At 41.6% G+C, this 144,179-nt stretch overlaps 5 protein-coding genes and 1 long non-coding RNA gene across 7 annotated transcripts; 5 read left to right on the top strand and 1 right to left on the bottom strand.

Annotated features, from left to right (window-relative positions):
* Positions 1–676: 676 nt before the first annotated feature.
* On the top strand, positions 677–49,828 carry LOC134207685 (adenomatous polyposis coli protein-like). 2 transcript variants are annotated; one of them, XM_062683480.1, is made up of 7 exons: positions 677–1,211; positions 38,359–40,988; positions 41,062–43,533; positions 43,942–44,769; positions 44,831–45,679; positions 45,742–46,483; positions 49,567–49,828. In XM_062683480.1, the coding sequence occupies exons 2-6, from the start codon at positions 38,454–38,456 to the stop codon at positions 46,333–46,335; spliced, it is 7,278 nt and encodes a 2,425-aa protein (XP_062539464.1). In that variant the 5' UTR covers positions 677–1,211; positions 38,359–38,453; the 3' UTR covers positions 46,336–46,483; positions 49,567–49,828. The 2 variants fall into 2 exon arrangements, with proteins under 2 accessions (XP_062539464.1, XP_062539465.1); XM_062683481.1 differs by having other exon boundaries at positions 38,359–40,976.
* Positions 20,250–21,591, top strand: LOC134207417 (uncharacterized protein K02A2.6-like). Its single transcript, XM_062683142.1, has 3 exons — positions 20,250–20,332; positions 20,394–20,709; positions 20,815–21,591. The coding sequence occupies exons 1-3, from the start codon at positions 20,250–20,252 to the stop codon at positions 21,589–21,591; spliced, it is 1,176 nt and encodes a 391-aa protein (XP_062539126.1).
* Positions 22,304–23,222, top strand: LOC134207418 (uncharacterized protein K02A2.6-like). The gene is made up of 2 exons (XM_062683144.1): positions 22,304–22,503; positions 22,571–23,222. Exons 1-2 carry the CDS (start codon positions 22,304–22,306, stop codon positions 23,220–23,222), a joined length of 852 nt encoding a protein of 283 aa, XP_062539128.1.
* LOC134207419 (uncharacterized protein K02A2.6-like) lies at positions 23,297–23,764 on the top strand. The gene has a single exon (XM_062683145.1). It carries the CDS (start codon positions 23,297–23,299, stop codon positions 23,762–23,764), a length of 468 nt encoding a protein of 155 aa, XP_062539129.1.
* A 41,732-nt stretch (positions 49,829–91,560) lies between the features above and the next one.
* Positions 91,561–92,217, bottom strand: LOC134215333 (uncharacterized). The gene is made up of 3 exons (XR_009980119.1): positions 92,108–92,217; positions 91,985–92,051; positions 91,561–91,907 (listed from the first exon to the last, which is right to left on the bottom strand). It is a non-coding gene; the product is annotated as an uncharacterized LOC134215333 (long non-coding RNA).
* A 12,631-nt stretch (positions 92,218–104,848) lies between these two features.
* LOC134207420 (uncharacterized) lies at positions 104,849–110,681 on the top strand. Its single transcript, XM_062683146.1, has 3 exons — positions 104,849–105,484; positions 105,665–109,950; positions 110,558–110,681. Exons 1-3 carry the CDS (start codon positions 104,849–104,851, stop codon positions 110,679–110,681), a joined length of 5,046 nt encoding a protein of 1,681 aa, XP_062539130.1.
* The last annotated feature ends 33,498 nt before the right edge of the window (positions 110,682–144,179 follow it).

Consider the following 144,179-nt stretch of genomic DNA (forward strand, 5'->3'; position numbering starts at 1 on the left):
GAAGAGGAGATGTAGAACTTGTTATTACAAGACAAAATTTTCGAAACGACTTATCTGCTTTTGTAAACAATGACTCAAACGTCGATTTGATGAATCTGATAGCACTCCCACGCAAACCAACCCTATCCATGGGTAGGTGAAGGTTTCGGCTACCTGTTGATGGCGTTGGTTTACGTCGAAGTGCTATCAGATTCGTCAAATCGACGTTTGAATCTTTGTTTACAAAAGCAGATAAGTCGTTTTGAAAATTTTGTCTTGATTAGATATCAAGCAGAATTATTATGTTGAAAATTTCTACTCCTTATGGCAGGAAGAGCAAAATTTCGCTACTAGGGGGTCCACTATTGGGCATTTTACCATAGTGATAGCCCCCTGATTTGCAAAAGTACTGGGGTGTCTATCCCCTGGTTATGACGATGATAGCTGTATTGTGTGTTTAATTATGAATGTATACGGATATCTGGCTTTCTGGCTTTACCCTATATGATACAAAGTAATTGATTAACCCATACTGCTCGAAAAATTAATTAGTGCTTCGAAGAAAGAACGGCTGGCACCACGGCCATGTGACAGTAAACGCGTTCATTTCGAACCTCGAACCGTTTTGTTCAAAACAAATCACTCACACAACCAACATGATGGAGTTCATTTTATTTTCGTCGCGAGTCGAGCTGTTGTCTTCGGTTCGGAACAGTTTTCAGAGTGATTCCTTTGGCTGACTTTGGAGTGTATTTTTCCTAGGTCTTCCCGTAAAAAAATCGCAATAACCACCGAAAGTGTTGAATTCCTTGTACAGAAGAATCCAACAGCTACCTAATTTGAAACTGAACGCAAATTCAGCATTTGACTTTGGTGTAGGTGCAGTTGCGAAACGAAACATTCACCGTGAAACAGTTTCAAAATCGCGTTCGCTGCGGGTCCGTTTCGTCGTCGTCGTCGGGGACCGTTGTTGTGCGTGTGCGCAAGTCTGCTACACCAAGGAAGGAGGAAAAAATTGATCTCTTGTCAGAAAAAAAAAATACCACACAAAGTGGAGCTCAGTGGAGGAAAAAACGTCGATTGACAATCATCCGAATTTTGTTTCCAAAGTATGGTGGAAAATCTGCGGCACCCTTGAATAGTGATTGTGTATTTGTGGCCGCCTGCGGAATCGGGAACCGGTGGATTATGCTGGATGTGTTCCCGATTGGAGTAAACTCGGGAAAATGCCTGTAAGTAAGCTAGAAGTGAATCCCGATCTATCGAGGGCGGAGGGGGAGCTCCAACAGTGAGAGTGAAAATGTTTTTGGGTTTTGAAACAGTGCGCGGAAGACGGGAGAAACGACGACGGGATATACTCAAAGATGGCCGAATTCAAAAACAGAAATAGGAAGAAAATCATCCACCGTTTGCCACTTAGCTGGGTACTGAGTGGTTCCGAATGGCAGAAATCGGTCCCAATGACGTGATTCGCGAAGACGCGAATTTTTATGGCTGTCCGGTGTAAATGGATGTCAATGCCTTGAAGAAATTGTTTGCGGGGGCGAATGTGTCTCATTAGGTGCGAGGGAGCGGGCCCCACCCTCGTCGCACTAATTTGTTTCTCGCCAGTGACTAGACTTGCAAAATCAACTGGATGATGTTTACTATTCTTCAATCTGAGAAAAGCACTGATCATATTTTTATGTACGAAGTGAGTTGTCGGATAACGATAGATTTTATTCTTAAAGAAGTGAGAAACTGCTAAATTATCAAGAGTTCCGAAGGTTTTTTTTTTTTTAATTTTGGATATCAATAATTTAATGAGACACTTCTCTAAAGCCTTTGATACATTTGAAGTTTATCAGTTGGTGAATGAAAATGCGAGTTCGTAAAAAATATTTAGCGGAATAAAAACGATCAAAATGATGTAGGGGAAATGACGGCTTTGGCAGGTTTTGTTCTATTATTGTCAGGGGGTTATTGTTGACCAAATTTTATGAAATTTGGCCGCAATATTCTTTGATATGCAAATAATGTTTAGGCCAAATTTGAGCATAATTAGTTATACAAAAACCCCCTGACAAGGATAGAACAAAACCTGCCAAAGCCATAATTTCCCCTAGTTTTGAAGACCGTGGAATGCAAAACGATTCGAAAAATTTCGTTAGCTAGGTAGATGTGGTAGACATGAATTATTAAATTAAGTTCAGATCAGATTTCGGCAAATAGGGGCAAAGGCAAATAAATAACGCATTATTATCGGAACACCGATTATTTCTTTAACCATACTATTATTTTATTTATGTATTCAGACTAAGGCTGGAATTGACTCTAAAAAAACATAAAAGTTGAATATTGTGCTGCAAGATCGAAAGTGATCCAAAGGTATATTTATTATCACTATTTATTGAGATCAACATTTACAGACTAACTTAGCACTAATTATAGTATAAAACTTCATAAAAAATACATTTTCATACTTATTTATTGTAGGGATTGAGACGGGTATAATAAAATAAATATAAACTGAATAAGAGGGCATATATTGGACCAGTGCCAGATGTGTGAGTGATAGATGAGCGGAGTTAGCCGTCAGTTTTGTGATGTATTTCGCGGGAAGAAGTAATGCTTCCGAACTGCAGCGGATCGGGCAGCAACTGGAGTTGGCTGCTTCGGATGAAGCCGTCTCCTCCGAACACGAAAGTTATTAAGGATGAGCATCATAGAAGCCAAATTTAAAAGTACTCGCGTTTTCGAGGGCACACCACTCAATACGGAATACTTTTTACACTCTTACTTTTTACACTTTCACACTCTGGAAATATTTCCGCCTCCGGCGGAACTGCAATTACCAGATAATGTTTATCCAGTTTTCCGCGAGCGGTAATGGCCGCCAGCTTGCCTGCGGGTTAGTCTCTGGTTTGACATTTCTGGAGGTCAACTGCACCCACCGCTCCGAACATTCTGACCAATGTGGCATAAAAGAAGGTGCTGATTAAGTGAATGCAAGCCTTTTTATATACCACATTGACCAAAATGCTCGAACGGTGGGTGCAGTTGACCTCCACAAACGTCAAATCAGAGACTAACCCGCATTCAAGCTGGCGGCCATTACCGCTCGCGGAAAACTGGATTCCCAGCAGGCAAGTGGACCTAACTAAATTAACTCTAAAAGAAGTCGATCGTCGAAGACATGCTCTCGAGCATTGCGCGCTTCTTTGGACCTCTAGCGGCTCAAAGAGGAAAAAGGTCTGAAGAAAGAATTCATCGGAAGAAAGTACGCAATTTTGCAAGCCCAGCTTGAAGAGGATGGAGAAGGCAGCAGCAGTAGCAGCAAGACACATCGTTCGTCGCACGGCAGTTCGCAGAGAACCCACGATTGTCCCGACTACGAGCACCACCGGACCAAAAACCATTCCCGTGAGTACTGAGTCCCGGACCGGCACTAAACCCAAAAGCGTTCCAGTGCTTCCAGTGACAACCAGTGAAGTCACTGAGAACGAACCGATTGTGCTCGATGTACCTTTTGTTCCTATTTACACCAACCAGGTAAGTCAAGCCGCACCGATCAAAAAGCCAAGCAGAATCTACAGGCTAAAAATAATGCGCACACAACTGTGGATACAACGAACGACTGTGCTGGAGCGACAGGTGGATACAGAACATATTCGACGGATCATCATGCGTTCGCGACGACAAAAGATGTTTTAGTTACAAGATAAAGTTTGTTGCTGTCTTCGCTGTCCGGAACATCTTTTGCCGGCGATGAAAGGGGAGCTAAATGTCAAAGAAGGAAAATCCATACGATTTAACAGCTTGATACCCAACATGTTCCGGACAGCAGAACAAAGGGAACCGAAGCGACAATCTTTATCTAGTAACTAAAACATCTTTTGCGACGACGGCGACACGTACACCGGAAAGTTTGATGAAGCAGTTACGTGATCTTCAGCTGCAGTGTGACAGCCTGCAAGAGCAGTTGGCTGCGACGACAACTCGTCAAATTGAAAACGCTGGCTGGAGGTCTTCAAGATCATCTTTCGAATCCCTTACTGCTTCAGGAGCTGGTAAGCAAGCTTCCAGCTACACTCAAGCTTAACTGGTCACTTTTCAAACGCCAGCACCTCATCGTCGACCTGACCACATTCGGGTCTTATATGAAACAGATCGTGACAGCCGCAAGTGATTTGGCTTTTATGAATGAGGTAGAGGTAGAGGGACATCGAAGCAAGCATGTGAACGAATGTGAACGCACATGTTGCAGAGGAAAAAAGAGGAGACACTGTGCCCAAGTGTGATCGCCAGGCAAGGCAGCAGAAGCCGTGTGTTGGTTGCCAGAAGGTTGGTCACAGGATCAAGGACTGTCACAGTTTCTGCAAGCTAAATTTCGACGATCGATGAAAAATTGTTTAGGAGAAATATCTGTGCCGTCGTTGTCTAGGTTTCTACGGGAAATTCCCATGTAAGGCGAGCAATTGCGGAGTGAGCACAGTCGCTGTTCAAGACAATTCGAACGTTTGCCTTTCTTGGAGTGACCGGTGACGTACACCCACTCTGCCTGCAGTAGACAAGCGGTGTCGAACGTGTGGAGAACGAATCCCAGATGATCAAGTTGCAGATTTCGGAAGAAACAAATTCCACGCGCCTCGAATTAAAGGAAGTGCACACCGTCAAAAATCTTAACCTCCCAGTTCAATCGTTGGACTTCAGCGAACTTTGCAAACAGTTCCCATACCTTCAAGGCCTGCCAATCCGTAGCTACACTAAAGCTGTTCCCACAATTCTAATCGGTTTAGACAATTCGTTCGTCATGGCGACACGAAAAAGCAGGGAAGGAGCCAAGGGAAACCCAATCGCTGCTAAAACCAGGCTAGGATGGGCGGTATACGGAACAACGTCTGCTTCTAATGTTCCATCGACACATCAGTTGTTCCACATCTCTGCTCATTCGCCCGATCAAGTGCTTCATGAACTGGTAAAGGATTTTTTCGCGTTGGAAAGTGTTGGTTCTGCAGCCTCTACTATTGAAAGCGAAGAGGACAAACGTACCAAGAGGATTCTCGAAACTACTACCATGCGAATGCCAACAGGAAGGTTCCAAACAGGCTTGCTGTGGAAATATGACAATATTAATTTTCCAAACAGCCGACCAATGGCTGAAAAGCGATTTCGCTGCCTTGAACGTCGACAAGCATCGAAACCCGAACTGCAAGAAAAGGTGAGAACCCAGATCATCGATTACCAAGTCAAAGGATACGCTCATAGGGCACATTCGGAGGAGTTGGCTAGCTTCAATCCCAAACGGACCTGGTACCTGCCATTGAACGTTGTGACAAACGCAAGGAAGCCGAATAATGGGCCAAACAGAATGCATACGTTTGCGTGCATTTTGACAGTTTCCCCATGGGAAAACTGTCAAACCGCACGCAAACATATCCATTGTGTTTGGCCCATAAGGTTCGGTTGGTGTGGGATGCGGCTTCTAAAGTACAAGGTCAATCGTTCAACTCTGCTCTTCTGGCTGGGCCTGATCTTCTCGCACCTCTTCCAGCAGTTCTAAGCTCGTTTCGACAGTTTGAGGTGGCCATCAGCGCTAATATTTGTGAAATGTTTCACTAGATTATTATCCGACTTGAAGACAGATCTGCTCAACTATTACTTGGCCGTGATGATCCCCCTAAATCGTTTGAAGTATTTGTAATGGACGAAATCGAAACGCCGAGGAATTTTCTGAACAGTTCCCACGAGCAGTCGAAGCAATCACAAAAAATCACTACGTGGACGACTTTCTTTGCAGTGTACATACAGAGGAAGAAGCTATAGAACTAGCGGAGCAGGTCAGGCTAATACACTCCAAGGCCGGGTTCACCCTCAGACACTGGCTGTCCAATTCGTGTGAAGTTCTAACACGGGTCGGAGGGCATCCAACAGAATCACCGAAGAAAGCTTTAATCGACAGGTCTGCTGCCTGCGAACGTGTGCTCGACATGACTTGGATGCCAGAACAAGATGTGTTTGTTTTACAAGGAGTTTTCAAGGAGGAAATACAAAAGCTTCTACAAGATGGTGTTATTCCTACGAAGAGAGAAGTATTGCGCGTTGTGATGAGTATCTTCGATCCCATTGGACTGGTAGCCGTTTTTGTTGTTCACGGAAAAGTGCTCGTGCAGCACATTTGGCTGGGACGTTCGTATTCCAGACGAACTTGTTGAGAAGTGGTTCCGAAGGATCAAGCTATTGGAGCAGATAGAATTCATTGACATTCCACGATGCTACCTTCCGGGCTACTCTATCGACGATTACCGCTCAGTGGAGTTACACATTTTCGTCGACGAGAATCGTGGAAAAAACGAGAGTTCGTTGCGCCCTGGTGTCGGCGAAAACAAAGGAAGCTCCTTTGAAACTTGTCCATTCCGAGGCTAGAACTGTCAGCAGCCGTTCTTGGTGCAAGGTTATCGAAATCCGTAGTGGAGAACCACACGCTTCTAATCAATCGCAAAGGGTTTTGGAGTGATTCTTATCCGTTCCTTTCTTTGTTGCGGTCGGACCCCCGCAAGTACCGTCAACTGGGGGGAAGATGATCATTTTTAAGACAAAACATGCAATAACAATGTGTGTTTACATTTTAAATCGAAACAAATATTTTCAAAACATGTACTGCTATACGTTGCAATAATCAACAACTTTAGTTTTCTGAAATGCGTTCGCATTTATTAAAATAAATTAAATTATCACACATTTTTTGAGTAATCTGGTTTGGGGTGAAGTTGATCAAGACAGCTCTACTAAAATCATTTTGACCTAGTAGTCAAAATACACTAGGTTTTTTGTATGAATGTTGAATTTCCTACGTAAAAAAGTCTACGAAGTCAATATCTGAAACGAAAATAGCGTCATTTATGACTATCTCTTTCTTTCTTCCTCAAAATACATTTTCATGATTATAATCGAAAAACTCGTATTTCTACCTAGTGGTAACATTACTTGAACTGAGAATATTGTTGACTACCGTTTCATAAAAAAATTTGGCACTTTTGACTGACACATCAAATGATCATCTTCACCTCAATGATCATCTTCCCCCCAGTTGACGGTACCGGCAATTTGTTGGTTTCAGACTGACGGAAATCCACGAGCTAACACAGGCTGATGAGTGGCGCTGGGTACCATCTCGTTCAAACGACGAGGCCACCAAATGGGGCAAAGGGCCGAATATCGCCTCCGACAGTCGTTGGTTGCTAGCTCCAGAGTTCCTATACCAACCTCCCGAAAAGTGACCCAAGCAATCACCGAAAATATCTGCGACAGAAGAGGAGCTTCGACTGCCCCCCCTCCCTGCATCAAGGCGTCGTCGCAGATAAACTGGTGCAGTTTGGAAGATTCTCAAAATGGGAACGTCTCATTCGTGCGGTGGCCTACGTTCACCGATTCATCAACAATCTCCGCTGTAGAATTGAGAAGCAAGCTTCAGAAATAACGGAGTGGCTAAACCGGGACGAAATGCTCAAAGCTGAGTCCACTATTTTCAAGCAAATCCAAGCAGAATCCTACTGAGATGAGCTCATACTATCCTCAAAAGAAACCGAGAGCTGTCCGCTGGAGAGAGGTTGAAAATCGAGAAGGCTAGCAGGATGTACAAACTTTTCCCTTTTTTTGACGAACAGGAAGTCATATGGATGGACGGTGTATTTTCAAGCGCACAGCAGGTTTCGTTCAACTTCAAGTTTTCCGTGATCCTGCCCAAAGGACACGATGGCACTGCAACGGTGAAACTGCGGTGAATGAAATGCGCTAGAAGTATCATGTGTCAGAAATGAGAGTTGCCTTCAAGCAAGCCGGAAAGCAGTGTCAGTGGTGCGAGATCTACAAAGCAAGCCCGAGTGTCCCAAGAATGGCTAGGACACTATCCCATGTTCGGCCATTTACCTATGTCGTCGTGAACTACTTCGGGCCCATGTTGATCAAGCAAGGACGAAGCGAAGTGAAGCGATGCATCTTGAGGTAGTGCACAATCTTACCACGGATTCTTGCAAGATGACGGTTAGGCGGTTCATCGCACGGAGGGGGATTTTCAGCTATCGGGGAACCAACTTCGTGGGTGCAAGCCGCGATCTGAAGGAAGAGCTGAAGAGAATCATCAGTAACCTAGTAACGAAAATTTGTCATACCCTTATTACCTTTTCATAATACAATCACACCCAGCCCTTTTTATCTAGTATCTTTGATCAAATGTTTTAATATTTTTTTTTCCATTTTCCGGTTAATTTGATACCAATCCGTTTGGGTTTAAAGGGTTTCCACCTGTGTACTGTGCCTGGGAGTTGGATGATGCTGATGATCGAGAGTGTTTGAACCATTTTGACCCGCCTTTAGAGAAGAGTCTCAGCCGGACTCAAACGCACGTCAGCAGTCTCCCCTGTCGCGGGAGTGGCGCATAAGCTGCTGAACGGTAATGGGTACAAATAGCTTCGTTTAAACCTTGCCAGTACGTTCAATAATACGGATACGCAGTGGCGTTCAATCCTCCATCGACACCGCATATGGGGGGTCATGAGAACGCATGGTCCGGTCGGTCAAAAGCGCACTGGCATCAATTTCCATAGGAGGCAAGCCGGACGACGAAACCCTTTGCACGTTTCTAATCGAGGCTGAATCAATAGTTAACTCGAGACCACTCACCTACCTGCCAATCAAGTCCGAGGAGCAACAAGCACTTTCCCCTAATTGCTTCCTGATGCTCAATACCAGCGGAGTAAATCAGCCGGCAAGGGGGCCAATCAATGAATGTTCGGCAGCGCGGTACAAGTGGGACATGTGCAAACAACTGCTGGACAGGTTCTGGGGTTGCTGAATCAAGGAATATCTCCCTACGATCACCAGGTGTACGAAATGGTTCAAGGATCACAAGCCCGTTGAAGTTAGAGATTTGGTAGTTGTAGTCGAAGACCGTATCCGGAATGGGTGGCTGAGAGGACGTGTGCTACGTGTGTTTCCGGGACGTGACGGGCGCGTACGGAATGCTGAAGTGGAGACAGAGACATGGTTCGGTCAATCGCCAATCTGGCGGTTCTGAAGGTCGGTAGTACCGCTGAAGATAATTTCGAGCAATACGGGTCGGAGGTTGTTACGAACGGCGAGAAACCAGCCCGGTGCGAAAGGGTCACTCGATCCACTCGCAGCAGAAAGCAGTGAATGTTATCGTATCTATGCGTCACGACTGTCATACGGGAGCTTGTTATATCTACCTATAGAAATATTCACATACGGAAACGGAAATAAATGTGTCGCTCCATATTTTTTCAAACCGTAAAGCACTTCTGAAACAGGCATTAGGCAAAAGTCATTGCCGCATAGCGGGGCAGGCATTGAGATGCACCAAGAAACCAAGGCAAAAATTCACTGTTTTTGGCAGAAATTACGAGAAAGGCCGCTGCTCGAAACAGCACACCCGTTGAACAAGAGCAAGGAAAGTCGCAAAGCTGCTACTGGGGTGGAAACAGACATAAGCAGAAAAACAAAGTAAAAATAAAGAAAAAAAAAATCTCTATGTGTTGTAGAGTACATGGCAACGACATATACTTCAAAATTTCAATCTATTCTTTTACCATCTGCGCATTTGTATCCCCGATGACAATCTTTACATCGTGTGTTGGGCCTTATCAAGGCTCTCATAGAACTCATCCTTCACGTCATCAGGCTTATCCTTCGTAGGGGCATAGATGCTGATCAGGCTATAGTTGAAGAATTTGCCCTTCATCCTCAACACGCAAATGCGGTCGCTTATCGGCTTCCACCGGATAACACGCTTCATCTGCTTCCGATCACCATGAAGCCAACTGCACTTTCTGCTCTGTCACCGCCGCTATAGTAGATGTGGTACTTGAATGAAGTATTCCCTAAGAGACTCACCGCCCGGAGTTCACGTTTTCCAGTGCTGGGCCACCGTATTTCCTGGATTGCTGCCACACTCACGCTGACCTTCTGTAGCTCACGAATTAGGAGGCCAACACGTGCAGATTTATTCAAAGTTCTCACGTTCCAAGATTCGACTTCCCAATCGTTGTCCTTTATTCGTTGCAGGGTCTGTTGCCGTTGAATCAATCCGTTTGCTCTACTTTTGATTTCTCGATGCTGACAATGTTACAACTTTTTGTTTTGGGTGAAAACAAAAACGAAAAAGCTAGAGGCAATCTGGATGTCACAACAGGAGCCAAACCGAGCAATGATTAAGGTACAGTGGGGCAAGTGGGTAAAGGAAATCGTATATTTCATGTTCATCAAGTCATAAAAGTTGAATATAATATTGGAATTGATCATATTTATGACATAACGAATCATCTATCCAATCTTTATATGCCTGCGAACAAGATTTTTGAAAAATACTTTTAGGATACAAAATATGTGGAAAACAAAAAAATTACCCCACATGTGGGGTAAGTGAAAAAATGATTTTAAAAGAGGATTTTTCAATATAAGAACACATTTTCTGATCATATATTTCATGCAAATGATAATTATACTGAATAGAACATAACTGCATGTGATCTGTTGTGATGCTTTTTGACACTTCATGAAAGTCAAAGGGCACTAGAGTGGATCCATTAAATATTTTTTATGTTTTTATGTTTTCTTTACTTGAATTTTTTGAGATCTAATATTTCATCTCCATTTGTGTCTAATACTACTTTCTATTTCAGGTTTATAGCAGGTTTATAGTAAGATAATGAACCTTGGCGATAATGCAGAGAAATTATCTTTGAAATATTCATCTAATAGCCTATTCAGATTACGCCATTAATGACATAATAATTGGCGTTTCAGGGTAAATACGCTTTATGATGTCATTATTTACGTAATATTCCATACATTTTGCGCTGTCGAAAGATACCCACTGAAAAGAATTTATTACGAACAATTATTACGAGAGAGCTTTCGTTCTAACTGGAATGCAGGGAGAAATTCAACAAAACAAAACTGACAAGCGTCACGCTCTCTTTGCCAGAGAGAAAATTCTCTCTGTTTTCATTTCGTTTCGTAGTTGACAGTCATGCTCTTTCTGTCGCAGCAGGGTCGAATGCATGTTAGAGCACCTCCACGGGTGTCCTCATCGCTATTCTTATTATAGCGCCCCTTCTTGAGTGCTATTTTAGGATAGCGCCCCATCTTCCCACCGGTGGTTTCTATTTTAGGTATAGCGACTTCATAAACATATTGAGTTTTCACCGGGCGTTGCTAAAAGTTGCCTTCTTCTTCTTCATTGACTTTACATTTCAACTGAAACTTGGCCTGCTTTTCAGCTTAGTATTCTATTAGCATTTCCTCGGTCAATAACTGGAAGCTTTTCTACGCCCGGCATTGCATGAGAATGTATTTTGAGGGCAAGTACAATATTGGATATACTACGCCCAGGGAGTCGAGAATGTTTCCCACATGAAAACATCCTTGAGCAGATCGAGAATAGAACTCGGAATTGGCAATCTTGTTGGCTTGTGAAACTAACTGGAGGCCCAAAGAAGAACTAAAATATATTTCAATGAACTTTACTAATAATATAGTTATTCCTTCTAAAACTCCTTCATGCCAGGATTTTTTCTCGAGGATTTTTTCTTGCAATCGAAAAAAATCCTCCTGCAAGAAGATTCAAAGGAAGGCTTCCACAAATTTATTCTGAAGTGTCTTCTGAAGTAATTTTTGTAAGAAAATACGGAGAAAAATTGTCCTGGGAAAACTTGAAAAGTTTTCGTGTGAAACCATGGTATAAATTGTATGGCAACCCAATTAAATAATACTTAGTATAGTAGAAAGGCAAAAAACTAAAACAATTCTGAGGGAAGCTGGAAGTACTTCAACAGAAAGATACAACAGCTTTCTTGATAGAAAGCCGTCTGAGAAAGAAAGAAGGAACTCAAAGATTGCTGCGGGAACTTCTGGCGAAATCTCCCAGGGATTCCTAGATGAATATCCAAGGAAAATCCTGAATGAATAAAAGAAAAAAAGAGGAACTTGTGGAAGATTTTCAGTGGAACTCCTGGAAGAACATACTTATCAATTAGTAACGAAAGCTTTTGAGGTATTCCTGAAAGACTATTGGAGTAATTTGCAGAAGAAAAACAATCAGATTTTTCCAAGGATTTTTCACGAATAACCTTTGAATATATTGGTCCCTGGTGGGCGCCGGTGCGCATTGCTCCTCGTTGTATCTAATCCATTATTGTGATTACTTCTTCGCGAAACAAACATACCAACACTGGTGGAGTTAAACTGGGGCACAATGGGGCACGTTACCCATTAAATTGAATATTTTCCTTGCTATTTAATAATACGTAATAATACCTACATATACTTCTGCCATAATCGTTAAAAAAAAACAACAGATTTCCCGCAAAATATTATCAATACCAAAGTGACGTTTCACAAAATAGCACCCCAGTGCGGGGCGCTAAATTTGGAAACTCACGGTTAAATTTAAGTTGCGTTCTTATTTTACATCCCCGTTTAGATACCATCGGTGTAGAAGTGGGTCCCTATATAAGGCCCGGAAATAGCGATAGGGCCCCAGATGGGGACTCCCGTGGAGGTGCTCTTAGATGGAAATCTTCTGAGCGCTGAAGAATAACTCGGATTGTGATGGTTTTGTGGAAAGCATTTTATATGATGAAAAATAATGATGATAATTATTTATTCTCCACTTATTCAACATGAATTGTTTAAAAAACAGATGCTCTCTAGAATTAACATGAAGTATTTAACTTAAACCTAGATTTAATAGAACAAATCGAATAAATTTTCAAAGTTCAAGGGCCAATGCGGAAGACAATTTAAAACGTAGGAATGGTTGTAAAACGAATATATTTGATGAATAAACATGATTTCATAAATTGTTTCAATTCTGCTCCTTGAATGGCTTAATATACTTTGGATTTCAACATTTTTCACGTGGGGCAACTGTACGATTTGAATGGGATGTATATATAAAGTAGAATAACCTATAATATGCATTAATTCATCCAAAATCCAGTTTAAATTATATCACATTCACACGATTCGATTTTGTTAGAAGCTGTATTATTGATTGTCGAGTAGAACGCAATGGTTCAGTTTCCATTTTGAAAAAATTAAATTGCTGAGTTGCCCTTCATACATGGAGATACTGGTGGAAATACATTTTAGTTCGATAATATTTCTTGAAAATTGGTCCAATCGTCCTTTTTTATTTATTTGTGAGAATTCCCAAAAGTATCTAAATTTTTCTATCAAATCTCCGTTCGATCATAGTACAGAATCAAAATACTTTTTAAATTTAAAAATAAATTGAGGAATAGTCTGATTCCCCGAATAACGGCGCACCCAACTAATGAATGTAGCTTCGCTCATTATCCTTAATGAGAGCTTCAAATATTCTTCGAAAATCCCTTTTCATATTTTTTTTTCGTAGAAACTTTGTTCAGAAAAAAATGTTCAATTGTCGCCACACAAATGCTTGATTTCGCAAATTAAATTTTAAAACTCTCCTTGAATTCAACCCTGTATTAGCGTGCAAATGAGGAAACATGGAAACGTCAAGACATATTATCTTGCTGCAGTCTGAACACCTCGTAATAATTGGATACCCTCTCACTTAACAAAGTCATAAATAGCCCAATCTGAATAGGCTATAACCTGGAATCATATTGTGTTTCATTAACAATCCACTTATGATTTCAGTAGAAGAGTCTACATTAACAAATAAATAAATTTCAATTGAATAAATCATAATTGTTGATATATTTGCAATAGTAGTGATTCTTGTATTTAAACTATATAAAAAAACATTTTTTCACGAATTATTTATCAAACATGGATTATTTAAAACACTGACACGCTTGGCACTTTGGGTTCCTGATTTAGTATTACCACGTATCACTGTAATAACCAAAAACCTTCGAATAAGTTCGAATTGGTATCATTTGTTTACATACGCTTAATAGAAATTATTCGTGTTTGGAAAAATGAAGAAATGCATTCTGTGTCGGAAAATTTTCACTTGCCCCACTCGTGGTAAAAAACAGGCAAAGCTACAAAATTTTTTTTCAAAATTTATGATGTTCATATCAATATTTTTGTGGCTGGAATTCAAAACTACAAAGAAAACCAACTTATCAATGCACTAATTGAATGTGTTATGGAATCCAACATAAAAAAAAATATTTGTATTTATTGACACGCAAAACAAGTTGTGCAAAAGATAAACTTGAAAGGTTAATAAACTTTTACTCTCGCATGTTAAAATGGTTCATTATTTCATATTTCACTTATTCAACGCATTGATTTGAAGGGCCTTGATTGTGAAGTGAAATTGAATAATTCTGTGCTTCATCAGTAAAATACTTGCGTTTTTTTCACTTACCCCATTTACCCACTTACCCCACTGTACCTTACTTTTATAACAAGTAGTCATGAAAAATCATCAGGAAAAATCCGTCGCACGTCAAGGTTCGAAAGTAAAAACGCAATTGTCCCCTTTACAGTTTCCCTGCCACATATGGAAGAATCAGAAATCAAGTCGGAACAATCCGGAAATTCGGCAAAACTCAATGTACAGCCGAAATTAGAATAAAAATTGAACCTTGCGTCAAAATTTCATCAAGATTAGACAAAACTTAAAAAGCTATGATTCCTTTTGTGTGCAAATACGTGAAGCTACGATACGATATATAAGGTTTGATTATGAATGTAACTTTTGCACGTGTTATGCTACTGACGACATAATCATTTAAAAAATTCTAATTATCCATATGGATAAGAACAGTTCCGTCACATCGCAGGTGAGTTATTTAAACTTTTTAGTAGCCAAATCAGTAACAAAATGAGTGTAGGATTCGCTCCTAAAAAGAGTCACTCCGCTAGAGTCAATAAATCTCGACTCGGTTTTGAATGGCTTGTCGCGGGTGTTCTTCGGCGCTATAGTGCTGCTCTTTGCTGCGTGCGGTACACAGTCTTTTCACTTTTATTTTCATTGTTTGAAGGGTGGCTAGGGGGTAGCGCCTCTAGTCCACTTGCTTGTGGATATCATTGAGGACAGTGAAAGGGAAAGATAGGAAACGCAGCACCTCACCCCAATGAATTGTGTTGTTTATTTTTTCGCCACCCGGGCCCAACCCGCGGTGGTGACGAATAAAGTAGATAAGTATCAGCAATGTCTTACGTTCATTGCTGTTGTTGCACGAAGAAATGTGATACGGTGCATTTGGTTTTGCAATTTGCGCAATAGGGCGGAAGTGAGTGCGTTCCATTTCTGAAAATTTGTTTTATTCATTTTTATTCATGTTATCTCGGCTAGGTGGAAAGTGACATAACTTGTTACTTGGTGTGTCAGTAGGGTCACTTGTTCCTATTCAGGTTACAAAAATAGCACCCATCTGTCTGGTCTAGGCACCACCACTGCCCATGATCACATAGTTGACGTATAAGCCAAAATGACCAAAACACACTTTTTTGCGGATATGGATTCTTCGTACGATTATACATATGCTCCATGAAAAAATATTCATGTTTTGTTCGGAAACATTCGAGCTATGGCGATATTTGTTTTTGAAAAACTGGTCATTTGATCGCATAAGTTGACGTACCTCCATTACCTGTTGCAATATGAAGCAAAAACCTGTCTCAAATTTTTTCGACATTCACAATCCACTAATTAAGCATAACAGAGGTTTTCGTTTTACTTTGTCGTATTTCAGGACTACTTTATGATTTGGGCGTAACTGATTTTGTAATTAAAAATTAATATGCAAGTTCCTGCTAAAGCAAGCATTTCTTGTAAAATCCACGGTATAATCCGACACAATAAGCTTTCATCCATCGAGGTGTAGCTCTGGAGATAAACGTTTACATTCTTTTGAATCAATAAAATAATGTTTGTTTGCTAAATATTGTCGCCAAAAATTTTGATTTAAGACAATCGCGATCATTTAAAAGGAAGTATAATATAAAAGAGAGTGAAAATCCATTAATTATGTAACGCAATGATTAGCCATTTGTGTCACACTTTTTTTTAGAAGCATATCAAAATTTGTGTATGGGAAATCATTGTCTTGTTCTTGTTGTTGACATTACATCCCCACACTGGGACAGAGCCGCCTCGCAGCTTAGTGTTCATTAAGCACTTCCACAGTTATTAACTGCGAGGTTTCTAAGCCAAATTACCATTTTTGCATTCGTATATCATGAGGCTAACACGATGATACTTTTATGCCCAGGGAAGTCGAGACAATTTCCAATCCGAAAATTGCCTAGATCGGCACCGGGAATCGAACCCAGCCACCCTCAGCATGGTCTTGCTTTGTAGCCACGCGTCTTACCGCACGGCTAAAGAAGGCCCTAAGGGAAATCATACTTATCTAAATCCCCATTCCTCCTCTAAAGTGTAGTAATTTATGGGTATTTTCTAAAAGTGCTTATCAGAACCAAAATCTAGTTTCATTTTTTGCGTGGCAGGAGAGGTCTGCCACTGAGGACTTAACACATAAGAATTAGTGCGTGTAAAATGGCTTTTTCTTTGTACCTCAGCTTGATAATATATTGGTATGTATATCTCGAGCACATTTACCGGGAAGGGTCCTAATATATTCCACGGCTGTTATTTTAGTTTTTACAATTGCAATGCAATTCTTATTTATGTTTTTCATTACCTTACTCGGACAGAACTGAACTATAAAACATGATATTGACTTTGATGTAGGATTCAAAAGAGCAGGCAAAAATATCAACAAAAATATGCACCGAAGTGTTATTTAAATATCAAGATGTGTTATGGATAAAAACAAACTAATAGCTCGAGATATTAATCACTTCTTCCAAATACCATTAACTGATAACCTCATGATATTTCATAGCAAATATGGATATTGTAGTCTGATATTTTGTGCATATTCTACATATAAATCAGGCCCATATCTCATTTTGCAATCTAATCACGATTGATTTACTTCTAATCCTCGTCTACTCGGGTATTTTAAAATAGGGATTGGAAATTAAATTTGGTTGGAACGAGGGCTTTGGCCAATACATGAAAGGGTAACTGCTTGCACACTTGTTACAGAACCATTCTAATGCTGTAAAAGTGCAAAAAACCGCGTACGGTACTGATTAAATTCTTTGCAACACGAACTCTTCCACACATAATTTTATCTTTACCACATAATTTTAATTTTCACGGAAAGAGCTATCCGAAAAACCTTTCCCGGAAACTCGAACTTTTCAAAAGATTTCCCTTCTTCAATCAATAAATCGTTGGAACTAACTACAATTATTCTTAAGCGCTATATAACCACACATAGTAGCCTGGTTTTTACGCCATGTTATGAGAACAAACATTTCACAAAACGTTTGTTTGATCGCATAAACTGTCGTATGCATATTTTGACCACTTCAATCAAAGGAATAATAATTTATTCCCCGCGGCCTTAAAATAACTACTAATGTTGTCCATTTAGACAGATTAGTTCATCTATTTTGTTGATTGATGTGATGATTTGGGTAAAATTAATAAAAATGCGTTTTCCCAACATCGATGGTGCTGGTTGTTACGTCAACTATGAAATCATGGGCAGACCAGTATTCCAACATCAATCACCGGCCGAGCATATCGCGTTTTGGCTTGTGCATGTGCCATTGTTGATATACACCAAAATCACTTGAGATATCTTTCCACCTTCCTTTTGGGTTAGTTTTTCCGACTTTTCCCGCCGGTGTCGGTTCTAGACAATAATGGGGATGGCATTCGAAAATGTGACGGTTTTATGAGCTTTATGCCATTCCACGCTTCTTGAATGTTTTCACGGGAATGCCAATGCTAGGCACATGACCTACAAATAAATATCAATTTTCACTATTAATATCATAGCCGTTTCATAACAGGTGTAACTCATGGCTTAATCAATTTCTGCTTTCAAGTGATCAACATTTTTGTAACATGGCCATAAAGATACATTGCTGTAGGGTTTGTGATCGGTTTCTTTATCCCATAGCTGCTCGTTTATTGTTTTTAATATTCTTTCGGCAGCGAGCACGCATGTTAGCAAAAAGAACTGCCGAAATTAGTACTTAATTAATTAATGGAAATTGGGACGGCTTCTCTTTGCTCAATCAAAGCAACCATCGGTCGTGAACGATTAGAAGACGACATCTTTTCAATCAAAGTAAAAGTCGATTTTGGCTTCACGCAAGCTTAGATGTTGTCAAATGAAGAACATCAAGTAGCAATTCTACACCTGAGGTAATTTTGATCGCGGTTGATTGTTCCTCAGGCAATAAACCGAAACCAATCTCAAGACGGTGAGTGTCAACCAACATAAATTAGTGTCATTTCGATACAGTAAAAGGAATTGCTTTCGCAACAAAATTTTGGCCCATTGCTTGTATTTGTTTCCAAAATTAGTTTGATTTTCTCCGCGCGTTGAACGCTTTCTCGCAAAATCGCTGTGTCAACTAATATCTTTCTTAGGCTATATCTAAAAACGTTATGTTGCTGACATCATCAACAGACTCGGAAAATGTTCATTCGGTAATCGAATTTTATCGTTTGCAGCTGTTCAAATTGTCTGACGACCAAACGTTAGTTATTAATTAGATTGAGAGAGTCGGGTCGTTACAATTATATTGTTCAAATCTATATACATAAAAATTAATTTCTGTCTGTCTGAACCTTATAGACCCCGAAACTACTAAGCCGATCGGCGTAAAAATTTGTATGCGGAGGTTTTTTGGGGCCGGGGAAGGTTCTTAAGATGGTTCGAGACCCCTCCCCTTTGGAAAGGGGGGCTCCTATACAAATGAAACATCAATTTCCTCAGAATCAGAGAATAAATCAATTTTAGGCGAAACGTAGTTCGTCGGGTCTGCTAGTGAAAAAAAATATGTCGATTTAAAATTCTCTAGGACGCTATTATAGTGATCTTAATTCTTTGCTAACGTATAGATTCATGCACTATTTGCGCTGGATGCTCGCATCAATGATTGAGGTAACCGGTTGCCCCAGTTGTTCCTATTTGCTTTTGGAAATGATGGTTACTGGTGATGCGGAGCACATTTTTGGCGAAACATCGACGCTGTAGATGGTTAATTGGCAGAGGAAAATTGTTTCAGCAAGTGCAAAGATTGTCGTAGCTCGATCCGCCGTTGTTGTTGGCTGTTGTTGTTTATTGCACCAAAGTTGTCGAATTAGTAGTTTGGCAAAAACAATGGCTAACAATTATCAATCCTTACAGGTCAAAAGGTTCTGCAACTTTGGAATGAATTTTTCGCTTCGTCGGATTTTGGATAGATCTCATAAATGCCGCAATCTTCCTACGGCTTTGGTGTTTGTCAAACTTGATGGGGGATGATTTCTAAAAAAATGCTTTGAAACACTACTTGTGGATTAAGAAATCTGCATTTTCCAACAACGGCACCCGAAAAAATGTCGCCTACGTAGCAGTCCTTTTTATAGTTTTGGATGCTACAGGGGACTCCTTTTCTTTGTCGTTGGCGTGTTTCATTGAACTTCTGGTAGCTTGATAAAGTGCAGATGCGGTGCCATTGGTGAAGATTTTCAGTCCAATGACCTTCGAACGTTTGCCTGAGAATTCTCTTCAGTGTAAGTTCTACGGTTTTCCAACATTGTCGGAAAAACCCGGCTACATTTTGTATCGATGCCACTTGGAAGAGAAGAATGGAGTGTGCTACTGGATTGCACCGACAGTAGGAATACTCGTAACTCAGGAAGTCTGCTGTTGGTTGTGATGAGGTTTGGCTTCATAAGCTTGAAGAAGATCGCTACTTTAAACAACTTGTCAATATTACCAGATCGGAAAAAATGATGGATTAGCAAGTTGGATGCAGGTGGGATTGTTGCGTCAATGTTTTTGGAAGGAATAGTATCAGTCGCTATAATGCGTGAGAAATAGTTCAACTTCCTTTTAATTTTGTATTTGTATATTGTTATACCTAAGCCTTATTTACTGTGCACTCAATACATTACACCTGCTTTGTAAGACACCTAACTACTTGACCTGACAACACCCAACACCCACACTCTTCGCTCGCTCCTTAATTGACAGTTAGAATCATCCTCTCCGGGTGCGTGCATGTGCTCATTGTAAACCTAACCGGTATCATTATTAAATCTAATAAAGTGAATTAAACCAAGTTAGCTGTTGTGGAATTTATCTCGGCCAGTCACAACAGTTCTGGCGCTGAAAGATCCGAACGCTGTTGCTGGTGTCGGAGGTGGAATTTCCGGTGTGAATGTTGCTGCCGTAGGAGGCGCAATGGCTACTGCTGCTGGTGCTGGTGCTCCGCCACCAAACTTCGCCATTGATCCCTTCGATAGAAAAAAGTTGAAGTGGATGCGGTGGGTAGAGCGATTAGAGAATGCTTTTGTCATTTACAGCATCGCCGATTAAGCGATGCAGAAAAGTTTGCTGCTGCGAAACTTACGACGTCGTCTGCGACAAGATCGCACCAGCTACGCCTCGGAATAAAACCTATGCCGAGATTGTGAACCTTCTCAAGGGATTTTTCAACCCCCAGCCACTGGAAATCAGCGAAAATTTTCGATTCAAGTGCCGCCGCCAAGGCGATAAGGATGCTGCTCCTCCCGACGAGACGGTCGACGAGTATCTGGTGACATTGCGGCGAATAGCCTTTACGTGTAATTTTGGTGCATATCTCGAAACGGCCCTGCGGAATCACACAGGAAAACCATGCGACAAAACCAAAGAGGAAACAGTGTGCAAGTGTGCATGAAAAAGTCGACCTCCGACTTCCGAGAGGTCGGATGTAAGCCGCTCCGGGAAGAAAACGAATGCGGTATAAACGAACTATTTGCATCAGTCCGGTGGCGATGACGATCGCGGAAGTGCACCAGTGCGGGAGGTTTGCAACGTAGATGCAAGATCCGGTAGTGCTCGTTTCCTGTTGAACGTACTAGTGAACGGGAAAAACATTCGGTTCGAATTGGACACTGGATCGCCGATCATTATCGTAAGCGCGAAATGCAAAGACAGATATTTTTCCGGACTACGATTGCGTGATTGTAGCACAAATATCGTGAGCTACTGCGGAACCAGTATCGAAGCACTGGGTATAATCGACACGCGGGTCGAATACGGCGGTGAAAAAGTTACGTTACCGTTGTACGTTGTGCAATCCGAAAAACATCCACTTCTCGGGTGCGAGTGGTTAAACACGATTCCGGTCGATTGGAACACCGTGTTCCACAATCGCGGCGCGATAAGTGCGATTTCGAATGCTGCTCCCTCTTGTACGGCTGCTCTCAAGCAGATACTGGAAAGATTTCCGAAAGTGTTCGACGACTCCATCGGGAAGATCTGTAGTGTTCAAGTCAGCCTACCGTTGAAGAAGAATGCCAGGGCGATGTTTCTGAAGGCGAGGAAGATTCCATTCAATCTACAGAAGACGGTGGAAGATGAATTAGACAAGCTTGAAGCAGAAGGTGTGCTAACGAAGGTAAACCAGAGTAACTGGGCTACTTCGATCGTTCCAGTGAAGAAGTCCCAAGGCCGTGTGAGAATTTGCGGGGACTATAAACAAACGGTCAATCCAAATCTTCTCGTAGACCGCCATCCACTCACTACCTACGGTGGATGATCTTTTCGCGTCGTTAGCTGGAGGACAGAAATTTTCCAAAATTGACCTCGTGCAAGCATATTTGCAGCTTGAAGTAGCCCCGAATGAAAGGGAAATAATTACCTTGAATACGCAATCGTGGCTTATATCGTCCAAACCGACTCATGTACGGTGTCGCGTCGGCGCCAGCAATCTGGCAGCGTCAGATAGAAGTGATTCTACAGGGAATCGAGGGAGTGCGAGTGTTTCTCGACGATATAAAGGTCACGGGACCCAGCGATGAAGTGCATCTTCGGCGTTTAGAAGAGGTTCTCCTGAGGCTAGCTTAACATGGTATTCGAGTAAATAAAGAGAAGTGCGTATTCTTTGCGGAGCATATCGACTATTGCGGATATGCCATCGATAAGGAAGGTATCCATAAGATGCAGGAGAAGATTACAGCGATTCAAAATATGCGTCAGCCCAAGAACAAGGACGAAGTCCGGTCGTTCGTTGGCCTGATTAACTACTACGGAAGATTCTTTGAAAACTTCAGTACGGTTCTTTATCCTTTGAACAACCTTCTGAAAAATGATGTGCCGTTTAAGGGGACAAGGCAGTGCGAAGTATCATTCAGAACCGTGAAGAAACAAATGCAGTCGAATAGTTGTCTTGTTTATATTCGCCGGAACTACCGTTGCTTCTTGCAACCGATGCGTCACCCTATGGTGTTGGTGCGGTGCTTAGTCACCTAATGCCGGACGGAACGGAGTGTCCGATACAATTCGCTTCTCAAACGCTCAATCGAGTTCAACAAAAGTACATGCAAGTTGACAAGGAAGCTTATGCCATCATTTTCGGCGTCAAAAAGTTCTACGGCCGGAAGTTCACGCTTATCACTGACAAACAAGCAATATCCAAAATATTTGGAGAACACAAGGGGCTGCCGGTAATGTCCGCCATTCGAATGCAACACTTTGCAACATACCTGGTTCTGGTTCGACTATAAAATCCGTTTCAGGAAGTCTTCGGACCATGCTAAAGCAGATGCAATGTCTCGAATTCCCATGGATGAAGCGGATCCTTATAATTTGGTGGAGGAAGCTGATGTAATCGAGTTGAACCAAATTGAAACTCTGCCGCTGACTGCTGCAGAACTTGCCCAGGCCACAGCTGAAGATAAGACGGTGCGGAATCTCATCCAAGAGATCAAGTATGGACAACGTTTCGGAGTGGATAAGACCGAGTTCTCACTCAAGAAAAATTGTTTGCTACGAAGTATACGGGTCGTTGTTCCATCTGTGTTAGGAAGAAGAGTGCTGAAAGAATTGCATTGTACCCATTTCGGTACGACACGGACAAAGTCCTTAGCCAGAGCCTACTGCTGGTGGGTAGGAATGGATCACGATATAGAGGAGATGATATCCAACTGTGCCGAGTGTCAATCGGTCCGACCAAATTCAGTGAAAACCAGATTGCATTGTTGGGAAATGCCGACGATGCCGTTCCAGAGAGTCCATGTGGATTTTGCTGGACCTTTTCAAGATACCTACTTCTTCATATTGGTTGATGCGTACAGCAAGTGGCCGGAGATTAAAGTGTGCAAGTGTACTACTGCGGAGAGTACGGTGAAGATGTGTCGAGAAATATTCGCTACATTCGGTGCTAGTTAGTTAGCGATCACGGAGTGCTATTCACTTCGGAGGCGTTCCAACAGTTGTTGCGGATGAACGGCGTAGTGCACAAAATGGGAGCTCCGTATCACCCATCGACGAATGGGCAAGCGGAACGCTACGTGCAGACTTTCAAACAAAAGTTAAAAGCTTTAAAGTGCCCAAAATCCGATTTCAACATGGAGATCTCGAACATTCTGCTGACATACCGAAAGATGCTGCATCCTTCCACAGGTCAATCGCCGTCCACGTTGATGTTCGGCCGTCAAATCCGGTCGAGAATCGACCTCATGCTACCGAAGAACGAGCCGAAGTCTACGAATGACATTGCAGTACGACTGTTCAAGGACGGAGACCGCGTTCGTGTGCGAGGCTTCCTTTCGCGAGACAAGTGGAAGTCCGGGAAGATCGTGGAGGAAGCTGGTAAACTGCGATACCTGGTCCGCCTAGATGACGGAAGAGTTTGGGAACGCCAGATTGACCACATCTCTGGAGTAGGTGCGCATTTGCGTGAAGAATTGGTGAACACTCCTAGAGATTAGGTGAACACTGAACGAATGGATTTTACGGTTCCTGTTTCTGCTTCGCTGGCAACTGCTATCGAGCCTGCTGGTGAAGTGGCTGTTGGTGTGAGTCCAATAGCGCGCCCTTAGCCTGTTGCATCACCCATAAATCCTATTTCCCAGCCGCCCTCGAGTTCTGCGGCGATCAGGACGCCCCAATCAGCAAATAGGTTGCCTCCGCAGCCTCTAAGACGTTCGAATCAAGTGATTAAACCTCCCCAAAAACTAAATTTGTGATTTGAATGTCCCTTTTCTCAAAAAGAGGGAGAGTTGTTATACTTAAGCTTTATTTACTGTGCACTCAATACACTACACCTGCTTTGTAAGACGCCTTACTACTTACACCTGACAACACACACACTTTGCTCGCTCCTTAATTGACAGAATTAGCCTCTCCGGGTGCGAGCATGTGCTCATTGTAAACCTAACCAGTATCATTATTAAATCTAATAAAGTGAATTAAACCAAGTTAGCTGTTGTGGAATTTATCTCGGCCAGTCACAAAATATATTTATTTTGACGATAACCTATTCATTTCAAACTTTTTATAAGGTTAAGGATGATCATAGATAGATAACTGGTAGTAAATGCCCACAATAAAGATGCAGTCGTTTTATTCATCACTAGACTTGCTCGATCTCGCTTCATTTTCGATCTGTCAGTCATTTAGTTAATAGCAGCGTCGCATTCTAGATTCATTTCAGTTCGAGGTTTATGACTTTCTGCAGAATTCATGAAACCGTTGTATTTTGACATTTTCCCAACTTTCCCCGTCGAATTGATCAACTCTTATTATGTCCAAACACAACTGATTCCAAGACGAATCGATAAGTGATGAATTTTGCAAATTGGTCCATCCGTTCGCGAGTTGAATCGTCAGGAAGGAAATTTCAACTCATTTTTATTGTAGACCTAAAGAGTAGATAGGGCGAAGGTTTGCGAGTCTCCTAATTTCAGGTTCATTGGCAATCACTTGGTTTGCTTCTTCCGCTATATGAACGAGTTGGATTGCATGAATGATGACTTCAGTTGATCGACGTATCAGATGCCGGCTAGGTCCGAGGTTTTCGATAGTTTTCGACGAATTGCAGTACGTAGTGTATTATTCCGTTATTCCGCCAAATCATCAGCAAACATGTTTTTAAAGCAGATGCATGCTTTGTTCGCCTCGTACGGTTGAGGCATCAGAAAAACTTTACAGATCATACGCAGTCGGTGCCAATGTGACAATAATGTTTGAAGTTCTTGCCAATTTTGAGTTGTTGTTTCGTTGACTGGATCGTTTCATCCGATCTTGAGCTGCCATAATCGTTGTGTCAGGAGCTACGCCAATACGATGACTCTGGTGACACCAACCCGAGGGAGTGAAATAATTTGATGATCTCCGAATACATCACTCTCTAAGGGCCGATTTTTTCACCTCCGCTTAGTGCTTAAGGTGATTATAGAATGAAGCCCGTGGTGAATTTAAAATTCACCACATGTTTATCTACATACATTTCCAAAACCCCAAGTCTGGCGTAATAGTTTTCGTACAGTGCCGAAACTCAAATTATGATTGTTCAGCATAACTAAGCAAACGATCTACCATTATTTCAGCCCCATACGCGTTATGGTTCTTTCGTCTCGTGCTCTTGAAAAAAATATTGGAAAAGCACGTGGTTTACAAAATGGCCGATTTCTGGCTTCATTCTATAATCACCTTAAGGTGATTATAGAATAAAGCCAGAAATCGGCCATTTTGTAAACCACGTGCTTTTCCAATATTTTTTTCAAGAGCACGTGTATGGGGCTGAAATAATGGTAGAACGTTTGCTTAGTTATGCTGAACAATCATGATTTGAACTTCGGCACTGTACGAAAACTATTACACCAGATTTGGGCTTTTGGAAATGTATGTAGATAAACGTGTGGTGAATTTGAAATTCACCTCGGGCTTCATTCTATAATCACATTAAGGGCCAATTTCTTCACCTTCGCTTAACTCTTAAGCGGTGCTTACCCATACGTTTAAACCTGGTTTAAGGCCTAAGCGGAGGTGAAGAAATCGGCCCTAAGCCAAGTTCAAGCGTATGGGTAAGCACCGCTTAAGAGTTAAGCGGAGGTGAAGGAATTGACCCTTAGGGCCGATTTCTTCACCTCCGCTTAGTGCTTAAACCAGGTTTAAGCGTATGGGTAAGCACCGCTTAAGAGTTAAGCGGAGGTGAAGAAATTGACCCTTATAGTCACTCGTTGCTGGTCGGCTGCTGTTAAGGATTTCAGAAACAGTGTATCAGCACTCGGATCCCAAAGTGAGTCTTTATTAAGGCTTTTTTGACTCCTCGCTATTCTATTGGTGCTGTTTTCCCAGGATCATGTGATGTCTGGGCATCGGCTATTGGAGACGAGAAGCGGTTGTTATTGAACTTCGTGTATACAGTAGAAAGTTTTACGTCTCCCGCAATAACAGTAGCAGTAGTAATGCCAAGGCAGTTTATAGGAAGCATAGGTAGTGTGGCTAGTTGGAAATTGTTTTTTGAATTAGGCAATCGAAAAGGATGCAGTTAAGGTATCAGAACGTCGGCTCCAGGGGCACGTTCACCTCAATTTGGGAGATTTGTGCCATCGCCTTCACAGCCTTTTTCATCACACACCTGACGGAAAAGGAAGTGAACAAAAGGAAAGGAATGTGGATGGGAGAACAAAGGGAATGTTTGGAAAAGGGCCCTTGAAGAGGGCATACAACGCATTAGCGTACAAGAGCTTATAGCTCCTTACCACAACGGGTTATGAACAACAAAATACTCTGAAGGTTCAGGTTTCTGAAGTCAATTTCACTAAGTAAGTGTTTACCAAATATTTGGAAGCGCAATTGTGCATAGACTGGGCAGTTACATATTAGATGATAAGAAGTTCCATAATCGGATTCACAACTATCACAAACAGATGATTCAACGCGTTGAATATTTGCCATGTGATAGTTCAGTCGGCAGTGACCTGTCAAGGCCTTGACTAAGACACTGCAATTCTGTTTAGACAGATTAGCTAAATAGCTTGCTACTACCGGAGATTGCTCCCGGATGTACAATTTTGTTTGATGACATGAATCCAGACTACTCCAATGCCATTTGTGTTGAGTGACAGCCCAAGAGTTTATCAAAAGCTTCACCCAACACTTGGATATTGGAATAGCTGGCTCAGGACCAATAAAGTCATGCGATGCTCCATTACGAGCTAACTCATCAGCCAATTCGTTTCCAGCTATGGAAGAATGGCCAGGTACCCATATAAGGTGTAAAGTATTTACTGAATTCAGTTCCTCAATTTGAGTTCGACATGCGATTACTAACTTCGACCTTGAGTTGGCCGAGGCGAGAGCTTTGCCCATAATGCGTTGCTGCAGTGCAGATTGCACTCCACACATGATGGCAAATATTTCCGCTTGAAAGACAGTGCAGTGTGTACCCAGTGAGTGTGACTGTTCCAATCTCAGCTCACGCGAATAGACGCCTGCACCTGCTCTACCTTCGAGGAGGGAGCCGTCAGTGTAACAAACAATGCTGTCCGACATACTTCTCTCCAAATAGCCAGATGTCCACTCATACCGCGAGGAAAATTATGTTGAAAATGTCCTATAAGGAAAACTACTAACGTGTGTGAGATCACTTGGAGCAAGGACAATTTTGTCCCAATTAACCATAAGCGGTAACAACGAAGTGTGTGTAGAACTGCGGTTTACAGGATTCTCTTCCATAAAACCGAGTACCCATAGTCGGTAAGTACAAGAAAATGCTTCTTGTTTGAGATGTATGTGTAGTGGCGCCACGTCGAAGAGAACTTCGAGAGCAGCCGTGGGAGTTGAAGAGAACGCACCAGTCATTGCCATTAGGCACATCCTTTGAAGATGGCCTAATTTAGACTGAATTGTCCTCACTTCCCCCTTGGCCACCACACAAGACAGCCATAAGCCAAAATTGGTCGTACAATTGGTATGTAAATCCAGTTGATATATTTGGGTTTTTGGCCCCAAGTTTTACCAAAGGTTCGTCGGCATGGGCCGAAAGTTATACACGTTTTTTTGATTCTGAACTCAATGTTAGGAGTCCAGGAAAGCTTTGAATCCAAAATTAGACCCACATACTTTACTTGATCAGTTACATTGATTTCAGAACCAAAAAGATGTAATGGACGAATACCATTACGATTACGTTTTTCTGTGAAAAGAACAATAGATGTTTTATTCGGATTGACCGAAAGGCCATATTGGCGACACCAACTTTCAACTACCTGAAGAGCATTTTGCATCAGGTCGAATAAGGTAGTAATGCACAAACCCACTATCAATGTAAGATAGTCGTCGGCAAATCCATAGGTAGGAAAACCGCCATTATTGAGTAACCTCAATAGCGTATCTGCAACGAGATTCCACAAAAGTGGAGATAATACTCCCCCTTGAGGGCATCCGCAGACACTTAATTTCCTAATCGCTGCTTGACGTAATGTCGAGTAGAGATGTCGGTTTTAAGCATCTGGTGAATCCATTTGGTAATAATATTAGGTAGCCCATGACAACGTGCGGCTTCCAATATTGCATCAAAAGACACGTTGTCGAAAGCACCTTCAATATCTAAGAACGCACCCAAGCACGATTGCTTTTCAGCGAATGCTTTCTCGATATCGTACACAACCTTGTGTAGAAGAGTCACGGTGGACTTTCCAGATTGGTAAGCATGTTGATTAACATGAAGAGGCATGTTTGCCAAACAGTCATCACGAATGTGATGATCGATAATACGTTCTAAGCATTTCAGAAGAAATGAGGTCAGACTGATGGGTCTAAAACTCTCTGCTTCTTCATACGAAGCACTTCCTCCTTTTGGGATAAACTTTACAGTGACATCCCGCCAGGATATGGGAATATACCCAGTAGCAAAACTGCATACTAAAAGCTTTTTCAAAACATGTTTGATATGTTCAAAACCTCTCTGAAGTAGAACGGGATAAATCCCATCCTCCCCTGGAGATTTGTAGGGAGCAAAACTGTTAAGTGCCCATTGAATCGATTCAGTAGTTATGATTCTACGTGCTTGAGCCCAAGACCCATAGCTACATGAAAAGACATCAGGATCATCCGAAGATGTTATATCGACACATCCAGGGAAGTGCGTATCAAATAAGTGCTCTAACGATTCTTCATCAGAAGAAGTGTAGTCGCCATTTGGCTTGCGAATTTCGCCAACTTGGAAATCCTTGGATCTCGCAAGAATTTTATTCAATCGACTGGCTTCACTCAAATTGGAAACATTTGCACAAAGGTTTTTCCAGCCGGATCGTTCAGCAGATCGTAGAGCCTTCTTGTAAGCTTTGCGAGCCAACTTGAAAGAATCCGTCCCTGCTGAATGGCGTCTGTTCCAACTCCTTCTGCATTGCTTCCGTAGCTTAGCCAAATCGGAATTCCACCAAGGGGTTCCTCTTGAGGTTTTCACAGAACGCAAGGGGCAAGCCATTTCAAAAGCTTCCACGATATGCAACGTTGTAGTATCAACGGCATCATCCAAGTCGGTAGGAGTTTCAATGGATGGTAGATATCCATGAAATTTTGTCGAGAGCAACTCTGTATAGAGATCCCAGTTGGTTAAACGGGGATTTCTAAAACGCAAGGTCTGCGAAGAAACATTCAACTGATCAAAATAGATGTAGCGATGGTCAGATATGGATTCCTCATCTGACACATGCCAATTCGTCAACTCGTGACTGATTCTATTGGAGCAGAGAGTTATGTCTAATACTTCTGCTCTATTAGATACCATAAAGGTTGGGCGATTGCCTATGTTAAGTAAACCAAGTTCGGTACTACTTAAGTATTCCATCAAGCTGGAGCTGGAGATTGATATCCGAGCTACCCCAGATGATGTGATGAGCATTAGCATCACTGCCGACAATTAGCGGAAGGCCTTTTGAAGTGCAATATATGACAACTCGTTTGAAAGCATCCGTAGGGGATGGTTCATCATGTGGTAGATAAACCGAACAATAGACGTATTTCCTGACGGGGGTTCCGCCAGTTGCATCAATTGTGACAGCACATACATCTCTGGTTGTTAGTTCAGAGATAAGTGTAGCAACAATAGCATTGTTAACAAGCACACATGCACGCGGCATTGATCGAGAGTTTGCCATTTCTTTAATGAAAGCAGCAAAAACCGGGTTCACTAGGTTACCTAGGTAGAAGCTACCCTTGCGAAAATAGGGTTCCTGCACCAAAGCCACTTGGGATTTGCCATTTTGCATAAGTCTACAAAGATTAATCGTTGCTGTTCTTTTATGCTGAAGATTGATTTGAGCTATCTTAACTGAAGCCATTGCAAATTAAGATAATGCACTCCACAACTTCAGCATTAATATGAACAGCAACGATGAAACCAAATTGGTATCTTATCAAGAAAGTCGAAGATGAAACACAGAGTACAATGTGTATAACGCATAAAGCGAATCCATATAGGTGACAATTTGTTGAAAAACTAAATAAAAACATGCTCATAATCCCACCCTTATTTAACCTCAAGTTGAGATTGAATAAGAGTAGCCGATTATTTCGGAGAAGCAAAAAGTCAACTACGCCATAGCTCCGGTTAGCGCAGTAAGGGCTAGATACTGTGAAGGGTGCCCTGGTGCTTCACAGGCTCCGTTAGCGGTTAGGTTCTTTTTAGACCCCCCTAACCATTCATTCGTAGGCACGGTAAGCATAAAGCCGCATCACACCAAGAATTTGGGGTCACCTGTATGGTGGACTTCTACCACCGGAACAGGCAATCCGTAGCGTTATTCTTAGCCAGATAACTGGCTGCCGACACCACACAGCTATCTTGGCTGTTCGGGGAGAGAAGTTGATATTGACTTTACGTCAACTCTCAATGTGGCCGAACAGCCTGTTTTCCCAGGATCATGTGATGTCTGGGCATCGGCTATTGGAGACGAGAAGCGGTTGTTATTGAACTTCGTGTATACAGTAGAAAGTTTTACGTCTCCCGCAATAACAGTAGCAGTAGTAAGGCCAAGGCAGTTTATAGGAAGCATAGGTAGTGTGGCTAGTTGGAAGTTGTTTTTTGAATTAAGTAATCGAAAAGGATGCAGTTAAGGTAGACACTGAGTCAACATTACAGAACAACCGGAATCAATGTTCATCCGTTCGGCCGTAACGATGCATTAGCTTTTTAAACCTTGTTTTCTTCTTCTTCTTCTTGACATTACATCCCCACTGTGACATTGACTCCTCGCTGCTTAGTGTTCATTCTGTTGGTCGGAGAAGGGAACCCCCTCACAAAGAATAACAATTAGAGTTCCCTCTCACTCCACGGCAGGCTACTGACTGATACTTCTGCCAGCAGCTGCAGTTCTCTTTATTCAACAATAGGTATATATTGCGGATCTTTTGAAAATTTTCCATTCTGCGGATTCCGTAAAATTCTTCCGCAGCTGTCAAAGTTCTTCCGCAGGCTTGAAAACCTTCGAAACACTGAAACAAAAAGCAGATGTTTGGTGTTGTCATCATAGTATGCCATGCGAAACGACGGAGAAAATGTATGACGTGACAGCTGCGGTAGTTTATAAATTGCACCGGAAAAGGGAAAGCTTTCTCTGGAACAGCAATACAATAGTTCCTTTAAAAATATTCCTCAATCTACCCAAGAGCAACTACAACTAACTGGCGCCTGCTTCCTATCCATCTTCGATCTACAGCGAAGCGTCTCACACTACCTGATATTCCAACACTCCTCCATAGTGTGCACGCCTCGCAACTTTCTAGGTTGCTTCTAATACCGAGCCTCCCGTCCAGAGCTCCTCCTCGCCGAACAATTCCTCCTGGCCCAATCCGTTGCTCGTGCAAATGGCCTCTTTTCGACGTTTGCACAGAACCCTCTGTTTACCAGCTCCTGAATGTTCCGACGCTCCTCCTGGATTCCTGCTGACCAGCCAGCATCCTACCGAACGTTCCAACTACAACCAACTGGCGCCTGCTTCCTATCCATCTTCGATATACAGCGAAGCGTCTCACACTACCTGATATTCCAACACATTCAGCACTTCTACAGTTATTAACCGTGAAGTTTCTAAGTCAAGTTACCATTTTTGCATTCGTATATCATGAGGCTAACACGATGATACTTTGATGCCTAGGGAAGTCAAGAAATTTCCAAACAAAAATAGCCTAGACCGGCACCAGGAATCGAAGCCAGCCCCCTTTAGCATGGTCATACTTTATAGCCGCGCATCTTACCGCACGTCTAAGGAGGGCCCCACAACCCTGTTTTATTGTGTTTTGATTAGTGAAAATTAGTTCTCATTGTGCGTGTATATTGTGAAATAGCGAGGAATGTTAATTTGTCACAGTTTCAACGCCGCCTGAACCTTTTTTTTTTGCTGCTGTGTTGAAAGCGGGTAGGGGAAGAGGCCGCAAAACGTCCCCCCGATGCAAAACGCCATTTGTGGTTTCCCTCATATTTACCGTCATTAATATGTCCGTAACAAAACTAGATCTTAAATTATGTAGGATAGGCGAAGAAAGTTTCAAAATAGTGCATGGGAAGGTCGGAAAAACCGAAAATTTCCACATTTTGAACCAACATCTAACATTTTGGCGAGTCAAAACGCCCTAGTGGCAATAACCTACAAAGTACTTGCGTCTCCACGGACTATCCATACTAGAATGCTGATTCGCCGACGCGTGGTACTTTGTGCCCTAGGAGCCGCCAGCTGAAAGGCGTTTTGCCTCATGAGTTTTCCGGCAACAAAATATCACCATTTTTTTTAAATGTGAATATTATCAATATGATTGAGATTTTTGACAATTTTTGAATGGCATCAATTAGCTATCTTGTTTAACTGATGCATAATGTAAAAATACCCATGAAGAGCGTTACAAATAATACAATAGAGCAGTGTTTGCTTAGCTAGGGCATATTGCCCCCCCTTCCCCTACGAGTACGATATGAAAAAAAAACAATACGGCGAGTGCAAACAGTAGATTAACGATCTGGAGCCAAGTCACCATGGTGGAAAATTTGAGCCAGAAAAAAAGATAATTTTGCTGGCAAATCAATTAGATCCTTCAAATCAATTCCTGTTTCCACACCGTCGGCATGGCCGAGGCTTGGTATTAAACGCCGCCGAGATGACGGTAGACTGGGTGTACTGCTGCTGTGAGCGGAACGAAAAGTATAGATCTTAGCGAATTTCAATTTTCCGTGCCGTCTATTATGCAAGCCGCCATACCTGATATGTTTTGGCTGTACATGACGGGATTGAATCCGCTAATTAATTATGACGACGTGCAGAAAATAGTTTCACACTGTTTAAATATTTCGGACCCTGCGGAGGTGGTTCGCCTTTTTCCCAGAGGCAGATATATGACCACCTTGACTTTCGTGTCCTACAAAATCGGATTGGAGCTTAATCTCAAGGATTTGGCGCTCGAACCAACGTACGTCTCGGCCTACTGGAATCCGGTTAAGAGAGTTTGTTGATTTCTCAAAAAACTTATCCTGGATTTTGGAAAAAACAAACATACAAACTACTGTTGCTGATCCGGGACAACCTTCGGTTAGTATTGAGGATTCCTCCTACCTAAATTCGAGCTTCAATCATTAATCAACCAGGACTTGTCTGGTCTCTCACCCACCAAGGATTTATGTTTCCTGATCCGCTTTTGTCTGCAACTACACTTACTAACCGCCAACTAGTCGATGGGCTCAGCCAAATCAACCGGATTTCCACCTTCAACCAAACCTGCTCGATTTGGTGTTTATCAATGATTATTCACTGCATGAATGCACTGTCGTTGAGGCTCTGGACGCCGCACATAGGAGTACGCAGTGTAAAAGCGTGGCCAAAACTGTGTCAATCATTTTTTCTCCTGTAAATGCATGCAATATAAACAGCAAAGTGTATTTTTTTGTTTTCATGCTCTTTGCATTCATAACAGTGCGGTATGACCACTGGTGGAATCAGTTATTGTTATTTGATAGAGCACCACTTGGTGCAAGAACATTTTCTTTGAGAACTACGTGCGTGTTTGCGACGAGTGGTGCCCACCTCTGGATCTGTCATTGAGTATGATCTTTCTTACGTTAATCGTCATTCCTTGATTATTATTACTTACTAAATTTAGGTCCTCACTCTTTTTTGCTAGTGAAACATAATTTTTAAAAATATATATATTAAAAAACAAATAAGTCACGATTGCGTGGAATTGCGTGAAATGTTTTATGTGGAGCTTATTGAGGAAACTCCATCTTTCCAACGCTAACAATTTTGTAGCTTGGACGGGTTTGGAACCAAATCAAAAGTTTTATTTTGAGCACCCAGCAGTCACTTCCGGCTCGAAGGAGCAAATGTTCGGTTGGGAATTCAGAAGGTGTGAACTTTACTTCCAGGGACCACTAATAGCTTTTGTCTTAGTGGCTGAACGAGTGCAAGAATCCTCTTCGGGCAGTGAACTGATCGATCTCCCGATCTCGGATATCTGTAAGCTACAGCAAACACATCAAATTAATTTACAGAAGACAGGGATCATGTTTACTGCGATTTTTGGTTAAAACATTGATTTGACCTCATGAAAAAATCTTCATTTTTTTAAAATCAGTTCGTATTTAAAAAGTTGTGGAAATTGATGTAATCATCTCAAAGTTAATATTTTCACCGATTTTTACCACGTGCATCAGGTATCAGGTATCAGAACGTCGGCTCAGGAGGCACGTTCTCCTCAATTTGGGAGATTTGTGCTATCGCCTTCACTGGCCTTTCTCATCATTTACCTGACGGAAAAGGAAGTGAAAAGGGGAAAGGAAGAAAAAGTGAAGTTGGAAAGGAGAATTTATAGGGAAGCCAATTATGTAGACTCACACGCATTCAGCTAGGGTCTAAAGAGAGGTCACAAAAACACAGAGAATGTAACAATAGACGAACGTCAAAGACGAAACACAGAGTGCACTGTGAAAAACGCATAATGCGAATCCATATAGGTGACAATCACAAAGTACATTGTAAAAAAAATGCATAATGCGAATCCATATAGGTGGAAGTTTGTTGAAAAACTAAGTAAAACACATATTCTTAACCCCACTCTCACGTTGAGGATGAACAAGAGTAGCCATAGCCGAACGTCAAAGACGAGACACAGAGTACACTGTGAAAAACGCATAATGCGAATCCATATAGGTAACATACACAAAGTACATTGTAAAAAAATGCATAATGCGAATCCATATAGGTGACAATTTGTTGAAAACTAAGTAAAACACATATCCAGCTTTTCGCGCACGGTGATGGCGGCTTCTATGGGTTTCAAAGTGTATCCGTCCCTGTACTTCTTTGACAGCTGGCTTGGGTTTGACATTCCGTTTTCCTCTTGTTCCATGATGAGGGGAGATGTTCATCAAGCTGTCAAACCCAAGACAGATATCAAAGAAGTACAGGGACGGAAACACTGAAATCCACAGAAGCCGCCATTACCGTACGCGAAAAGCTGGATTCATAACCCCATTCTTATTGAACCTCACGTTGAGATTGAACAAGAGTAGCCGAACCCGAACGTCAAGGACTAGACACAGAGTACACTGTGAAAAACGCATAATGCGAATCCATAAAGGTAACATACACAAAGTGTATTGTAAAAAAAAAACGCATAATGCGAATCCATATAGGTGAAATTTTTTTGAAAAAACTAAGTGAAAAAACATATTCATAATCCCACCCTTATTCAACCTCAAGTTGAGATTAAACAAGAGTAGCTGAAGCCAAACGTCAAAGACGAAACACAGAGTACACTGTGAAAAGCGCATAATGCGAATCCATATAGGTGACACACACAAAGTACATTGTAAAAAAAAATGCATGATGCGAATCCATATAGGTGGAAGTTTGTTGAAAAACTAAGTAAAACACATATTCATAACCCCACACTCACGTTGAGGATGAACAAGAGTAGCCAAAGCCGAACGTCAAAGACGAGACACAGAGTACACTGTGAAAAACGCATAATGCGAGTCCATATAGGTGACAATTTGTTGAAAACTAAGTGAAACACTTAATCATAACCCCACTCTTATTTAACCCCCACGTTGAGATTGAACAAGCGTAGCCGAAGCCAAACGTCAAGGACGAGACACAGAGTACACTGTGAAAAAAAGCATAATGCGAATCCATATAGGTAACATACACAAAGCACATTGTATAAAACGCATAATGCGAATCCATATAGGTGACAATTTGTTGAACACTAATTAAAACACATATTCATAACCCTACTCTTATTAAACCTCATGATGAAGTTGAATAAGAGTAGCCGATTATCTCGGAGAAGTAAAAAGTCAACTACGCCATAGCTCCGGTTAACGCAGCGAGGGCTAAAATACTGTGAAGGGGGCCCTGGTGCTTCACAGGCTCCGTTTGCGGTTAGGTTCTTATTAGACCCCCCTAACCATTCATTCGTAGGCACGGTAAGCATAAAGCCGCATCACACCAAGAATTAGGGGTCACCTGTATGGTGGACTTTCACCACTTTTTTTTTTTTTTTTTTTTACAAGGGAGAATGCATTTACACACTAACCCAGTACACGTGCATTGTAGTTGCCAAACTACCACACGGAAGTGTACTGGAGTGTCGGACTCGACCATACCGGTAATACCGACTAAACTCCCTTGGGCTCCACCATCGTTTCCCCCAGGAACTACCTCGCAGTACTACTTCTGGGGGGATGGCACTACTAAGCGTACTCGCTCATTACCCGACTAGAAGGTCATATCAAAATTATATCATCCTATGTTGTTATGTCATACTAAATTTTTATAACAAAATTTGTTAGAAACATGGTGCAGGATGTTGTTAAAATATCTAAATTTCTATCAAATACTACACTACTGGAAACGAAAAACTATCTAATTTTGTTACAATTTTATCATAAAAATAACATATTTTGTTAGAAATTTATAACAGAATCAGATACAAAATATATTGTTTCTGTGCAGTTGGAAATTTTACAGATCGTGATTGGTCTCCAGATTGTGATCAACAATCAGAAATTTTTGTTTTTGTCTGAGCAAGAATATTTTCCAAGAACATGAAACTAACGACAAATAAGGCAACCTTTTCAAATTATATCAGCGTTGTGATATCTATGGCTGGGAGACTTAGCTACATCTATTTTAATTGCCTACTGTTGGGCAATTCGGTGTTAAGCATTTTTCAAATCATATAATGATATAATCCTGTTACAACATTTGAAAGATAAAGGCTACTGAGAACAAAAGTGTATCAAAATAAGTTATAAATATCACAATATGTTAAAATTGTGTTCAATTTTTGTTATGCTGTTCTAGTCGGGTATCGCTCACACAGGCACTCGTCCCACGCGAGACTGACTTGGGTGCTCGCACACCATTCACTCCATTTGAGTCTTACTTGGATGCTCTCCCGGGCGCTCCGCTGCCATGCCTCGAGGTGTCAATAGCGGTAACTGCCTGGGCCTACAGATATTACGCTACGACACTCCTGCCTCAGCACGAGCAGATCAATCACACCACTGCCGAAGCAGACCACACGCTACCCTGCCGAAGCAGGGACACTCCCCATGCACCACATGTGCACAACTGTAGGTGTGTGGGTACAACCCACTGCTACCCTGCCGCCAAAGCAGCTTCTCCAAAGACCATTCGCTCCATGTGACCCTTTTTCGGGTGCTCACTCTAACACTCCACTGCCATGCCTCGAGGTGTCGATAGGTACCTCGACTCCTACCTCAGCATGTGCAGTCCATACTCAGACTTCTGCTGCGCTTCGAGGTGACAATAGCGGCGACACGCTATGACACTCCTGCCTCAGCTCAACCAGATCACTCACTCCCTGCCGAAGCAGCTCACGCGCTACCCTACCGGAGTAGGGACACTCCCCATGCCAATTGGCACTCCCTGGGCTTGTGCTTTTGAAGCGGCACACAGTCGCTTTGATAGAGTCTGATTACGGGCACTTGTGGTTTTTTGGGAGGGATTTTAGCAGAGCCCACTGCTAAATCCCACCACGCCCTAGGCAGTTCTCCCTGACTCGCAGACAGCTGGGGAGGGGTCGTCAAGCCCTTGGACATGGTCCATGCTGTCCCTGCTGTCCCTGCTGCCCCCGGACTTTTACCACTGGAACAGGCAATCCGTAATGTTATTCTTAGCCAGATAACCAGCTGCCGACACCACACGGCTATCTAGGCTGTTCGTGGAGAGAAGTTGACGTTGACTTTACGTCAACTCTCAATGTGGCCGAACAGCCGAAAAAGTATATAAAGTATTTAAAAAGTTGTGGAAATTGATATAATCATCTCAAAGTTAATATTTTCACCGATTTTTACCACGTGCATAATAACGTTATTATTCACTCGCACAGTCCGCACATCGGTGCTTTTATTTAACTACTATCAATATTATTTGGATAAGACTCTACGTGCATACAATATTGCGCTCCCACCTTTTTCCATATCTTAATTAATGACTAATCTTGTCGCGCGAGGCGTTACTAATATTTGTTTCTTTCCACTTTTCTACAATTCCAGATAATTTTCTCTGACTGTGCGGTTCATCTTAATCATCATCATCATCATCATCACTACCATCACCGCGTTGGAGCAGATAGTGCAACCTTATCAGAATGCAATCAACAGCAGCTGCCGCGACGGCCGCAACGTCCGACGACGATCTAAAGTACCCGAGCAGTGCTAGTGCCCTTTCGCCACCGGATTCATCGCTGGACGACCTGGAAGCAGAGTACGAGGACCTGGTGGACGGGATGGATTCCGGCGAGGCGGGAGGCGTGGTGAAGAAGCCACACTTTTTGGACTACGATAATAAACCGCCGGCCGGGTTGGAAGACCAGGTCGTGTTTGTTGGTCAACCGAGGAGGACGGTCAATGGGAGGACGGAGGAACGAAAGGAAGAAGCCATCTCGCAGAGTGTCGTGGAGGAAGGTTCGTCCGTTGAGTTGAAGGAGATGGTTGGAAGAGGTACGTGGCCAACGGCTGGTAGTTCGGGCCAAAACGCGGCTAAATACGCCGGGAGACAAAACCATTCTATGTATAACGACATGTCGGAAGTGTGTCCCAAGATGGAATGCGTTTACTCGCTGTTGTCGATGTTGGGATCGACCAATTCTCTCGAGATGTCGACTAAGTTTATGGAGCTTTCTAAGAACCGGGACACTTGCAGTGCATTGCGTCGGTCGGGATGCATTCCTTTGTTGGTGCAGATAATTCACAATGATCCGAATGAAACGGCTCGCCGCAATTCCAGGCAGGCTTTGAACAATGTGATCTGTTGCCACCCGGATGACAAAGCCGGTCGAAGGGAAGTGCGAGTGCTCAAGTTGATCGAACAACTGATTGATTACTCGGATCTACTCCGGGACTATACGGAGGAAAGTTCTTCGGACATTCGCGACGTCATAGAAGATCCGGAGAAGCACCCGATCCAATCGATCACAACCCTCATGAAGATCAGTTTCGACGAGGAGCATCGCCATGCCATGTGCCAGCTTGGTGCTCTCCAAACGATTTCAACGTTGATCCAAATGGACCATGCCATACACGGGGCCAAGCCCAGCGCACCGAAATGCATCACAATGCGGCGCTACGCCGGGATGATTCTCACCAACCTGACTTTTGGCGACGGCAACAACAAATCCCTACTCTGCTCAAACAAAAACTTTATGCGGGCTCTAGTGGCGCAGATCCAATCTAACAGTGACGAACTGGTTCAGGTCACAGCTTCCGTTCTGCGGAATCTCTCCTGGCGAGCGGACAGCGTTATCAAGCAAACTCTCAGCGAGATAGGCACGGTGAAGATTCTCACTCGTGCGGCCATGGTTTGCACCATCGAGAATACCCTCAAGGCCATACTGTCCGCCTTGTGGAACCTCTCGAATCACTGTCCTCCGAATCGTTCGGAATTTTGCGATGTCGAAGGCGCTTTGGAATTCCTAATCGACATGCTCTCCTACGAGGCGCCCAGTAAAACAATGAGCGTGATCGAAAATGCCGGAGGAATCCTGCGGAACATTTCCTCGCACATTGCGCTTCGAGAAGACTACCGACGTATTCTTCGGAGGAAGAATTGCCTCAAAATTCTACTCGAACAGCTCAAGAGCCCAAGTCTGACAGTGGTGAGCAACGCTTGCGGAACGCTGGGAAATCTCTCCGGGGACAACTACGAGGACCAGAAGTTTCTCCGCGAAAATGGTGCCATTCCGATGTTAAGGTCGCTCATCTACAGCAAACACAAAATGATCTCCAATGGAAGCAGCATGGCGTTGAAGAATCTACTGAAGCCTCCCGCCAACTCCATGATGGCAACAAGTGCGCCGCCTGCCTCAATTGCAATTGCTCGCCCTAGCGGCGTAGAAAGCCGGGAACTTCCCAGTCTGAACGTGCGTAAGAAGAAGGCACTCGAGCAGGAACTGGAGGAAAAATTCCTCCCGAAGGCCTTACGGGACGAGAAAGATGTCTGCACCAGTCGAGTATCACCCGAAGAAGAAGAGGAAGAAGATGGGGAAGTCGATGACGATGAGGTCAGTCACAGTGCGGTGCACATCCGGTTGGTTTCGGATCACCAAAACCATGAGGAGGAACCGGAGAAACCAGTCAACTACAGTCTGAAGGAGGAGGAACCGTACCAGGATTACCAGGAAACGGACATCGACCAGATAACGGATTATTCACTTCGTTATGCGGAGAACCAGTCCGAAGATTCGGATGAAGACAAAGCAGAAAACTACCAGCGTACGAACCCGACCAGTGGAATTTGCGAAATGGGCGAGGACACCGTGAAGTGTTATTACACCGAGGGTACGCCGCAGATTATCTCCAGTGCGACGTCAATGAGCGACTTGCGAGTTCAGTTGGTTGGCGGTGGAAGCAACAGCAACAATGGACCGACGGCGCCAGTGACAACGCACAAGAGTGGCACCCTTCCGAAGTCGGATCCGATTCCGATTGGAGCTGCCAACAGTGGTGTCAATAGCAGTGGAAGTGGAGCAAGTGCTGGACGATCCTTGCCCAAGGCGCTCGGCGGCGACACGGGATGCAATACGCCGGATAAGCCTTACAACTACTGTGAGGAAGGAACGCCGGATTTCAGCCGGGATACGTCGCTGAATGTTCTGGATTTAAATGCCGACAGAGTGAGTATAGTTGTGTGTATAAAAATGTGGCAGTGACAGTCGGGTGGGATCATACTAATCAATCCCCTTCAACTCCCTATTTCAGGATCAGAAACTTTCCGGAAAACATCCCTCGGAAGCGGAATCCTCGGAGCAACCGGCAACCCCGGCTACACCTGGAGGTACTCAACACACTGGCAAGCAAGTTTCTTTCCTTAACACAGCGGACGAAACGCCGCTCATGTTCTCGCGCACTAGCTCGATGGGATCACTGTCCAGTGCGGAACCAGCCTGCACGGCCGATGACAAAAGTTCCATTATCAGTGAATTCAGTCGGCTGGCGTCGGGCGTGATCTCCCCGTCAGAACTGCCAGATTCGCCGACTCAGAGTATGCCCCATTCGCCACGACGCACGGGCATGATGGCCAAAGCAGGCCCGATTGGTAAGAAGGAAGAACTGGAGCAACCTCCGGTGCAACCGAAGAGCGCCTTTGAAGACACGGTCAACAACTTCAACGTGGAGAATACCCCGGCGGTGTTCTCCTGTGCGACCAGCTTGAGTAATCTCACCATGGACGATAAGGAGGACGAGGAGTCGAAGTTGGTGGTTGGTGGGGACTTGGCTAAAGGACCGCCGGTTCTACCGATACCGGAGGGTAGCGCTTCCGAAGATGGAGAATCGGATCGGGATGACGATTTTCTGCTGGAGTCGTGTATCAACATGGGTATGAATGTGATGGCGCGCAGTGCAGAGGAAAAGAAGATTAGGAGTGAGGAAGACCTTGTGCTTCCACCACCACAGGTTCCGGAAGATCTGTTGCAGAGGTACTGTACCGAGGATACGCCGGCGAGATTATCGGAAGTGAACAGCAATTGTAACTTAAGTGTTTTGTCGATGGACTCGCGGAACGGGCATGACTCGGATGAGAGTTCGACGGTTTCAGCGGAGCATAATGATCGATTGATCGAAGAATGCATTCGTAGTGGAATGCCCAAACCGAAGAACGCGAATACAAGTGGTTTCCTGGGGAAGATGAACGGTGATGACCTTATGGGAGTTCAAAAGGAAAACCCCATGAACATGATGCGAAATCCAGCTCACATGGGACCGATTTATGCAAACGACGAAGTCAATAACTTCTACGTAGAGGATAGTCCTTGTGCGCACTCGACGGTATCTGCATTGTCCGACTTGACAGTGGCATCGGAGGCACCGAATGGAGGGAAGAGCGTCCACAAGATCTCGTCGTTGAAAGGAAAACAACCGCAATCGCAGGGAGGATTGCACTTTGCACGGGATCCTGCCGTGAATGGTTCGTTGAGTTCGCTTTCCGTGGAATCGGATAACGATGATCACCTGTTGGACGAGGCCATTGCTGCTGGAATTGGATCCAATAGAGCCAAGAAAAATCTTCCGACTTTTCAGGCAGTTCATAATCCACTTCCGCCGGTGAACCGAATGACAGCAGCTGCGGCGGATGCGAATGATTCCTTGGATTCCATCGATTCCGTGGACTCGAACGATCCCCAAAGCAACTCACTGTTGGAACAGTGCATAGAAAATGGCATGAAGAAGCTGACGGAGAAGCGTGTTGACACGGGATACGAGCTTCGAGCAGGAATGAATTATGGTCAGATTGCGGCTCGACCTCCGGTTCCATTACCGGATGAAAGTATTCCGGATTCGGAACGGGACTACCAAATTCTGATGGAATGCATCCAAAACGGTATGCCGAAGGGTAAGAGCAGTCAATTGGCGATGGACCTTACTCGAAACCTACAGCGGTTGGCCATTTCGGGAGCAGCTGCATCTTCCAGCAATAATCCGTCGTCGAATCCAAAAAACGTGGACACTACGCCTGTGGTTACGAAGGATGTCGGTGCCACCAACGTAATGTCAGCAGGCGTAGTAGCAGCAGTAGAAACAGCCACGGTCAGCGGAAGCAGCAACATCAGCGGCTTCGGCATCACCACCATCAACAACATCAACAGCACCAGCACCACCCAGTCATCCATCACTACCCGTACCACGCCGGTCATCAACAGTTCCATCACCACCAGCATCACAAGAAGCGAGGAGCCAGTGGCAACTCAACCATCCCGAGCGGAAGCGCAGGAGCACCCGTCACGGCAGCATCGTCAGCCCCTGCTAGCTTCTTCCATCACCACCAGCAACAGCAGCATGATGGGTCAGAGTGGATTTGAGGGTATGATGGAGCGGTCGAACGAGTTCCCGGCCTCAGCAGCTCTGGTGGGCCTCATGAGCTCGTCGTCCGCTGGTTGTAACAGTGAAATGCAGATGTCGAACGAATTCATGATGGAATTCGCCCCGGCCAACAACAAACACAAGGATCCGGATCTGATGCTGAAATCGGTGGAGCGACTAACGCAGGAATTGGTTTCCACTGCCGAATACCTGCGCACGGTATCGTCCAGTGGGGGAGATAAGATGGAGAACAACACTTGGGACGACGACGTGACCAGTGCGAACGACGTGTCGTTCCCGAGTTTGAGCGTCCAGGCACCGAGAATTATGCATTCCTGTGACGACGACGATACAGCCACAATCAGCGATGAGGTAAGCATTCTGTCAACGCTTCTGTCAATCTGTCAATGGAAGTGACGCGGCGTTGCTTGAGCAGAGGGGTTATTCTGTGAATTGTTTCGATCGAGTAACAATTGACAGGTTTCTTCCTCGAAAGCTACGTTCACGTTTTTCCAGATCTATCACAATCTCAATATTCAGGTGACCATTGTCGAGTTCTATCCATAATGCTAATAAATGACTTACTGAAGCATTATTAGTTTTATGTACTGAAATACGATGAGTTGGTTACCTGCTCTGGTGTTCCATAAGTAGGATTACTGCTAATATTATGCTATCAAATCGCGGATGTGTGGTTTGTAAGTAATATATAGGCAGAATTTCCGACGCACCACTTATGGAATTTTGTGACAGTTCATGAAGATGTTTTTCTTCTCTCAGGTTGACTCCAAAGCCTTGGACGCTTTGGAGGAACAAACTCCGATCAATGAAAACCGACCGTTGCCCGGTGCCCTGAACGGCAGCAATGAGGATCTGTTCAAGAATGAGATTCATTTCCAGCTGGGCGGTGAGGTACAGCACCCGATGGTCGGTGGTCACTTCACCCATGGTTCCGATGGTTTGTCGTTCAGTACTGTTTCCACGTTGACCAACTCGACTATTATCGCAATGGAAGCCACCAAAGTTGCTAACAATCTGCAGAATTTGGCGATCGTGGAAAGTGCCGAACTTGATCTGAGCAAGATACATCCCCCGTTCGGCTCGGACAGCATATTGATATCGGATTGCTCCGACTCGGAGATGACGTTCCTAAATGATTGTCGGAAGTTCAACCTACCAAGTGGATTGGTAGCGAAGCGAGCTCTGGGGCATGCGTTCAACGATAGCTTGAACTCGTTGAATAACCTGGACAGCATTGGACCTCCTTCGATCATGGATGAATTGATGGACTCGATGATCAGTGTGGCGAGCATAACTTCCGAAGTGGTTGACGTGGACAGTGGCCATGCAGGGACCTCCGATCAGAACATCAGTTCGGGCCATTCCAGTTTGACGCTGAACTCGAGTTTAGAGAACTTGATCAAATTTTCGCCCACCAAGAATGCCGGCGGAAAGAGCACCCCCATAAGTCCCAAAAAGGCCGAACGGAGGCAGGCAATGAAGGACCGATACAAAACGTACACCATTCCTAATACAGAAATAGTTGATTTGAATTCAGCAAATGACGATGCGGTGGCAAATGAATCTAACGAATTGTCAGATGTCAAGGTAGGTTATTGCTTTATGGAAGGGAATATTTCCAATCAAATTGATCGTATCTTCTTTTTAGACGCCAACTCCTAGTAATCCATCGACTCCATCACCAAAGAAATCTTCGAGAGAACGTCGTCAGGAGAACAAGTCTCGATACGAGACGCAAGTTATCACCAATAGTAGTTTTCTGGCCGATAGAATCGCCAACGGAGATGCGGACTGTCCACGGACTCCGATATCTTCCATCATTGCCAAACCTGTTGCTTTCTCACCCCTAACGCTGCACTCCCCTGCACCAATGTCCCTGGAAAGGGTCTTATCACTGGAAGCTTCACCGGTAGATGACGAAGATGACGACCCCGTCACCTACACCATCCAGGAAGCGCAACGAAGGAAATCCCTCGAACAGAAGTTACCCAACATCTCATCACAAGACCGAGAACCTGTTACCGCTCTTCCTCCACCCCAGCCAAAAACTCCCCTATCCAGCCCAAGCAAAATGCCAACGCCAATCAAAACCGGAAGTATTAAAGCAACTATCAATTCTGCAACGTCGGCCACCGAACCTGTGAAAACAGTTCGTGGCACGAAGAAACCCCCCTACGTGTCACCGTACCGAAAGTCTGTGGTTTCCGCTCCGGCCGTCATCTCTCGAACACCGGCCGCCCCCGGAGCTGTCAAAAAGGATCTGAGCGCGGGACCACACGCCACCCCGAAACTGCGAACTCAAAGCTCCCTCGTGGAGAGTACCAAGACCCGACCGCAACCTCTCAAGGCTCGATCCAGTATTGGCCTGAAGCGGAACTCACTGGAATTGAATGGCAACGGGTCAATTCGAAGCAGCAGCAGTAGTAGCAGTTCGGATGTGTCCCGACTTCATACCAGGCAACCTTCCTGTGGAGCGATTGGCGGAACTAGGACTAAGGTATGACCATTGGCTCCATTTTATTTCATGAATTTCGCTAATTTGTTTGCTTTGCTATCCAGGTCCAGGATTCCCCAGCGCCACCCAATCTCATCCGCCAGGGCACATTCACCAAGGATGAACCCTCGAACCCGGAAGTTCCAGTCGTAACATCCGCCCCATCCACTCCGGCGAAAACCCTTCGCAAACCGATTTCCATGATTCCCAATTCGGCGTCCTCCTCCCGGCTAACCTCCATCGCCAAGTCCCGAGTAGTGCTCAACAAAAGCATCAGCATGGATGCAAGCAAAACCACTCCGAGCACTCCGACGGCGGGCACTCCCTGTGGCGAGGGTACCCCCCTCAGCAGCCGGTTTCGACTGACTTCGGCACGGACCTCACTGGTCGACTACAAGAAACCGAGCTCCGGCCGTTTCAGTACGCCGGTGATCGGTTCCGGTGGTGCGGGGGAACATCAGAATCCGCCCGTCGTCACGACACCAACCAGTCCGGGCTCGATGATTCCGATGCGACGCAAAAGTGCCATCGCGGCACTGCCCAAGCGGACCAACCTGACGATGAAGTCGAATCCGGACGTGCTGAAGGGTAGGCTGGATGGCGTGAGGAATGCGTTTGTGAGGACAGCCGCATCCGCGGTGAAAACCGGGACGCGATAAAATTTGACAAACAGGATCGAGATTATTGGATGGGTTTTTGCATGGAAGAGACGGGTTGTTGTGATATCTGGTGAGACGGATTTTAGGGATGGGTCAGTGTCCGGAGAGGAGGAAGGAATGTCGCTTGTTTGCTGCATTGATTTTAAAGGTGAGTTCTATGAATTTAATTTGTTTGCTTACATCTAAACAGATAACACTGAATCATCAGTTTGACGTCATAATGAACGGTTCGAAGCCACGTCTGTCCATCATTGGTTGCGTCCCTCGTCAAATTGTGTTGTATCTGGTCCATCCATCTTGTTCGCTGTGCTCCACACCTTTTTGCTCCAATCGGCTCTGAGCGGACATCATTTTTGCAGGGTTGGAAAGATCCGCATACTTACTGAGGAGGAGTTTGTTCTGAGCCAGGAAGGAGACAGAATTGAAGATTCGTCTGCTTTCTGAAGAGAAACAGCTGGCGGAACGTCAAACTGCAGAACTCCGAAGACGCATGGCCGTCACCAGTGCAACTCCTAAGCTCAGTATGGATGGGTTGGAACCCGTTCAAAAAGGAGCTAGTAGTACCAAGCCAGTACCACAGAGAGGAAGGATACGGCCAAACGTCGGGAGAAGGTCAGGGAAACGGCTGACCCTAAGTTATGGCGCCGGCAAAAAGCATGGAGAAAGGCCTTCTATGAGGGAATGTCGGGAACCCAAAAATGCGCACCTTCCAATGGTCGTAGTCGAAGGGACAGAGGCGAGGCAATAATTGTCAAATCTGAAGGCAAAAGCTACACCGATGTGCTGAGGGCCATGAGAAGCGATGAAAAATTCGCTGGCATGAGTGAGGCTGTCAATTGAATTCGCAGAACGCAGAAGGGTGAGATGATTCTTGTCATGAAGCGAGATGCTGCGCAAAAGAGTGCTGCGTATAAAATGTTGACAGAAGAGGTGCTGGGTAATTGGGTGCATGTTAAGGCCCTAGCCTAGTAGAAATAGTTCAGTGTCGCGGCCTGGATGAAATAATCGAAGCCGGAGATCTAGTGGTTGCACTGATAGATCAGTGTGGCGTCGAAATCTAGGATACCACGATTCGGTTAAAGAATGGTCGAGCGGATACGCAGGTTGCCACATTCCAAGTACCCTTGGCTGATGTCAAGAAGATGCTGGATAAGGCCAAGTTGAAGGTGGGTTGGTCAATATGCCCGATGAGCATAAACCAAAAATCTCAGGCTTGCTTTAAGTGCTTCGATTTTGAACATAAGTCATATGACTGCAGGGGTCCAGATCGGAGTATTAAAATCTCCTGCTATGACGACCGGCTTACGACCCACTAGGTCGGACGACAGCCTATCAATCATCTGGTTGAACTGTTCTAATAGCCACCTTGGTGGGATTTAGCACCTTCAATAGAACACACCATTGATCTTGGCTATCGCGACACCCTCAGCAGAGGAGTGTACCACCTCTCGTGCAAATAGCACAGGGACATTGTACGGGTCGGACATGAGGGCGACATCGGTCCTCGACTCCGAGACCGACTGCAACAGCAGCTGTTGGGCAGTTGCACAGTGGTTAATATTCAGCTGTGCTACTTGCACGGCTTCTTGGCTTCTCTCCGATGGGACACAAAGATCCACCCATAACGTGGTTACAGTCTTGCTTTTTGCTGGCGCAGATGAGGCACTTTGGTGCCTTATCGCATTTCTGCGCCTTGTGCCCTACCTCACCACAACGACGACACGGTCGGACTACGGTCTGGGCCCTTACAGTTGTAGGCCTTGTGCCCCAACTCTAAGCACCGATAGCACCTGTCCACTGAAGGCGGCTGGAGTTTGCTCACTGGGCATACTGAGCAGCCGATCTTCAACTTCCCTCGCTCCATTATCTTTTTGGCTTCCGCAACCGGTAAACTAAGGTAGGCTACCTGCGTACCAAAGGGACCGTCTCTTAGGCGTACAGAGGCCTTATCGATCTTTATACTGCACTTGTCTCTGACGGCAGAGACGACGTTGTCCGCGTTCGTGACCTCATTCAGTTGCTTGCACTGGAGGGTCACTTCCGCCCCCAACCTCGGCGTCGTCACCCAAGACCTTTTGGGCCAGCTTCCTGTAATCAGTCCCACTAGCCTGCGCTCCACCGGTCTTGGTGCGTCTGGCGCTTCGCACGTCCTGACCCAGCGCCGAAAGCTGGCGAGCCGCCCGCATCGACTAATGGACCTCAGCGTACTTTTCCTTACCAGTTTTCACCAACAAGGCTTCGCTTCTGTCCTTAGCTTTCTTTGCAGGTCGAGACTTCCGCTTTGCTCTACTGACCAGCTGCCAGGGTTTTTTGATCCCTTGTGCCGATGGCTCAGGCCGGCTGGTACCCTCTTGCGGCCTTGCGACTGGTTAGTGCCTTTCGCCTTTTTGGACCGAGAAATCACCTTGTCGGGTCGACGCCCTTCGGGCTCTTCTGTACCCCGATCTGCTTCGTCCAGACAACGTTTGGGCTTTATGGTCGCACGTCGTTTGACTTTGCTCTGAGCGCCTTCGCCGGATTGCAGTCTGAGCCGTTTCGGGTTAGATGCAGTCTTTCAACGGTTGGTATCTGAGAGTAAGACTAATGTTGCTCTGATATTGAACTCGTATTGCTAGGAACGGCAGGATTGCGGATTGCGGACAAGTCCAGAACAGTGGACTGGACACGCGGGAAGTACCCAATCCAGGAAATAATATCATCTCTAGTTTCATCATCAAGGCTCCGTTGAAGAAACCAAAATTTGGCAGCATCGCCCAAATGACTTGCGTCATTCTCGGAATGTATCGGGGGAACCACTTTTCGAATGTGGTCACTCTGTCCTAATTGGGAGTGCATTCATTGATGTTGATTGATAACGCTTCCTGGATGTGCTCGGTGTTCGTAGGAGCTGAGGCGACTAGTCGCGTAAAAGTTGCGCTCGTTAACCATGCGGTAAGACGCGCAGCTACAAAGCAAGACCATGCTGAGGGTGGCTGGGGTCGATTCCCGGTACCGGTCTAGGCAATTTTCGGATTGGAAATTGTCTCGACTTCCCTGGGCATAAGAGTATCATCGTGTTAGCCTCATGATATACGAATGCAAAAATGGTAACCTGGTTCAAAAACCTGGCTTAAGTTGTCCCGATACGTTGTTTTTTTTTATCTCAGAAATGGGTGCAGTGCATCATATTTTTTATTCACATACAATCTTCATTGGGTGGATTAATAAGATTTTTTTTGTATTTCATTACAGATTTCATCAAAAAGAAAGTCATCTGTTGTGCAATTGGACCAGGTCGTATCAAGATTTTATCATTTTCATTTTTTGCATAAGCAATCTGAGTCCCATTGACGGTCGTATACACAGGTATTTTATCAGTTTTTGTTTTAATCAAACAAAGTTTGAAACCAATTAAACACAACGACAAAAATGCTCAATTTTATTTATAGTTTTACCCTATTTTATTCAGAGTTATTTCAAAATAAAATGCAATCTCAGAAGGCAGCATTTTGTACATTGCGACGCTTTTCATTAGGGATATCTGACCCGTTCCGAAAAAGGCAGGAAAATCAAAGATTTCTTCCCTGTTTCACCTTGGCCGGTTGGTTCAGGGTGTGACCAAATTGTGAAAGACTTCTTAAGTTACGATAGAATGAGGAAACAAAAGAAAAGAGATCTCTTGATCAGCTTATCTCTCGAATCGATTGTGTATGATAGAAAATTTTAAACCGTATTGATGAAAACAAAAAAAAAATGATAACCGCAGAAAATTGTTCTAGTCCCTAAGCGTCTTGACATCGATTTAGTTATCAGGAGTTTATAATCGTCACCGCGAACAGCCCTGTTCTGTTCCGGTTCGCTTGAAGATTTTTACAGTGATGGCGCTCCCGGTCGGGAAGCGTTCTACCCTTAGCAGTTAGCATACACACACAAGTAAACACATTAGACTAGTTTAGAGTTAGATTAGTTAAGGTTATGTTTTAAATCAAACCAATTTTGCAAGTAGCCAGTACTATATAATGAATGGCTTTGTACTCGCGCGTTGAACAGAAGTTGTATTCAAATTTGAATTTTATTGCTTATAGTATGCATAATCGGTGCGCCCCTCGCCCAGAACCGCGATAGTCAGGATGAAATATAACCTAGCAGAGCCCCCCTCACACCAAAGGGAAGGGGAATCGAACTGTGAAAGCATTTATCAGCGGGGGCTTATTTACTCGATTTCTGAACCTTTCTGCTCGCTTTATTATTATTAGCATTATGTCACTCCGATGATTATTGTTTCTACATTGCGAATACTATTTTACTCTCGATTTTACTTCTACAGTTTCCAGTTACTGAACTACTTATTATAGTTTTTTAAATATATTTTATTTAACTTTCAAGTGTCTATTCTTTGTTTCGATTTTGTTCTTTTTATGTCTTTTTATTATCAAATGTTGTTTCTATTTAGTGAATATACCGACACCGAAATCATATCAAATATGGTAAATTTATTAATCAAAACTGATTCAGAAAAAAAAACAAGTTGACCATTTCGCTTTTTAAAATATCTTTCTGGAACACAAATTGTAGAAAGTTGAAGAGATTCAGTTCTGGCTACCTATTTATTACAAATCTTGACAAATTTTCTCGAAGCTTATGTGACGTGAATCGGTAATTCGAATGATGTACTATTACAATAAACTTTATGGTAATCTTATATATCTATGAGAATATATGACCGCTACTATGCTGTAAAAAGTTGCAAAACAGAAAATTGGATGTTGTGTGCTGTTATTGTCGATATCCGAAATCCTGGTATAGGTCATCTATCATATGCAATCCAATCAAAACACTAGACCATATTTTGAAGTATTTTTTTGGGAGGCGATCCAGTATTGTCATGACTGAGCCTGAAAAGAGTTTTTGCTTCTAATCAATGGTTTGAATATTATAACAATAACAATTAGATTCTCAATATTTTTGTTTTTGTATAAACTTCCCTTTTTGCCTTTCTCGTACTACAAAGTTGTGCCAAAAGGCTATCATTTCACTCCAAAATCAAACTTATATAGAAGGCTCAGAAGCCCATGATATTATATACCAATCAACTCAGCTCGTCGAATAGAACAAATATCTGTCTGTCCGTGTGTATGTGTGTGTGCGTATGCGTGTGTGCAAAACAAAAAACTGATATCCCGCCAAAAAATGACGTTTATTAGCTGTTTTCGGCATTTTTTTTGCTGATTTTCAGCAACTTTGACAGAAATCTCAGCAAAAAACACGTTGCTGGGACACGACTGGTCGAATCTCGGTAAAGGTTTAACATATTACTGAGATCCCAGTAAAAATATAAAGATAGACAATTATTTTATATAAATTTTATAAAATTATTTTATAAAATAAATAAATTATTTTATATAAAAAGTTAGTTTATTTGTGGCGGCCATTACCGCACGTAAAATGCTGGATATGTAGTGGCTCAGTGCTCAATGTCATGTCAGTTTCATGCCCTTAAAGATTTTGTTCATAATGATTGATTTTATCGGCGGCTAACTGAATCTGGACAGCCTTTCTTTCTCACCGGGATGCCTTCGTGTCGGGCCTATCAAAAGTCCTACGATTCAAACACCATGATTTGGGCCCGTGCGCTTCGAAGGGCAAACGATCGTTCTGGTAGGTTCTCCCTGCTGATACAAGCAGCTTTTCATCGAAATTTTCAACAGCTCTCTGTTGAAACCCAACCACGTCCTAGGCAAGTTCCACAACTCGTAGTGAGGGGAAGGGTTGTTGAGCATGTCGGGCATGATCCTTCGCCTTTGTATTTCTTCACATTGAATTAAATATAGAAATGTCGTAGATATAAATAAATATAAATAAAACATCACAAATTTAGCCTTAGGTGCCTTTGATCAAAAGATCAAAAACCCGGAAAATATTCATTTGATGCACTTTGAATTTTCCAGGATTCCCAATTTTTCTTGAAACGCGTAATATCAACGAACGAACGAACGAACGAACGAACGAACGAACGAACGAACGAACGAACGAACGAACGAACGAACGAACGAACGAACGAACGAACGAACGAACGAACGAACGAACGAACGAACGAACGAACGAACGAACGAACGAACGAACGAACGAACGAACGAACGAATGAACGAACGAACGAACGAACGAACGAACGAACGAATGAACGAATGAACGAACGAATGAATGAACGAACGAATGAACGAACGAATGAATGAATGAATGAATGAATGAATGAACGAACGAATGAATGAACGAACGAATGAATGAACGAACGAATGAACGAATGAATGAACGAACGAATGAATGAATGAACGAACGAACGAACGAACGAACGAATGAACGAACGAATGAACGAACGAACGAACGAACGAACGAACGAACGAACGAACGAACGAACGAACGAACGAACGAACGAACGAACGAACGAACGAACGAACGAACGAACGAACGAACGAACGAACGAACGAACGAACGAACGAACGAACGAACGAACGAACGAACGAACGAACGAACGAACGAACGAACGAACGAACGAACGAACGAACGAACGAACGAACGAACGAACGAACGAACGAACGAACGAACGAACGAACGAACGTCAACATTCTCCAGCCCGTTACCCCGATAATTCTTTACCGGAAACTTCGAAATCATCATCAACTACTTCCAACACCAGAAGAAGAAGAAGAAGTACTTCCAACACCGCCAGGTTGATACTGCACGCCGGAATACACTCCTGCCGGTTCTCACATCTGCCTGCCGCACTTTGCCATCCGCCGCTACGATTATTTTCGGCTGGTAAAAATGTTTAAAAATCGCGTTGGAAGATGGGTGTCCGAAATTTATCGTGGACAGACTTTAACTACGAAAACGAGGTTGCCGTCGTTGAAAGGGCTTTCGCTCCCTGACAGGTACTCATTATACATTGCTCTCACATTCAGTCCGTGAAGTACTGCGAAAGTCGGTAAACGTCCCGCGACGCATTTGCTAACTGGAAGGGTCCATCCACCTTAAGGTCTTCCACCTCCTCCGCTTACTGGATCTAGTTCTGCTGGAACGACTTCACCGCTAGATTTTCGTCTGCAGTTTACAACGAACCGTACTGGTTGGTTACTCCGACGTCGACCACTGAACTTGTGTGATTTGCATTGTGAAAAGGGAAAAGTGTTTTTATTTCTTCGGCCATGTTTGCCGACGGAACGATTAGTACCGGCCACACATTCTCCGCCCCTGTGCCCCTGAACCACCAGGGGAGGACCGTCATCCCACTTCGTCATGACGTCCGCATTATTCATTCTCACCGATCTGGAACGCCACCACTCGTATTTGTGCTGATCCCAACTGTCGACGAACAGTAAACTAATGGTTCGTCTTTACCTGTGTCATCAGTTTTGAGCCGCAAACATTTTCCGTCGATTGGTTCGCCCCTCATCACAGTCTCCCTTTGCATGACCATGAAAGGGGCTAACAATCCGAAGCTCATAACGCAGCTCACGACGACTCGTAACCTTCGCATTTAGCAGATATTTCTTCACGCCTTCTCTGTATTTGGAGGAAGACGAAAATGTGTCCTGTTTCGGGTTCCCAATTATACCGCGCACGCTCTCATTTTGTCCTGGTTAAAATGAATCGCCTGGTCCACTTTCTGTTTCGTGAGGCTCCGCTCAATAGATTTCGAAACTGCCCTTCAAGTGGACGTACTTCAATTCTTCCGCCTGGTGCATTACCTCCTCCTCTCGTCTAAGCAGTGTCTCTTGAGTATCGTTTCTGTAGCCTTTGGAAACTCCTCCGTGAACTCCAGTGCGTTTTTATCCTTGATCAACTGCACTAAGTTAACCCGAATGAGTGTGCGTATCTCTTGGCCTGATTCATTTAATTTATTTAGCTTACATCTAAACAGATAACACTGAATCAACAATTTGACGCCACAATACTACGGTTCAAGGCCGCATCTCTCCAACCTCGAATGCGCCCCACGCTCGCCAAGTCGTTTTGCACCTGGTCTGCCCACCTCGCTCGCTCGACAACCGGTATTATTAGCGTCTTATACATAACACATTTGGTGCGGTGGCGAATCTTTTTTGACCGCAGTTTCTTCTGGAGCCCGTAGTAGGCCCGTCTTCTAGCTTTTCTAGGCCCATCTTGATGAGCTCAGCTCCGATACCATCCTTACCAGCTGCTTTATTGTTCTTTAGCTGTTGGATGGCATCTTTAACTTCCCTCAAGGTGGGGACTGGTTGGCATCCATCATCCGCTGAACTGACGTAGTCATCTCCTCCGTTGCCTTGACTTTCACTGCCTGTACTCTCAGCGCCATTCAAATGTTACTCGCAGTGCTGCTTCCACGTTTCGATCACAACACGTTCGTCCGTCAAGATTCTCCCATTTTTATCCCTTTGCGGGATGCGTTGGCCTGATATTCCTTGATTTGAGTATGCATAATTTCGCGAAGCGTTGAGTTCTCCAACTGCTTGTACCGACGCAGCGTTATCGGGGATTGTCGGACTTCTACGACAGCTCGGTTTCCGACAGCTGTGGTGAGCTGGAAGGCCTAATTTGAGCATCACCACATGTATGTCTGCCTAAATGGATTATTTCCATGTTTCTTTTCACGAGGATGTAATAATTTTTTATTACATCTTAAGGATTATCGCGCCAACGGCAGGCAGTTGGTCCTGCGTTTGAAGAAACAAGGAAATTGCAAAGCAAAGAGAACGATTGCTACCTACTTAAGGGTAGACAATCGTAATCTTGAGTTTAGGTTAAGTCATTTTTAAACATTGGAGGAAAAAAATGCGACACTTTGTTTTGGGTGTAACTTTTTATCGCGTTTAATGAAATTTTGGGTAATACTAGTTTAGAGTAATGTGACCAGACGTCCTGCATTTTTCAACTTCGTTTTACAAATTTATTACAATTCATGCAGCCTTATGAATATTTTTCCATTTTTTTTTTGGGCCAAAATCTATGCGAATGCCCTTTTGGAGAATCCACTTTCAAGCCAGTGGCGCAATCCAGATAGGCGTCCCGCGTTTCGCAGGACGCTTGCTGGTCACATTAGTTTAGAGTGTTATGTCAATGTGTGCCAAATTTTATCGCGATCTGTCAAGTAGTTTTCAAGATGCATTCGAAACAAGAAGAGCTATGCTGGCAAATCTTGGACGCGGTGATCGATAATCCTGGTCAGTCGCACAGATGGATCGGCAAAAGGCCGCATGGAGATTTCGGAAAAGTTCCGGAAGAGGAAGATGGACAAAGATGGACAAGTACCGGTTGTGGCAGACGATCTGCGAGTGCGGATGGTACCGCTCGTTACAACCGGCACCATAAACGGGCAGATTTATCGAGAGGAATGCTTGCAGCCCTTCCTCCGCTCTCAGCGTGGGATCGCTGTTCTGGCCGGATCTTGCTTCGTGCCATTACGCCAAGTCTGTGGTGGATTGGCACAAAGCGAAGAGCGGTCATGTGGTCCCGAAGGAAGCGCATCAGAACTTTCTCCGATCGAAAAATTTTGGCGCAATAATGAAGAAGAACTTGAAGAAAAGACGAAAAACATTAGCAGAACCATCGACGAGTTTGGATTGATGGATATCACAGCCACCGGGGACTGGCATCCTTTAGGGTGCTGGTCCAGCCACGCTTACCACACAGCGATTTCCCACTCGAACGGTTGACATCTCCAGAATTTCCCAGGATCGCATGTACTCCAAGGACTCTTTCAGCTTACACACCATAGACCTTTCCGGTGCGTATTGTCGCTTGATGAGATCATGAATCTGTTGATTGTTTAATTTGTCGAGGTGGCTGATCATATACGCATATGATCATATAATATACGTATGACGAATCTGCTACACGCCTTGGGCCTAACGGCGACTTTACCGCTACGGACTCGTCTGGATTACCTAAGCTAGCGTTGATGGGCGTAAATTGTGTTATCCGATCAGGATTCTCGATCAGTTTCTCTGGTACGATATGACTAGTAGACCACAGATGTGTTCGTATCATTGTACTATGTCCTGAGCATCCTCAATAATAACGTTGTTAAGAGCCAATTTTGCAGCTTGAAACACTTCACGCCGGTCCGCTTTTGCATCCTCGGTGCGGGCACGTTGCATCCTTCGTCTAGCCCAGCGATTCTCGATCTTTTTCTTGAGAGGTACCTCTTCACACTTTTGCATTACTTAAGGCCCCCTCCTATTTTTTTTTTGCTGTAAATGAAAATAATAGTGTAACTCATAAGATATAAGGAAAATGGAACTGAAAATTAACGACATATTTGGCTCTCCATAAAGTTGGCTAAAATTTTCATTATTCTGAGTTCTTGGAAGAATGCTTCCGAGCATCTTTAAAGGAGGCTTCGGAAGAGGGGTCTCTTGGAAGGACGCTTCTGGGCCTCTTGGAAGGAGGCTTCCGGGCTTCTTGAAAGAAGGCTCCCGGCCTCTTAAAAGGAGGAAAGGAGTCTTTTGGGCCTCTTGGAAGAAAGCTTCTGGGCCTCTTGGAAGAAGGCTTCCGGGCTTCTTGGAAGGAGGCTTCCGGCCCTCTTGGAAGGAGACTTCCGGGCCTCTTGGAAGGAGGCTTCCGGGCCTCTTGGAAGGAGGCTTCCGGACTTTTTAAAAGGGGGCTTTCGGGCCTCTTCTTCTCATCTCTCTCATCGTGAAAAAGGGCCTTCGAACCTCTTGAAAGTACCTGTCATAAGACGAGTTTAAACAATCCCATTGAATTCCACCACTTAATTGTATCCTGCCAGATACGTATTTCGACCTCAACAGTAAGGCCGTCTTCAGTGTCTTGTACTTGACTCGACAAGTCAAGTCGAGTCAAGTACAAGACACTGAAGACGGCCTTACTGTTGAGGTCGAAATACGTATCTGTCAGGATACAATGAAGTGGTGGAATTCAATGGGATTGTTTAAACTCGTCTTATGACAGGTGAAAACATTCCACTAAAAAGCTCAAAATAATTTTCTTATCTCTTGAAAGTAGGTTTCCGAAGTTTTTGAAAATAGAACCTCTTGAAAGGAGTCCTCTGATCCTCTTGAGCTGCTTGGATGGATGCAAGCCTTCATGTCACTCAAATGGAGGCTTCCGAACGTGTAGACTATAAATTTTAGTTCAGAAGCATATTCTTAATATATCATTCAACATTTTGTTTCGATTAGGTAGATTGCATAAAAGATTTTGAAAATTTGTTCATTCGTCGTTCTGTTGGTCTTTGAGTCCCACAGTTATGCTCGAGGGTATTGCATTTTTTTGATGAACCGCCTTCTTAATTAGTTTTATTTGATGCCCTGATGCTCTGGACAAAATTTCAGCCAAATCGGTCAACGTTTGGGCGGTGCTAAATTCGTTGGAAGTTTATATGGAAAAATGTATGCAGAAACATCCAAAAACAGTTATCTGCAGTTAGACGGCACAATTTACGATGAAGAGCTATGATACATACATTCAGATCTTAAAAAAATTGATACAGAATGTTATGCTGAAAACCGCGAAAAGATTTGTGTTTGTCCGGCGAAGTTATTAACATTTCTTTGAAGCGGGGTTAGATCAAATTTCGTTTCTTTTACCTTTGAAAAGAAATAAATTCACCCCCACAACACACAACATATTTATTAATAATAATATTTATAATATTTTTGCCTAATAAACTCTAATCTTCTAAACATTCTGTATTTAGTTCTACAAGAACTGAATGAGTATCATAGTTCTTTATTGTGAATTTTGCCGTCCAACCACAAATCACTTTTTTTCGAAGTTTCTGCATACATTTTTCTATATAAACTTCCAACTAGTTTAACACCGCCCAAACGTTGACCGATTTGGCTGATATTTTGCCCAGAACATAAGGGCATCAAAAAGAACCTAATAAGAGGGCGGCCCATCAAAAAATTTGAAAAAGTGTTTTTGAGCCACCCTAATGCTCGTGGTGAAGGGCAGGATTCAATAGTCTTTGAGTTACTGATCGCCATGCATAATATGTACAAGACAGAATTTTGAAATCAAAAAATATTATACAATTATCAAAACTTTATCAATAAATTTTGATTTAAATTGTAATATATCCGCCATGTCCGAGGTACCCCCTCGGCCCGGCGAAGGTACCCCCAGGGGTACATGTACCCCAGGTTGAGAACCGCTGGTCTAGCCTTAAGAAAGATTGATCGAAGGGCTGCAATCTCGGCACTCCACCAGTATACCGGGCGTCTGCTCGGCAAGGCTAACGGCTAACAGCTACCAACGCATCCCCGCTTAGACTGTCAGTGTTGGCTGCCAGTCCCAGGGCCGCGGTGAAAACTTCGTTGTCAAGATGATTGGTCTTCCACAGGAGTTGTTGGGCAGATACAAAATGGTTAAGATTCAGCTGTGTTACTTGCACGGTTTCTTCTTATTAGCTTCATCGAAAGGGCACAAAGGTCCACCCATCACATGATTAGGGGCCTTTCACAAATGCGTAACACTGTAGGGGTAGATAGGGGGTCATGTCAAGCGTTACGATCCATACAAAAAAATAAACCTTCCATACAAAAAGTGTAACGTAGGGGAGGGTGCGGGTGAAAAATTATCAAAATTAGCGTTACTTAATTTGTGAAAGAACAAAAGATATTTTAGTTACCAGATAAAGATTGTCGCTGTCGTCGCTGTCCGGAACATCTTTTGCTGGCGAGGATAGGGGATCTAAATGTCAATGAAGGAAAAATACATACGATTTGAAAGTTAGGTACCACACATGTTTCGGACAGCAGAACAAAGGGAACCGAAGCGACAATCTTTATCTAGTAACTAAAATATCTTTTGAAAGAACCCTTACGGGCTTGCTTTTTACTGGCACTTTGTTGCTTATCACGGCATACAAAAACAAGGCACTATCGACACGTATGTAAACATCAATTTTCACTGTAAACAATTGACGTCACCGCTATCGCTGCTCGGGACGAAGCAAGCCAACGCTCTACAATGCAGTTTGGCCTTCTTCTGCACTCGTTCATACTGCGATAGCAATCACGTCACTTATGAACTGTCATTTTCTTTACGAGCCTACCTTGATTCTGTATACCGTGTTTGCTTATCACATTCCTGTGCCTTGTGCTATGTGTTTGTGCCCTTCCTCGCCACAGCAACGACACAGGTTGCTGCGGTCTGGGCCCTTACAGTTATGGGACATTTGTGGAAGAACCGATAGCACCTACCCACTGAAGGTAGTTGGGGTATGCTTATTGGGCATACTGACTAGCTTCTTCTTTTTCTTCTTATTGGCATTACATCCCCCACTGGGATATTGCCATCTCGCAGCTTAGTGTTCATTAAGCACTTCCACAGTTATTACTTGCGATGGTTCTAAGCCCGTGGTAATGGTAACGAAAAAGCCGATATGCTGGCGAGACTCGGATCATCAAGTTGGTTTAAAGGACCGGAACCATTTTGCAGCTTGCCAACATTTTTTTCGCATGGAGCTGAAGGTAAGGGAATCTATGAAAATAGAAACCAATTTTAGGAACGCTACCCATGCCAGATAAGCTAAACGTTTTATCACTCCAAATGTTTTCATGACTCGCAACATTTTAGAATTATCTAAAAGAGACGTAAGCACTTAAACGTGTCTCATTACAAGTCATTGTCCGAGTCGATATCATTTGAAGCTGATAGAAAAACTTCAAAATGATCTGTGTCGCTTTTGTGACATAGAAAAAGAAGATTCAGTGCATCTGTTATCCCGGCAATTTTTCGAAAAAGACGAAAGTTATTCACCAAGGGGCTCATAGAACCACTTGAGGTTGGTAGAACAAATCCCAATTCGGTGGTACATTTCATTCGAATAGCTGACCAGTGATGAGGAGAAGCTAGGCCACAATGACATAGCTAGAAAAAAAGGAAAAATATTACAATAGACAAAAAAAAAACAGTCGCAGTGATAAAAATTTCCGACAAGGAAAAAAAAAAGAAGCCCAGGTTACCATTTTTGGATTTGTATATCATGACGCTAACACGATGTTACTTTTATTAGTACCCGAAAGGTAGTGCCCTAGCTGACCAGCTGGAGTATCCATTTCTCGAGAGAGATGCCATCTGCATCCGTGACCTCGTCCAGTTGTTTACACTGGAGGGTCACTTCCGCACCCAATGACCTCACCTCGACGCAATCACCCAGGATATCCTATGCCAGCTTCTTGTGAGCTCGTTTGTGCCCCACGTTCCAGCATCAACATCAGTTCCCCGGCCTTGGTGCGTCTGACGTCCTCTCCCAGTGCCGAAAGTCTTTCGGATGTCCGCATCGATTTATGGCCAAGAAAGCCTCGCCTGTGTCCTTGACATTCTTTGCGGGTCGAGATGCGTCTTGTTGGTGTCTTTCACCTTTTTGAGACGACAAATCGCCTTTCAAAGGTCGTGGCCCTTCGGGCTCCACTGCACCACGGTCTGATCCATTCGGACGATGTTTGGCCTTGCTTTGAACGCCTTCGCCCGATTGCTGCCTGAGCCACTCCAGGTTAGGCGTAGTCAAACGAAATCAATTGGCCATAGTAGCACCACCAATGAAATAGAAGGCCACGATTTGGGTACCTTTGTCGGCCTTCTCGCTTCCAAACACTCGCCTGATAAAAACGTTAATGATCCCAGGATTATCTATGCATGCTATAAGGCATGCAGGGAGGCCGTTCAGAGCCAGATCAGCTACCACATGGCTGTGTACTGGAGTGTGGGACTGTCACCCACTAAACCCTCCTTGGGCTCTAATCCTAATTTCCCCTTTCCAGCATTACTTCTGGAGGATAGGCTCTACTCAATGTACTCATTCGCGAAGGCACTCACACCATTTTGAGACTTACTTGGATGCTTATTCTAACACTTCACTACCATGCCTCGATGAATCAATAGCGATAACGGTAACTTACTGGGCCAACAGATACTACGCTAAGACACTGCTACCTCTGCATGTGTAGTCTAATACGCATACTTCAGCCGTGCCACGGGGTGACCATAGCGGTTACCAGCAACGACATTTCTTCCTCAGCGCAGGCCGAGCACTCACTCTTCTGCCGAAGCAGACCACGCGCTACCCTAGCGAAGTAGAGACATGGTGCACCACACTTTGGGTGTGTGGATTCAACCCACTACTACCCTGCCGCCGAAGCAGCTTCTCCAAATGTCACTCGCCCCATGTGAGTCTTATTTGGGTGCTCACTCTAACACTCCACTGGCATGCCTCGAGGTGTCAATAGCGGTATGTAGGGACCAATCAACGATTCTATGGTACGACCAATCAACGATTCCTGCCTCAGCATGCGCAGTCCACACTTAAACTTCTGCCGTGCTTCGAGGCAGGGATGCCAGATGATATTTTCCAATGTCTTCACAGTCGTTGAAAAATGTCTTCAAATGTCTTCAATATTAAGATTATGATTATCAACGAAAATTTCTAAATCTAATATATCTTCTTCTTCTTCAATTGCTCTATATTCTAAGCATATGCGGTATTTCGAAAAATTTCGTTTCAGGTGGTTCGAAACGAAATTCCGCGGAATTTCGCGGAATTTGAGCATGGCGAAATCTGATTTCTTGATTTCGTTTCGTTTCGTAAAATTACAAAAGTTTCGCTAGAAAAAATTAGCTTCTAACGAAATTTAACGGAATTCCGCGGAATTTCGAAACAAATTTGAACTTAAACCATACTTTATATTATCAAAAAATTTTGGCTGCGCCGCTGAACAAAAGGACAAAAAACAATACCTCAGTTTGTCGAGCTGATTGTATATAAGACTATGGGTCTGTGAATTTCAATCGGTAATACATATCTTCGTTCATTTTAGAAAGGTGCACAGGATTCTTCTAGTGAGCAAATGTATGCTATACATATATACAGTATATGTAGACGAAGAATAAATGTTGGTCTAGTAATATCAATTCTCTATCTGCGTATACGCCTGGCAGATGTGGATACATAATCGAGTATCCCACTAAATATAAAATAAATGTAAGCATTCATTTTCTAATTTTGACTAAGTCAGTACTTAGTCCACGCTAACAAGACAATATGAGGTAGGCTTCAGTATAATTACATATTTCTTAAGTGGTCTAAGATTTCAAACGAAATCCCACAATTTCTATGCAATGAAAAATCCCACAATTTCTTTATTTTTATATACTTACTGATATAAATTTGATCAGATTCGGGAGCACACGCTCCACGATGAATTCCTTTCAAGCGGCACAAATGCTGGGGTATTGTCTTAAAACAGTCGCAAAACAGTTATTCGACTTCGAAAAAGTGAAATCAAAATTGCGTACATAATATAAAACCAATTTTATAAAAATTCCGCGAAAAAAAAAATTCGTTTCGTTTCGAAAAATTTCGAATTAAGTGAACCTTGATTTCGTTTCGTTTCGATCCGAATCAACATAGACATTTTAAATTTCGTTTCGTTTCGTTTCGTTGGGAAAAAGTGTGTTATCGCATACCCGTACTATATTCCAATTGGAACTTGGCCTGCTTTTCAACTTAGTATAAAATTAGCATTTTCTCAGTTATTAGCTGAAAGCTTTTCTATATGCCCGCTTTGCATGAGTATGTATCTTGTGTGGCAAGTATAATGGATACACTATACCTAGGGTGTCGAGAATGTTTTCAACCCGATAACATCCTAGACAGGACCGAGAATCGAACTCATCATCTCCGGACTGGCAATCCTACGCCTTTGCTCGCAAGGCTACTGGAGACCCCAATAGGTGTGTAACTTCCATAATCTCCTTGTATTACTGATGTTGAATAATGTTTATTTTTTTAACATTCTAATTGTTAGAATTCAAAAGAATATTTTTTAAAATTGCTTATTTTTTTAAAATAGTTTCCCCTGGATTTTGTACTGAGTCGGATTTTTAAACTGAATTTTCACGTGGAACTCTTCCTAATTTCTTTTTAAAGAATGCCCTGCTGGGATTCAAAATTTACTGTGAAATACTTGAAAAACATCCAGAGAATTTTCTAAAGGAACGTCCGGATAGATATCTAGATCAACTTCCGGATAAAATCCCGATGGAGCTCCTGATAACTTTCTTCTGGATGGAGCTTCTTATTATTTCTGAAAGTCTTCTGAAAAAATTTCCTGAAGAATTCCTGTTGCAACATCCAAAGGATTTACTAAAGGAACTTCTGGAGAAAGTTCTGAAGGAACTTCCGGAGGAATACTTGGAAGAACTTAAGAAGGAATTCCTGTAGAATCTTCAGGATGAATTCCGGAGGGATTTTCTGGAGGAATACCTGTAGGATTTTCCTGATGAATTTCTGAAGGATATTCCGGAGGAATTATTGAAGCAATTTCCGGTGGAATTCCAAAAGAAACTTCTGAAGGAATTCTCGGAGGTAGTTGGAGAAGCTTCTTGAGGTATTGCTGCAGAAAATTCCGAAAGAAATCCTGGAAGAAATAGAAGTATACTTCCGGAGGCATTCTTGGAGAGTAATTCGGCAACCTTGAAGGATCTTCCAGAGGAGGAACATCCGGAGGGATCCCTGGAATAGCTTCCGCAGAAATCCTTAAAGAATTCCTGGAAAAACTATTGGATGAATTCGTTAAGAAACTGCCGAAGGAGTTCTGGAGGAACTTCTGGAGGATCTTCCAAATGAATTCCTGGAGGATTAAAAAAAAAAATCCCTGAAACTTTCGGACAATTTCCTGGATGAATTACGGAAAGAATACCAGAATGTATGTTTGAAGAAATTCTTAGAGGAATTCTCAGGCAAAATACTGGAAGAATGGTCAAAGATATTTCTAGAAGAATTACCAAAGGAATTCAAGGAAGAATTTAACGAAAGTGTGTAACAAGTTTCCTCTGATTTTGCTACTTAGTCTTTAATTAAAATCCCTTAATTTTTTTGTGGAATTTCTCTGAATTTTTTTAGGAAGATTTTCACGTAGAAATTTACCATGGAAATAATGAGAAATAATCATTTAACACCAGAACAAATTAAATTTCTTGTCGACATTCGTAAAAAATTTCTATTAAAATTAATTGAGACAATTTTCTTGTGGAAATAAAAAGGGATTTATTGTGGAAGTTCAGAAGAAATTAAGGAGAATTTTGAATTTAAATTTTGGAGGATTCCCTTTATATCTTTTTACGGAAACTATTAGATATAATTTTTGAACTGAATTCCCAATTCCAATTCTCTTGAGTTTAGACAAGAAATTCCTCATTATTTTCATCGGAAATTCACGTGAAATTAAAGGAGTTTCCCGACTGAGAGGAAAATCACATGGAAATGCCGAAAAGATCAAATGAATTCAATAGGATTTAAAGTAAAATTCAGGTTCTAGCTCAACGGTTGAATAGATTAAATCTTCTTCTTCTTCTTCTGTTCGCGGCTGACTGTCATCATGCCGCTGGTTAAAGGGCTAGTGACTTAGACTATATGCCCTAGATTAAATCAAGTCATAGAAGAATTCAATCAATTTTTCCGTTCCGATGTAATAATCGAAATACCTTTTTATATACACGTCAAAAACGCCGCCGCCGCAAAGAAAAATTCAAACAAATTTTGCCATCGGGAATTTTTTAATCAGCGCACAACTTAAAGTTAAGTGCGTATGAGGTCTAAAATGCGTTGCAGTTATCAGCCCGCTAGTGTGAAGGTATTTTTATGTTTGATATTCTAGGCCCCAGGCCAAGACTTTTATAACTTTTGAAATTTTTTTTGTTCAATTTACATATAGAAGTCGCAGAATTTATGTTGGCCAGATAAGGGAACCCCCTCACGAAGAATAACAACTAGAGTTCCCTCTCTACACCACGGCAGGCTACTGACTGATACTTCTGCCAGTAGCTGCAGTTCTCTTTATTCAACAATAGGTATCTACAATACATCCATAACAATATTCCTTAATCTACCCAAGAGCAACTACAACCAACTGGCGCCTACCTTCCTATCCATCTTCGATCTACAGCGAAGCGTCGCACACTACCTGATATTCCCACACTCCTCCTTAGTGTGCACGCCTCGCAACTCGCCTGGCTCCTTCTAACAACGAGCCTCCCGTCCAGAGCTCCTTCTCGCCGAACAATTCCTCCTGGCCCAATCCGTTGCCCGTACAAATGGCCTCTATCCGACGTTTGCACAGCACCCTCTGTTGACCAGCTCCTGAATGTTCCGACGCTCCTCTCGGACTCCTGATGACCAGCCAGCCCCCTACCGAGCGTTCCAACCTCCTGATGAATTCCGTCCGGCGCTACCCAAGACTTACGTGGCTGATCCATGATCCCACTGCGCCACGCGACTTATGCGGTCGATCCATGATCCCACTGCGATAACGTCGACGGCAATAACATCCCACTAAGATGGAGAACGGGAATCGTTACTGGGCCCATAACCTGTTGGCTATAAGAAGGGAACCCCCTCACGAAGAATAACAACTAGAGTTCCCTCTCTACACCACGGCAGGCTACTGACTGATACTTCTGCCAGTAGCTGCAGTTCTCTTTATTCAACAATAGGTATCTACAATACATCCATAACAATATTCCTTAATCTACCCAAGAGCAACTACAACCAACTGGCGCCTACCTTCCTATCCATCTTCGATCTACAGCGAAGCGTCGCACACTACCTGATATTCCAACAATTTATAAGTAAAAAATCAAATTGTATTTTCCGCTCGCTGTCTTATTGATTGTCTTCAGGTATCTTCAAATAAGTAGATAAGTCTTCAAATATTTTGAAAAGCCTTCAAAATGTCTTCACGAAATAAATGTCTTCACAGAGATTCAAATGTCTTCAAATCGAAGACATATCTTCAAATCTGGCATCTCTGCTTCGAGGTGACAATAGTGGTGACGCACTATGACAGCGGTTCTCAACCTTTTTCTTGAGAGGTACCCCTTCAAACTTATGCATTAATTGAGGTACCCCCTCTCGAAAGTAGGCTTCCAATCCTCTTGAAAAAATTATCCCGAGGCCTTTGAAGGGAAGCTCCTTTCAGCTTTTGAATCTCTTTAAAGTAGGTTTCCACGCCTCTTGATTAAAGGCTTGTAGATTGGCTTCCGAGCCTCTTGAAAACGAATTCCGAGTCACTTAAAAGGAGACTTCCTTTGCATCTTGAAAGGACGCTTCTGAGCCTCTTGAAAGAAGAATTCCGAGCTTTTTGAAGTGAGGCTTCTGAGCCTCTTGAAAGGAGGCTTCTGAGCCTATTGAAAGGAGGCTTCTGAGCCTCTTGAAAGGAGGCTTCCGAGCCTCTTGAAAGGAGGCTTCTGAGCCTCTTGAAAGGAGGCTTCTGAGCCTCTTTAAAGGAGGCTTCTGAGTCTTTTGAAAGGAGGCTTCTGAGCCTCTTGAAAGGAGGCTTCTAAGCCTCTTGAAAGGAGGTTCTGAGCCTCTTGAAAGGAGGCTTCTGAGCCTCTTGAAAGGAGGCTTCTGATCCTCTTGAAAGGAGGCTTCTGAGCCTCATGAAAGGAGGCTTCTGAGCCCCTTGAAAGGAGGCTTCTGAGCCTCTTGAAAGGAGGCTTGTGAGCCTATTGAATGCAGGCTTCTGAGCCTATTGAAAGGAGGCTTCTGAGTCTCTTAAAAGGAGGCTTCTGAGCCTCTTGAAAGGAGGCTTCTGAGCCTCTTGAAAGGAGGCTTCTAAGCCTCTTGAAAGGAGGCTTCTGAGCCTCTTGAAAGGAGGCTTTTGAGCCTCTTGAAAGGAGGCTTGTGAGCCTATTGAATGCAGGCTTCTGAGCCCATTGAAAGGAGGCTTCTGAGCCTCTTGAAAGGAGGCTGCTGAGTCTCTTAAAAGGAGGCTTCTGAGCCTCTTGAAAGAAGGCTTCTGAGCCTCTTGAAAGGAGGCTTCTAAGCCTCTTGAAAGGAGGCTTCCGAGCCTCTTGAAAGGAGGCTTCCGAGCCTCTTGAAAGGAGGCTTCTAAACCTCTTGAAAGGAGGCTTCTGCGCCTCTTGAAAGGAGGCTTCTGAGCCTCTTGAAAGGAGGTTTCTGAGCCTCTTGAAAGGAGGCTTCTGAGCCTTTTGAAAGGAGGCTTCTGAGCCTTTTGAAAGGAGGCTTCTGAGCCTCTTGAAAGGAGGCTTCTAAGCCTCTTGAAACGAGGCTTCTGAGCCTCTTGAAACGAGGCTTCTGAGCCTCTTAAAAGGAGGCTTCTGAGCCTCTTGAAAGGAGGCTTACGAGCCTCTTGAAAGGAGGCTTACGAGCCTCTTGAAAGGAGGCTGACGAGCCTCTTGAAAGGAGGCTTACGAGCCGCTTAGAAGTAGGCTTCCGAGTCCCTTGGATGAAGGCTTGCGAGCCTCTTGGAAGAAGGCTTCCGAGCCTCTTGAAAGAAGGCTTCCGAGTCTCTTGAAAGAAGACTTACGAGTTTCTTGAATGGACGCTTCCGAGCCTTTTGAAAGAAGACTTCCAAGCCTCTTGAAAGAAGGCTTCCGAGCCTCTCGAAAGGAGCCTTCCGAGCTTCTTGGAAAAACGCTTCAGAACCTCTTGAAAGGATGCATCTGAGCCTCTTGAAAGGCGGTTTCTGATCCTCTTTAAAGGAGGCTTCTGAGCCTCTTGAACGGAGACTTCCTCTTGGAAGGAACTTGAAAGGAGGTTTCTGGGCCTCTTGAAAGGAGACTTTTGAGCCTCTAGAAAAGGAGGCTTTTGAGCCTCTAGAAAACGAAGTAATTTGAGCTTCTTGAAAAAAGGCTTCCGATCCTCTTGAAAGAAGGCCTCCGAGCCTCTTGAAAGGAGGCAACCTAACCACTTGAAAGGAGGCTTCTGAACCTCTTGAAAAGAGGGCTCTCGAAAGGAGCCTTCCGAGCCTCTTGGGAAAAGGCTTCAGAGCCTCTTGGAAGAAGGCATCTGAGCCTCTTGAAAGGCGGCTTCTGAGCCTCGTGAAAGGCGGCTTCTTAGCCTCTTGAAAGGATCTTGAAAGGAGATTTCCGAGCCTCTTAAAAAGAGGCTTTTGAGTCTCTAGAAAAGAAGTCTTTTGAGTTTCTTGAAAAGAGGCTTCCGAGCTTCTTGAAAGAAGGCTTCCGAGCCTCTTAAAAAGAGGATTCCGAGACTCTTGGAAGGAGGATTTTGAGACTCTTGAAAGCGACTTCCGAGGAAGCTTCTGAGCTTCTTAAAAGGAATCAACCTAACCACTTGAAAGGAGGCTTCTGAAGTGCCCAGGAGGCTTCCGAGCCTCCTGAAAGGAAGGATTCTTACGAGCCTCTTGAAAGGAGGCATTCAAGCTGCTTGGAAGAGGGCTTACGAGAAGCGTAGAAGGATGCTTCTAAACCTCTTGCAACGAAGCAAACGAGCTTTATTGAAAAAAAAAATCATTTTGTTCATTCGACGTTTTGTTCGTTTGATCTTTTGTTCCGCAGCCCTTCATACATTGTGCTGATTGTGGAAGGCAGGATTCAATTGGGATTTATTGATCGCATTGCATATTATGCACAATATAAATTTTTGAAATAAAAAATTTATCAATAAGTTTTGAATGCAAATGTAATTCGTCCACCATTACGCATTTTTGTCCGAGGTACCCCCTAGGGCCAGCGAAGGTACCCCCAGGGGTACATGTACCCCAGGTTGAGAACCGCTGCACTATGACAATCCTGCCTCAACACAAGCAGATCAATCGCTCTCTGCTGAAGCAGCACACGCACTACCCTACCGAAGTAGGAACACTTCCCATGCCAATTGGCACTGACTGGGCTCCTGTGCGCTTTGAGCGGCACACGGTCGCTTTGATAGAGCCGGCTTGCGGACACATGTAGCTTTTTGTAGAGGTTCAACAGAGCCCACTACCCACTACGTCCTAGGCAGGCCTCCTAACTCGCAGAGGCCGTGGGGAGGGGTCGTTAAGCCCTTGGACATAGTCCCTGCTGCCCCGCGAAGGATGCACTGCTCCATTCGCTTTTATGATTCATCCATAAAATACTTTGAGTTTTTTTTTACCATCTCCAGGTCGTTGCCCGTACGAGACTCTAATGCCGTTGTGAGGTGATTTATTTATTAGGGACACTTTCAGGTTCAAGTTTTCTTCCATCCATTGTATATTATCTATCGAAGTGAAAGTCGTCCACGAGAAGGACGATCGCAGCTCAGGTTTTGACGACACCTTCTTTTCACGTTTCAATCAATAGGTTGCGAGTGGCCTCTGACACGTACTTCCTCTTTGAACCTCAAAAAGTTGTACAGAACTTTATAAATGCATTTACGAACCAAGTTCGAGCATTTGAATGTGTTGATGAAATAAAGTGAAATTATTATTCGTAAACAAAGCTTATAGGGTAGAGAACCATTTGGGCAGCACCCCCTATTCCCGTCAGCAACGCTCATTACTCGAGCGCATTACAACCGAATTACTTGTTTTTTAGTACATGGTTAGTTTCTGTCGATATCTAGTGATGCACAAACAATCAAGTCATTTGGTTGGAACGCGGTCGAGTTATTAACGTTACGGACGGAAATAGGGGGTGCTGCCCAAATGGTCCCGCTCCCTATGTATATTTTATTTCATTCCCCAAAAAAATTGACAACACCACATTCACACCCAGGGCTGACAATCGTCATCGTCATAGCACGAAATGCCACAGTAGCGACGAGTTGCATTGTCTTCATTGCTACTCTACCCATCGTCAATGACGCGCACGACGTTAGCTTTCGTCGTGTAACCAAATCGTCCTGACGACATCGAAGAACGAAGACTTCATACCGTTATTCTTCAAGCGGCAGCTGCCATGCGAAGATTTTTACTAATTCTTTGTAATAATGAATTTGAAGCAACGTATGAAAGCGTTATGAATGTTATCGATACATTTATGTTACCAATTTCCTACTATTTGTTTATTTGAGACGCTATTATGTTTTTAACCAGTCCGTCTATAATGACGTGCAATCAATTGTGTGAAGAAGTGACGACGAAAATCGTCATAACTTTTTGCTGCGCGACTATCGTCGTGGTACGCATGTGGCGCGAAGAAAACGAATAGGTGTTGCGTCGTGCAATGTTATGACGAAGACTAAATTTTTTTCGCTTTCTTCATACGACGAGAATGACTATTGTCAGCCCTGACACATTATTCAAATCACTTCAGTCGGCGCACTTCTTAACCTGATTGAAATTCAAACTAAATTAAATAATCCTTCTTAATCCGATCGAAAATTTATTTTGAGGAAAGACCGGAATAATCCATCCCAAAAACGAACTATATGACTGTATTATGAGCTAAATGGATTTCCGAGAAGTAACGCCAAAACAGCGGCCAACCATCTTGGGGTTCGCCTTAATTAATCGAAAACGAAAATTTGCACATAAACATTATTGCCTTGCCATCCAGACATCTTTTGACCTGAGCATCCGCGTTCCGTCTGCCGCCTCCGTCAAGGGGGAAATTGTTTTCTCAACTCAGAGGATTACTTCCCGCTGCGTACAGATTATCAAGATTTTCCGAGAAGGGCCCGGCGTACAACGAGCTAAACGCTGAAGGTCGTTGTTATTACACTATCATTAATTTTCGAGGATATTGTATCCATCTGGATTCTGGGGCTGATGAAGCAGGGGAAAGGACTTAGCTGCTGGGTGCGAATCGGTTCCGTCTTTGTGGCTACCGCGGAGGTTATTGTAAAACGATTGAGTACCTCACCATAGGAATTAGAGCGTTGTTATTGGAGCATGGTCATTAGAATCGCGTATGGGTAGTAAATGGAAATTACAATACTGAACCAGTTAATCACCTACCGCGGTACGATGCGAGAATGGAAAATTATAGGAATCGTACGAGAACGGGAATTTGCGTTATAGGTGTTATTCAGAAGGTGGTTTAACGACGGCTGCGAACGCATTATTCATCTCACCTGCGAAATAAAGGAGGGAGATTGTTGCTTGCGTTGCCAACAAGCAATGGGGATCAATTTGTAAATCGATTCACCCGTTTAAATGATAATTGATATGACATAAGTTTGTCTAACGGTATCTAAAGGAGAGAAACAAGTCTCCAGTGATTCAATATTGTTGCCGTACGCTGTATCTTATTTGAATAAATAGTTGTCTTTGTGTAATAAACTTGGTCGATTAAGTAATTCATAGTAGAAAGATAAGTTTTTGAATTCTTGCTGTTACTTTTGCTGTTTCACACGCGTTGGTCCCGATCCGGTTGCTGGCAAGGTGTCAAAGTGCACCACAAATGGTGACGAGGGAAACCCCTCAAAGCATCTTTTGACAAGCAACGTCTACTCGTCGACGACGACGGAAATACGCCGGAAAAGAGGCGTAAGAAGCAGTAACTGCAACAATTTCCTACAAGAGTTCCTCCAAGAATTACTCGGGAAGGTTCTCCAGTATGAATAAATTACTTAAATAAAAAAGAAAAAAATGGTTCTCCAGGATTTCCTCCGGGAGGTCCTCCAATAATTCTTTCGGGAGTTCATCCATGAATTCTTCCAGGAATTTTCCCAGAAGTTCCTACGGGATTTCCTCCAAGAATTTCTCCGGGAGTTCCTCCGAGAATTCCCTCTGAAGTTCTTCCAAGATTTTCTCCTGGAGTTCCTCCTAAAGTTTTTCCGGAAGTTCCTCCAAGAATTCCTCCGAAAGTTCCTTCAGAAATTCCTTTGGAAGCTCCTTCAAGATTTCCTCCGAAAGTTCCTCCAGATATTCCTTTGGAAGTTTCTCCAAGAATTCCTTCAGTAGTTCCTCCAGGATTTTTTCGGGAGTTCCTCCAGGAATTCCTCCATTAGAACCTTCAGGAATTCCTCTGGGAACTCCTTCGGGAGTTCCTCCAAGAATTCCTCCAGGAGTTCCTCCAGGAGTTCCTCTAGGAATTCCTCCGGGAGTTCATCCAAGAATTCCTCAGGGAGTTCCTCCAAGAATGCTTCCAGTAATTCTTCCAGGAATCCCTCCGCTAGTTCCTCAAGAAATTCCTCCGGGAGTTCCTCCAGGAATTCTTCCGGGAGTTCCTCTAGAAATTCCTCCGGGAGGTTCACCAGGAATTACTCCGGGACCACCTTCAGGAGTTCTTCCGGAAGTTATTTCTGAAATTTCTCCGGAAATTCCTCCAGGAATTCATCCAAAAATTCCACCGGGAGTTCCTCCAAGAATTTTTCCGGCAGTTACTCCAGCAATTCCTCCAGAAGTTCTTCCAGGAATTTCTCCGGGAGTTCCTCTAAGAATTCCTCCGAGAATTCTTTCAGAAATTCCCCTGGATGTTATTATAGGAATTCCTTCGGAAGTTCTTCTAGGAATTCCTCCGGAAGTTCATCCAGGAATTCTTCCACAAGTTCCTACATGAATTTCTCAGGATGTTCCTTCAGAATTTCTCCGGAAGTTCCTCCAGGAATTCCTTCGGAAGTTCCTCCAGGAAATTCGCCGGAAGCTCCTCCAGGATTTTCTCTGGAAGTTCCTCCAGAAGTTCCTCCAGGAATTCCTTCGGAAGGTCCTCCCCCTCAATCGATGGAGAAACTGGCTTGGCTAATCAGTTTCTTCGATTTAATTTCAAAATTTTATTTATAAAAACTCACAGCATTCTAGTACGTTAAAAAAGGCGCAACTTTCTAGGGTGAATCTCTAGAATTGATTACATTTCCAGATGTTCCAGACTTTATGAAGCACCACTTACTGGCCTCGCGGGGTCAATGGATGGTTTTTGCAAAGATGTTGTTCTAATTTTGATACAAAAATTGTTTTGTGTGTGTTTTTCGCTACTTTTTGAGGACGAATATCAAAATTTGCTCTCACGTTGCTAGAGCAGATTGTGTATAAAAAGTCATAGCAGTTTAGGACGATTTCCGATTTGGTCACTACTTTGGGTGCTCCGGCTCTTCCTTTAAGCACTTGATGACTATTCGGGTTCAATTTGTTGTCCTTGCTTTGCTTGTTTTTGCTGAAACTTTTGGAGGGCCACTTATTGACCATCCGGAGTCGATGAGTGTTCTATGCATTGATTTTGCTCATACATTACGTTCTTGTTCTACTGACCATTACTCCGGATGTTCCAGAACTTTCGAAGAATCACTTAGTGGTCATCCGAAATGAATGAGTCCTTGTATTGATTTTGCTCGCTCATGGCTACAACACTCAATTTCTAAAAAGTCGCAGCTTTGTAAGACAAATTATCGGAATCGGCAACTTCTTTGGATGATCCGGAGCTTCCGTATGACCACTTGCTGGTCTTCCGGGATCAATGGGTGGTCCTTGAAAATGGCTTTACCGTTATATTGCTATTCAAAAAGTGAACACTGCTCCGGATGTTCCGAAAGTCCTCCCGGAGGACCTGTTAGTGGCCACCTGGGGTCAATAAGTGAGTGGTAAGATAGAGAAAAAAAAAGAGAAACAAGGCCCTGTTTGGGTTCCATTCTAAAATGCTTATGAGCTCTCTTGACCCTTTTGGAAACCTGTTCCGATGGGCACAAGAAGGCGAGGTGCACAGCGAGGAAGATAGACCGATCACATGGAGGACGAGAAGACTCCTATGTATTGCACAGGCCACTTCGGCCTTCGTCTGAGAAAATAAAATAAATAAATGATACCCATTATGCTTGGAATCTATTGAAAAGTGTTTACCCCACGGGGAACTCGTCCTGGAACGGAATCTCTGAGATCAGCACGTCTGGTGGCCCTAAAACAGTAAGAACCAATCTGGTGATGCAATTTTTAGAAGTTCGATACCCATATTGTTGGGGTTCCATTAAAAAAATGCTTATGACTTCTCTCAACCCCTATACTCAACCACACGTCTGATGGGCTCAATGTAATCATAACATCAATCTGCTGTGGAAATTTCAAGAAATTTGAGACCGAAATCCAAGGTCACACACTTAACTCATTTCACCGTATTCGGTAAATTTTACCGAAATCTCAACAGCAGAACTGTTCGGTAATTTATTTTACAGATTTTTTGTAACTTTTTCCATTGCTCAACTGTCAAAATCACCGAAAATCAGTTAAATTATTTACCGAACAGTTCTGCTGTTGAGATTTCGGTAAAATTTTACCGAATTCGGCGATTTATTTTAAGTGTGAGTATTACCGAATCAGGACATGTCCTTGGAAATCAGCGTGATTGGACCTATCTATCCCAAAAACAGCACGATAAAGAAGAAAATTCGGAATCGAATGAGCCCAAAACTGTTAAAATCGATTGAAAATTGCATAAGATACAAGCATTTCAGTTTCGTGGGTACCCGTGAACCCCTTCCTCCACCCCTCCATGATCAAAACTTCCGTTAACCCCTACAATCGATTTTAATCGTCATTATTATGGGTCTGACAGAGTTTCAACTTCTTGCTATAAAAAATCATTCAGATATCGTGAATTGAGTCCCGAAAAGGTACCCGGGTACCCAGCCGAGTACATAAGGAATAACCAAACTAACAGAACAACATGAAAGCTATTGATTGCAGTATTCAAATTAATTCATGAAAAAAATGTAACTTAGGTCCTTTTGAAAAGTTAAGCGAGAAATGGTTTTCACAACGGACCTTCTATATTTACGGACTAATACAAACTGAATGTAAACAAAAAACATACGTTAACAATCACGATATATCATCACTCTTGATTTGTCAGCTACCTATTACAGATCGTTTGCCGTTACTCACATTCAGTTAAAAGTTTACAGTTGGCTGTCATTACCTTATTTCAACAAAATGCACTTTTCGGCTCTGCAGCGAAGACGTCAAGGTAATGCCTGCAAACAAGGATCATCATAAGTCGTGAGGTTCCCCAAGGTCCACAAGTATGAGTATTATACGCATGACCAGCCCGGCATGAAGCCACTCAAGGCTTTGTTGCGAAAACAACACGGCATGCAAGGAGGAAGAGCTCAATGCTGAACTCGAAAGTTGCGGCCTGAAACCAGTGGCCGTGCGCAAAATCGTTTGTCAAAATAAAGCGAGAAGATATCGCGATCTTCTTTACCTGGTCCACCTTCAAGGACCTTAATAAGCTTAGCTAATCGGCGTTATAAATTACACCGTCGTTCACTGGGCACGATATCGGCCAGTACACCGCGACGTTACGCAGTGCATTAACTGCTTCAACTTTGGGCACGTTACCCGGAACTGCCGCATGAAGCTGCAACAATTATGGCGACCCGCACCCAACGGATTAGTGCAACAAGATGAAGATGAAATCCTGAAAAAGGCTTTCAGCATGACCCTGCCGAAAAAGAACTGTGTTGCTGCGCTCAACGGGGTGTACTATCCGGCCATTCCGGCTATCCGTCGGGGACGTCCGGTTTCAAACCTCCCAAGGTTTCATCCGCACAAGCGACTGGCAGCAGCAGCTGCATCGATTCAAGCTATAGCACGACATCCTGGACTCCGTCGGCAACCGGAGAACGAGACTATCCCACCGGATGAATATGCTCTGCCCTACAACCCTACACTCCTGATGCCGATCTTCTCGCATCTGGACACTCGGTTGCGCAATTTAAAAACCCGCTTCGACCAGGTGTTCAATTTTGATATGTTCATCATTGAAAATTTCTGCAAGGATGGGCCTGGTTAACTGGAACGCTTACTTGCATAAAAGCAAAACTATCGACACACTTAGAATATTTATCAAACGTGGAACCGGTACGCACTTGTCTTAGAAAACTCCGATAATATGCTTGATTTGGTTCGCCGATCAAGTTTTATGCGAGTCTATTTCAGCTACATAACATCAGATCTTTGTCATCCATATTATAATCCACCTCGAGCTAACGCCATCAACGACAGTTCCTCAATTGAATATGATATGTCCAATTCAAGGAATTCCAGATCATCTTCGAAATCTTTCCATTTCTCCTATTTTTTTGTTTTGGAAAATATGAACATATAAATTGCAACAACAGATATTTCACTGATGGTTCTCGCATCAACGGATCCACTGGCTTCGGTGTTTTCAATGAAAATTCGACAACCTTCCGAAAACTTGAAGAACCGTGCTCAGTTTATGTTGCTGCGCTGTCAGCAATTAACTTCGCTTTTGAGATAATTTCCGATCAGCCCGTAGACCATTGTTTCATCTTCTCGGATAGCCTTAGTTCTATTAAGGCTCTCCGGTTGATGAAACCAGTGATTTAATCCAAAGATCATTCAAAATTATCTTCTTATGGGTCCCATCCCATTGCCTAATCTATGGCAATGAGAAGGCAGACTCGCTGGCAAAGGTGGGTGCACAGGAAGGTAAAATTTATGATAGACAATACTCGAGCAACGAGTTTTTCCCATTATTCCGTCAGAGTACTCTTCAAAGTTGGGAAAGAAATTGGACACACGACGAACTTGGACGGTAGCTATTTTCCATAGTTCCTGAAGTTTCTGCGCGAGCGTGGTTCAGAGGTGAGGACTTAAGCCGAGGCTTCATTCGCACGATGTCGAGGCTTATGTCTAATCACTATTCACTGAACGCACATCTCTATAGAATTAACCTGGCTGACAACAATCTCTGTAGGTGTGGAGCCGGTTACGATAACATCGATCACGTAGTTTGGTATTGCACGAAAAATGACGCCTCCTGAGAGTAACTATTGGATACCTTTGTGGTCCGGGTAAACAACCCTTCCGGGAACTAAGAGGTGTTTTGGGAGATCGCGAAGTGGTTTATTTGCAGGCCATCTAAGCCTTCCTTTGCTCGTCTGACATCAAAGTCTAATACTTAAATTTTTTTCTTTCTCAGTTTTTTTTCTTGTCTCTGTCTTATTGGTCCGTGTACCATGAAGCTCTGGCCATCCGAGAGATGCTCCCTGAAGAACCAAAATCCGAGCACGACGCTACGCCAAACCAGACATGACGTCAAATACCCGGATGATCAGCTGAAATACCTCAAACCTAAATCCCAACCCCGTCCATCATAAAATTAGGCAATCTAACCTTGAGTCGTCCCTTTCCTCTTTGCCCTTTCCCTTACTAACTGTTGATAATAAGATGATATCGATTGTAAATATTATTGAAAGTCTCGTCTCCTTTAAGTGTTATACACGCCTGAGCCTGTCAAATAAATGCATTAGATAAAAAATACATTATTGGTGCTTCAAAGTCTGTTGATGTTGAACCAATGAAAACGAATATTACTGACTATCAGCAGAGTAGTGAATAAGTAGTGAACAATCAGTGAGCTCAACAAATCACCAGACAAAAAGCGATATTTTCTAACCCTTGAAAAAAATAGAATAAACCATTGAAACGTCGGGCGTAGAAGAAATATGTCATTTTGATAGCCAAGTAAAGACTGAAAACCGAAAATTTATTAGTAAATAAAAACCGTCAACAGGGGTGACATTGGGCTTGGGAGGTGAGATTAAGTCATCGCTCACATGAATAATCTGTGGGTTGAATAATTACTTAAATCGTTCAAAAGGTCTCTTGTATTTCAGTTTACTTACTCTTAGATACATTATTTTTATTCATCTATTTAACAAGCATTCTAAGTTTGTAACCGTTGGTACAATAAAATCCGATAATTTTTTAAAACGCAACATGTAAATCGAACATTCAAATATTCAAATTAAAATCGTATCGCTCAAACCCATGGGGCAGTCCGGCATGGCCATGTTTAACGGTTGGATGTCGACTGGCTTAGTAAAATGGGGATCTGGATTTTGGCGGGAGGCTGAAGGGTTCGTAGGATGCTCTGTGGACGGCCATCGTTCACTTTTAATCAGGCGAGCGTGTAGACCAGAAGTGCTAGTGGAGTGCCAAGTAAATTCGTGAACCCGGAAAGTCAAAGCCCACCTGAAAGAGCGTACACTTTGATTCAGGTAACTAAGAAGTTGCATAGGCAGTAAATAGGGTAATAACCCAAATTGTTCTTGCCAGGACCTTTTTTCCGTTTTGATTTAGTGCTTCTGGTTGGCGAGTCAGAGGACCGCCATTTCACGCTACGGTCAGTGACCTTGGTCACAAAAGGACCTAAACGTAAAGGACGATTGTTCCTCTGGCCCATAGCCATTATCGTCAAGGAGGAAAACCTACTCGGGCTGTGGCCCTAATCATAAAGGAGTTTACCCTTCACGGTTTGATAAAGGGCGGCCTTGCCGTCGTCAACCGGATTCGTCAGAAGGAAGCGCCTGAGCATCTGAACCGACTCCACATCGCTGAAGACCGTTATTCCAGCCAACCGACCGACAATCTGATCCATTACCAACCCCAACCGACATTGCTGACATCGTGAAGATCCTTGAGGAGGTGCAGGAGAAATTCCACCGGATTGGATCCGGTAACTCACAGCGAGCGCTCGCAGGATTGCTGATCAACGAGAAGGTACGTGCCGTAAGCCCTGTGAAATCCACATCAAACTTTTGCTAAAATACAAGTTGTCAACTGAGCCTTAATTGATTAGTTTATTTGAGTGATTGAGTGCCATTTAGTACCCGCGTAGCCCCTCCGGTTGCCCGGTAGTGCGCCGACCCTGTGATTAGCTCCGAGTCTCGCGCTACTGAGTTGTTGTCGGGTAAAGAATCAGTTTCAAGTTGTTGAAACAGTTACCGATTCTCACGGTAAAAAAGAAACTGTTTTCCAAATGATTCACATACACAAAAACGTTCATTAGACCGGTTGTGTGTGGCGGCGAAGGAAAAACCACAAGTTTACCCTACAACGAACCTATTTTTCAGAAGGTGGTGTAAACTGCCCGCATAGAAAAATATCAAACATCAATTTTTCCACTAATCATTTTTCGATTATACATTTTATGATAAGATTATTTATGGTATCGTAGTAAATTATACACCAATTGTACCATGAATAATTTTGACGATAGCCTCTACAATTTTTGGAATTTGGATGATACACTGAACGGGTCGTTAAGTATCGTTACCATTCAAAAATTACCTTTTTTGCGAACAAAAAAATGTCTGTATCATTGAGGTTACAATCACTTTATCATGCATTCAATGTTTCTATGAATAATAATCGTTTGGTGTATGATCTAAATTTAATTATGAATAGTTTGACATTTTTCCATTTGTATCATAGAATCATAAAAGCGCTATTACTTGAAGAATTATCATTCCATGAATAGAAACTGAATAATATTACCGATTTGATGAATGGTTCATTTCTATTCGGGTGGAAAGATTTTATGGGCAGGGCATGTTGCAAGAATGCTGGACACGAATCCTGGCACCCACGTGATAAAAAAAATATCAATCTTATTAGGATGGTTCTACTCTAAATTCCTTATGTCCTCATTTCCTCGTCCTTTTTTTCATCTGAATGGAAACTTGCAGCCTTGCAAACTTTCTAGCCATTTTTATTTTCAATTTTTTAACTTGTTTTGCAAATATGAATCAGATTATGCCTTGAAAAGGCAAAATACGTGAATTGAACCCGTAATTTCTTGTCGAAGAGGCTTAACAAATTTTTGACAGGTACTCAGAAAGGATTCATAGCAAACTACAGGCGGTGAAAGTTATTTCATGAAAATCATTGTTGTTTGCGGCATTATTTACAAAAATAACTAAAATTTTCAAAACAATTTGGGATGACAAAATCGGATCGAAAACGTGATAAAATCGGGGGTAGATAAAATCGGTGTCACTCCAATACTTTAGGGTCATATCAATACTTTAGGGAAAAGTGAGAAGTGGGAAGTTACAAGTGAGAAGCGAAAAGATAGAAGTGAGTCGCGATAATTGAGAAGTTAGAAATTAGAAGTAAGAAGTGAAAAATGAGAAGTTAGAAATGAGAAGTGAGATGTGAGGAAAGAGAAATGAGAAAAGAAAATAAGTAGTGAGAAGTAAGAAATAAACATGGAGGCGGTATCCGGTAAGATACGAAGAAATGCGAAATAATACGTGATAAATGGAAAAAGGAAGAAGCGAGACAGAAGAAGAACGAAGAAAGAAGAGGAAAGAACCAGGAAAGAAGGCGAAGGAAGAATAAAGAACAAAGAAAGAAGAAAGTCGCAGAAAGAAGAAGATGGAAGAAAGAAGTAGAAGTTAGAAGTAAGAAGAAGGAAGAAGGAATAAGGAAAAACGAAGATGGAAGAAGAAAAAGGAAGGAATGAAGATGGAAGAAGGAAAAGGAAGAATGAACAAGGAAGAAGTGAGATGAAGCAGAAGAATGGAGAAGAAAAACCCAGATTAATCCACCTAGCGGTGATGGAGCCTTTCTCGTGTATTATAAAAATAGTATTTTGACCATAACTCCTAAGCCCGTGGTCCGATCAGGCCAAATTTCAATGGGAAACAAAGGGACAGGATTCTGCGTCGAATGTTTGTTGAGAGCAAATCGAATAATCGATAAAGGATAAGTGCCTTAAAAATGAGTGACATTTTTGCATAGTTTTGCATACACGCACACAAACATACACACATACATCACCTCAATTCGTCGAGCTAAATCGATCGGTATATAACACTATGGGTCTCCGGACCTCCTATCCAGTATCTGTTTGGAATCGTGTTCAGATGAAGGCAAGAATAGGAATCTGTGTCAAAAGGTAGATGATCAAAAGGTCGAAGTACAAAAGGTCGAAGGACAAAAGGTCGAAGGGTCAAAAGGTCGAAAGGTCAAAAGGTTGAATGGACAAAAGGTCGAAGGACAAAAGGTCGAAAGGACAAAAAGACAAGGAATGAGTAGTGAAAAGTGAGACATGAGAAGGGAGTAGAGAGCATAGGTAAATGAGAAGTGAAAAGTGAGAATTGATAAGTGAGATATGAGAAGTGAGAAGTGAGTAGCGTGTAGTGAGAAGTGAGAAGTGAATAGTGAGTAGTGAGTAGTGAAAAGTGAGAAGTGAGTTGTTAAAAGAAAGAAGTGAAAAAGAATAAATGAGTAGTAAAAAGTGACAAGTGAGAATTGCGATGTGAGGAAAGAGGAAAGGAGAAGTAAAAAAAGTGATGTAAATGAGAAGTGAGAAGGGAGAAAAAAGGAGGGAGGAAAATTATACACTAAGAAAAAGAAAAGCAGAATGAAGAAGAACAGAACAAGAAAAAATAACAAAAAAGACAGATAGAAAAAGGAAGAAGTAATGATGGAAGAGATGGAAGAAGGAAAAAAGAAGGAAGAAGGAAGAAAGAAAAAAGAGAAAGAAGTGAAGACATAAAGATGCAAACAAATAAGGAAAAAGCAAGTAACAGGGTGTCAAATCCGGTAGCTCTGGATCGACACGCAGAGGGTATTCAAAGAGCTCCTAGTAATCCCTCACATCGGTGGGTTATTCCAACTGGCTGATGTCTCCTCCTTCAGTTGCTCATCATTCCTCAATACTCCATGCGAAATGCGGGATATTTCCTTATTGGAATGAACACTCGCGCTGTATGTCGCAGGCTTACGCGAAACACATTTATTTACGGATTCTATAGACTAACATTTATTCGAAGAATTGGTACTTATAATCTAACACAAAATAGACTGGCCCCCTAGGATCGTTACTTGGGACGGTACGATAGGCACTGAAACACATATGCTTGACCGCGATCCAGTAGAGTTGGCTTGCAATGATTTTCTACCTGTTGATAGTCTCCTGTAATTGATCTCTCGATAACGATCGAAAAAAAAAGGATAAAAGAAGGAAGAAAGAAGAAAAAAAAGGAGAAATAATGAAGAAAGACAGAAAAAAGAAAAAAATAATAAGAAAGGAAGATGGTAGAAAGAAGCAAGAAAAAAGTAAGAAAGGAAGAAAAAATTAATAAAAAAAACTCTGATCGATCCACCTAGCGGTGTTTGTGCCTTTCTCGTACATTAGATATACACTGGATTTTGTTTTTACGCGATTTACATTTTCTCAATTTTCCACTCATCCGAAATGTTTAACGTATATTAATTACCATGTGATTTTTCTTTGATTTATTCCGGATTTTTTGAAACATGTTGCGAAGAGTTTGGTGGCAAATTGAAGTCACACGATCAAAAATACGAGCGAAAAAAAATCGTGTAAAAACAAAATTCTGTGCACTAAAAAAATTGAGTAAGAATTTTTTAGCGTCTTTTTTTGTATATAAATCGTATTTTGGCCATAACTTTTGATCCCATAGTCCGATCTGGCCAATTTTCAATAGGAAACAATGGGACAGAATTCCACGTCGAATGCAACTTATCAAGTTGCGGATCAAGATAAGTGCCTAAAAGATGAGTAAGTTTTATTTTGCGCACATACATTCACACACGCAAACACATACACACAGACAGACATCATCTCAATTCGTCAAGCCGGACCTCTGGACCTTCTATCACAAAATCGTCTTGGAAGTTAATATACAGTCAAACCTCCATTAGTCGATGTTCTATGACTCGATATCGACTCATGAAAGCAAATTATCCCATATTAAAAAATATTTTCTGGGTTACTGTGATGGTCCCTTCAAACAGATTTGCAAAGATTTTCTATTCCACATGTCGATATTTCCATGAGTCGATGGTCCCTTCAATATCGACTCATGGAGGTTTGACTGTATATCCTTTTCGTTACACCTTGGTGTACGAAAAAGGCAAAACGGAAGATGAAATATGGAAGGAAGAAAAAAGAAAGAAGTAAGAAAGAAGACGAAAGTAGAAGAATGGAAGGAAAGAAACATATGAAGTAAGAAAGAAGAAGGAAAAAGAAAGGAGACAGAAAATAGAAGGTGAAAGGGAGAAAAAATAATAAAGAAGAACGAAAAAAGAAGGGCTTTTCTTCATTTCGACTTTTGTGCTTCGACCTTTTGACGCAGTTTTTTTGTTTCGACCTTTTGACCCTTCGACCTTTTGACCCAACGATTTTTTGTCCCTTCGACCTTTTGACCTTCGACCTTTTGTTCTTCGACCTTTTGACCTTCGACCTTTTGTCCTATAACCCAAGAATAGACAGAGACCAAATCATAGTAATTGTGTGAATTGTCCATTTTGATGACTTGAAGATAGTATGTGCATAAGGATATTCCGGCAATTTAGGGGCTGATTTTTATTTTTAAAACAGCCTTGGAGCTCAATCATCTAATGATGCAGTGGTAAACGCATGCCTAGAACCCCACACTATTTCATCAAAAATATTTCATACAGAGTAAGAATTTAGAATCCAAAACGAAAACCTCCGACATACGATAAGAAAACTTAAATGCATTTGAAGAGAGTAACATTGATTATATACTTATATGTAAGAAGTAACACAACAAAAATGGGACGCTTCCGGTAGGTGATTCGAGTAAAAATCTGGTTAGATATATGCAGAGAGGTCGTTCATAGAGCGGTTCATGATTGATCTATTTCATGCCTGAAATGAAAAGAAATGCAGATAATTATAAAATTCGTTTAGCTAAAATCAAATCCAAACGGGAATCCATATTTTCCTTCATGGTGGTTGACGTTTATTGGTCTCTGAATTTTTCATTATCCATGGCAGACTAGATGAGTTCCAATGTTTTCTACCTCTTGAACGTCAAACTGTAGGGCACTCACGCCGCCATTACCGAGCGCAAAATACTGGATAAAAAGTTCACTTTTGGAGCGATCATATAGCCTTTACGTATACTTAGTATACGAGAAAGGCAAAAAGGGAAAAGAAAGAAGAAGGAAGAAGGAAGAAGGTAGAAGGTAGAAGGAAGATGGGAAAAGGAAGATGGAAGAAGGAAGAAGAAGTAAAAAGAAGTAAGAAGAAGTAAGAAGAAGTAAGAAGAAGTAACAAGAAGTAAGAAGAAGTAAGACGAAGTAAAAGGAAGAAGGAATAAGGAATGAGGAAGAAGGAAGAAGAAAGTTGTGTTCGTGGCAAAGCTTCAATTATAACCCGATAATGATCCGAACCAAGTCATCGCCCATTATGTGCGTCATCGTTATCCCACAGAGAAAAGACATGGATGCTAGAACAAAATTTCGTGAAAAACGTGTGTAAAAATTTAAATTGAACCTCAGCGCCGCCGACACAGGCTGCCCGACATACAAAATCAATCTCACTAAGCGATGACGTTGGTTTACACTACATAAATAAGATGGTGCTACCATCTAGGGGCAATTCGGAATGAATACTAGCGCTAAAATGTAAAAAAGGAAAATTTGCACCATATTTATCAGCACACTAGCACCGCCTAACGGGGCATAACGACATACTTCGAAATGGCAAGTGCAAAGTTTTACACAAGTACATGAATGAAGATGAATGTCTGTTCTCTATGGTTATCCTATCGTATTATCATCATTATCCGGATGGTTCTACTCTAAATTCCTTATGTCTTCATTTTCACGTCCAATTTTTTTAATAGCTAATTTTCATTGAATGATCAATGATCATTAGGCACAACCTCAAACTTTTTAGCAATTTAATAACCAATACGTTCCACAATTCAATATTATCAAATGCAACGAATATGCACGAACGACGCACGTTGCAACTATGCCATTTGCCATTGGACATTTGTGACATATGGCGCTATCTACCATTGATTGTCACAAACCCACCCTCTTCGGTTGGTGGAGAACGCCAGGCGTCATTGCGTCGTCACTTCGCAGTCGTGCCCAGCTAAATTAATAAATTCCGAAATCGCGTGAAATTCTCAGGTGCGATCTGAGGACACAATCACTGTCACTGGAAATATGTGTTTCGCGGTGTAGAACTACATAGCTTTCTGTCTGCCACTCAGTTCAATCTGTTAATCCTTCCTTACGTCTGCGTATTAGCCTTGGGTCTATCAACTGCGACAACAATGTAAGCTAAAGGCGGGAGCAATTTAGATAGAACAACGCTCTTCTGGTTAGAATGGATATGATCTGAATTCAATCAAAACTAACTCTAGGTTGCAACATGCGCTCAGGATTGTCGCTTGCAGCGCAAATTGCCTTAATTAAGTTATAAATCAATTAGTCTGCCGCTTGGTAGGCCTTATGATGGCTTAGAAAATATGTACGCCTTGCAACGCTTGTTACTATGTTTATTGAATACTGATCTATATTCTATAGTTTGGTTCTAGTCTGTCAATCAATACATAGTAAAAATTTGAATAATTAACATAGTGGTTATAACGCCTTTCTCGTTCCGAAGTTCCGCTGTACGCATGCAACTTCTCCTTATGTATGTAATCTGGTTGAAGTGGGAACCATTATACTTCGTAAGAATTGAAACAAATAGTGAATGTAAAAAAACGCTATCAATCAAATCAAGTCAATACAGTACAATCATAATTTGCTTTCAAAAATTCAAATAATACCATAGTAAAAACTAAGTAATTAGTTCAAATTCATACGATTTCTCGTTAAAACCACTTGTAGCAAAATTTAAATCCCATAAAAAAAGGTCTACTCTGTCGAACCACGCACTTCTGACCAATTTGAACAGGAGCGCATTAAACTATGAGACAGTTATGCCATTTCGTGGCGCGCTGCAGCGTATAAAAGTGGAAAGGGTACTGCAACACCTCCTTGAGTGGCCTCATAAAAGGCAAAATAAGGAGGGAAATCAATTACTCTCCGCGGCCCGGCCGATCGATGTAGGCAAATTAGAAACAATTTGTTAAATTGATTCGACGTGGGGTTGCACACGACGCGCAGCCAGTGTGCCCGTTCGTCCTTCTTTCCCATTATGGACGTGAACTTGTCGTCGTGTTCCGCGTGAACGACGATGTAGGTAAATCGTTTGTCGATCATTATTCATGAAGTGATAAATGCGGCCTGCTGCTGTGGTTGGGATGGAAATTGCGTTTATAATGTTTATTAACTTGTAGCATCGACGAGGTGCAAGCGAACCACAGTAGGCTCGAAGGTGTTGATTTTTCTCATGCGAAAATGATTCATGCATCGAAAACATAGACGATCTTTATTCAATAGCTTTTATTAAAAAAAAAACAAAGCGCAATAAGGATGTTGTCCTGCTGCTATGAAGTCATATGCGGATTTTTATTCAGTAATCAGTAATGTATTTTAATAAATTTTACTTAAAAGAAAATTCGTATGTATGTATGTACTCTCGCTCCTCCCATGCTGGCGATACGCTAGCAAACATGCTATAGGGGAAGGATGGGCAATATGCCCTAGCTAAGCAAAGACTACTTTAATGTCTTAGCTGTAACGATTTTTATGGGTATTTTTACCTTATGCAACAGTTAAACAATATAGCTAGCTTAAAACGCTTAATCATATTGATAACATTAACATTTAAAAAGTGGTGATATTTCGTTGCCGGAAAAATCATGAGGCAAAACGCAAAACGCTGGCAGCTCTTTGAGAACAACGCACCACGCGTCGGCGAATCAGCATTCTGGTATGGACAGTGCGTGGAGACGCGTAGTACATTGTAGGTTAGTCCCCCTAGGGCGTTTTGCCTCGCCGAAATGTTAGATGTTTCATCAAAATGTGGAAAATTTCGGTTTTTCCAACCTTCCTATCTTTTATTTTGACACTTTTTTTGCCTAACCTACATAATTTTAGGTCTAGTTTTATTACGGCCATGCTAAATACAGTAAGTATAAAGGAAAACGCAAAAGGCGTTTCGCCCTGGGAGCGTTTTTGGGTCTCTTCCCCTATGTTTGAACTTTAACATCATTTCCTGATTACACTTAAGGTGAAGGTTGGTTGAGTACCCAAAACAAAATTTAGGGAGCATTTGTGAAATAAAATCATTCATTTCCTGCTGAAGTATTGGTATCGTATTTATTACAACATAGATTATAAAAGGGTTTCCAGTTAGCCTTGCGAGCAAAGGCGTTGGTACAGACAAACAGACGTAACACTGATGAAATTCCCATCGTCCATATACTAAACGGTCATTTTGAATCAAACTTATTGCTAGTTTCATAACCAGAGGCGCGCGCATCGCTTACCTTCAGATTTGATATCTCACAAAAGATATTTTAGTTACTAGATGAAGATTGTCGCTTCGGTTCCCTTTGTTCTGCTGTCCGGAACATGTTGGATACCAAGCTGTCAAATCGTATGGATTTTCCTTTTTTGGCATTTAGCTCCCCTATCCTCGCCAGCAAAAGATGTTCCGGACAGCGACGACAGCGGCAATCTTTATCTGGTAACTAAAATATCTTTTTATCTCACACTAGCGCCTTCTGTTGACATTGTCGTACTAAGCAATATTTCATGCAACATGCATGCAAGATTGTGATGTATGTATTTTTCAGGAATTTGTTTTAGCTGTTACGTCCGTTGGTCTGTGGCGTAGGATTGCCAATAAGGAAAAAGAGGAAGAAGCGCTTTTTGAAATTTACCGCGCTCTGGAGGAAACTACCAGAAGCTATCGAAGCTATTGAGAATCGTGGAGAAGAAAATTCCGAAATCATCATGGACAACTTTTCGTCAACATTACCTGCTGCTACAATGAATGTGGGGGACATTGATATGCCCAAAATACCTCAGTCAACTTTGTAGGAGTATTTGGCGCCGCTTCCTATTCTAGCATGAGCATGAACATTATGACCGCAAATTTTTTTTTATTGTGTTTATTAAGGAGACTTTCAGCCCGAGGCTGGCTCGTCTCCGGAATCCACACAATTCATAGTTGCTACTCCGTGATTGACTAGAACTTGCGAAATTGTACAGAGAACACAATGAATGGGGCTTGGGATTAGCTACCCAATCTCAATGTACACGTTTCGGGAGCTCAAATATTTAAAGTTAATAACGGCGCCGGCCATGTCCTTACGGTCGTATAGGAAGGGAAGGATTGTTAGTCCGACTCTCGTTGCTACTAGAGACCGAGTATACCTCTGCATCTCCACCATTGTCTTGGGATAGGATATCGTTTTTAGTTACAAAGGATAATTTATCTGGATTCACTTCGGTAAGTGATGCGATCTATGGGATGGGAAATAACACTAATTCGCTTTCACGTCACGTAAAAAATGTTAGATCATGCACGCCTGGTAGCATATGAAAACTTATTTTCTCCCAGACCCGTCATGGAAGATACCGCGGCCAATTCGGTTGCGAATAAAACGTGAAAGCTTCCATTGAAGGAGGTTGCTCCCGACGAGGGAGTGAAAAACTTTTCTTGAGCAACAAGTACTCCTCGCTCAAGGATGGTGACGCCGGCAATCTGCTGGGTACCACGAAAAAACGGAAGAAGCAACAGCCTCTGTTCCACGATAAATCACCAGAGCGGAAGGAGAAGTGTCCTAAAGTGCACCTTTCGACTATGCGTCGAAGGTGTGAAGTTAATGACCGAGGGAAGGTCTCACTTTGACAAGGTGCTGGAGTACGTGCGGAGTTCTGCGAAATCCGCAAGAAAGCTTCCACAAGAAATCGTCCAGCCCGAAGCTCGCCCCCATTGCTCGACGAACGAAACTTCCCGACAATCCCGCTTCCGCGACGGCCGATCCCGGTCCTTCCGCCGCTGCAACCGCAAAGAAGACTCGCAGCTGCTGCTGCCTCGGTCCCACCGGAAGTCAAGCCAAGCAAAGCAACATCCAGCCCGTCCACCAGCGAATGGCCGCCGCTCCCTCCCCCAGGATTCCGCCAGCAGCAAGATGAGCACCCTCTACCCCCGGAGGATTCCGCTCCGCTCTACACCCCGGAGCAGCTGGCTCCGATATTCAGCCAACTTGCGGCTCGGCTTCGAAGCTGCAAATCCCGGTTCGACCAGATTTACACTCTGGGCCTTTTCGTAATTGAAAATGGCTACTAGGTTGGGTCTGGTGAATTGGAATGCTTGCTCACTCAAGAGCAAAATCGTCGAGCTCAGCGATTTCCTTCAGGAGAAGGAGATTGACGCGGCTTTCATCACCGAAACCCACCTGAAGCCCGAGGTAAGCGCAACAATTCCGGGTTTTAGGCTGGTGAGGTTCGATCGAACAAGCTCCAGAGGGGGAGGAGTGGCAATCGCCTTGCGGTGCAACATCGCCTGCCGCCTGCTGCCCGAATTCAAGCTGAAAATCATCGAAGCCATTGGTGAGGAAGTCACCACATCCGTCAGAGTCGTCACGTTCATCGTGGCTTACTGTCCCACACACGTCAAAGTCGACGACGACACATCGGCCGAACTACGAAGGGATATAGTGAAGCTCACTCGGCGGCAGGAGCAGTTCATCATCGCTGGAGCCCTGAACGCAATGCACCAATCGTGGGGAAACACCATCTCAAACCGGAACGGAGTCGTATGGTGTCCAACGACGAGTTGGAGGGCCACTACACCATCCTGAGCCCAGACAGCCCTACCCGTTTGACACGGTCCCGGGCCCGTGCAACACTCGACATCTTTATCACGAACATGAACGGTCACGTCTCTCAGCCCAGCAAGAGCTAACCCGAAACTACCACCAAGTCGACTGGGGTCGGTTTCAACGGTGCGTGGACGATAACATCGATTACCAGTGGCATCCGAAGACGTCGACGAGCAGCTGCACGCCATCCAGGAGGCGCTCTCCCTAGCCCGCGAGCAGAATGTACCAAAGGCCCAGCAGGTAAGCAACACTCTGACCATTGATACACTCACCAAAGATTTGATCCGTCTGCGAAATGTCACTCGCAGGCAGTACCAACGTACTGGGCTGCCTGCGCTTAAGACCCGGTGCAATCGCATGACTAAAATTATCCAAGCCAGAATGCTGGACCTCAGAAATAGTGATTTTTCCATTAAGATCCGCACTCTCCCAGACAATGCTAAGCCGTTCTGGAAGTAGACTAAAATTCTAAAATCCAAAATCCAAACAAAAATATTAATTCCGATTCTTACCATGTGTTAACCACCTACACCTAAAACAACAGAACATCAGAACAATCATACAATCCAAACATGACCAACCAACTGTCCGGCTACGGTAATCGCTAACGATACTACATTTATCCCTCGATGTATAAAACACAGAGTGGATAGTGGAAAGGGGAGGTCGAGCTGTGTCCATCTGTACGGCGTAGTAGAAGAACCAACATGCTATGCGCTTGCCTATCGAGCTACTTTCTCATGTGGCCGATATATGTCTTAGAGAATTCGTCTATAAAATTTATAATAGTATAAATTATCGCCACTCAGGTAAATTGATGATGATGATGATGATGAATCGTAAAACAGAAAGTACAACTGTTTCGTGTGCTCCCGGGAATATTCTATATTGATCAACAGAGATAAATCGTAGTGGTGCTATAGTTAGACTAGTGGAAAAAGGGCAGTGGCACGCTTAGGTAAAAGTGTGGATTTTGCTAGAGGCACGGTATAATGCATTTATCCTCCTTGATAGCCATACAGCCTTCACGTCTCCAGTTTTGCATGGTGTAGCACTAAGAATGGCAGAGTAGCCTAAGTTATTTTGAGATCGGTAAGCGAATTTAAATATCTAAAACCATTCCAAAAAAAGTGCTCTAAGTGGAAACGATTTCTAAAGTGCTGCCTCGATGCCCTCTTTGTGCAGGCCTTTCTCTTCAAGATCCAGCATCGCGATGGTGTTCACATCCATTGTCCGGTGCTCTGGTGAGGTGAAATTCCACCGTGGTCAACGAAGTAGTGTTGGAGTTACTGGCGGTTCACCGGTGGTTGCATGCCTCTTCTGTCCGGACTACTTCAAGCTGCCGACGTGGGATACACTGAATACGGACACCACTCATTAGGATTAAGTACTTAACACTAGGTTTATTTTCTCAAGCTTATTTCCAGGCAATAGGTTGACAAGACGGTGACGAAGTGTAACATTTTGTTGAAATTACTGTACCCTTTGATCAACCGCCGATCGTCATTATCACTGAAGAATAAGCTAGAATAAGAATAAGAAGAATAAGCAAATCATCCTCCCCGTGATTGAATAAGGCATGCCGGTCTGGGAGAGCTGATGCGCAAAAACTCATCAACTCAAACTCCAAAGAGTGCAGAACAAATTCCTGAGGATGATTCTCCCAGAACACGAACTACTGAGGTCTACCGTCTGGCTGGTATCAGAACACTCCACGAGCGCTTTGATAACAGATAACAGATATTTAGGCTAGAACAAATTTTATTGAAAATCCTGCGTAAACTTTGGAATTATTATACGTTGGCCCACTACTGCCATCTACTCTACTGATTGCGGGAGTTGTAACTCGCCAGCTCAGGGATTGGGGATCTCGGGGTCGTTTGGAACTGACTTGTCTCTCAAATCTCCAGCTGAGGACAAACCTATTGTGCAGGACCTTTTTTTTTGGTATACTTACCCACCAATGTTTCGCTAACAGGTCGGCTGTTTGATGCGGAAATCATAATAATGGTTTTAAGTCGGAGGAGAATACCAGAAAGGCGAGGCCTGATAGCTCCGTTTGAGCTCGACAAAGCGGAAAAGAACAAAGTGGTGGAAAAGCTTTACCTCAGGGCTATGCTCTTTAAATAAGCTACCACTGTGGAACTGTTTACAAACTAAGGCCTATTTATTGACGTCATTTTCAGGGGGTTTATACTTGCGGTTTTGGTGTGTGGTTGGTAGTTTTGTAGTAGGGAACCTCTGGTTCCGATTGATGCAGGTTCGATTCGACAGCGAATGCCGAACTGGTGTTGGGTATCTGCGCCAGAATCCAAGGCGGATTGCCGCAGTCGCCGATTACTGGTAGCAACCGGGCGAGATGGTGCGGAGTCCAAAGGCGAATATGCCGCTTTCGCAATGGCGGATGGTTGCAGGGGAGCTTGTCGCCGGGTGAGGGGGTTCATAGGCGTTCGAACCGTGGGATGCCATCAACAATAGCGTCTTATGGCTGGCATTGGAGTTGGTGCGTCGCTAGAGGTGGCTCGTCGTCGCTTTCTCCGGCCGTTTGCTGGGAAAAAGCCCAAAATGAAAGAAAAAGGCCCTTGCCTCGGACCTAACCACACATTAGACCCCTGTGACGTCACTAACAATGATTCCACAATTTTTCACAATATTACAATTATTTTTTACCTTTTTCTTATAGTTTCTTCTTGTTTGTCGATGTTTGTGTTTGAACAATTAACTTTTAACAATCGGACTGTAATATACAATTATTTTTAGGACAATTTCAACGCTTACTAACACTGTACATACTTTTTACAATCATAACTTTTACTAACACAATTTTAATTCGACGTACTACAATTAGCCGTTTTTACTAACTGACTAACATCTAATTAAAGAAACAAAAACACCAAGTTAAAACAATTACACCACATGAGGATTTACTTTCTAACCTCTATTTCATAAAAAGCTACACACGCGCGCACTTCTAGACCGTTCTAGATTCACCAGCCAAAAGAGAACGATTCTGGGATTTATTTCCTATTTATAGGAAACCCAGAATCTAAGGTAAATAAACTTATGCTTTTCGCAATTCCGCAGCCTGTATTTGCGCTATTAACGCTCCACCTGTGGGCTGGAACCATCATTGGCTGATAAAGGCCGGTTCACACCGCACGAATATGAGCTGTCACTCTAGCATGACAGATCGCCTTGAGAGTGAGACAGGCTCAGCTCACACACCAAGTCACTGCGTGAGTGCCAACTATCTCATAGGGATGGGATATTTATTTTTAATTGAGGCGTATATTGTTTTGGTGATTGGAGTATTTTGGAATTGTGGAGGAGCCACAAGCTTATAATGGAACCGACGGTTACAGAGTACATACGAACGCAGCGGATTAACAACCGTCGAACGCAGACAATGTATTTGACAGCTGCATTCGGGCTGCGTTTTCAATAAAAATGATCCTTGCGCCATCTACAATCGATTGCCAAACGCGGTCCCAATTTAAAATACATTTGAATTAACGGTTGCGGATGTTTACACACGTATCGGATGTCGGCCTCAATATCTGTTATCTGTGATAATACTTAAGATGAAGGGCCAAAGTGGCCAAACACTTGGAATGTAAAATTATTGTCAAACAAAATTGAAAAGAAATAAAAATGAATTTTACTACTACTAAGCCCAAGTCCTGGTGTCAGGTGAGACACAAAACAGACCTGAGACGACGGCCCTCCGACGAGACAGGAGGTTTGCGCAGGCCCAATAAGCCGCCTGGAAAACCAATAATTACGAACAATATAAGAGATAATGCGACTCGATATAATCGGCAAAGACCTAGGCGACGAATAAAGGATCACGATTGGAAGCTTGGAACATGAAACTAGGTTTCGCAGGTTGCGACAGGATGATCTACGATGAATTACATCCCCGTTACTTCGACGTCGTGTCGCTGCAGGAGATTTGCTGCACAGGACAGAAAGTGTGGAAAAGCGGGCATCGAGCGGATACCTTCTACCAAAGCTGTGGCACCACCAACGAGTTGGGAACCGGCTTCAAAGTGCTTGGTAAGATGCGCCAACGCGTGATTGGGTGGCAGCCAATCAACGCAAGGGTGTGCAAGCAGACGATAGAAGGCCGTTTCTTCAACTATAGTATCATCAACGTGCACTGCCCACACGAAGGGAGACCCGACGACGAGAAAGAAACGTTCTATGCACACTGCACAGCTGGAGCAGACATACGATGGATGCCCACTGCGGCTTAACATTGTGCGGCTACAAGACGGTAGACTAGCCCAAGGATACGCGCAGAAGCTGGCAGTGGCACTCCCAACGGAAGAGCAGCTAGGCGCAGCATCTCTTGAAGATGACTGGAGAGATATTCGATCCGCCATTATAGGTAGCACCGCAACTGCTGCACTAGGCACGGTGCCGCCGGATCAGAGAAACGACTGTTATGGCGGCGAATGTGAGCAGTTAGTGGAAGAGAAGAATGCATGAGATTGCTGCAACACCGCACGAGGGCGAACAAGGCACGATATTTAACAGGCGCGGAACAGACAAAACTCGATTTTCCGGAGGAAAAAGCGCCAGCAGGAAGATCGAGACCGTGAAGAGACGGAGCAACTGTAACGCGCTAATAACACACGAAAGTTCTATGGGAAGTTGAACCGTTCACGTAAGGGCCACGTGCCACAGACTGATATGTGCAAGGACACAAACGGAAACCTTCTTACGAACGAGCGTGAGGTGATCCACCTGAATGGCGATGTGGCAGACGAAGATGGCGGTATGGTGATGAACCTGGGAGAACGCGCACGGGACATAATTTTACCGGCTCCGGATCTCCACGAAATCCAGAAGGAGGTTGGCCGGTTAAAGAACAACAAAGCCCCTGGGGCGACCAACTACCAGGAGAGCTATTTAAACACGGTGGTGAGGCACTGCAATGGGTCATCTCCAAGATTTGGGAGGAGAAAGTTTTGCCACATGAGTGGATGGAAGGTGTCGTGTGTCCCATCTACAAAAAGGGCGATAAGCTGGATTGTAGCAACTACCGCGCAATCACATTGCTGAACGCCCCCTACAAGGTACTCTCTCAAATTTTATGCCGTCGACTAGCACCAATTGCAAGGGAGTTTGTGGGGCAGTACCAGGCGGGTTTATGGGCGAACGATCCACCACGGACCAGGTGTTCGCCATTTGCCAAGTACTGCAGAAATGCCGCGAGTACAACGTGCCCACACAGCATCTGTTCATCGACTTCAAAGCCGCATATGATACAATCGATCAGGACCAGCTATGGTGGCTAATGCACGAACACGGATTTCTGGATAAACTAATACGGTTGATCAAGGCGACGATGGATCGGGTGATGTGCGTAGTTCGAGTTTCAGCGGCATGCTCGAGTCCCTTCGAAACGCGCAGAGGGTTACGGCAAGGTGATGGTCTTTTGTGTCTGCTATTCAACATCGTTTTGGAGGGAGTAATACGAAGGGCAGGGATTGACACGAGTAGTACGATTTTCACGAAGTCCGTCAAGTTATTTTGTTTCGCCGACGACATTGATATCATGGCACGTAACATTGAGAGGATGGAGGAATCCTACATCAGACTGATAAGCGAAGATAAACGGATTGGACTAGTCATCAACACGTCGAAGACGAAGTACATGATAGGAAGAGGCTCAAGGGAGGGCAATGTAGGCCTCCCACCACGAGTTTCTATCGGTGGTGACGAAATCGAGGTGGTTGACGAATTCGTGTACTTGGGCTCACTGGTGACCGCCGATAACGATACCAGCAGAGAAATTCGGAGGCGCATAGTGGCTGGAAATCGTACGTACTTTGGACTCCGTAAGACGCTCTGATCGAATAGAGTTCGCCGCCGTACCAAACTGACAATCTACAAAGCGCTCATTAGACCGGTAGTTCTTTACGTACACGAGACCTGGACGATGCTCGTGGAGGCCCAACGAACACCGAGAATTTTCGAAAGGAAAGTGCTGCGTACCATCTATGGTGGGGTGCAGATCGCGATCGGTACGTGGAGGAGGCGAATGAACCACGAGTTGCATGAGCTGTTGGGAGAACCATCCATTGTTCACACCGCGAAAATCGAAAGACTGCGGTGGGCCGGGCACGTAGCCAGAATGTCGGTGAAAATGGTTCTCGACAACGATCCGACGGGAACAAGAAGGCGAGGTGCACAGCGGGCAAGGTGGATCGATCAGGTGGAGGACGATTTGCGGACCCTCCGCAGACTGCGTGGCTGGCGAAGTGCAGTCATGGACCGAGCTGAATGGAGAAGTCTTTTATGTATCGCACAGGCCACTCCGGCCTTAGTCTGGTAATAAATAAAAAACCCGCACAAAGCAGACCAAAATATATCAATGGTCGCGCGATCGTGTTAGAGGAAACAAGATCACACGTGCTAGTTCTGGTTTGTTTTTTGAACGATATTAACCCATAAGTTCATTCATCCCTGCACTAAACTCACACAAATAATTACTTTGGATTTCAATGAAACTTTATGGACATGTAAACTTTGTTACAAAAAGCCACTTTGCATACTTAGTTTTTCCAAAATTGAACTAGACTATCTTTCGATAGTCGATAGTTTCCTACAAAAAAGTGTTGCATGGGTGACTATCGCAAAATCAGTCAAGTTTTTCAATAAAATATTGGAAAAATTCCAAATTGGGTCATACACTGAAAAAATGATTTTTTGCATTAAAAGTCGAATTGCGAAAAAACACAGTGTTTTTTCATCCGAAATTAAAACATTAAAAATTCTTATCATCTCAGAATCCAATTTAAGAATTCAAACCAAGTATTTCGCAATTTTATGGAAAATAGTGGTGTTTTATGAGAAAATAGTGATAAGGAATGCAGTATGAGGTGAAAAGATGATCTCCTGCACTCAGTTTGCGCTGATTAATAGTTTTATAGTAATGAAATTTCGATTTTACTTCTTAAATTAACGCCATCTCTTGCATTAAAAGTTTTGACTGGTACCTTATTTCGCTTAAAACTTATTATGTGCATTCTGAGATTTTCAGTGCTGTATACTTTTAAGCGTAACGCATTGTTACGCTCGCCTTCTTGAACATATTAAGTTCAACAAAATTTCATCTAAAATTTTCGCACGGGAAACTAGTAAAGCAGATGCAGAACAAGAATGTTTTCTGAAGCCAATGGATAAATTAGCAGTGTTATTGATTTTGGTTCACAAATCGTGAAAATGTCACCAGGAGGGTTCTAAATGTGGGTTAGTTACCCTAAATCCACCGGCGATGCGAAAAATTTGGGATAAACTCTATATTCTAGGCATATTTAATTTCATTAACCGAAACAAAAAAAAATGATACGTTATAAATTTGTTGTGCGAATTAGTAGTTTGTACAAAAAAAGATCAGATTCCATGTTATCGTGCCACATTGCATAGCACAACAAGTCATGAAGATTAACTTGCCTTTGGAAAATTTGCTCGTCATCAACACCAAGACGACATACCCTTAAAAGGCCGGGACGACAGTCACCTCCTTCAAAGTACTCGTTCTCAGTAAAGCGGTGACCAAATTTCATGACCCCGGACTTTTCTCAAAGGGGATTATTAGGGCTTTCTTTTGACTTAGGTGCCGCCCCGCTAGACTCCTCCCCGCGTTCATGAGTTTTGAAAATGTCTGTGTTTTTTCCTTATTTTTTGCTATGATGGCCAAATTTCTTCAGTAATCAAGTGCAATAATGTTCTGGCGTCATAAAATAAAGTAGATACATGAAATATATCAAGTCGAAGTGATTTTGAACGTTTTCAAGTTATCTGATTACTGTAATTACCGATATTGAAAGCCATATTCCTGATCTAAGAGTTGTGGTCATATTTCTTAAAATCTGATCACGAAATCAACCAAATTGTGCTAGACATGAGGAAAAAATATCACAAAAATCTGTAGACATATATGTTATCAATCGTATGTGTTGAATATACTATTTTGGAGCATTCCAGTTCATCCAAAATATCCGTAAGTTCAGGTCTTGAATTCTACCATAGAAGCGAAAGGTGATGTGCACATAAAAATACTCAGAGTACCTCCTACTCAGTTCAAAGATATCAAATGATTCATGGGAAACTTTTCTGCGTGCCCCATTGTGACATTCTAGAATGCGCGAAATGTTCTGATGTTCGGCTCGTAAGATCTACGCAACAACGGCCTCGAGAATGTTTTCGGCAGCTATCAAAACCCTTCCCAACAGATCCTTAGATAGCTGCCAAGAAACGTTATACCAATCTATCTGCATTTCAATACACTGAAAGCCACCCAAAACGTCCTTGAGTTCAGGTCGTCAGATCTACCATCAAGTAGAAGCGCAATGAGTGTTTCAAATCAAGCTCAGGTCATCATGCCCAGTTCAAAGAAATCAAATGACTTATTGCAAATATGTCTACGTGCCCCATAATGATATTCGAGAATGCGCGAAATGTTTGGAAGTTCGGCTCGTAAGACCTACGCAACAATGGCCTTGAAAATGTTTTCGGCAGCTATCAAAACCCTTCCCAACAGATCCTTAGATACCTGCCAAGAAACGTAATACCAATCAATCTGCATTTCAATACACGGAAGGCCATCCAAAACGTCCTTGAGTTCAGGTCGTCAGATCTACCATCAAGTAGAAGCGCAATGCGTGTTTCAAATCAAGCTCAGGCCATCCTGCCCAGTTCAAAGAAATCAAATGACTTATTGAAAATCTGTCTACGTGCCTTATAATGATATTCGAGAATGCGCGAAATGTTCTGAAGTTCGGCTCGTAAGATCTACGCAACAATGGCCTTGAAAATGTTTTCGGCAGCTATCAAAACCCTTCCCAACAGATCCTTGGATACCTGCCAAGAAACGTTAAACCAATCTGCACTGAAAGCCATCCAAAACGTCCTTGAGTTCAGGTCGTCAGATCTACAATCAAGTTGAAGCGCAATGCGTGTTTCAAATCAAGCTCAGGTCATCTTGCCTAGTTCAAAAACATCAAATGACTTATTGAAAGAAATTCTGCGGGCCCAATAATGACATTCTAGAATGCGCGAAATGTTCTGAAGCTCGGCTCGTGAGACGTACGCTAACAACGGCCTCCAGAATGTGTTCGGCAGCTATCAAAACCCTTCCCAACAGATCCTTGGATACCTACCAAGAAACGTTAAACCAATCTATCTGCATTTCAATACACTGAAGGCCATCCAAAACGTTCTTGAGTTCAGGACGTCAGATCTACAATCAAGTAGAAGCGCAATGCTTGTTTCACACCAAGCTCAGGTCATCCTCCCCAGCTCAAAGAAATCAAATGACTTATTAAAAAAAAATCTGCGGGCCTCATAATAACATTCTAGAATGCGTGAAATGTTCTGAAGTTCAGTTCGTAAGATCTACGCAACAACGGCCTCCAATATGTTTTCGGCAGCCATCAAAACCCTTCCCAACAGATCCTTAGATACCTGCCAAGAAACTTTAAACCATTCTATCTGCATTTCAATACACTGAAAGCCATCCAAAACGTCCTTGAGTTCAGGTCGTCAGATCTACAATCAAGTTGAAGCGCAATGGTTGTTTCAAATCAAGCTCAGGTCATCTTGCCTAGTTCAAAGAAATAAAATGACTTATTGAAAGAAATTCTGCGGGCCCAATAATGACATTCTAGAATGCGCGAAATGTTCTGAAGCTCGGCTCGTAAGACCTACGCTAACAACAACCTCCAGAATGTTTTCGGCAGTTATCAAAACCCTTCCCAACAGATCCTTGGATACCTACCAAGAAACGTTATACCGATCTTTCTGCATTTCAATACTCTGAAGGCCATCCAAAACGTTCTTGAATTCAGGTCGTCAGATCCACAATCAAGTGAAAGTGCAATGCTTATTTCAAATCAAGCTCAGGTCATCCTGCCCAGTTCAAAGAAATCAAATGACTTATTGAAAAAAATTCTGCGTGCCCCATAATGACATTCTAGAATGCGCGAAATGTTTTGAAGCTCAGCTCGTAAGATCTACGCAACAACGGCCTCCAATATGTTTTCGGCAGCTATCAAAACACTTACTAACAGATCCTTAGATACCTGCCAAAAAACGTTATACCAATCTTTCTGCATTTCAATACACGGAAGGCCATCCAAAACGTTCGTGACTTCAGGTCGTCAGATGTACAATCAAGTAGAAGCGCTATGTTTGGTTTAAATGAAGCTCAGATGATCCTGCCCATTTCCAAGAAATCAAATGACTTATTGAAAGAAATTCTTCGGGCCTCATAATGACATTCTAGAATGCGCGAAATGTTCTGAAGTTATGTCGTAAGATCTACGCACAAAAGCCTCCAAAATGTTTTCGGTAGCTATCAAAACTCTTCCCAACAGACCCTTGGATACCTACCAAGAAACGTTATACCAATCTATCTGCATTTCGAAAACCCTTATGAGCCGAACTTCAAAACATTTCGCGCATTCTCGAATACCATTATGGGGCACGTAGACAGATTTCCAATAAGTCATTTGATTTCTTTGAACTGGGCAGGATGACTGGAGCATGATTTGAAACACGCATTGCGCTTCTACTTGATTGTAGATCTGACGACCTGAACTCAAGGACGTTCTGGATGGCTTTCAGTGTATTGAAATGCAGATAGATTGGTATAACGTTTCTTGGCAGCTATCTAAGGATCTGTTGGGAAGGGTTTTGATAGCTGCCGAAAACATTTTCGAGGCCGTTGTTGCGTAGATCTTACGAGCCGAACGATTGATAACATATATGTCTACAGATTTTTGTGATATTTTTTCCTCCTGTCTGGCACAATTTGGTTGATTTCGTGATCTCTTAGAATTCTTAGATCAGGAATATGGCTTTCAATATCGGTAATTACAGTAATCAGATAACTTGGAAACGTTCAAAATCACTTCGACTTGATATATTTCATGTATCTACTTTATTTTATGACGCCAGAACATTATTGCACTTGATTACTGAAGAAATTTGGCCATCATAGCAAAAAATAAGGAAAAAACACAGACATTTTGAAAACTCATGAACGCGGGGAGGGGTCTAGCGGGGCGGAACCTAAGTCAAAAGAAAGCCCTACTAATCCCCTTTGAGAAAAGTCCGGGGTCATGAAATTTGGTCAACGCTTTACTGAGAACGAGTACTTCGAAGGAGGTGACTGTCGTCCCGGCCTTTTAAGGGTTAACAGTATATAATATAGAGTAGTATACAACAGGGCTGTCTTGCCCCACACAAGTGTTATAATGGATTTTTTGCAATTCCTGATCATAATACCTAGTTTGCAGTTTGTCTTTGATTGATACCGGCCTACTTTTCCATACCAACGAAATTGGTGCTATGAACATTATGCAACTCAAACGGGTTGCATAAAACCCATTATAGCACTCATTTGGGTGCTATAATGAAAAACTAACATCGGAACAGTAGCTACATGACTATATTTTATTGAATTAGCTTGGGTAAGTGCTCAAATAGTGTATTCTATGCGCCCTGTAATAAATTAAATAGTTTGGCGGTCATGACATCCAAAATTTCCAAAGGCAAGTACATCTATCGCTTCACGGCTCATTGAACTTTGCAATGTGGCACGGTAACATGGAATCTGATTCTTCTCCGCAGCAACATAATTTATTGGCAAGAATGATCATGTGGAGAAAATTAGACTACAATTTTGGAACAGATTTATCAAATTAAAGTCCATTTTTCGTCATTGCAAAAAATAGCGTGTGCAACTCATAGCAAAACTCGATTTTTTCAGCACTCGTAGTATTTATCCAACTCGGCAAGCCTCGTTGGATAAACGTACAACTCGTGCTGAAAAAATCATCTTTTTGCAACTTGTTGCACACTACTATTGTGCAACTCATTTGAGTAGCCTAATGATTATTTTAGCACTCATTTCGTAGTAGACCGAAGTAGGCCGTTTTATCACTCAAAGACAAACTGTAAACCTGGTAGGAATTGCAAGAACATTTCGCAAGAACATTCATTACGTGATTCGTTTTTTTAAAACATAGATCCTTTGCTCTACTTTGTCTTTCTTAATCGCCCTTTCAGCGTTGTTTATGAATCATTCAGTGCGTATAGATCTATAGATCAGACCTGCCCATCTTTTTCAAACTGGCGGGCCAGGAAATATTCAGTACATATTTTTTAAACATTTTCCAATTAACCAAAGTAAAATACATTTTTTTTACTTCAGAATGGCATTTAGTTTTACAGAAAGGCTTAAAAATTTTAAAAGAAAAACCTAGCACGATATATTGCGTTTGAATAATCTTTTTTTTAGTTTGCTTATTTTCTTTATCGTTTTACATAACATGACATGAAATTGTGGAAATTGTTGATTTTCTTTCCAATACTCGACGCGTATTGATTTCGCAATCGGTGATAGATTTTCGCAAACAGATAATGAAGATCTTTTTACTGCTTTCATTCTTGATAAAGAGTTGTTCACACAGATATGTACTTCTGGAAAGAGAAAATATCTTACAAGAGATGCGCCTTTCTGAAATTAAGATTTGAGCTCGTTGTTGCATTTGAGGTCAATTATCTTCATTTTAAACATTCCAGTGCATTATTTACATCAGTAAACGGTGTTGAGGAACTATGTTCTCATAAAATATAATAGGCTTGAAAACTACTGTCGAAAGGCTTCGAGTTTAACAGCATATTTAACAGATTTTGCCAGAACTGTTTCCTACCGGATTAGAGAAATGAATTAATTTTCGACAATTGATTAAAAAAAACGAATAAACAAATTGTTTTAATTTTAAAGTGTCACAACGCCAGTGTTCTTTCCCGTCATTGCCGGAGCTCCATCAGTTGTTAAGCCTTGAGTTTTCAAAAAAGAGTTCAAGCTCCTTCATACAAGTCTTAACAGCTTTCCCCAGGTCGATGCCGGTAGTCGTTTCTTTCTTCGAGATCAATGCTACTAATTACTCTGTGATTTGAAGATGATCACAAATTCCCCTTATGAAGACAGCTACACTGCCCATGATCGCATATTTGTAACATTTGCCTTTTTTAGGATTTTGTAAATCGTTTGTCAATCCTCCCCACAAACTCAATCATTTCCAGCTTAGCACAGATAAGCAAGATAGTAAAGCCTATTTCACTATTGTGGGATTAGATGCAGTAAATTGAGCTTTCTGAACGATTCACAGGCTTTTTACAAAATGAACAAAATTGTGAGTGTTACAAATATGCGATCATGGGCAGTACATATGTCTTATGTTTTACATTTATTATTTTCATCGACTGCGAACAGGTTGAATCAGAAGGAGGTGGATTTTTCACCTAAAGTAGTTTTCAAATCTTCTGTGGTAATTTGAACTATTCACCACTGAAGGAGGCCTTTTCTTTAGAGTAAACGATATTACCAACAGCCGATATGCATTTTTTTTAACAAGTTCTCCGTCCTATAAAGGTCTCATCCAAGATTTTTTTTATGTACTGGTTATCCGACTTCGTCAGCAGATGGGAATAACCAGCTCGGGGGGGAAACATACATTTTCAGTGCAAAACGTAAACAAACGAGCATAAATTCCATACAAAAATCCAAGATGGCTCAGTTGGGGATATTGACAATTCGGATAACCTGTACATAAAAAAAATCTTGGTCTCATCCGTGTTGCAAAAATCTCATTAGCAGCAAAACTGGTCCGTGCTACATTATTCGACTCCGTGCTTGCCCAGATTATATTTTTCAATTCGTAATAACCTACTGTAACAGTATATATATATATTTATTAATAAATTATAAGAAGGAGCTTCTCGAGCCAGATAGAAAAGTTTTCGGGCCGGTTATGAAGTATTTTTTCATACACACCGCGGGCCCCCAAAAATTGAGCCATGGGCCGCATCCGGCCCGCTGGCCGTACGTTGGGCGTAGATCCTGTCGAAGGAATGGCGAAGAATGTTGAAACATCCATTTCTGCCGGATTAGTTCGATACCTTTCACTGCTTTCAAATACAGTGCCGGGTTGTAAGATGGTAAAGCAAAGATTAAAACAACTTTTTTTTTGAAATTATTTATAAAAAGTATTTTCGATCAAAATTGTTCAACAATCAACAACACATCATCATTTTCCTGAATGTGCATGCACACAGCACCGGTTCCAATGAATCTTATGTATGTACTAAGAACGTGTTATCTTCAAAGAGGCGTACCGTCAACTGGGGGGAAGATGATCATTGAGGTGAAGATGATCATTTGATGTATCAGTCAAAAGTGCCAATTTTTTTTATGAAACGGTAGTCAACAATATTCTCCGTTCAAGTAATGTTACCGCTAGGTAGAAATCCGAGTTTTTCGATTATAATCATGAAAATGTATTTTGTGGAAGAAAGAGAGAGATAGTCATAGTTTCAAATATTGACTTCGAAGACTTCTTTACGTAGTAAATTCAACATTCATACAAATAACCTAGTGTATTTTGACTACTAGTGTTGCGGGAGGCGTTACGAACGTCAGTGCTGCATCCGAAAACTTCCACGGGGATGCTGAGTAGATCTGACAGAGCGCTTGTCATCCGACAGCTCTGACGGTGTCAGCGAAATCAACAATTCCATCAACGAAACGAAACGATGTTGTTAGTTGAAGTGCGGTGATGATGATTATGCAGCCTGTTTTTCTTAGTAATACTAAATATAAACTAAATTGAAATATTCCTAATTGTTACCTAAACTACAAAGTTGAATTATATTAGTGAGTCAACATGCAAAACCTATTCTAAACATAAATAATCAGTGTAAATCTACAACTATTATTTTAGGTTACTTACATGCAGAAATTTTTGTAACTAATCTATATTGAGTGCACTTTAGTTGACTAAATTAGATTCTATCTTAAACGAATACGAAATCGTAAGTAAAGCTATGAACTAATGATTGAATTGAAGACTAAGACCTTAAAATTAATTTAAAATAGAAATACTGACTGAAGTGATTACTGGACGGTAGCTAGGACGTGGAAACTATAGACTAGAGTCACTAAATTGTGAGTATTGTTGTACGAAAAACTATATAACTTTATAACATTCGTGAATTCATTTTAGCTTTAAAGCATCTTGCCAATAAATCGGGAAATTGCTACGAAGACATTGACTTCTCTTTTTTCTGCGTCGTGTGCCGCGCCAATATTCTTTAAAGAATTTAACTCGTTATTAGTGCTGTCCAATGAGAGCTTGAAGTAGCTCGAAGTTTCTCCCTGTCCTGCTCATGCCCATTTGTTGATAAAAAAGAACGAGCAGGACGGGAACAACTTCGAGCTACTTCGAGCTGCTCATTGGACAGCACTATTCTTTGTCGCGTTGCTGAAGACGAAACGGTCAAGAAGGTCATTCGGAGGACGGATACATGATGCCCACTACTACGCGAGCGGCGGCCAAAGCCAACGCTGAAAGACCACAGTGCGTTTGCGAGAGATGCAAAATCCCTAATCACGTAGCAGACATGATAGCTTGCGATCGGTGTCATCGTTGGTATCATCGTGCGTGCAAGGAGATGACTGAGGGTCTGGACGGTAAGTGGAAGTGCAATGTTTGTCATTCAATGGCGACCGCAAGTGGTGATTCCATATCTGGAGGAACCAACACTACCTCACGGTCAACACGGCTCCAGTTACAACTCATGCGACTGGAGGAAGAGAAAAGGGCACAGGAGAAACTAATTCTAGAGCAGCAGGAGCAGGATCGTATTCGCCAGGAGAAAGCTCTAGAAGCCAAAGCAGCACTTGATAGAAGGTATCTAGACGAGAAGTATGCTCTGCTAGTTGCCGAAGTAGAGGAGGAGGAAGCTGGAAGTCATAGAAGTCGCCGTAGTCGAGTTAGCCGACGCAGCCATGTGCAAGAATGGATTGAAGGATTAGACGAAGCTGCTGGTGGAAACCCAGTGCCGGTTAACGTTGATAAGATTTTGCCACCGATTACTTTTGGCACTGGACTATTTGCGCCTAGCGGAGGTATGTTATCGAGATACACTGGAACAGTGCATAAAAAACCAGGAAACCAAGTGGCTAGTAGTAGAGACAAATTTCCACTGTTCAGTGATTTAGTCGCCGACAATGTTGGTACTGTGGATATGGATCCGATCACTGCTTCGACTCCAGTTCGATCGATTGATGAATGTCGTTCAACAGCAGTAAGTGGTCCAATACGTACACATCCTACAATACAACCGGTGGCAATACAATCCGTTTACACACAGTCGGTTTTAACAAAGCCCTTGCAGCAGTTATCAATACTGCCAAAGGTAGTGCCTTGACCTCGTCTACCTACGTTTTTGTTCTCGGAACCGATATCGAGGCCAGCCACTTTTCAGTTACCTAACTCGCTTCCACCAGTAAGCGAATCATCATTATTGCCGTCAAATGTCGTGCAACTTACAAATCTGGATGACGAATCGGCCCGATCTACTACAGCACAACCACCAAAAGCGTTCCAAACACAAGTATCGCAGTCGTCGCTGTCTCCACCGGTACCACAAGCGTCTCAAGTGGCATCTATCCATTCTTCGAATCAACAACTATCGTGTGCACAACGACCTTGCGCGGTGCAGTCAGTAATCGGACCATCGTACCGACAACCGCATTTATCGAGGTCTGGTATATGTGACCAGCTAGAAGATCGATCATTGCCCCCATCTGTGTTGCGCGCAGAAGAATCATATACACCACCACCACCACCATCACCGCAACCGCCCGGTTCGGTTGTCTCATCAGCGCTAGCGCATCGACCATGGTCATCGCATCCGTCACAACAGCAACAGTCTCAACCATACGTCAATCAGCTGCAACAGCTACAGACTCAGCAGGCGTCGTGGGGGCAATTCCAACAGCAATTGTCTGCTAGGCAGGTTGTACCCAAGGAGCTGCCAATTTTCAATGGTTGCCCTGAGGAATGGCCGCTTTTTATAAGCAGTTTTCGAAACTCCACCACAATGTGTGGGTATTCTCAAGCAGAAAACTTAATGCGACTGCAAAAATGCCTCAAGGGCAAAGCATTGGAGTCCGTTCGGAGCAACCTTCTGCTACCTTCATCGGTCCCGAAAGTAATGGAAACATTGGAATCTTTGTTCGGGAGCCCAGAGCGACTAGTACAGTCACTGCTCGTAAAGGTACGAAGTGTCCCCACCCCGAAAGCGGAGCGACTTGAGACGCTTGTTAATTTTGGTCTCGTCGTTCAGAACCTCGTTGGTCATCTGATGGCAGCAAATCAGCAAGCACATCTAACAAACCCAACCCTTCTTCAGGAGCTCGTAGACAAACTGCCACCAAATATTCGGCTCGATTGGGCATTGTACAAAAGAAACGTAGGACTGGTTGATTTGGGAACATTTTGCGAGTATATGAGTGCAATTACATCCGCCGCGAGCGACGTAGCTCACTTCAGCGACTTCGACGGAGCTAGGATCGGTGGAGCAGAGAAGCCAAAAAGAGAGAAAGCGTTCATCCACAGTCACGCGATTGTTGAACCGCGAAAATTCGTTCAGCAGGGAAGGAAAGCGGACACCCAAGGAAAGCCTTGTTACATCTGTCAGAGTGTGAAACACCGAATCAAGGACTGCAACAAATTTAAATCTTTGAGTCTGAGAGATCGTTTGAAAGCCGTGGAAACATACCAACTTTGTAACAGTTGTCTGGTGCCGCACGGACGATGGTCCTGCAAGTCAACTCGTACCTGTGGAATCGCAGATTGCACTATGAGACATCATCCATCTTTGCACCCATACCAAGCATACGCCGTTAAACCAACAACATCCGAAAGCACTGACTCAGAATCAAAATTACGTACCGTCGTCAACATTCACAATCGAAGTCGAAGCACTACGATATTCCGAATAATCCCAGTAGTATTGAACGGTAAAGGAGTTCAAATATCAACCTTCGCCTTCCTAGATGAAGGATCATCATCAACATTGATCGATAAAGAACTGGCAGATCTGCTGAATTTGGAAGGAAAATTGCAACCTCTATGTTTGACCTGGACAGCGAAAGTTACGCGACATGAAGCCAATTCTCGCCAGGTTGATTTGAAAATATCAGGAACACAAAGCGGAAGAACCTTCGCCTTAACAGATGTTAGCACGGTAAGCCGGTTGGATCTTCCAATTCAGTCTCTACGGTACGCAGAGCTGTCATCACAGTTTCCATATTTGACTAAACTACCGATCGAAAGTTACGAAGAAGCGATTCCACGAATCCTAATTGGTCTAGACAACATTAAATTGTCCCTGCCTCTCAAGACACGGGAAGGAGGATCGGATGGACCTGTTGCAGCGAAAACGAGATTGGGATGGTCACTGTTTGGTAATACCGGTGGATCGAAGCTGGATAAAATGTTTCCAATTTTGCACATCTGCAAAAACGCTGAGGAAAGCGACATACACGACCTTGTGAAAGGATATTTCGCGATGGAGAACCTTGGAGTATCCGTCACATGCGGTCCAGAGGCAGAAGAGGACCGGAGAGCGAGAGAAATTTTGCAGCGAACGATGATCAGATGTACAGACGGTCACTACGAAACCGGGTTATTGTGGCGCTATGATGTAGTTGAACTGCCGGCTAGTTTCAGCATGGCCGAACGGCGTTTAGTTTGCCTTGAGCGCAAATTGCGGAAATATCCGGAGTTAAAAATGAGCTTGGAGAAACAGATATCTGAATACCAGAGCAAAGGATATGCTCACAAAGCGACGTCGAAGGAGCTGCAGGATAGTAATCCGAATCGAATCTGGTATCTCCCATTGGGAGTAGTCACAAATCCACGCAAGCCCGGAAAAGTGCGCATTATCTGGGACGCTGCAGCCAAAGTGAAAGGAGTATCTCTTAACGACATGTTGCTGAAGGGCCCGGACTTGCTAACTTCCTTACCATCGGTCTTATGTCGTTTTCGCCAACGGAAGATAGCGATAGCGGGTGACATCCGCGAGATGTATCACCAGTTGAAGATTCGAAGTGAGGATCGACAAGTTCAACGGTTTCTTTACAGAAGCGATCCAACCAGTAATCCCGACGTTTACGTCATGGACGTAGCCATTTTTGGATCGACTTGTTCGCCTTGTTCAGCAAACTACGTAAAAAACACGAACGCAATGCAATGGAAAGACCAATTTCCAGAAGCAGCAAAGGCGGTAGTTGAGAACCACTATGTAGACGATTTTTTGGATAGTCGAGACACCGAAGAACAAATGGCTAAATTGGCAGAGGAAGTACGGAAAATTCAAGAAAAAGCTGGATTCGACATACGACGTTGGTGTTCGAATTCGAAGAAGGTGCTACAAGCATTGGGAGAAGACGCTATGGAAACGATGAAGGACTTCAGTGTCGACAAAGATAAGCAAGTGGAACGTGTCTTGGGAATGGCCTGGGTATCAGACGAGGACGTCTTCGTATACTCTGTGAATATACCAAACGAACTGGATGGTTCGGAGTCATCGAGAGCCGTAACAACTAAGCGAAGTATTCTCAAATTTGTTATGAGCGTATTTGATCCACTCGGATTAATATCAAACGTGCTCATCCATGGTAAAATGATTATTCAAGATCTTTGGAGGGTTCAACTTGGATGGGATGAAGCTATTCCAGTAAATATTCTCGAACTTTGGATACGCTGGATCGAACAAATCTCGAAACTGAATCAGATTCGTATTCCGCGTTGCTATTTTCCGGAATATGATCACGAAAGTTTTCAAACATTGCAACTCCATGTTTTTGTTGATGCAAGTGAATCAGCATTTGTCTGTGTCGCTTACTTCCGGATAATCGATCGTGGACAGCCCCGGTGCTCTTTGGTAGCATCAAAAGCTAAAGTGGCCCCGTTGAAGCCACTGTCAATCCCCAGGTTGGAGCTGCAAGCGGCAGTTATCGGAAGCCGTCTAGCCAAATCCGTAGTTGAGTACCATACAATTCCGGTGAGTCGCAGATTCCTGTGGAGTGATTCTAAAACAGTCCTCTCCTGGATCAATTCTGATGCTAGGAAGTATCGTCAGTATGTAGCGGTACGAATCGGGGAAATTCTAGAGGAAACGCAGCCTGAAGAGTGGAACTGGGTTCCCACCAAACTCAACGTGGCTGATGAGGCTACAAAATGGGGAAAGGGGGCTACCGTTCATCCAGAAAGCCGATGGTTGAAGGGGCCTGATTTTCTTCTCCAGCTGGAAAAAGACTGGCCACAGGCATATGTGCCACTGCAAAATACCGAGGAGGAATTACGTGCAATTCACTTGCATCGAACAGTGTTATTGCGGCCTTACATCGACTATAACCGGTTCTCCAAGTGGGAAAGAATTTTGCGAAGTACAGGGTATATTTACTCTTTCATGGACCATCTCTCCAAATTGAGAAACCAGGGATCAACACAAGCGCCGCATGGATTGACACGAGAAAACTTAGTTCAAGCGGAAAGAGCACTGTGGCGCCTTGCACAAGAGGAAGTATATTCAGACGAAATAGCGGTTCTACGACACCCGCATAGATCCGATAGCAGCAAGCAGTCAATCGTTGGGAAAAGCAGCGCACTTCGACAACTATCACCGTTTCTGGATCAGTTCGGAGTGGTTCGTATGCAGGGTCGGACTGAAGCATCACCTACTGCCACATATGACGCAAAGTATCCTGTAATCCTGCCAAAGAATCATCGTCTGACTGAACTTTTGATAGACTGGTACCACAGGCGGTTTGGGCACATTAACAGCGAAACAGTGGTCAACGAAATTCGTCAGCGTTTTCACATTTCTACTCTTCGAACGATGGTGCGCAAAGTTTCAAGGAAGTGTCAGTGGTGTATCGTTTATAAATCTACTCCTAGAGTACCCAGGATGGCGCCTCTTCCAGAAGCTCGTGTGACTCCATTCGTTCGCCCGTTTTCTCTCGTTGGCATTGACTATTTCGGACCATACATGATAAAAATTGGCCGCAGCCAAGTAAAACGGTGGGTCGCTCTCTTTACTTGCTTGGTAGTGAGAGCTGTTCATTTGGAGGTTGCTGCGTCTCTTTCAACGGAGTCCTGCAAGCTAGCGCTGAGAAGGTTCATCGCGCGTCGTGGTGCACCTACAAAGATTTACACTGACAACGGTACAAATTTTGTCGGTGCTGTGGTGACCGCTGTCTTCCATGACGTGGCAATTGGGCGGACTTGGTGGGACTAACTGGACGACTCAGACTGACGATCCGGATTTTCACACAGAATGAATGCTTGAACGAGTTTGATGAACTAGCGAACTGGACGGACTGGACGTACTGGACGGACTGGACGGACTGGACGGACTGGACGGAATAGACGGACTGGAAGAACTTGTTGTGACGGATCCGGACTTCGAACACCAGAACACCAGAGCTTGATGGACAGACGACCTTGACGGACTAACGACTTTGGCGAACTAACGACTTTGATGGACAGGCCAGACAGACTTGTTGGACTTCCTTAGTGATCGAAGAACACTTCTTTGTTTTACGTTCGTCCTCTACAAACTCTCTCTCAAAACTGATTTATTTAATTTATCTACTGACCCGACTCCTAAGATAATATTGAACTCGTAATTGAACATTAAGTGATTGCTACGTTTTTTTTTTAATGCTAATCTTATTCTCTACATCTCCCACTTTGTCTACTCTCTATTCATATATTGTATACATAAACATGTCATTGTATTTCGTCGGCTTACGAACTGATCGTTTAGGTCTCTCCATTTTGCTTGAGCATCCTTCATCCACAGTTCTTGTTGGTTGCTCAGCTGTATCATCCTTCTCTCGGTGTACGTCCCCATAAACTTCTCCGTTTTCAATCTCATCTATTGAAAAAATGCATATATATATTTACAAAAATAATTTCAAATAAAGCTACAAGATACTAATGTTATTGAATGTTATACCCGTTCTATAATCATTCCTTATTTCAAGTTGTAAATCATCCATTCTTGAATTATCTGAATCATGTTCTGTTAGCTCGTACGGTACCAATTTCACATCTTGAATTTTCCTTACGTACTGTACCCCGCGATCGCTTCTTATTACAATTTTTCCTCCTTCTCTTGATATAACTGTGTATCTATCTTGCGAAAACGATGGATCTGTTTTACTTTTCTTCTGGACTGCAACAACAACCTTATCTCCAATTTTTTTTCCGATTCCTTGGCACCTCTGTGATAATCTGCATATTGTTTGCTTATCAGTTTCGCAACGGCATCCTTTTCTCTTATATCTTCTATATCTGGTTCATTTGACTTTGATTCCCAAAGTGCAGGAAAAATACCCCTATGTTTCCAACCAACTAATAGCTCGAACGGGGTGATTCCCAATCGAGAGTGTTGTTTAGCCGTATTATGTGTGTGAACGTAAATTTGTAGAGCATTTTTGCAATTCTCCTTTTCCTGCTTGGCTGCAGCTATTGCTTTGATCAGTCCTTGATTTTGTCGCTCAACAGCACCGTTCGACTGTGGACTCAAAGGAATGGATTTTCTCACTCGAACACCTTTATTCTGCCAATAATCCACGAATTCTTTGCTCTGGAATGGAGGACCGTTATCGCTTTGAAGCACTAAAGGTAGACCCCATACGAAAAATATTCGCAAGATTGGTACTAGCTGCATCCGTTGACTTCATTTCTACCACAGACAAGTATCTCGAATATGTGTCCACTAGTACTAGAAACTCTCCTGATCCACAAAACGGCAATGACAAAAAATCGACCTGGAGAATTTCCCAAGGTCCTTCTGGAAGACGTCGACTAGTCAATGGTATTGGAGGATTTTTTTTTGATAATGTAAGGCATGTTTCGCAACTTTTGATAAAAAATTCAACGTCTTTGCTCATTCCTGGCCACCAGAAATATTCACGCATCATTCGCTTCATAGCTGCTGTACCAATATGGCCGCGATGTGCTGTTTGAAGTGACTTCTTCCGTAATAGCTTTGGCAATACGATTTTGTCACCTCTGAAAATTTTTGGGCCCAATGTGCGTAGTTCCTTTGCATGAGTTTCAAATTGCTTCATATGACCAGGCCAATAATTGCTATCCAGAGCGTCACGTATTGCAATCATTTCTTCATCGTCTTCCGAATGCTGTTCTATGTCCTTCCATGTAATCTCAAACGTCCCTGCTTCCAAAGCATAGAGAATATGTTTGTCGTTGTCTTCGTCGAAAGGTTCATCGCGTTGTGTATGTTTGATTAAACGAGATAATGCATCCGTAACATTTGAGTGCCCAGGTACGTGTTTAACCTCGAAATCATAAGATTGAAGCCTGAGCGCCCATGCTTCCGCTCGTGACACTGCACGTTTTCCGATTTTTATTCCATTTCCGAATATAAACTGGTTTGCCTCTGAATCCGTCCTGATAGTAAAAAACTTACTCATCAGGTAGAAAGAAAATCTTTCAACTGCCCACACCATTGCCAGCGACTCCTTCTGCGTATGAGGATATTTTTTCTGACTCAGAAAGCGATTTTGATGCACATGAAATCACTCTCAGGATATTGTTAGCGTCATACTGCACTAAGACAGCTCCTAACCCAATAGGAGAAGCGTCTACATAAAAGATCAGTTCTATCTTCGCTTCGAAAATATCCCAGTTTTTGAATTGATTTCAACGCTTGAGTTTTCAAATATACGAATTCATTATTTTCAGCTTGACCCCAGAAGAATTTATCTGATTTAGCAAGATTCCTCAAATTTTGAGTTTTGTCTGCTCGTTGCAGAATAAATCTTTCTAAAAAATTCATCAATCCCAAGAAACTTTTAACCTCCGACTGGTTTTCTGGTGTACGGAAATCTTGAATTGCTTTCAATTTTTCATCATCGGCCCTAAGACCATCTTTCGATACAGAAAATCCAAGGAATTTTACAGACTGTTTCCCGAAAGCACATTTTGACTCATTTATGAGAACTTGATGTTGATGCAAACAACGAAGAACCTCCTTCAGATTTTCGTCATGTTCTTCTTTAGTTCTCCCAAATACGAAAATATCATCAAGATAATTACGGCAACCCTTGCATCCCTTCAGTACAATAGTTTGAAGAATTTCTTGGAAAATGTCTGGAGCGTTGCATAAACCAAACGGAAGTCTTCTATACCGGTACGTAGCGTTTCTAGCGAAAAAATTGGTCAAATGCCTCGAGTTTTCATGTAGTTCGACATGAAAGAACGCACTCGTAAGGTCAATCGTAGAAAAGTAAGTTGCTCCATTGAAATCTGCCAAAATGTTTTCTAATGTAGGCATTCTGAACGGTGTACGAATTATGCTTTTATTCGGTCCCCTGAGATCAACAACCAGTCGAATATCATTTTTTCCTTTCGGTACGACCAGTAACGAAGAACAAAAAGATTTATCCATCGTTCCATCAACAGGTTCAATAATTTTCATGACAAGTAGTTCTTTGAGTCGCCTTTCTGTTTCTTCTTTGAATGCCGGAGGAATGTTCGTAAAATATTCTTTGATGGAGGCCTGTTTTATCATACGATAATTGCACAGAAGGTATATTGAATTTTGGAAATTCCCCTGAACATTTTATCGCTCGTATTTCTCCTGGAAGTATCCTGAGATATTCAAGGTCTTGTGAGGGAACAATGGGAACATTTAGGCCAATTTGTAGAACACTGTAACGAATTGAAGTGTTTCTTCCTAATAAGGGCCTTCCGTTTGCAATGGCGTAAAATTTTTCCATCAAGCGCGGTCGTTCATCGGATATAGACAGTTCTGCTACAAATGTTGCAATTACTGGAATTTCTCCCTTTGATGCATAAGCTTTTAGATGTTTATCAGAGCCCATTTGCAAACAATAAATAGAACTCAAATAATATTTCTTCAAAGTCAAGAATGTTGCTTGATCTACCGTGTTAACTTCTGCCCCCGAATCGATTAAAAATGTAACTTGTAATCCTGCTACGAATCCGATCACCTCTCCATTATTAGACCCCAGTTCAGCATTTTCCAAATGACATATTGGTTGCTGCAAGCAACGAAAAATAATGGTAATACATCTCTACAAATAATGAACTCATCAACGCATATTTATTTTATAAAAGAAACAAAAACAAGTTTTTTAGATTCAAAAAATTATTCGGAAATCAAATCACTTACTACTTCCATTTCTTGATCATCACTGTCGAAATTTTGCTGAGAAACTGCAGCAATCCGTCGAACTTTCGGATCAGGATCTTCTTTCATCTCGGGCAAATTTCGTTTAGTGGTCTTCGCAGATCGACAGGCACGTTCAATATGCCCTTTGACCTGGCAATTGCGACAAATTTTCTCTATAGCATGACAATGTGGCGCCGCGTGGAACGTGCTCGTACACCTCCAACATGCTTTTCGATCAGTTGAACTCCTTGTTACTTTGTTTCGGGAAACAATTCTTGCTCGACTGTTATGTCTTGCTGTAGTAGAAACATCTCTTAGAAAACCCTGATTGCGAAACGGAACCCTTGATGTATGAGAATGACTGTCCCTTGCATTCTGGTTAAAAGAAACAGCAGCGATTTGCTTAAAATTCTGGTGGTTTTTCACATATAATTCCTCATTAACTTTTTCCATCTCAACGGCTTTTACTTTATCCAATAAATATGCCACGGATTCTCCTTTCCTCAAAACCTTTCTACTAATAGCCCTGATGTTTGAAGTAATGGCATGGGATTGAATGGTTAACGCGACATTTTCCGCTAGTTGTTCTTCATCAAAATCACATAATTTAGCAGCTGTTATTACACGCCTAACGTAAGTTGTATCTGCCTCCTCCAAATGCTGTGTTAATGAGCGAAGCTTTTGACGTTGCATCAGAATATAGCTACGTGATCCAAAATAATTCTCCAAGCGTTTGATAGTATTCGAGTACGGACTAGTTACAGGATCGGGCATTCCGTTTATATTAACAGTAGCACTGAACACATCCAGAAGTTTCGGGCCAGCCTTAATTCTAAAAATATTCATTTTTATATGTTCGTCAGCAACACCAATAAGTTCCATCGAGGCTTCTAAAAGATCCTTCCACTGCTCAAAACATTTCTTATCAATTTCTTCATCTCCAATAGCAGATTTACATTCCGATACATTCAATGATGCAACGGATAAGTTGTTCATTGAGGTTTGTAAAGTTGACTCATTCATTCTTAACTGGTTCTCTCGCAAAGTAGAATGTCTGAACTGTAGGTCATCCTCATCTGAATGAAACGGTGAATTTTCAAAAAACGAGTTTTCTGTAGACTCAACTTGTTTTAACTTTTTTGATAAAAATGTATTGCGTTTCTTTTCAGACTTCAAGGCTTTCTCCAAAAGTCGCACCTTTTGTTTCAGGGATTTGGCTTTTTTACTAGAAAGAAAAGAACCAAATCATAGCCTTTATCAACGATGGTTTTATTGAATATTAATTTCAATTTTCGAGGCCCATAATATTTTTTTACTTATTTTTCAAATTGTAGATATCACTAATGTTACAGTGATAAAAAAATGTAATTAATTTAATTTTTTAATCATATAATATGGTTTGTGTTCTTTGTGGATTTTTATTTAAATATTGAAATACACTAAATCAGCCAAGGTTCTCATTTTTATTTTGACCCATATGGAACAAACTTTCATTAGTTTCAATTTTCGCAAAAACCTAAAATATCCTGCCACACGATGCACAATGCACAATGCACAAGACTCATTAATCTACACAGAGATTTCCTTTCCAAAAATATAATCCGTTCAGAGACTCACGAACCCACACGGAGGCTTTCTATTATATCCGGTTTTTAAGTCCACTCAGAGATTATGATTCCCACACAGAGGATTAGTAATTAATTTATACTAAAGTCCGCTCAGAGACTCACTAACCCACACAGAGGCTTTCTATTATATCCGGTTTTGAAGTCCACTCAGAGACTATGATTCCCACACAGAGGATTCGTAATTAAGTCATGCCAAAGTCCGCTCAGAGACTCGCTAACCCACACAGAGGTTACTTTTCCAAAAAATAAATCCACTCAGAGACTTACAAACCCACACAGAGGCTTTCTATTATATCTGGTTTTGAAGTCCACTCAGAGACTATAATTCCCACACAGAGGATTAGTAATTAATTCCTACTAAAGTCCGCTCAGAGACTCACTAACCCACACAGAGGCTTTCTATTATATCCGGTTTTTGAAGTCCACTCAGAGACTATGATTCCCACACAGAGAATTAGTAATTAATTCATGCCAAAGTCCGCTCAGAGACTCACTAATCCACACAGAGGTTACCTTTCCAAAAATTAAATCCACTCAGAGAGAATTCACACAAAGGATTTCTATTATATCTGGTTTTGAAGTCCATGAAGGGACTATGATTCCTACACAAAGGATTAGAAATTAATTCATGCCGAAGTCCGCTCTGGGACTCACAATCCTACATAGAGGTTACCTTCCTGAAATAAGAGGCTTACAAACTCACTCAGAGACTTTCTATGACATATAACTAGTTTTGAAGTCCACTCAGAGACTAGTGAACCTACACTAAGGATTGCTATTCAATACACGAGAGTCCACTCAAAGATCAACTAACCCTCACATAAGACAACTTAAAAAATAATAATGAAAGTTCACCTAACAAATCACTAATTCACATACAGTATAACTTTCTATGGCATATTTATTTTATTTATTTAAATCATAGCTTTTTGCAATTCTCCGCAATATTATAGGGGAACTGTACTGTAATCATTTCATTCAGAAACATATAAACTATAACAAGTTGAGAATACATTGAACAATTCACTCATACACAACACAACTTTTAAACAGTATGTTTTATGTCACACTCGTATCGAATATTTTAGCTAGAACAAATATGTTGTGCTTATCATATGTAAACCACAGGCGAAAAATCAGAATATAGTATTTGAATAATTTTGCACCAAAATATACACAATCATTATGAAACCAATAATTTTGATTTGGAATATATTCATTTCATTGAATTGCTTTGTCGTTTAGATATAAACTGTGTCAATTGTGTTTTATCGCCACATATCATGTCATAAGTTGAATACCGTTTAGATTTTTTTTTCACGAAACGCTAATCATTGAATTAACTGGAACTTGAATAATGTAAATAGCAACAAGTATAAAGCAATTACAATTAGAAAACAGAAGGGACAAAATTTTTCATTTCCGCATACAAGAGAAAATTTTCCATGGTAACGCCAAACAAATTTTATAAATTGTCGAAAATTGAAATTTTTTAAATCATAAACGACGTACCACTCTTTCTAGGTACATATTTTTCATATTTTCAGAACTAAAATGTATGTTACTCACTTTTTGGGAGCACTTGCGCCAATGTGGTGACCGCTGTCTTCCATGACGTGGCAATTGGGCGGACTTGGTGGGACTAACTGGACGACTCAGACTGACGATCCGGATTTTCACACAGAATGAATGCTTGAACGAGTTTGATGAACTAGCGAACTGGACGGACTGGACGGACTGGACGGACTGGACGGACTGGACGGACTGGACGGACTGGACGGACTGGACGGAATAGACGGACTGGAAGAACTTGTTGTGACGGATCCGGACTTCGAACACCAGAACACCAGAGCTTGATGGACAGACGACCTTGACGGACTAACGACTTTGGCGAACTAACGACTTTGATGGACAGGCCAGACAGACTTGTTGGACTTCCTTAGTGATCGAAGAACACTTCTTTGTTTTACGTTCGTCCTCTACAAACTCACTCTCAAAACTGATTTATTCAATTTCTTTCCTGACCCGACTCCTAAGATAATATTGAACTCGTAATTGAACATTAAGTGATTACTACGTTTTTTTTTTAATGCTAATCTTATTCTCTACAGGTGCCAGCCGAGAGCTGTCCGCTCAACTAGCAGCATTGAATCAAGAACTAGCAGAGACATTCACGAACACCAATACAGAATGGTTCTTCATCCCACCATCCTCCCCACACATGGGCGGAGCATGGGAAAGGATGGTCAGGGCAGTGAAAACAGCTATGGAGTCGTTAAACCAATGCCGTGCCCCATCAGAAGAAGTGTTCCATACGGTTTTATGCGACGCAGAGTCAATGGTCAATTCCAGACCGTTGACATACGTGCCTCTGGAAACGTCAGATCAAGAAGCGTTAACGCCAAATCACTTCATTCTACTCAGTACAAACGGAGTCAAACAGCCAGAGAAGATACCGGTTAACGAAGGTCAAGCCCTACGAAATGGATGGAATCTGTGTCGCTATGTACTTGATCAATTTTGGAAACGGTGGATGAGAGAATATCTACCGGAATTGACACGGCGTTCTAAGTGGCATGACGAGGTAAAGCCCATTCAAGTCGGAGATCTCGTGTTCATCACAGGTGAGGCCACTCGGAACCGATGGCCTAGGGGTAAGGTCGTGCATGCTATCCCAGGACGAGATGGTCGCATTCGACAGGTAGACGTTCAGACAACTGCGGGAATTGTACGCCGTCCAGTGGCAAAACTTGCCACTTCCACTGATGTACTTCCAGCTAGTAATCCTGCTGGACTGTCGCAGCATTACGTGGAGGGGAATGTTGCGGGAGGCGTTACGAACGTCAGTGCTGCATCCAAAACTTCCACGGGGATGCTGAGTAGATCTGACAGAGCGCTTGTCATCCGACAGCTCTGACGGTGTCAGCGAAATCAACAATTCCATCAACGAAACGAAACGATGTTGTTAGTTGAAGTGCGGTGATGATGATTATGCAGCCTGTTTTTCTTAGTAATACTAAATATAAACTAAATTGAAATATTCCTAATTGTTACCTAAACTACAAAGTTGAATTATATTAGTGAGTCAACATGCAAAACCTATTCTAAACATAAATAATCAGTGTAAATCTACAACTATTATTTTAGGTTACTTATATGCAGAAATTTTGTAACTAATCTATATTGAGTGCACTTTAGTTGACTAAATTAGATTCTATCCTAAACGAATACGAAATCGTAAGTAAAGCTATGATCTAATGATTGAATTGAAGACTGAGACCTTAAAATTAATTTAAAATAGAAATACTGACTGAAGTGATTACTGGACGGTAGCTAGGACGTGGAAACTATAGACTAGAGTCACTAAATTGTGAGTATTGTTGTACGAAAAACTATGAACTTTATAACATTCGTGAATTCATTTTAGCTTTAAAGCATCTTGCCAATAAATCGGGAAATTGCTACGAAGACATTGACTTCTCTTTTTTCTGCGTCGTGTGCCGCGCCAATAACTAGGTCATAATGATTTTAGTAGAGCTGTCTTGATCAACTTCACCCCAAACCAGATTACTCAAAAAATGTGTGATAATTTAATTTATTTTAATAAATGCGAACGCATTTCAGAGAACTAAAGTTGTTTATTATTGCAACGTATAGCAGTACATGTTTTGAAAATATTTGTTTCGATTTAAAATGTAAACACACATTGTTATTGCATGTTTTGTCTTAAAAATGATCATCTTCCCCCCAGTTGACGGTACATACCCTTCTTCCAATTAGTTGGGATATTACAGGCTTTTTATCTTGGAGTGTTTATCAGCACATCAACCCGCAAGCCTGTTGTTATTCTTCCGCCAGATCCAATATTTTTTTTCTGAGAATTTTGCACACGGGAGGACGATGAACAATGGTTTGAACTGATCAGAAGAATGGAAAGATTTGAATCGGTATAAATTTGAACCAAGCAGCTTTGACAGTGCGTACTTTGGAATGTCTTCTAGACTTTAAATGACATTCAACTGAACAAGTTTTATATGTCAGGGTTTATAAAAGAAGGTTAATTTAAGAAATTCTGTTTTGTTTTTGAAAACCATAAGCGTTGAGTTTAGTCTCGCGTCGCGTTTTATGTGTGATAATTTAAGACGTTCAACATTTGGCACAAAAAAGATTGTCGTAATTTACCTATGCTTTAAGTTCCGATCGTTCGACTTTGTTCATGGTTCGAGCTACCTATCTTTCACGTAGCAACCAACCAATATAATCAAGGATGTATAACCTTAGGGTGCCTCCCATCCCACGTGCTGTATTATATTATTTATAGCCCCCGTTTACGGTTGTGGTGGGTGCAAACAACTTCCGTGACCGTGGGAGCATTTCCTTTCTGTTCGAGGAAATTTCATACTTCCGTCTGTTTTGCAACGACATTAGAAATATTGTACGTGAGATTTTTCTTCGGAAAACAGATTGCATCAAAGCGGTTGAATCGATTTTTCCTTATCTTACCCGCCGGAGAATGAGAGGGAAACGACACTTTAAATTCTTTTATTTGAGTTCAGTCAAGTCAAGTTGGTTCGGTTGTAACGCGACGATATTCAATTAATTTTCTCAGCACGCGGCATTAGGGAAGAAAGTTAACACGATGTGGGGGCTTCGAGGCAAATATGAGACGACGACATCATTACGTGAAGAGCGGCTGCTGTGGGTGTCTGAGCTGGGATGGCGTTCTTGCTTATGTTTATCATACAAAATATTCAGAGTTGATGTTCAGATGGAATCAACTTGTGGAAGTGATGTGTACAAGCGTAAACACGTTACAGCTTATGAGAACTACACTTCTTCCAAAATTATTGAGCTTGTAATGGATGAAAATAGATAAATGCATGAATCTGGGAAGTACTACCCAAATTAAGTTCCAAGTTCATTATGTTGGAAACCAACACAGAAAATTTCGTTATGAATTAGTTAGCTTCCGTTGGAAGTGTCTCACAATTGTGAGGAGAGTGTCGAAGCCAGAACGCGAAACGAAGTTCTTATTTATTGAAGAAGAGAAGTAAATACACACTTCTCGAAAATTAATATGGTGTTTGGTGTGTAACCTTTAGAATATTAGATCAAGAAATCTGTGCATACTCAGAAATGGCTAGGGGCTGTGTTGCGGTTTGCTAAAAGAGTTTAGCTAAGAGAAAACTTTTCATCATCTTGTGTCAGTTTCAAAACAAGTCTGCCACTCAATGCCCGCATTGGTCTTGGAGTATCAAAACAACTGCATAAAAGGTAATCGTTAAAAACGACTGAGCATTTTCTCCTCGTTACCAGTTGATTGTATCCCTTCTAATATAATTAGTTAATCACTGAAGCTTGCCAGGTTTGCAAAGTCCCGAGATTATGTGGTTACAATTCTCGCTTAACTTTTCAAAAGGACCTAAGTAACATGTTTTTCATGAATTAATTTGAATAAAGCAATCAATAGCTTTCATGTTGTTATGTTGATTGCGCTATTCAAATTAATTCACGAAAAAAATGTTACTTAGGTCCTTTTGAAAAGTTAAGCGAGAATTCTGAATTTGTCTTTTGGGGTTCGTCGCTTGTGATCTCACTTCAAATCCGTTGACGTTTCTTTCTTCATTCATAAATTAGGGGAAGGGGAGCAATATGCCCTAGCCAAGCAAACACTGCTCTATTGTCTTATTTGTAACGCTATTCATGGGTATTTTTACATTACGCATCAGTTAAACAAGCTAGCTAGTTGATGCCATTCAAAAATTGTCAAAAATCTCAATCATATTGATAATATTCACATTTCAAAAAAGTGGTGATATTTTGTTGCCGGAAACTCATGAGGCAAAACGCCTTTCAGCTGGCGGCTCCTAGGGAACAAAGTACCACGCGTCGGCGAATCAGCATTCTAGTATGGATAGTTCGTGGAGACGCAAGTACTTTGTAGGTTATTGCCACTAGGGCGTTTTGCCTCGCCAAAATGTTAGATGTTTCTTCAAAATGTGGAAATTTTCGCCAATTTTCGACCCAATAACACACTCAAACTCAAACCATCTTAAGAACCTTCCCCGGCCCCAAAAACCTTTGCATACAAATTTTCCACTGATCGGTTCAGTAGTTTCCGAGTCTATATAGTTCAGACAGACAGATAGGTTAAGATAGGCAAAACTTTGTCGAAATTGAAATCAGCATAACTTTGCGTAGAATAATCCGATTTTGATGAAACCAGGACCATCAGATGCGGACACTCTAGTATACTGTTACTGTATACTGTCCCCCTGCAAAACCTGAAATTGGTCCTTGACCACCGGAGCTATTCCGGGTTTTCCGAGGGTATGTTCAAGATGCATTTTTTCCACTGCTTGTCATTTTATGTGACGTTTACTTTTATCATGTTTCATGTTTTCTCCAAAAGTAGAACTAATATGCCGACCAATGGTGGCTGTAGAATCCACCAAAACTACGCAGAAACTCTCTGGCCAATTTGTAACAGGTTCCGGATGTTCTGCGAAAGTGATTTTTGTTCAGGGTGCATGGCCAATTTCGTACCGCCATATCTCTGCGTATATCCAACGGATTGGTTGGCATTGGTCAGCATATTAGTTCTAGTTTCTGGAGGAAATATTAAACATGATGGCAGTAAACGTCAAATAAAATGATAAGCAGAAGGAAAAAGGCATGTTTAACATACCCTCGGAAAACCCGAAACATCTCCACTGGGTGGTCAATGGTCAATCAGGGGTTTTGCATAGAGACAGTATACTAGAAGAGTTTCCGCGTCCGATGGTCCAGGTTTCATCAAAATCGGATCATTCTACGCAAAGTTATGCTGATTTGAACTTCGACAAAATTTCGCCTATCTCAACCTTTTTGTCTAACCCCTGTATATAGATTATTGGGTGAGCAATAGGCATTTTCACTAGACTTTTAAAATCAGCTGATTTTATCGTCAATTGTCAGTTCTTCTATGAAAGTGACAGCTTCAGGTTTGCACGGTCTGTACAGTGGTTGTAAACAAGTTCAGTCTCGGTAGTGTCACATGAAAAGGTCTATTCGGAGATAAGATTAAGAATCGGTTTGGAGAAGAAAAAGTAACTGAATTTAAGTTTGTATTGAATTTTGAGAGGCCCTCCTTAGCCGTGCGGAAGATGCGCGGCTACAAAGCAAGACCATACTGAGGGTTGCTGGGTTCGATTCCCGGTGCCGGTCTAGGCAATTTTCGGATTGGAAATTGTCTCGACTTCCCTGGGCATAAAAGTATCATCGTGCTAGCCTCATGATATACGAATGCAAAAATGGTAATCTGGCTTAGAAACCTCGCAGTTAATACCTGTGGAAGTGCGTAATGAACACTAAGCTGCGAGGCGGCTCTGTCCCAGTGTGGGGATGTAATGCCAATAAGAAGAAGAAGATTGAATTTTGAGATTGAACTTGGATAAGATTTGGATACTTAGATTATATTTGTATTAGCTTTTATTAGTTTTGTATTGGAGATGAAATCTGAGTGGATCTGATTTGAATTGCTTATGGATTATGGATTGGATTGGTTTTAGAAATGAAATTGGAATTGATTTGGATTGTTTTTGGATTGGATTGGAATTGATCTTTGATTGGTTTTGAATTGGATTGGATTTGTATTGGCTTAGGATTGGATTTGGATTAGATTTGAATTTGGGTTGGATTGGATTTGGATTGCTTCGAGATTGTATTTTGATTGGTTTAGGATTTGGAATGCTTTTGAATTGAGTTTTGATTCAATTTGAATTTGAACTTTATTTAGACAGGATTTGCATTGAATTTGGATTATATTTGGATTGGTTTCTGATTGCATTTGGATAGGATTTGAATTTTGGTCGGATTGGTTTTGGATTGCATTTCGATTGCATTTAGATTTGGATTAGATTTGAATTGGGTTTGGATTGGATTTGGATTGGATTTGTATTGGATTTGGATTGAATTTGGGTTGGATTTGGATTGGATTTGGATTGGATTTGGAATGGATTTGGATTTGGATTGGATTTGGATTGGATTTGGATAGGATTTGGATTGGATTTGGATTGGATTTGGATTTGGGTTGAATTTGAATTGGATTTGGATTGGATTTGGAATTGGATTGGATGTGGATTGAATTTTGATTGAATTTGGATTGGATTTGGAATTGATTTGGATTTGAATTGGATTTGGATTGGATTCGGATTTGGATTTGATTCGGATTTGGATTTGATTTGAATTTGATTTGAAATTGGATTGGATTTGGATTGGAATTGGATTGGATTTAGATTCGATTTGGATTCGATTCGGATTGGATTTGAATTTGGATTTGGATTGGATTTGGCTCGGATTTAGATTGGATTTGAATTGGATTTTGATTAAATTTGGATTGCATTTGGATTTGATTGCTTTTGGATTGAATTTGGATGGGATTTGGATTCGGATTGGATATGGATTGGATTTAAATTGGATTTGGATTGGATTGGATTTGGATTTTAATTGGATTGGATAAGGATTGGATTTGGATTTGTTTTGGATTTGATTTATTTTCGATTCGGATTGTATTTGGTTTTGATTTTCTGGGTTGGATGTGGATTTGGTCTAGATGAAATTTGGATTGGATTTGGATTTGATTACTTTTGAATTGAATTTGGATTGGATTTGGATTTGATTTGGATGGGATTTGAATTGGATTTGAAATTGGATTGGATTTGGATTGGAATTGGATTGGAATTGGATTGCATTTGGATTGGATTTGGATTGGATTTGGATTGAATTTGAATTGGATTTGGATTGGAGTTGGTTTGCTTTTGGATTTGGTTAGGATGGTATTTTAATTGGGTTTGGATTTGATTTGGATTGGATTTGAAATGGATTTGGACTGGATTTGGGTTGAATTTGGATTGGATTTGGATTTGGTTTTGATTTGGATTGGATTTGGAGTTGGATTGGATTTGGATTGGAATTGGATTGGATTTGGATAGGATTTGGATTGGATTTGGATTGGATTTGGATTTGGGTTGAATTTGAATTGGATTTGGAATTGGATTGGATTTGGATTTAAATTGGATTTAGATTTGATTTGAATTTGGATTGGAATTGGATTGGATGTGGATTGGATTTGGATGGAATTTGGATTGGATTTTGATTTAATTTGGATTGGATTTGAAATTGGGTTGGATTTGGATTGGATGTGGATTGGATTTTGATTGGATTAGATTTGGATTGGATTTGAATTCAATTCGGATTGGATTTGGATTTGATTTGGATTGGATTTGGATTCGATTAGGATTGGATTGGATTTGGATTTGATTTGGATGGGATTTGGATGGGATTTAGATTAATTTTGAATTGGATTTAATTCGGATTTGAATTGAATTTGGATAGAATTTAAATTGGATTTGGATTGGGTTTGGATTGGATTGGATTTGGATTGGATTTGAATTGGATTTGGATTGAATTTGGATTGGATTTGGATTGGACTTGGATTTGATTTGACTTTGAATTGGATTTGGATTGGATTTCGATTTGAATCAAATTTGGATTTGATTTGAATTTGATTTGGATTTGATTGGATTTGGATTGGATTTAGATTCGATTCGGATTCGATTCGGATTGGATTTGGATTTGGATTTGGATTGGATTTGGCTTGGATTTAGATTGGAATTCAATTGGATTTGGATTGAATTTGGATTGGATTTGGATTTGATTGCTTTTGGATTGGATTTGTATGGGATTTGGATGGGTTTTGGATTGATTTTGGATTGAATTTGGATGGGATTTGGATGGGGTTTTGATTGAATTTAGATTGGATTTAGATTCGGATTAGATTTTGATTGGATTTGAATTGGATTTGAAATTGGATTGGATTTGGATTTTAATTGAATTGGATGTGGATTGGATTTGGATTTGATTTGGACTCGATTCGGATTGCATTTGGATTTGATTTTTTGGATTGGATTTGGATGGGATTTGGATGGAATCTGGATTTAATTTGGATTGGATTTGGATTTGAAATTGGATTGGATTTGGATTGGAATTGGATTGGATGTGGATTGGATTTGGATTGAATGTGGATTGGATTTGGATTGGATTTTGATTGAATTTGGATTGGATTTGAAATTGGATTTGATTTGAAATTGGATTGGAATTGAAATTGGGTTGGATTTGCATTGAACCTTCCGGGACCCGCACCGTTGTAAAAAGTACAACACCTTCGAAAAAAAGCACGTTTGTCGTTCACAAGAGCGGCGGGAATGCGTTGGTGATCCAGGACTAAGCGAGTCTCGGAAGGTTAATGTGGATTGGATTTTGATTGGATTGGATTAGGATTGGATTAGATTTGGATTGGATTTGGATTGGATTTGGATTCGATTCGGATTGGATTTGGATTAGATTGGACTTGGATTTGATTTGGATGGGATTTGGATTAAATTTGGATTGGATTCAGATTCGGATTGGATTTGGATTGGATTTGAAATTGGATTGGATTTGTATTGGAATTGGATTTGATTTGGCTGTGAATTGGGATTTCGATTTGAATTGGATTTGATTTGAATTTGATTTGAAATTGGATTGGATTTGAATTTGATTGGATTTGGATTTGATTTAGATTCGATCTGGATTTGATTCGGATTTGGATTTGGAATGGATTTGGCTTGGATTCAGATTGGATTTGAATTGGATTTGGATTAAATTTGGATTTGATTGCTTTTGGATTGGATTTGGATGGAATTTGGATTTAATTTGGATTGGATTTGTATTTGAAATTGGATTGGATTTTGATTGGATTGAATTTGGATTGGATTTGGATTGGATTTGAATTCGATTCGGATTGGATTTGGATTTGATTTGATTTGAAATTGGATTGGATTCGAAATTGGGTTGGATTTGCATTTAATATGGATTGGATTTTGATTGGATTGGATTTGGATTGGATTTGGATTGGATTTGGATTGGATTTGGATTGGATTTGGATTGGATTTGGATTGGATTTGGATTGGATTTGGATTGGATTTGGATTGGATTCCAATTTGGATTGGTTTGGTTGGTTTGGATTGGTTTGGATTTGAGTTGGATTTGGTTTGAATTTGGATTGGATTTGGGTTTGATTTGGATTGGATTTGGATTGGATTTGAATTCGATTCGGATTGGATTTGGATTGGATTTGGATTCGATTCGGATTGGATTTGGATTGGATTGGAATTGGATTTGATTTGGATTGGATTTGGATTAAATTTGGATTGGATTTAGATTCGGATTGGATTTGAATTGGATTTGAAATTGGATTGGATTTGGATTTTAATTAAATTGGATGTGGATTGGATTTGGATTTGATTTTGACTCGATTCGTATTTGGATTTGATTTTTGGATTAGATTTGGATTTGGATTGAATGTGGATTGGATTTGGATTGGATTTAGATTGGATTTGAATTTGATTTGGATTTGAATTGGATTTGGATTGGATTTGGATTGGATTTGGATTTGATTTGGATTGGATTTGGATTTGAATTGGATTTGGATTTGATTTGAATTTGATTTGAATTTGATTTGAATTTGATTTGAATTTGATTTGAATTTGATTTGAATTTGATTTGAAATTGGATTGGATTTGGATTGGAATTGGATTAGATGTGGATTGGATTTGGATTGGATTTTGATTGAATTTGGATTGGATTTAAAATTGGGTTGGATTTGCATTTAATGTGGATAGGATTTTGATTGGATTGGATTTGAATTCGATTCGGATTGGATTTGGATTGGATTTGGATTCGATTCGGATTGGATTTGGATTTGATTTGGATGGGATTTGGATTAAATTTGGATTGGATTTTTTTCCTTTCGGATTGGATTTGAATGGGCTCTAGATTAAATTTTGATTGGATTTGGATTTAATTTGGATTTGAATTGGATTTGGATTGGATTTGGATTGGATTTGGATTGGATTTGGATTGGAATTGAATTGCTTTTAAATTGGATTTGGATTAGATTTGGATTGGTATGGATTGGATTTTGATTGGATTTGGAATGGATTTGGATTTTATTGGATTTGGATTGGATTTTGAATGCATTTGGATTTAAAATAGATTTGGATTGGATTTGAATTTGATTATGATTGGATTTCAAATTGGATTGGAATTGGATTGGATTACGATTAGATTCGGATTGGATTTGGATTGGAATTGAATTGCTTTTGGATTGGATTTGGATAAAATTTGGATTAGGTTTGGATTGATTTTGTATTGGAGTTGGAAATGACTTGGATTGCATTTGAATTGGATTTGGATTTGATTTGAATTTGATTCGAATTTGGATTGGATTGGATTTGGATTTGATTGGATTTGGATTGGATTTATATTCGATTTGGATTCGATTCGGATTGGATTTGGATTTGGTTTTTGATTTGGATTGGATTTGGATTAAATTTGGATTGGATTTGGATTTGATTGCTTTTGGATTGGATTTGGATTGAATTTGGATTGAATTTGGATTGGATTTAGATTCGGATTGGATTTGGATTGGATTGGATGTGGATTGGATTTAGATTGGATTTGGATTGGATTTTGAATAAATTTGGATTGGATTTGATTTGAAATTGGATTGGATTGGATTTGGATTGGATTTGAATTCGATTCGGATTGGATTTGGATTTGGATTTGGATTTGGATGCGATTTGGATTGAATTTGGATTGGATTTAGATTCGGATTGGATTTGAATTGGATTTGGATTGGATTTGAAATTGGATTGGATTTGGATTTAATTAAATTGGATGTGGATTGGATTTGAGATTTGGACTCGATTCGGATTGCATTTGGATTTGATTTTTTGGATTGGATTTGGATTTGGTCTAGATGGAATTTTGATAAAATTTGGATTAGGTTTGGATTTGATTTGGATGGGATTTGAATTGGCTTTGAAATCGGATTGGATTTGAATTGGATTGCATTTGGATTGGATTTGGATTGGATTTGGATTCGATTCGTATTGGATTTGGATTGGATTTGGATTGGATTTGGATTGGATTTGGATTGGATTTGGATTGGATTTGGATTTGAATTGGATTTGGATTTGATTTGAATTTGATTTGAAATTGGATTGGATTTGGATTGGAATTGGATTGGATGTGGATTGGATTTGGATTAGATGTGGATTGGATTTGGATTGGATTTTGATTGAATTTGGATTGGATATGAAATTGGGTTGGATTTGCATTTAATGTGGATAGGATTTTGATTGGATTGGATTTGAATTCGATTCGGATTGGATTTGGATTGGATTTGGATTCGATTCGGATTGGATTTGGATTTGATTGGATTTGGATTTGATTAGGATGGGATTTGGATTAAATTTGGATTGGATTTTTTTCCTTTCGAATTCGATTTGAATGGGCTCTAGATTGAATTTTGATTGGATTTGGATTTAATTTGGATTTGAATTGGTTTTTAATTGGATTTGAATTGGATTCGGATTGGATTTGGATTGGAATTGAATTGGATTTGAATTGGATTTGGATTAGATTTGGATTGGTTTGGATTGGATTTTGATTGGATTTGGAATGCATTTGGATTTAAAATAGATTTGGATTGGATTTGAAATTGATTATAATTGGATTTCAAATTGGATTGGAATTGGATTGGATTTGGATTGGATTTGGATTGGATTTGGATTGGAATTGAATTGCTTTTAAATTGGATTTGGATAAAATTTGTATTAGGTTTGGATTGATTTTGTATTGGGGTTGGAAGTGACTTGGATTGCATTTGAATTGGATTTGAATTGGATTTAGATTTGATTTGAATTTGATTCGAATTTTGATTGGATTGGATTTGGATTTGATAAGATTTGGATTGGATTTAGATTCGATTTGGATTCGATTCGGATTGGATTTGGATTTGGTTTTTGATTTGGATTGGATTTGGCTTGGATTTAGATTGGATTTGAATTCGATTTGGATTAAATTTGGATTGGATTTGGATTTGATTGCTTTTGAATTGGATTTGGATTGAATTTGGATTGAATTTGGATTGAATTTGGATTGGATTTAGATTCGGATTGGATTTGGATTGGATTTGAATTGGATTTGGATTGGATTTGGATTTTAATTGAATTGGATGTGGTATAGATTTGGATTTGATTTGTCTCGATTCGGATTGGATTTGGATTTGATTTGTCTTGATTCGGATTGCATTTGGATTCGATTTTTTGGATTGGATTTGGATTTGGTCTAGATGGAATTTGGATTGGATTTTAATTTGAAATATTTGGATTGGAATTGGATTGGATGTGGATTGGATTTGGATTGAATGTGGATTGGATTTAGATTGGATTTGGATTGGATTTTGAATAAATTTGGATTGGATTTGATTTGATATTGGATTGGATTGGATTTGGATTGGATTGGCTTTGAATTCGATTCGGATTGGATTTGGATTGGAATTGGATTTGATTTGGATGGGATTTGGATTAAATTTGGATTGGATTTAGATTCGGATTGGATTTGGATTGGATTTGAATTGGATTTGGATTGGATTTGAAATTGGATTGGATTTGGATTTTAATTGAATTGGATGTTGATTTGGATTCGATTCGGATTGCATTTGGATTTGATTTTTGGATTGGATTTGGATTTGGTCTAGATGGAATTTTGATATAATTTGGATTAGGTTTGGATTTGATTTGGATGGGATTTGAATTGGATTTGAAATCGGATTGGATTTGGATTTGAATTGGATTGCATTTGGATTGGATTTTGATTCGATTCGTATTGGATTTGGATTGGATTTGAATTGGATTTGGATTGCTTCTAGGATGGAATTTGAATTGGATTTGGTTTGGATTTGGATTGAATTTGGATTGGATTTGGATTAGGTTTGGATTTGATTTGGATGTGATTTGAATTGGATTTGAAATCGGATTGGATTTGGATTTGAGTTGGATTGCATTTGGATTGGATTTGGATTGGATTTTGATTCCATTCGTATTGGATTTGGATTGGATTTGGATTGGATTTGAATTGGATTTGGATTGCATTTTGGATGGAATTTGAAATGGATTTGGTTTGGATTTGGATTGAATTTGGATTGGTTTTAGATTGAATTTGGATTGGATTTGGATTGGGTTTGGATTTGGGTTGAATTTGGATTGGATTTAGATTTGATTTGGATTTGAATAGGATTTGGATTGGATTTGAATTGGATTTGAATTGGAATTGGATTGGATGTGGATTGGATTTGGATTGGATTTGGATTGGATTTAGATTGGATTTGAATTTGATTTGGATTTGAATTGGATTTGTTTTGGATTTGGATTCGATTTGGATTTGAATTGGATTTGATTTGAATTTGATTTAAAATTGGATTGGATTTGGATTGGAATTGGATTGGATGTGGATTGGATTTGGATTAGATGTGGATTGGATTTGGATTGGATTTGGATTGGATTTTGATTGAATTTGGATTGGATTTGAAATTGAATTGGATTTGAAATTGGGTTGGATTTGCATTTAATGTGGATTGGATTTGGATTGGATTTGAATTCGATTCGGATCGGATTTGGATTTGATTGGATTTGGATTTGATTTGGATGGGATTTGGATTAAATTTGGATTGGATTTGATTCCTTTCGGATTGGATTTGAATGGGCTCTAGATTGAATTTTGATTGGATTTGAATTGGATTTGGATTGGATTTGGATTGGATTTGGATTGGATTTGGATTGGATTTGGATTGGATTTGTATTGGATTTGGATTTTGATTGGATTTGGATTGGATTTTGAATGAATTTGGATTTAAATTAGATTTGGATTGGATTTGAATTTGATTATGATTGGATTTCAATTTGGATTGGAATTTGATTTTGATTGGATTGGATTTGGATTGGATTTGGATTGGATTTGTATTGGATTTGGTATGGTTTTGGATTGGATTTGGATTCGATTCGGATTGGACTTGGATTGGATTTGGATTTGGATTGGGATTTTAATTGGATTTGTATTGGATTTGAATTGGATTTGGATGGGTTTTGGATTGGTTTTGGATTGGATTTGGATTGGATTTGGATTGGATTTGGATTGGATTTGGATTGGATTTGGATTGGATTTGGATTGGATTTGGTTTGAATTTGGAATGGATTTGGATTTAAATTAGATTTGGATTGGATTTGAATTTGATTATGATTGGATTTCAAATTGGGTTTGGGTTTGGATTTGGATTGAATGTAGATTGGATTGGATTTGATTTAGATTTTAATTGGATTTGGTTTGAATTTGAATTGGGTTTGGTTTGGATTTGGATTAGATTTGGGTTGGATTTGGATTGGATTTGGATTGGATTTGGATTGGATTTGGATTGGATTTGGATTGGATTTGGATTTGGGTTGAATTTGGATTGGATTTGGATTTGATTTGGATTTTAATTGGATTTGGTTTGGATTTGAATTGGATTTGGATTGGATTTAGATTGGATTTGAATTTGATTTGGATTTGAATTGGATTTGGATTTGAATTGGATTTGGATTTGATTTGAATTTGATTTGAAATTGGATTGGATTTGGATTGGAATTGTATTGGATGTGGATTTGATGGATTTGGATTGGGTTTTGATTGAATTTGGATTGGATTTGATTTGAAATTGGATTGGATTTGAAATTGGGTTGGATTTGCATTTAATGTGGATTGGATTTTGATTGGATTGGATTTGGATTGGATTTGAATTCGATTCGGATTGGATTTGGATTGGACTTGGATTGGATTTGGATTCGATTCGGATTGGATTTGGATTTGAATTTGGATTGGATTTGGATTTAATTTGGATTTGAATTGGATTTGGATTGGATTTGAATTGGATTTGGATTGGATTTGGATTGGATTTGGATTGGATTTGGGTTGGATTTGGATTGGATTTGGATTGGATTTGGATTGGATTTGGATTGGATTTGGTTTGGATGTGGAATGGATTTGGATTTAAATTAAATTTGGATTGGATTTGAATTTGATTAAGATTCGATTTCAAATTGGGTTGGAATTGGATTGGAATTGGATGGAATTAGGATTGGATTTTGATTGGATTGTATTCGGATTCGATTTGGATTGTATTTGGATTGGATTTGGGTTGGATTTGGATAGGATTTGGATTGGATTTTGATTGGATTTGGATTGGATTTGGATTGTATTTGGATTGGATTTGGATTGGATTTGAATTGGATTTGGATTTGATTTGTATTGAATTTGAAATGGATTTGGATTTGAATTGGATTTGGATTGGATTTATCGGATTGGAATTGGATTGAATTTAAATTGGATTGGGTTAGTATTAAATTTGGATTGGATTTGATTTGAAATTTGATTTGAATAGGATTATATTTGGATCGTACGTGGATTAGATCTGGATTTGATTTGTATTGGATTTGTATTTGATATTGATTCGATTGGATGTAGTCGAACGGAATTTTGATTTTGATTGGATTGTAGTAGGATAGAATTTGGATTGGGTAGGTTTTGGAATGAATTTGATTTGGTTGTGGAATGTATTTGAATTAGATTTGGATAGGGTTTGGATTGGATGTATTTGGATGCAATTTGAATTAAATTGGATTTGGATTTGGTTTTGATTTGGGTTTTAATTTGATTTGGATGGATTGTTATTGGATGGGATTTGGATTGGATTGAATTTGAATTTGAATTTTGATTGTATTTAAATATGGTTTGAATTTGGATTTGATTTGAATTTGATTTGGATTGGGTATGAATTGGATTTGGTTAGATCCGACTTGGATTTGGATTAAATTTGTATTGCATCTGGATTGGATTTTGTTTTTATTTAGACTTGATTTGGATTGAATTTTGATTTGATTTGGATTTTGACTTGATCCAAAATAATGTTGGAGTTCCTTCGTGAAATTCTCTGGATTTTTTTTCCGAAGAAGCTTTGAAGATGTAGTTTGAAAAATCCGTCGTTATTTTTTCCAGAAGACCCTACTAGATTTTCTTCACAAAACCCTCGTAGAATTTACAGGGTGTCTACTACCTGGAAAAACCTGGAAAACCTGGAATTATCAGGGATTTTCTTCCCACCTGGAAAAAACCTGGAATTATCAGGGAATTCCTGTAATAATCAGGGAAATTTCAATACCCGGTGATCATGAGTGAAATTCTCTTAAAACATGAAAAAATCGTTACAAATATTTTGAATAAGTATTCCAATCAAATCTATTAAAAATGTAGTGAAGATTAATGGATCGGTGTGCCGCAAAAACCGTTTTGCCATTTTTCAAAATAAATTCCTTGAGATTTTCCGAAGCTCTTCTTGGTGAAATCTAGGAATTTATTCGGGAAATCAAATATTGTAAATTGATTGCTTTGTAAATTCTTTTGAGTATTCCCTCGGAAATTCTTTAGGAATATATTAAAAAATACTAAATTAGTTAGGATTTTTCAAAGCATTTCCTGGAGGTACTTCCGAAGGAATTTCGGGATCAGTTTTCCAAGGAATATCCGGAGGATTCGCCAGCAGAAATGGCCATAAGATCTGTCAAATCAACTGTGAACAAAATTTTATATACTCAATAATCTTATTATTTCCCAAAATTGAGCCCTGTTTTTAATGCAGATTGACATTATTTACTAATAAAACTAACATAATTTTAGAATAACGATGTTGGCGACGATTTTGATAGCGCCTAAAAAATGGTCGGCGCGTTTTGTTACCAAGGAAACAGACAATATTCTCGACAAATTTCCAAAAAAATCTTAAAAGCAAAATATCCGGAAAATTCCTCCAGGTGTTTTCTAAAGTTTTCCTCAAGATACTTCTGCATGAGTTCCCAAAAAATCCCAAGGAATTTAAAAAGAATACCCGAAGCATTTTCCAAAGGTTTTTACAGTAAAGCCATAAGTAATAGATCGCTAGTGGCGCTGTAACCATTAAAATTATTCCGCCAAAATAAATATGCTTCAATAATATTAAGCTATCTACTCAGATTGCGATTAGATTATTTATCGTAATAAATATCGTGTTAAAATGGAGAAAGAGAATTTAATGTATGGGGATGGCATCAGGCTGTTGTTCATCATGATATATTGGTGATTATAATGATGATATTGATATTATAATGATAATGATTTATCATGATATATTGATGATTATAATCTATAATATAATATATAATTATATATAATTATAATCTATGATATATATAATTATAATCTATGATATTATAATCACAGAGAAACAGACGTCTCACTCAACATATGTTCCATCTTACACCTTTTTAACGGTTTATTTAACTTTTTGTAGGTGGTCAATCGGCCACCGATGGCGCTTTCATCGATTTTGCTTGTGTTTGACGTTTGCACACTACCGCCATCTGGTTGCCGCTTGGCCACTCACCTGGATTTTAGCATTGGGCGACAATGTTTTCGTGACGATGATTTTGATTGCAATTTGTTCTAAGTGAGACGTCTGTTTCTCTGTGTTATAATTATAATGATTTATCATGATATATTGATGATTATAATCTCACATATTTTCATCGTTTTTTTTTCGGTGAACATTAATCAACTAAGGAATTACCGGACGTTTCGATCTACTAATACGTTCGGTCATCACCAGCGGATCATGCTATAGAGCAGAGAAGTGATGGGAGTAGATTTTCTTTATAGCATGATCCGCTGATGATGACCGAACTTATTAGTAGGTCGAAACGTTCGGTAGTTGCTTAGATGATTAATGTTCACCGAAAAAAGCCGATGAAAATAATCTCACATGATTAGAAGCGGTGATGATCTCTGTTAATTATCATGATATTTATGATCATAAATGGAGTTATCTGAATAGGCTATAAATTGACCGCTTGACACTTATAGCACCGACAAACTTATAGTACCAGTACCTTGGCTGCTAGGTCTAAACAAACTAGATGTTGGTCACGCAAACAAGAGCAACAATAGTAATACCCCGTGCCTGGTATAAGGACGTTAGGCATAAAGGATGTTAAGCATTAAATGCCTAAAGAACATCCCACGATATAAAGAAGGTAGTATTACGCCTAACGTCATGGACCCAGCAATCTCATATTTTTGCATCAACACATTTCCTGAAAACTCCACAAGAAGTTCTGAAGGAATTTCTGAGGAAATTCCCAAACATATTTCCGAAACAATTCCTTAAGAGGATTTCTTAAGTTTCATAAAAAAATAGCCGAAATAAAATTCAAAGAAATTTACGAAAGAATTTTTATCCAAATTTTCAAAAAAAACCCAAATTTATCCCCAAGTGGTGATTATGCCTTTCTCGATTCGATATGTTGGATTCGAATTAATGTTGTAAATGCTGTGCTAATTGCCTACATCTTGGCGGTTAAAATATTTGATGCAACTCTATCACGCTGCTTATAAATTACTCAATAATTGAGTAATTTTTAAGCAATTATTATGAGAGTAATGGATTGCGTCATGGCTAAATTGATCAATGACTTAAAGTGTGCATGTAAACAGCGTATTTGTTAAAAGTAAAATAGAAATATTATTCAAATCGAATGAGTTATTAGCAAACAAAAACAATAGTGTCCAACTAGGAAAGCTTCTCCGTCGAATGAAACTAGTTGCACTCGAATCGGTCAAGTCCTTCTATATGAAACGTGTTTAACAATAAAAAATTCCCGGGGCTACAAACACACACACACACACACACACACACACACACACAGTCAGACATGTGCTCAGTTTTTCGAGCTGAGTCGATTGGTATATAACACTATGGGTCTCCGAGCCTTCTATCAAAATTTGGCTTTTGGAGTGAAATTATAGCCTTCTGGTACAACTTTGTTGTACGAGAAAGGCAAAAATAGAATTTAAAAAAAAATCCTAAAGGAATCGCTAAATGCATCCCTAAAGCAATTTCCGGAACCATTGATATGTTTTCTAAAGTTTTTGCAAAGAAATTTTCAAATGAAATCCTGGAGAAAGTTCTAAGGGAAATTCTGAAGCAATTCTTAAAGTTCCCTCTTTAAAGGAATTTCTGTAATCATTTCCGGAGGATTTTCAGATGGTATCTATGGAGAAATTTTCAAAGGAATCCTGGCGGAATTTCCTATTCGATTCCTGAAGGAAGTTTTGATTGAATGGCTGAAGTAATTTTTGGGTGAACTTGCGAAGGAATTCCTGGAAAAATTTCTTAAGTAATTTACAACATTGTTTTTGTGAAGCAACAAACATATTTTTTTAAATTGTTTTTCGCAATATCTACTTGTTTGAATCGATTATTTTGTCGCTAAAATCTATATTTAGTAGGTTTGTTTTTACCTGGAAATTAATGTAAAACACCTGGAAAAAAACCTGGAAAAATCAGGGAATTTTGTTTTTGCAGATGAGTAGACACCCTGATTTATTAAAGTAAAATCTTGTACGATTTCTTCTCCAATACCTTTTTTCTAATTTGTTATGAGATTCTCTGGGGAATGCTTCTCACTGCCCTTCAAAATTCTTATTCTTCTCTTAAAAAAAACGCCATCCTAATATGAAGATCATTATATTTTCCATGATGTAAACATCTCTTCAACGGTCGAGATGAATTAAATTTCTATCAATCTCCCAAAAACAAAGAGATTTGATTAAAATGTTTGTTTTTTTTTGCATTTGTGTTGAAATTTGCATAGAGAACAAGTGATGAGAAAAACTTATGCTAAGCTTGTGTATTGCTTTCTTCTAATAATGCTAGGTATTACCGTAGATATAATAATATCTATGAACTTGAAACGAGTTCCCTTCGATTGAGGATTATATTTGGATCGTACGCTTAGCTTAGCATAAGTTCACTTCGATTAATTTTATTTCCCTCTAATGGAGTATTAACAGCTTGTTCAATATTGAGCAAGACTATGAACGGCATCTAACGAATCGTTCTCAATGATAAAATCATATTTTTCCATCCGCCTTCACTCCAGCAAGGATTTCAATGAAAAAAAAAATCATACACATTGTATTGCAGCTAAACCGGGCTGGAACCGGAACCTTTCAAAAGTCTGATAACGATCGAAAAAATGTTCTCCCTTTCACTATTGGTGGGCAAGTGCGTTTGAATATCTATAGTATAGGAATGCCGCGACTTCGATTCGCGGGTGACAGAGAAGTGGATAGGGTTAATGCTTCCATAATTCCATTACTTAACCTTAGTAAGATGTTGGGGTCAATATGACCCAAAACGAAACTTCAAAGTAGAATAACTTTTTACCTGATAACCCGATCGTTCTGAAATTTCTTGACTTTTAATATTTTGTGGAAATGAAGCATCTGACATGAAAAAAGTATTTTAAGGTGCAACAGGAACGACCCCACAAAAAAAGTTACGAATAAGATATTAGGGTCATATTGACCCAGAAATGTAAATGCTTATAAAACAGTCAAATTTTTACCGAATTACAAAGTTTATATACCGTTCGAAAGATAAACTCATAAATTTTGTGGCTATGTGGTGATATGCTGGTTCTGGAGACAATGGCCACTGGGAAACGACTTCCACGGGGACCTTGTCGGTCATATAAGGAGAGCAGAAAAATCGCTCCATATATGCCATTCGATCACCAATTCTTCATAGATTCTCTTAAAACGGTAATGTATGGTCCATGAGAGGGCTTCCGACGAAAGTGGCCACTCTTGGTACATGCTAGGTGCCCCCGGGGAACCCGCAGGAGGGGACAATTCCGTTTTAGCACCAAAGTATGCCGTGCGGCGGCTCTTTCGTCATGATTTTCCACAAAATAGATGATTATGCGCTTGAAATCGATAATTAAGCACATTGGCCACTATTGGAGCCTATGAGGTGCCCTCGGGGATCCCGTAAAAGAGGACATTTCCTTTTAAGCACCAAAATATGCCGTGCGGCGGCTCTTTCGTCATGATTTTCCACCAAACAGATGGTTATGCGCTTGAAATCGATAAGTGACCACATTGGCCACTCCTGGTACAAGCAAGGTGCCGTACCGGGGAACCCGTACGAGAGGACATTTTCGTTTTAGCACCAGAATATGCCGTGCGGCGGCTCTTTCGTCATGATTTTCCACATAATAAATGATTATGCGCTTGAAATCGATAATTGACCACATTGGCCACTCTTCGAGCCTATGAGGTGCCCTCGGGGAACCCGTAAAAAAGGACATTTTCGTTTCAACACCAAAATATGCCGTGCGGCGGCTCTTTCGTCATGATTTTCCACCAAACAGATGGTTATGCGCTTGAAATCGATAAGGGACCTCATTGGCCACTCCTGGTACAAGCAAGGTGCCGTACCGGGGAACCCGTACGAGAGGACATTTTCGTTTTAGCACCAAAATATGCCGTGCGGCGGCTCTTTCGTCATGAATTTCCACATAATTTATGATTATGCGCTTGAAATCGATAATTGACCAAAGTGGCCACTCTTGGAGCCTATGAGGTGCCCCCGGGGAAACCTTAAAAGAGGACATTTTCGTTTTAACACCAAAATATGCCGAGCAGCGGCTCTTTCATCATGATTTTTCACAAAATAGATGATAATCTCGCTCGAAATCGATAAGTGACCACATTGGCTACTCTTGGAGCCTATGAGGAGCCCTCGGGGAACCCGTAAAAGAGGACATTTCCATTTATACACCAATATAAGCCGTGCGGCGGCTTTTTCGGTGTGTTTTCCCACCAAACAGATTGTCGTGCGCTCGAAATCGATAAGTGACCACATTGGTTACATTTGGAACCTATGAGGTTCCCTCGGAGAACACGTAGAAGATGACATTTCCATTTTTACACCAACATATGTTATGCGACGGCTCTTTCCTCCAAATAGGTGCTCTCGAAATTGATTATTGACATATTTTCCATCCTTAGAACCTATGAGGTGCCCCCCGGGTTCCCGTAGAGGAATACATTTCCATTTTAATGCCAAAATATGCCGTGCGTCGGCTCTTTCGTCATGATTTTCCATAAAATAGATGATTATGTACTTGAAATCGATAATTGACCGGATTGGCCACTCTTGGAGCCTATGAGGTGCCCTCGAGAAACTCGTAAAAGAGGACATTTCCGTTTCATTATCAAAATATGCCGTGCGGCGACTCTTTTGTCATGATTTTCCACCAAACAGATGGTTATACGCTTGAAATCGATATATGGCCACATTGACCACTCCTGGTACATACAAGCTGCCCCGGAGAACCCGTAGGAGAGGACATTTCCGTTTAAGCACGAAAATATGCCGTGCGGCGGCTCTTTCGTCATGTTTTTCCACAAAATAGATGATTATGCGCTCGAAATCGCTAAGTGACCACATTGGCCACTCTTGCAGCCTATGAGGTGCACTCACCAAACAGATGGTCGTGCGCTCGAATTCGATAAGTAACCACATTGGCTACATTTGGAACCTATGAGGTTCCCTCGAAGAACACGTAGAAGATGACACCTTCATATTACACCAACATATATACCTCCGGGGAACCCGTAGAAGGGGACATTTCCATTTTCACACCAATATAAGCCGTGCGGCGGCTCTTTCGGTGTTTTCCCACCAAACAGATGGTCGTGCGCTCGAAATCGATAAGTGACCACATTGGCTACATTTGAAACCTATGAGGTTCCCTGGGAGAACACGTAGAAGTGACATTTCCATTTTTACACCAACATATGTCATGCGGCGGCTCTTTCGTCGTGATTTTCCTCCAAATAGGTGCCCTAGAAATCGATTATTGACATATTGTCCACCCTTAGAACCTATGAGGTGCCCGCGGGAGCCCGTAGAAGAGTATATTTCCATTTTAACACCAAAATATGCCGTGCGGCGGCACTTTCTTTGTTATTTTCTACGAAACAGATGGTCATATGCTTGGAGTTGATTAGTGATATTGTCTACTCTTGGAACCTTTCAGGTGCTCTGCGAACCCGTAGGAGAGGACATTTTCATGGTTATATCAAATGTACTGTGCCGCTTGCGGCAGCTTTATCTCCATGTTTTCCAACATATAGATGGTTATGCGTTTGAAATCGATTTAGATCACATTGTCTATCCTGGCCACAAGTCTTCAAAAAGTTGGTTATGCGCTTGAAATTGTTCTTTATATGAAATTGAGTACTGAGTCAAATAGAAAAATAGTTTCTGGGCTACTGTGATGGTTCCTTTGAACAGCTCTCCAAGGATTTTCTATTCCACATCCCGATATTACCATTAGTCGATGGTCCCTTCAATATCGACTCATGAAAGTTTGAAGTTTTCACCGATCGCCGTGGACAATGACATGAGAACGCAACATTTTGATATAAAAAAGAAAATCTCTCCTTCTGTGAGACTCCTGCGGGTGCCTTGTAGGTTTTAGATATTTTAGAATGAATGACCTATTTGATAGAAAAAAGAACAAGATTAATCTACCTAGTGGTGATGGTGCCTTTATCGTTCGTTCAAAAGGGTTGAGAAATATATAAGAAAAGTTTAATATAACACTAATAAGTAGATAGCTCTTATTTTTCATATTTGTTTATTTGCATTCTAAAATTTCCTGCTGAACGCAACTTATTGCAAGCCAATCGGATGAGCATAAGTGCTAGAAAAGTGATTTTCCCATGCATGTGCTGAAATTAGTATTTTGGCCATAACTTCGGAGCCCATAGCCCGATCTGGCCAATTTTCAAGAGGAAACAATAGGGCAGGGTTTTGCGTCGAATGCTATTTAATGCGAGAAAATCGGTTGAGGAAAAGTTCCTAAAAAGTAAGTAAAATTTTGTGTGCAGACACTTTCAATGGATTCTTCGCGGCACTCCACAATTACCGAAACTGGGCCTGGGGTTGATATTAGATTTCAAGAGCATTACCAACTATTTGATGGAAAATTATAGTGAAACAGCCACTAAACGGCATGTCTTGGAATAAAAATAAAAATATCTCCTAGTACAGGTTCCTCGGAAGCACCTCATAGGTTTCTAAAGTGGTCAATGTGGTCGCTAATCAATTTTAAGTGAGTGAGAGTAAGCACGGAAATGTCCTCTCCTATGAGCTCCACGGCGATACCTCATAGGTTCCAAAATGGAAAATGTGGTCACTTATTCATTTCGGTATAAAAACGGGAATGTCACCATCACCATCTATTGTGTGGAAAATCATGGCGAAAGAGCCGCCGCACGGCATATTTTGTTGCTAATACGAAAATGTCCCTTTCTACGGGTTCTCCGGGGGCACCTCATAGGTTCCAAGAGTGGCCAATGTGATCAATTATCGATTTCGAGCTGAATAACCATCTCTTTGATGGGAAAACACACCGAGAGAGTCGCCGCATGGCATATTTCGGTGTTAAAACGAAAATGTCCTATTCTACGGGTTCCCTGAGGACCCCTCATAGGTTCGAGGCGTTGTCAATGTGGTCACTTATCGATTTCAAGCGCATAATCATCTATTTTGTGGAAAATCATGACGAAAGAGCCGCCGCACGGCATATTTTGGTGCTAAAACGGAAATGTCGCCTCCTGCGGGTTTCCTGGGGGCCCTGACAGATTCCAAGAGTGACCAATGTGGTCACTTATCGATTTCACTGGCATAATCATCTATTTTGTGGCAAATCATGACGAAAGAACTGCCGCACGACATATGTTGGTGTTAAAACGGAAATGTCCCTTTTTACGGATTCCCCGAGGGCACCTCATAGGCTCCAAGAGTGGCCAATGTGGTCACTTAGCGATTTAGAGCTGAATAACCATCTCTTTGATGAGAAAACACACCGAAAGAGTCGCCGCACGGCATATTTTGGTGTTAAAACGGAAATGTTCCATTCTACGGGCTCCCTGAGAGCCCCTCATAGGTTCCAACCTTTGCCAATGTGGTCACTTATCGATTTCAAGCGCATAATCATCTATTTTGTTGAAAATCACTACGGGAGAGCCGCCGCGCGGCATATTTTGGAGCTAAAACGGAAATGTCCTCTCCTACGGGTTCCCTGGGGGCCCATGATAGGCTCTAAGAGCGGTCAATGTGGTAAATTATCGATTTCGAGCGCATAATCATCTATTTTGTGGAAAATCATTACGAAAGAGCTGTCGCACGACATATTTTGGTGTGAAAACGGAAATGTCCCCTCTTATGGGTTCCCCGAGGGCACCTCATAGGCTCCAAGAGTGGTAAATGTGGTCACTTAGCGATTTCGAGCGCATTATAATCTATTTTGTGGAAAATCATGACGACAGAGCCGCCGCACGGTATATTTTGGTGCTAAAACGGAAATGTCCCCTTCTACGGGTTCCCCGGGGGCACCTTGCATGTACCAGAAGTGGCCATTTTTATCGGAAGCCCTCTCATGGACCATACATTACCGTTTTAAGAGAATCTATGAAGAATTTGCGGTCGAAAGGCATACATGGAGCGATTTTTATGCTCCCCTTATATGACCTACAAGGTCCCTGTGGAAGTCGTTTCCCGGTGGCCATTGTCTCCAGAACCAAAATATCACCACATAGCCACAAAATTGATGAATTTATCTTTCGAACGGTATATAAACTTTGTAATTCGGTTATAATTTGACTGTTTTATAAGCATTTACATTTCTGGGTCAATATGACCCTAACATCTTATTCGTAAGTTTTTTCTAATATCCGAAGAAGGTTAATTTCATTCCAACAGCGACTGAATGTTATTTTTACGACTGTCAAATTTTTATGCATTACGGCACGAAATCCGATACCTTAACGATCAAATTCAGCTAATTCAAATTTGGAATATATATTTTTATATTTGAATGGAACATTGAATCTATATCCCTACTGTTTCGAATTGAAATGAAAGAAGTGATAGATAGGAAGGAGCCATAAGATAGAACCGAATCGTTAGCATCGTCAACAAATGCTCGCTCGATTGAATCCATTTAAAGCGTGACATCGAATATTTCATAAAATTCGTGAAACGTGGTTCACAGAAAAGCAGACATACTTTCGGAAAATGTGTATCGTTAAGTAATTGATACCTAGTTTTTTTTAAAGTAACTAAAATACTTCAGATCAGATAGTCCGTATTGCTCAACACAATTCCTTATTAAAAAAATGTTGGTTAAACATTTCACACACCTATCTTGTCTGTTTGCTTTAAATTCGAGATCGATGAAGTGCTAGACAACTCAGCAGACCGTGTTTCCTACAACCAATTCGTT

The sequence above is a fragment of the Armigeres subalbatus genome, chromosome 1 (assembly GCF_024139115.2).
Source record: "Armigeres subalbatus isolate Guangzhou_Male chromosome 1, GZ_Asu_2, whole genome shotgun sequence".
Classification (NCBI taxonomy): Eukaryota; Metazoa; Arthropoda; class Insecta; order Diptera; family Culicidae; genus Armigeres; species Armigeres subalbatus.

Bases quoted from the DNA above. Each gene is read 5' to 3' on its own strand.
- LOC134207417 (XM_062683142.1), top strand. From the start codon at position 20,250: ATGGCTACTGCTGCTGGTGCTGGTGCTCCGCCACCAAACTTCGCCATT. The intron at 20,333-20,393 runs GTGGGTAGAGCG...TAAGCGATGCAG, and splicing joins AAAAAGTTGAAGTGGATGCG to AAAAGTTTGCTGCTGCGAAA. The intron at 20,710-20,814 runs GTGTGCAAGTGT...TATTTGCATCAG, and splicing joins ACAAAACCAAAGAGGAAACA to TCCGGTGGCGATGACGATCG.
- LOC134207418 (XM_062683144.1), top strand. From the start codon at position 22,304: ATGCCGGACGGAACGGAGTGTCCGATACAATTCGCTTCTCAAACGCTC. The intron at 22,504-22,570 runs GTCCGCCATTCG...AATCCGTTTCAG, and splicing joins CACAAGGGGCTGCCGGTAAT to GAAGTCTTCGGACCATGCTA.
- LOC134207419 (XM_062683145.1), top strand. From the start codon at position 23,297: ATGGGAGCTCCGTATCACCCATCGACGAATGGGCAAGCGGAACGCTAC.
- LOC134207685 (XM_062683480.1), top strand. From the start codon at position 38,454: ATGCAATCAACAGCAGCTGCCGCGACGGCCGCAACGTCCGACGACGAT. The intron at 43,534-43,941 runs GTAAGCATTCTG...TTCTTCTCTCAG, and splicing joins CAGCCACAATCAGCGATGAG to GTTGACTCCAAAGCCTTGGA. The intron at 44,770-44,830 runs GTAGGTTATTGC...TCTTCTTTTTAG, and splicing joins ACGAATTGTCAGATGTCAAG to ACGCCAACTCCTAGTAATCC.
- LOC134207420 (XM_062683146.1), top strand. From the start codon at position 104,849: ATGACTGAGGGTCTGGACGGTAAGTGGAAGTGCAATGTTTGTCATTCA. The intron at 105,485-105,664 runs GTAAGTGGTCCA...GCCACTTTTCAG, and splicing joins ATGAATGTCGTTCAACAGCA to TTACCTAACTCGCTTCCACC. The intron at 109,951-110,557 runs GTATCCTGTAAT...TTGATGAACTAG, and splicing joins ACTGCCACATATGACGCAAA to CGAACTGGACGGACTGGACG.